This window comes from Styela clava, chromosome 13, assembly GCF_964204865.1.
Source record: "Styela clava chromosome 13, kaStyClav1.hap1.2, whole genome shotgun sequence".
In the NCBI taxonomy this organism is placed as follows: domain Eukaryota; kingdom Metazoa; phylum Chordata; class Ascidiacea; order Stolidobranchia; family Styelidae; genus Styela; species Styela clava.
In genome coordinates, this window is record NC_135262.1 from 9,039,888 (window position 1) to 9,165,576 (window position 125,689).

At 34.6% G+C, this 125,689-nt stretch overlaps 10 protein-coding genes across 16 annotated transcripts; 7 read left to right on the forward strand and 3 right to left on the reverse strand.

The window, feature by feature from the left end:
* Positions 1-939: 939 nt before the first annotated feature.
* Positions 940-7,668, forward strand: LOC120332739 (uncharacterized). Of its 4 annotated transcripts, none has more exons than XM_039400055.2 (6): positions 941-1,268; positions 2,011-2,138; positions 2,230-2,309; positions 3,495-3,561; positions 3,876-3,959; positions 7,236-7,667. In XM_039400055.2, the coding sequence occupies exons 1-6, from the start codon at positions 1,146-1,148 to the stop codon at positions 7,312-7,314; spliced, it is 561 nt and encodes a 186-aa protein (XP_039255989.2). In that variant the 5' UTR covers positions 941-1,145; the 3' UTR covers positions 7,315-7,667. The 4 variants fall into 4 exon arrangements, with proteins under 4 accessions (XP_077975444.1, XP_039255989.2, XP_039255988.2 ...); XM_039400054.2 differs by lacking the exon at positions 7,236-7,667 and adding an exon at positions 4,316-4,496 and having other exon boundaries at positions 943-1,268; XM_078119318.1 differs by lacking the exons at positions 3,495-3,561; positions 7,236-7,667 and adding an exon at positions 4,316-4,608 and having other exon boundaries at positions 940-1,268.
* A 1,509-nt stretch (positions 7,669-9,177) lies between these two features.
* LOC120332173 (uncharacterized) lies at positions 9,178-13,484 on the forward strand. The gene is made up of 6 exons (XM_039399369.2): positions 9,178-9,364; positions 10,123-10,250; positions 10,344-10,423; positions 12,274-12,342; positions 12,659-12,742; positions 13,117-13,484. The coding sequence occupies exons 1-6, from the start codon at positions 9,242-9,244 to the stop codon at positions 13,263-13,265; spliced, it is 633 nt and encodes a 210-aa protein (XP_039255303.2). The 5' UTR covers positions 9,178-9,241; the 3' UTR covers positions 13,266-13,484.
* A 5,328-nt stretch (positions 13,485-18,812) lies between these two features.
* Positions 18,813-23,094, forward strand: LOC144411619 (uncharacterized). Of its 2 annotated transcripts, XM_039399368.2 has the most exons (6): positions 18,821-19,033; positions 19,501-19,628; positions 19,705-19,784; positions 20,217-20,285; positions 20,604-20,687; positions 21,824-23,094. In XM_039399368.2, the coding sequence occupies exons 1-6, from the start codon at positions 18,911-18,913 to the stop codon at positions 22,000-22,002; spliced, it is 663 nt and encodes a 220-aa protein (XP_039255302.2). In that variant the 5' UTR covers positions 18,821-18,910; the 3' UTR covers positions 22,003-23,094. The 2 variants fall into 2 exon arrangements, with proteins under 2 accessions (XP_077975261.1, XP_039255302.2); XM_078119135.1 differs by lacking the exon at positions 20,217-20,285 and having other exon boundaries at positions 18,813-19,033.
* Positions 23,095-27,055: 3,961 nt separating this feature from the next.
* LOC120332172 (C2 domain-containing protein 3-like) lies at positions 27,056-50,751 on the forward strand. Of its 2 annotated transcripts, none has more exons than XM_078119132.1 (30): positions 27,056-27,252; positions 28,745-28,934; positions 29,334-29,490; positions 29,974-30,146; positions 30,643-30,747; positions 30,843-30,967; positions 31,215-31,292; positions 32,049-32,159; positions 32,301-32,452; positions 33,357-33,466; positions 34,197-34,386; positions 34,621-34,734; positions 35,515-35,765; positions 36,229-36,347; positions 36,574-36,701; positions 37,445-37,561; positions 38,065-38,184; positions 38,709-38,826; positions 39,207-39,349; positions 39,693-39,868; positions 40,226-40,349; positions 41,376-41,546; positions 42,066-42,171; positions 42,959-43,179; positions 44,494-44,656; positions 44,754-44,953; positions 45,046-45,206; positions 45,393-45,481; positions 45,877-49,097; positions 49,379-50,751. In XM_078119132.1, the coding sequence occupies exons 1-30, from the start codon at positions 27,210-27,212 to the stop codon at positions 49,556-49,558; spliced, it is 7,356 nt and encodes a 2,451-aa protein (XP_077975258.1). In that variant the 5' UTR covers positions 27,056-27,209; the 3' UTR covers positions 49,559-50,751. The 2 variants fall into 2 exon arrangements, with proteins under 2 accessions (XP_077975258.1, XP_077975259.1); XM_078119133.1 differs by having other exon boundaries at positions 38,065-38,145.
* A 1,932-nt stretch (positions 50,752-52,683) lies between these two features.
* Positions 52,684-58,711, reverse strand: LOC120333246 (organic cation/carnitine transporter 2-like). 2 transcript variants are annotated; one of them, XM_039400612.2, is made up of 12 exons: positions 57,977-58,710; positions 57,401-57,486; positions 56,202-56,336; positions 55,795-55,944; positions 55,235-55,389; positions 54,988-55,159; positions 54,745-54,850; positions 54,517-54,680; positions 53,993-54,207; positions 53,805-53,913; positions 53,389-53,519; positions 52,684-52,843 (listed from the first exon to the last, which is right to left on the reverse strand). In XM_039400612.2, the coding sequence occupies exons 1-12, from the start codon at positions 58,190-58,192 to the stop codon at positions 52,713-52,715; spliced, it is 1,770 nt and encodes a 589-aa protein (XP_039256546.2). In that variant the 5' UTR covers positions 58,193-58,710; the 3' UTR covers positions 52,684-52,712. The 2 variants fall into 2 exon arrangements, with proteins under 2 accessions (XP_039256546.2, XP_039256547.2); XM_039400613.2 differs by lacking the exon at positions 55,795-55,944 and having other exon boundaries at positions 57,977-58,711.
* Positions 58,712-60,573: 1,862 nt separating this feature from the next.
* On the forward strand, positions 60,574-64,361 carry LOC120332919 (NADPH oxidase 2-like). Its single transcript, XM_039400262.2, has 2 exons — positions 60,574-60,723; positions 62,382-64,361. The coding sequence occupies exons 1-2, from the start codon at positions 60,632-60,634 to the stop codon at positions 64,126-64,128; spliced, it is 1,839 nt and encodes a 612-aa protein (XP_039256196.2). The 5' UTR covers positions 60,574-60,631; the 3' UTR covers positions 64,129-64,361.
* A 1,940-nt stretch (positions 64,362-66,301) lies between these two features.
* On the forward strand, positions 66,302-67,766 carry LOC120332314 (dynein axonemal assembly factor 6-like). Its single transcript, XM_039399531.2, has 5 exons — positions 66,302-66,563; positions 66,803-66,881; positions 66,948-67,035; positions 67,218-67,400; positions 67,485-67,766. Exons 1-5 carry the CDS (start codon positions 66,474-66,476, stop codon positions 67,615-67,617), a joined length of 573 nt encoding a protein of 190 aa, XP_039255465.1. The 5' UTR covers positions 66,302-66,473; the 3' UTR covers positions 67,618-67,766.
* On the reverse strand, positions 67,568-80,045 carry LOC120332312 (replication factor C subunit 1-like). Its single transcript, XM_039399529.2, has 20 exons — positions 79,898-80,045; positions 79,679-79,814; positions 77,840-77,920; positions 77,355-77,560; positions 76,856-76,952; positions 76,083-76,480; positions 75,221-75,400; positions 74,329-74,480; positions 73,189-73,654; positions 72,530-72,649; positions 72,243-72,397; positions 71,657-71,831; positions 71,073-71,195; positions 70,612-70,738; positions 69,733-69,945; positions 69,485-69,578; positions 69,105-69,273; positions 68,557-68,662; positions 68,373-68,461; positions 67,568-68,077 (listed from the first exon to the last, which is right to left on the reverse strand). Exons 1-20 carry the CDS (start codon positions 79,898-79,900, stop codon positions 67,994-67,996), a joined length of 3,174 nt encoding a protein of 1,057 aa, XP_039255463.2. The 5' UTR covers positions 79,901-80,045; the 3' UTR covers positions 67,568-67,993.
* A 1,721-nt stretch (positions 80,046-81,766) lies between these two features.
* On the forward strand, positions 81,767-87,347 carry LOC120332313 (4-hydroxybenzoate polyprenyltransferase, mitochondrial-like). Its single transcript, XM_039399530.2, has 6 exons — positions 81,767-82,356; positions 83,012-83,216; positions 84,328-84,547; positions 85,041-85,138; positions 86,021-86,174; positions 86,910-87,347. Exons 1-6 carry the CDS (start codon positions 81,843-81,845, stop codon positions 87,060-87,062), a joined length of 1,344 nt encoding a protein of 447 aa, XP_039255464.2. The 5' UTR covers positions 81,767-81,842; the 3' UTR covers positions 87,063-87,347.
* Positions 87,348-89,419: 2,072 nt separating this feature from the next.
* LOC120332877 (uncharacterized) lies at positions 89,420-116,333 on the reverse strand. The gene is made up of 23 exons (XM_039400207.2): positions 116,088-116,333; positions 115,318-115,352; positions 112,619-112,664; positions 112,252-112,391; positions 111,846-111,901; positions 109,923-109,985; positions 108,589-108,747; positions 106,609-106,798; positions 105,541-105,690; positions 105,028-105,109; positions 103,060-103,709; positions 102,235-102,364; positions 101,418-101,473; positions 100,614-100,793; positions 97,942-98,050; positions 97,189-97,344; positions 95,028-95,144; positions 94,244-94,355; positions 93,883-93,994; positions 92,929-93,008; positions 91,454-91,764; positions 90,945-91,064; positions 89,420-89,609 (listed from the first exon to the last, which is right to left on the reverse strand). Exons 1-23 carry the CDS (start codon positions 116,122-116,124, stop codon positions 89,434-89,436), a joined length of 3,267 nt encoding a protein of 1,088 aa, XP_039256141.2. The 5' UTR covers positions 116,125-116,333; the 3' UTR covers positions 89,420-89,433.
* Positions 116,334-125,689: the final 9,356 nt, after the last annotated feature.

The following is a 125,689-nucleotide window of genomic DNA, read 5'->3' on the forward strand; positions in this document are numbered from 1 at the left end:
ATGAACGCGATATCTCACGTGGTTGAATCTGCTCCAAATTTTGCAGGTGCATGCATCTTACTTCGGACCAGAAGCCTATAGATTTTGGGTTAATTATGTCGTATAATTAGCGAGTTATTAACTAATTACCGATCTAAGATCGATAAGTCTTCGGTCTCCGACCGATATTCTCGTTTTATATTTTCTCAGAATTCATAATTTACATATAAGCTTAGACGACAACAACAGCTCCTTTGATTCAAGTGGTGTTTCATTGTCGCCAATTTGTTATCATATATTGTTTGAACAAGATCAAATTTGCCCTGACAAGCCCGACCAACACTTTGACTTAACCAATATTTGTTGATTGTTTGATTCAAAGTCAAAAGTTCATACAGATCTGAATACCGCTTATAGATGGAATTATCATATATAAAAATAAGGAAGAATGTATTTATTATTGAAAGTGTTTTTACATACATTCACAAAACATGTTAAAAGGCTAATATCAATTTGATAAATAGAACTTAGATTTCTTGCGTTTCGTACGTAGTCGTACGTAGCACTTCACCTAACATTTTAAGCTGTACAGATACATGAAGAGTGTACCTACTTTGAAACTTGGGCATGTTTGTCAAGACCAGAAGACTCGGAAATTAGACGAACGATTATAAAATACAAACACAAATCGAGGTATGGGCCACAAACGAAAGCTATATAAAGATGCTAGCAACAATGAATTCATATTAAACTGAGTTTCTAATTTACATATAAGCGCATACGATCGTAAAATCCCCTCCCTACGTGCCGAGTGGTGGTTCAAGGTCGTCAGTTGTCTTTGTAATCATCCAATATTTGAAAATCAAATTTGCCCGTAAGACGAGCCTTCGACTTATCGACCTATTTTGTGTTACCTATACATCTCACCTGGAATATTAAGATGTCCAGATTTTTAAAAAAATGCAAAAGTTATAAATGTAGGCTTCTACGGTTTTGCTAAAAGCTTAGTCTGATCAAGAGGGATATTTGTCAAGAAACGATTATACACGAAAACTTCCTGGAAATGTTAAACATACGGTCGCACTGTATAAGTAGAATTCATTCTACACAAGGTAGCTGTACTTTAAGTTGCTCTTGTATTCGTTTAGTTGAATTACTCCAACAAAATGAAGATTTTTGTGTTTATACTTTGTTTCGTATTCCTGGATGGCATGAACATGAGAGTAACATCTCATCGCACAGCAAAGAAATGTGTTTTACCAAAGTCTCAGAAGATTAACTGGAACAAGGTTTGTTTATTATTTTATGCTGCGCTCCCGTTTTAGAGTTTGTCAAGCCGTCCGTCCCGTCCAACCTCGAAAATAACTAGCTAACGATAAACTACAAATAACATAGTAAAGAGAAAGTATATTTGTTTTATTAATAAAAAAAAACGTTGAAAACATGCGAATGGGAGGTAAATAATGAAATAAATGAAGGAAAGTTTCAAAAACAAGCCAATTTTGTCGCAACAGCTCTCCACAATCTCTAACCAATAAAGAAATATAAATAACCAAATGACGGCGGGCCAGATAAAATCTAACAAATATATTTGTTTTAAAAAGTTGTCTGCGTCCCGTTGTGGGTCGCGACCCACCATTTGTGATCCGCTGTATAGGTTTTCTAATCATATTTGTATAATAGAAAACGTTGGGAAGTCAGTTATAAATATATTGCTCACGGTATAAAGTCACATCATACCAATCAATGCACAGGTGTCTATCTACACCAGTTGAACCAAACACAAACTTATTTTTACGTTCGTAGTACTTAGTGGGGATGGTAAACGAATTTTTGAGCAATTGAAGAATCATACCAATTATGAATGCCTATAAAACATGTAAAGCTAGAAAGATAATTTTAAATTTCCTTGACTAATTTGACATGAAAATAAACTATGCTACTCATCAATGGCTCTGAGTTGCCGCTGTCTTGATACTACACGTAACTTTTTTGTATTATATATGAAATAATTGATGTTGAGTTTCACAGATTCGTGGAAATTGGTACGAAGCCTTAAACAGAAAAAGTCCGTTGGAAAAACTATTAAGCTGTGAAGCCTGGAGTCATGTGGTATCAATTAAGAATGGCATCAAGCTAAATCTCAGAAACGAAGATTGGTGAGTGATGATGTAGTTGAACGACTATTCTTCTGCCTGTCAAATAATATATATATATATATATATGCAAAGTTTACTTCATTTTATACAGGAAAACTCACACATATAGCGTTCTTCCGATGTTCATTAGAATTACAAAATCAGGCACAGGAATTTGGAAACCGCCGACAGGTAAGTTCCCATATTTTTTGTGCTGTTGTATTGAATAACATACAATTTTTTCTTTTTCTTTTGTCAATCGTAGGTTGTGTAATCTCAAATGTAGAATATTTTCAATTTCAAACAATTTGTAAACGAGATAGCGATCAGAGACCGCCGACTTATCGATCTAGCGGCGTGTATCCTTCGCTCTGACTCAATAGCGATACCGCGTGTCTTATCACTAATTATCTAATAACTCGCTAATTAAAGGGCATAATTTATCCAAAATCAATAGGTTCTGGTCCGAGATATGATGATTACACATGCACAAAATTCGGAGCAGATTCAGTCGCGAATTCGTGAGGTATCGCGTAACATACGAAAGTGTCCAACAGACAGGCAGACAAACAAACAAATACCTATCAACATACTTACCGATCAAGATCGATAAGTAATAAAAGTTCAATGACACCATAACGAAAGTTAGCATGGGGATTGTCATTAGTGTCACAATATTACAACCATGACCGATGTGTAAGTACAGTTTAGTACTGAAATTATAGCATAGTTAGTAAGAATATTAAAATACCAAAATATTAGACATTAGAAAAATGAGTGATATAATCTTGCGTTCTCTCTGCAAAATAGTGTTGTTGTATTATTACTTATCGATTTTATTCGGTAAGTATGTTGATAGGTATTTGTCTGTCTGTATGTCTGTTAGATGCACGCGATATCTCACGAAAGCAAGATTGAATCTTTTCCAAATTTTGCATGTTCATTAATCTTATCTCGAACCAGAAGCCTATTGATTTTGGGCAAATTATGTCGTATAATTAGCGAGTTATCAAATAATTAGTGATGGGACACAAGGTGTCACTATGGAGTTAGAGCGCTGTTTTGGGGGATCCCCTAACTTTCGATCGATAAGTCTTCGGTCTCTGACCGATATTCTCATTTATAGTATTGACATTGATTCAAATTTAAAATACCCAATTACTGAGATCAAATTACTTCTTTTTAGAATACTTTCATGTGCCTTAATTAAAAGATGTCACAATATCCTATTATCCGCTGCAGCGTATCATGTCATATAATATGCTATACATTTTCTAAACTTGTCATTGTACTTGTTCAAAAGGGTTATATGTAGTCAATTCAACATGTATTTTGACGAAAAGCTTACATTTTTTATTGTTTTTATTTTATACGCAGTGAAAAAATGGTTTGCCTCTTTGAAACAGAGTTCCGCATCACAATATTGGAAAAAAGCTCATCATGGGTAAATGCAAAATACAATTTATATAAAACATAGTATTATATTTGTTAAAGCTTTAGTTTGGAATGACATTCTGTCTCATAGTTACTGAAGCTAACAGAATATTTAACAATGGAGGTAAAGCAAAATATCTTTGAATAAACTAAAGAAAAATTGTTTGCCCAAACTTTTAGATTGCAACCTCCAAATCTGCTGAGCTGTTTGAAATGAATAACCATTTCTGAATCTACGATATGCTTTTACAAGTTTGCTTCTGTATGTTGCTTTCAGCTATGATAAAATGCTTACTTAACCCATTTTCTTATATACTTTTGCAGAATTGAAATCGATGCAAAAAGCAGGATTCGCATTTTCTACAGATTACAAAACCTACTTCATCGTCATGTCATGTGGACGGAACGGTAAACTACAAGTCATTATTATACAGTACATTTGATAGTGTTTTATTTTCTAATCAGCTAAATTGTTCAAATGTAACTCGTCGACCATTCAAGAAAGTTAATCTTTCATCAACTATAACTTCTGACTGAAATATTATTTTATTTCTAAATCCGATAATGGTATATTAAAGTAATGAAACTGTTATAAAATGCCAATACGTTTCACGCTAGATTGTCCCTTAGTTTTTCTACTCAGATCTTCGTTTACCACTTCCAGAAATATAGCAAGTTTGAAATATCAGGAATTAAGAGCAATGCCTACGTAAATCATTCATGTATCAAGTGCAATAAAATAGTATTTCAACTATTTTTAACAGGCGAGAAATACGTATGGGCGCACACGCGACATCCCTATCCCACTGCTGAATCTTTGGTTGCTATCTTCAACAGTTTGGTGAAAATTGGACACGGATGGAATGACGAGCCATTGTACTTGTCACAATGCGTCAAGATTTCTAACACATAGCCCAACCTCAAATCATTTCTGTAGAAATGATAATAAACACATACATATTCAGAGAGAAATTTTATAAAGAGGAAAAGGGAACCGCGAATGATAAGAAAAATAGTAATGAAGCTGCCCTAATACAGTTAATGACACACTTGATAGATGTAAATGACATTGTAATGTAATCTGAAATTTATTATGAAATGTGATTGAAATAAATGATGTGAAGGGTTTTCACTCAGAACTATGTCATGTTCTTCAATAACAGTAACAAAGCCACAGCAAAAATTCAGCAAATCAACCCATATTTACACTTCTCATTCAATAAACCTGTAGGCTGTAAAGTCAATCATGAACTTTTAAACCAGCGTTTCCCAACCTTTTTCGATCGCGGACTATTTTCTCTCCGGCGAAAACCTTTGTGGACTCAATGTGCGTTTATTGCAACCGTACTCTGTGTAAAAAGCAATAAAACCAAACACAACAAAACTTTAACGAATTTCAAAATCGAAAATTCGCCGCAATTACGCGTTCGTTAAAAGAGTCGAATTTTCTTGAGTATAAAATGGCCTTTTCTGTCGCATAATATTCAATCCAATGACGACGACGAAAATTTTAAATGTCCTTCTATAAAAATATTCTTATAATTCTGCACAGACATATTTCAGATAATTTATTCATATTTCATTGCAGTTCTTCGACTTTATCTTAAGAAAGTCAAAACATTCTGTCCGCGTCGTGTTGTAAATATTAAGTGTGTTCATGGTAACTCGCGGTTGCTTTGATTTACGACAAGATGAAAGCATTACTGCTTTAAAATGGCAAGGCAATCTGGAACTATGATGATGTGAGAATATATTGCCCGATTATATTTAGTTTGGATAAATATTTTTTTGCGATCTTGCGAATTTGTTGTCGCCGTTAGAAAAATCCTACCATCTGCTATAAATTTCCAGAAAGTACAACTTGATTTAGCACTTAGTAAAAATATATTTGAAGTATATCAGTAAATTAAAAAAACATATTCATCGCCTTGCTTTATTATTAATTTAATTGTGATCAATATAATCTGCGGGCGTGTTGACAAAATAAAAGCAATACTACTCAGGAAATATCATGACAATGCGTGGACACAAAAATGCGTGAAAGTGCCTGATTATATTTTGATTCGTATTTTTGTGAATTTGACAAATCTGAGCTGTTCGTACCAATGTGGAGGCTAAAAAAGCGTTTTTAATCGCGGACCATCATAAAACAAAACTTGAGGTGTTCTCCGTTTTATTTTTAGTATTGCCGCTTTTCAATTTAAAAAATTTGGGTCGCCACCATTGACACTTAGCATCAGAAAAAAAATTATTCCTCGTTGTTCGAACTCGCGAAACACCATTTAGGTATATATCGAAGCGTGTGCAGGCTAGTGTTTTCGTCAGACTTCATTTCAAAGCGTGGAAACTTTCAAGAAATAAAATGAAATTAAATTTTTGTGAACATCATAATAAACTCAATTAAACACGAAATCAGCACTGTTTCTTCAGGACAGAATTTCAGATATTGTGTTACAAACATAGTATTTATTCGTAATTTAACAAAATCAAGAAATATAACTGTATATATATAATTATGAAATGGTAAAATCACATTTAAAGAATTAAAGGTAATAAGTGCATACAGTCAACGTAACAAAAGTGTTTTTCAATTTATGAAATGTAATGTATGATGACAATTGTAACGATATTGGAATAAAACATGTTTGCCAAGCAAATAATTAACTGATATATAAACCGAGACATTCGGTTTTTAATTAATCTGAGTAATTAATACAATAATGGGATAAAAATACGATAAACTCTATTAATTAAATTGCCTGTATAGTGATAAATGACCTTTCGACTTAGTTCAGTATCAACGTGGAACTACAGCAGCGCTCGATTTTTTGAGACAGCAACAACAACATGCTTTGACAAAGCCGTTGGCTTTATAGGTTTTTTCCAAGCCCTTTTTCATTTTCTTGATTTCCTTTTGCTGTAGTTTGTTTTCAGCCATTGATTTATCCAATGCAATTTGCAAATTCTCAATCTCACTTTGTTTTTGTTCCAAGTTTATTTCCAAATTATTAATCTCTTTTTGCTTTGTATCATTCTCGGTCTTCAATTCAATTATATTTCTGTTCTTTCCACTAAGTTCTCCAACTGCTTCGCCGACTGCACCGAACACAGATTGTGTCAGTGACATGATTTACTCAACCAAAATGTTGTTGACTTATATTAATATAGGCAGAGAATATGAAAAATCAATTTCAGAGTTAGATATAGTAAAATAGGTTTATTATTACAATTTTTCTTGAAAACGCAATAGAGAGACAATAGTATTCCAGTCGGAAATTGGATATATCTTCCCTTACACTTCTGAAGAGTGTCCAATAGGTTTCTACTGATCTAAAAGGATTCTTGTTTCTGTTCCATCTATAAAGAAGACCCAGCGATCTTCAGGAAAAACAAACGAGAAACAACACAAACGAGTAGCAACGGCATGCCTGTATCCTAGCAATATTGGTCTCAGAGAGAGAAGATTTGTAAAAGCCTTTTGTTAGGCAAATCATTTATTTGTTGAATAGATGGTAGGCCTACAGATGTAACGCCGCGACCGAAAGCTATTATTCAAGAAATAAATGACTTCTCTAACAAAAGGTTTTCTCAAATCTGAACCATCGTTGTAAAATATCAATGTGTGTTCTGTTGTAAAACGTGAATATAAAGAGAATATAAAAATTGAACTTTTCCCTTTTGCAGTACAGGACCAAGGCAAAAAACAAAGAAATGGTCGGTTCGTGTGATTTTCCACTTCATGGATTGGCGAACTCGAGTCTAGAGTATTGCGATATTGCACAAGCAAATGGAACTCAAATGACGCGTTTTAGCGCAAGTTGCGCATGCTTTGCTCAAAGCTAATGTGTTCACTAATTGAATGTTCCACTTTGAAAAACCCAGCTTTAAATCTTCTTCCCCATAATTTTCAAAAAACAAAATTACAAATGTCATTTTGACCAAAAAACCAATACCAACCTAGTGACCTGTTGGGGATGTTGGATACATGCATTTCCCGTCTTGCATGAGTAGGTTAGGCCAGAGATAAGAATGCGAATAAGAATGCAAAGGAGCTTCAGAAGTTTATTTTCTCCTATTAGGTTTTTGTGATGACACAATCAAAATAAAAAATTGCGCACCGTGTGGCGGTTTCATAAAGGCATTAAACATTGATTACATTTCTCTCTAAACTGTTGATGGCCATGATGCTGAATTAAACGAGAACCGTTTGGCCAGAGGGGGAGAATTTTTTCGTATCGAGGAAATTATATTAATATGATGTCGAGCTTGCTTCCAATAAAGTCAATATTTAGAACAATTTGTTCCAGTGGTGATGAGACGCAAGTAATTCATTGACTTTACTCGAGTTGGATTTGAGTTATCATTTATCAAAGACTCGGTGTGAATCGAGCAAACCTAATGATATGGCTCTGACTCTGATTTCGAGTGAGACATAACTCAGTGATTAAGTATTATTATTTTAAAAGGACGTTATCTGAGTAGAAATTATTTCATAACACAGTAAATGTATTCTGATCCAGTTAACTAGATTAAAATTATATTCACTTTGCTCTACAAACAGTAATCAACTGGTTAACTATTCCCACTTCTACCTAAACCGGTAATTGGTAGAAAATCCGCATATGATTAAGCTGTCATAATTAAGTTCCTTTCTTTAGCAAAATGCGGGAATTTTATCCTAAGACTAGTATGTAAGTAGCGTAAAATACATATAAAGATTCCCGGAACAATGATTTTATATTTTCTCAGAATTCATAATTTACATATAAGCTTAGACGACAACAACAGCTCCTTTGATTCAAGTGGTGTTTCATTGTCGTCAATTTGTATATTGTTTGAACAAGATCAAATTAGCCCTGACAAGCCCGACCAACACTTTGACTTAACCAATATTTGTTGAATGTTTGATTCAAAGTCAAAAGTTCATACAGATCTGAATACCGCTCATAGATGGAATTAGCACATATAAAAATAAGGAAGAATGTATTTCTTATTTAAAGTGTTTTTACATACATTCACAGAACATGTTAAAAGGCAAATATCAATTTGATAAATAGAACTTAGATTTCTTGCCAAGTCGTACGTAGCACTTCACCTAACATTTTAAGCTGTACAGATACATGAAGAGTGTACCTACTTTGTAACTTGGGGATGTTTGTCAAGACTAGAAGACTCGGAAATTAGACGAACGATTATAAAATATAAACACAAATCGAGGTATGGGCCACGAACGAAAGCTATATAAAGAGGCTAGCAACAATGAATTCATATTAAGCTGAGTTTCTAATTTACATATAAGCGCATACGATCGTAAAATCCCCTCCCCATGTGTCGAGTGGTGGTTCAAGGTCGTCAGTTGTCTTTGTAATCATTCAATACTTGGAAATGAAATTTGCCCGTAAGACGAGCCTTCGACTTATTGACCTATTTTGTGTTACCTATACACCTCACCTAGAATATTAAGATGTCCAGATTTGAAAAAAAATGCAAAAGTTATAAATGTAGGCTTCTAAGGTTTTGCTAAAAGCTTAGTCTGATCACGAACGATATTTGTCAAGAAACGATTATACACGAAAACTTCCGGGAAATGTTAAACATACGGTCGCACTGTATAAGTAGAATTCATTCTACACAAGGTAGCTGTACTTTAAGTTGCTCTTGTATTCGTTTAGTTGAATTACTCCAACAAAATGAAGATTTTTGTGTTTATACTTTGTTTCGTATTCCTGGATGGCATGAACATGAGAGTAACATCTCATCGCACAGCAAAGAAATGTTTTTTACCAAAGTCTCAGAAGATTAACTGGAACAAGGTTTGTTTATTATTCTATGATGCGCTTGCCGTTTTAGAGTTTGTCAAGCCGTCCGTCCCGTCCCACCTCAAAAATAACTAGCCAACGATAAACTACAAATAACATAGTAAAGAGAAAGTATATTTGTTTTATTAAAAAAAAAATCGTTGAAAACACGTGAATGGGAGGTAAATAATGAAATAAATGAAAAGTTTCAAAAACCAGCCAATTTTGTCGCAACAGCTCTCCACAATCTCTAAACAATAAAGAAATGTAAATATCCAAAATACGGCGGGGAAGATAAAATCTAACAAAAATATTTGTTTTAAGAAGCTCCACCCTCTCCTAAATAGTTGTCTACGTCCCTTTGTGGGTCGCAACCCAACATTTGTGATCCGCTGTATAATTTTTTTAATAATATTTGTATAATAGAAAACGTTGGGAAGTCAGTTATGAATATATTGCTCACGGTAAAAAGTCACATCATACCAATCAATGCACAGGTGTCTATCTACACCAATTGAACCAAACACAAACTTATTTTTACATTCGTAGTACTTAGTGGGAATGGTAAACGAATTTTTGAGCAATTGAAGAATCATACCAATTATGAATGCCTATAAAACATGTGAAGCTAGAAAGATAATTTTAAATTTCCTTGACTAATTTGACATGAAAATAAACTATGCTACTCATCAATGGCTCTGAGTTGCCGCTGTCTTGATGCCACACGTAATTTTTTTGTATTATATATGAAATTATTGATGTTGAGTTTACAGATTCGTGGAAATTGGTACGAAGCCTTAAACAGAAAAAGTCCGTTGGAAAAACTATTAAGCTGTGAAGCCTGGAGTCATGTGGTACCTACTAAGTATGGCATCAAGCTAAATCTCAGAAACGAAGATTGGTGAGTGATTATGTAGTTGAACGACCTTTCTACTGCTTGTCAAATAATATATATATATATATATATATGCAAAGTTTACTTCATTTTATACAGGAAAACTCACACATTTAGCGTTCTTCCGATGTTCATTAGAATTACAAAATCAGGCACAGGAATTTGGAAACCGCCGACAGGTAAGTTCCCATATTTTTTTGTGCTGTTGTATTGAATAACATACAATTTTTTCTTTTTATATCGTCAATCGTAAGTTGTGTAATCACAAATGTAGAATTTTTTCAATTTCAAGCAATTTGTAAACGAGATAGCGATCAGATACCGCCGACTTGTCGATCTAGCGGCGTGTATCGTTCGCTCTGACTCAATAGAGACACCGCGTGTCCCATCACTAATTATTCAATAACTCGCAAATTATTAGGACTGGGCATTTTCGAAACACTGGTGTTTCAAAATCGAAACGGAATTTTGCCTTCGAAACGCAACACACGTTTTTCATAAACAGTAAATTATGATACCATTATTACCCATCGAATTTAATGTATAATCCCATCTATTTTCCACAATTACATCCACGAAGGGATAGCACTGAATGCTAATTCCAGAGGATAAAACGATAGTGATAATTCCACGAATGTTTCTGCTCAATGACAAAGTAGCGGCCAAATGGCACCAGGATAATACAAATTACGTCATTGTTAGAGATGGGGCTCACAAGCAGATGGGGCCTCTCAACGTATCAATGCGGCCCTACCCTCATCTAATGTAATGGGCGGGGTCATTTTCTTCTTTATCCGATGCCACAAATCCTTGTGATCCAGTGTGGTTATACCAGGGAGAGCCATAACCGAATACCTGACTATTTCAAATACATTCTGGAAAAAGATATTTTTGAATCTCCTGAATTCCGAATACATTCTAAAGTCCAGGAACACAGGAATTGGGCTTTTATTGATTGAAATTATTTTTTTGCTCTAATGAAAATGGACTTGATAAACTTTACAGTATTTATGAATTGTGGAGTATCTTGGCAAGCACAGAAAAAAGAGCAACTAGATGAAATGTTTAAATTATACAGTAAAATCAACATTAACTCGGATTTGTGATACGGCTAATTTTCGTTATGACTCTGATATTCACGATATTCGAATAAATTCGGATATTAAATTCGAATTGGACATCCCTGAATGATACATTGACTAATTTCAGGTTAAATTTGCTATGATGTCATAATATCCGTTTCGACATATCAGTGTTTCGAAACGCCCAGCCCTACTAATTGTACGACATAATTCATCCAAAATCAATAGGCTTCAGGTCCGATATATCATGAATACACATGCGAAATTTGGAGCATATTCAATCGCGAATTCGTGATATCGCGTAACATACAAAAGAGTCCAACAGACAGACAGACAAACAAACAAATACCTATCAACATACTTACCGATCAAGATCGATAAGTAATAAAAGTTTAATGACACCATAATAAAGTTAGCATGGGAATTGTCAATACTGTCACAAAATTACAATCATGACCGATGTGTACGAGGTGTGGCTAAAAAGAAACGAGACTGACGTCACAGATTGCGCAACACGATTAACCATTGGTAATCAACACTTTTACAGTGTGGTGTAATATGTGTTCTTTGTTCAACAGCTTTTTTGACACAATATCGCAATTATTTTTGCTCTTTAGGAGCCATAGGTGAATGTGATTAATTGCTTGTTGAAAAAAAAATTGCCGTGCGAGATCTGATTGAGTTTTTTGGCGATAGGGGGTTCAATTGCAGAATGACGATTGAGCAATGAATTAACATTAAATTTTGTGTCAAACTTGGAAAAACGGCGACTGCGACTTTGAAGAAATTGTGTGATGTTTATGGAGATTCTTCCATGTCCAGAACAAGAGTTTTTGTACAGTTTAGTAGTGAAATTTTAGTATAGTTAGTAAGAATATTAAAATACCAAAATATTAGACATAAGAATAATAAGTGATATAATTTAATTGTTTTTATTTTATACGCAGTGAAAAAATGGTTTGCCTCTTTGAAACAGAGTTCAGCAAATCACAATATTGGAAAAAAGCTCATCATGGGTAAATGCAAAATACAATTTATATAAAACATAATATTATATTTGTTGAAGCTTTAGTTTGGAATGATATGCTGAAGCATAGTTACTGAAGCTAACAGAATAATTAACAATGGTGGCAAAGCAAAATATCTTTGAATAAACTAAAGAAACAATTTTTTGCTTAAACTTTTAGATTGCAACGTCCAAATCTGCTGAGCTGTTTGAAATGAATTACCATTTCTGAATCTACGATATGCTTTTACAATTTTTGCTTCTGTATGTTGCTTTCAGCTATGATAAAATGCTTACTTAACCCATTGTCTTTTATACTTTTGCAGAAATGAAATCGATGCAAAAAGCAGGATTCGCATTTTCTACAGATTACAAAACCTACTTCATCGTCATGTCATGTGGACGGAACGGTAAACTACAATTCATTATTATACAGTACATTTGATAGTGTTTTATTTTCTAATCGGCTAAATTGTTCAAATGTAACTCGTCGTCCATTCAAGAAAGTTAATCTCTCATCAACTATACCTTCTGACTGAAATATTATTTTATTTCTAAATCCGATAATGGTATATCAAAGTAATGAAACTGTTACATAATGCCAATACGTTTCACGTTAGATTGTCCCTTAGTGACGTCTGCTCAGATCTTCGTTTACCACTTCCAAAAATATAGCAAGTTTGAAATACCATGGCCCTTCTAATACCAGGAATTAAGAGCAACGCCTACGTAAATCATTGATGTATCAAGTGCAATAAAATAGTATTTCAACTATTTTTAACAGGCGAGAAATACGTATGGGCGCATACGCGACATCCTTATCCCACTGCTAAATCTTTGGTTGCTATCTTCAACAGTTTGGTGAAAATTGGACACGGATGGAATGATGAGCCATTGTACATGTCACAATGCGCCAAGATTTCTAACATATAGCCTAACCTCAATTCATTTCTGCAGAAATGATATGAACACGTACATATTCAGAGAGAAATTTTATAAAGAGGAATGATAAGAAAAATAGTAATGAAGCTAATATTGTGCCCCAATACAGTTAATGACACACTTGATAGATGTAAAAGACATTGTAATGTAATCTGAAATTTATTATCAAATGTGATTGAAATAAATGATGTGAAGGGTTTTCACTCAGAACCATGTCATGTTCTTCAATAACAGTAACGAAGCCACAGCAAAAATTCAGCAAAACAAACCATATTTACGCTTCGCATTCAATAAACCTGTATGCTGTAAAGTCAATCATGAACTGTTAAACCAACATGAAAGATCGCGCAACCTTTTTATGAAGTGAAGGACTATTTCGTGATCTAATTTTTCATTCATTAATACCGAAGGAAAAGAGAAAATCAATCATGAAAGACAAAAACTGATGTTAATGAATATGTGATTTTTTTTTTTAAACTTATATTATGCGTCGTATGAACAAATTTAAATTTTCATCATTCATGGGCCATTGGGTCTAGACTCTAGCATATACTTTACGGTAAGTCAATATGATCATTTGAAAACTGAACTTGCTGCACAAACAACTAAAGTGAAATCTGCCTCAATATATGGCATGTCAGTAGCTAATTAAAGAAGACTGAGACGGTAGTGAGACATTGAATTAACTTGGTTCTGAAAAACATGCCAACAAATTTGAGAATGTTCTACAAGAATTCCAGGGTGGATTTTTAGAGTTCCACTTATATGAGTCAGAATTAATTGTGACTACTGAACCATTTTATGATAATTCAGAGGGTACGCCTACTGAAATGCATTTGGAGCTAATGGAACCGCAAGGAAGTTTTGATTTAAAACCATTTCTTAGTTCAGTTCCGTTATGCCCTTGTACAGTGGTCGGCAACCTTTTTCAAGTGACGGACCGGTAAAGCTTGACCAAACTTTTGGTGGACCACCTTTATACAAACGAACTAAGCATATGCAATAAATTATACGGATTAGGAAATTTATGTTGACAATATACTAACGAGAATATCGGTCAGAGACCGAAGACTTATCGATCGAAAGTTAGGGGATCCCCCAAAACAGAAACTGCGGTTTCAATTCGAAAAATTCTGCAAACCCGAACTGGATTGTTTTGATTAGTTTTCAGCCAATATCAGAAATGTAGGAAACAATAGCCAACTCCCCATGTCGTCGAAATACTACTCGAGGAAATACTTTTATGAAGAATTCTGCAAATCCGAACTGGATTGTTTCGATTAGTTTCCAGCCAATAGCCTATTTCTGTATTTACCAATCCTATAGTTTGTGTTAAATACAACGGCGCTAACCCAGGTTGCGACGGCTATTCAAACACAGCCTAGCGATATTTTGGTGAGGAATTCTGCAACCCCGAACCTGATTTAGGGGTATGGACATTGCTCAAACTTTAAGGAGTAATTATAAGTAACGAGATACGATCTCGCGGCGTGTATCCTTCGCTCTGACTCAATAGTGTGGAAAATTACTCGAAGGAAACTTGCGCATCGCGACGACGTCAAAGTTACAAGAGAGATATGGACAAGGCTCAAAGATTAACCACGAGATACGATCTAGCGGTGTGTATCCTTCGCTCTGACTCACTAGCGTGAAAACTTGCGCATCTGATACGCACACACACATTCAGCGCGTCTCGAAAATCTCTCGATTTGTGAAAATCCAGATCTCTTCATCACTAATTAATTAATAACTCGCTAATTATACGACATAATTCATCCAAAATCAATAGGCTTCTGGTCCGAGATATGATGAATGCACATGCAAAATTTGGAACAGATTCAACCACGCCTTCGTGAGATATCGCGTGCATCTAACAGACAGACATACACACATACATACAGACATACATACAGACATACATACAGACATACATACAGACAAATACCTATCAATATACTTACCGATCTTAAGATCGATAAGTAAAAACGACGGTGATGCTATTTAATGTGATGTCTGTATTTCTTTGATGGACATTAACTGTCCCCATATTCGAGATATGGTCGACATTGACACACGTAACGTGTTTCTTACTTCCAGCCTATTTTGTTTTTGTAGTTATCAATATTGAAAACCAGGCCCCACATTAAGATTTCGGGAAAGGTAACAATTCCTGTATCGTTTTGTTGGGGAGATCTTAGTCGGACTGATGAGAGACATTCTTATACGGGCGTAGAGAAAACAATTGACCCAGCATTATTGCGACATACTGACGTGGCAATTGTTTATGAAATCAGACATGTTGCTCAATAGTGTTATGCAGTGATCGGCAAAATTCATGTACTTGCGGGCCAAATATAAACATTTCTGGTAGCGCGCGGGCCGCAATATTTCCGCCTTACAACAATCGCTACCAAAATTAAACTTCAAATTATGGCGCATTCGCATTGCTACCCTTCTATTGCTGTGTTGAAAGCCTGTTCCAATGAGATATATATGTGGCGTTTTTTTATTATCCAGCAATACATTGTTTTTATGTACTTATTATCAATGTGAAAGATGATGTTTTTATGACAACTCGTCGTCCAACTGGTGATCTGACAATCGAGTACGAAATTTAATCTAATTGTAATGCATTTTAGATAAAGCTGCTCAAGGCCATATGTTCTTCCGTGCACATTTCACGTTTTGCACTGTCGCACAGATGAGCTGTGGCGCAGTCCTGGGTCTCGGGGTCGAATTTTCGACGACTCGTTCCGTAACGACAACGAGTTTAACATTGAAACACTTAACAACTGCGATGTTGACTGGGCGTGTCGAGCAAATCGGTTTTGAAATGCACAAGAAAAAAAAATATTTTTTCGTTCAAGCACTTTGGAATAGAGATGTACCGATGTATCGGTATCGGGTATCGGTATCGGCAATATAGGCCATTTTTTCGGTATCGGCCATGTATCGGTATCGGTTAGAATAAGGCCGATATTTCCGATATATTTACCTTTTTGATATGGTCCAGAATGTTTTAAAAAAAAAGGTGGAATACTACTTTTCAATTTATTTTTTGTCTGGGGAGATCGTGAGCTATGGGCCATACATGTCCGGACCTCCGCGAGGAAATAGGATTCACCTGTTTCGGCTGTTTGTAGCTATTTATCAACCAAACTAGCTCAATCAATTTGACTATTTTCGCTGTCGAATTTTTATATTGACATTTTTAATATTACATTGTAATTATGAAGAAATATATCAACAAAAAGCAACTACGTGCCCAGTTTTAAATGATACAGTGGAATTGGAGTCATTATTAACGGCACATGCACTTTTGTCACGGCTATAAATTCCGGCTGTTTGTCGTCAAGTGCGACTGACATTTAGTCCGTCGACAGCGATAAACTAAATTTCGACACAATTATCAGTCTACCAGGTATTAATTTTAATTTTGTTTAAACACAATTTCTTTATAGATGTTTTGACATGTCCGCCAAGACTAGATTGTCTCAAAATATATGATAGCAATTGTGAAATATTATAAAATAGTAAAGTAAAAAAACATCCTCGAAGGTTGAAGGTAGGCCTTCTACTTGTCGATGCTGATTGTTATTCTTTCATGGTGGCTTTGTTTTATTGCGGCGACGATTACGAATAACCACAAAATAAAATATTTGTAAAATGCTTTTAACTTGAACGTAGGACGGTGGCGCTAGAATGTGTGGGCGATATTCGATATTCTTTTAACCCGTTTCTTTTAACCATTGTTTTAACCCGTCTGCCCTACACAGCACACTTAATTAAGGTAATAATTACATGGTATCGGTATCGGAATATCGGTAATATCGGCATTTTTTAGTATCGGCATCGGCGTTTTAAACTGGTATCGGATCGGTATCGGCGGAAAAAGGGGTATCGGTACATCTCTACTTTGGAATGCTCGACCCGCGTCGCTCCGCGAACGACATACAACTGACGCTACTTGTTACATAAGAAGCGCCGTACAGCAGCACTTGTCACCACATAAATCCGTGTAGAGACAATGATAAATTTGGGATTAATTTTTGTTTTATTTATGAAATGTCGGGTCGTTCGAGGGCCGCAACAAATTGGCTCGCGGGCCGCATTTTTTTGGACCCCTGATGTTGTGTTTGTCTGGTTTACTGTTGGGTGCTGTTTTTTAGTCGTGTGGTTTGTGGTTAGATTGTTGAGGTTTTATCACGGCCTTGTCCGTTTTTGTGTCACCTCTCTGCGGACCGGCAGTAACCTTCCCGCGGACCGGCGATGGGCCGCGGCGCGGTGGTTGCGGACCACTGCCCTTGTACAAGTTTTATTATTCAGTCCCAGACTCATTTTTTTAATTTTGCTCTAGCTGGCTCCGGAATGGCTTTTGGTTTTTAAAGTACTTGGGAGGCATTCAACTTGCGAACTCAATTGAATTGAAGGACAGCACCAAGGGAGATAAATCTGAAACTGATTCATCAATGGATACTACGTTCCGGTATCCGCCATCTTGGTTCACATACTTCGAGAGAACCCAAATTAAAAAATTTCGATACAACTTATTAGTTGGAATATAGCAAAAATGAATCTGCCTCATCTCAAAGAATATAGAAGGAATTATAACACAAAAGCTAGTTATTATTATCTTATTTTTCAAACCTTTTAAATTTATTGCAGTTTATGAGTTACAGGTAAGAAAACTTCATTCGAAGTTCCTTTGAAAGGATATCAAGCACCTTAAACCTCAACCAGACGGCGAATAAAATAAAAACATACATAATATTGTAATTTCCAGCCATCAACAGAAACTCTTTAAAAACTTATTACGGGTTGATTACAAAATATTTATATATGTAAGTCGTACCGACGGAAACGTACGATAATTACATTTCTTAAAACTGAGGATGTTTGTCAAGACTGTCAAGATGTTTGTCAATGTTAAACATACGGTTGTAATATACCATGGAGATTATTCTCGTAGTCTTTCAATTTGCTTTGACACTCATTTAGTTAGTTTGCGATTCTCAACAAAATGTTTATTTAATATCTTGGGATGTTTGGCAAGACTTGATTATGTATGAAAAATTCCGCAAAATGTTGAACATAAAGTCGCGCTGTACCATGGAAATTATACGAACGATTATATACAAACACAAATTGAGGTATGGGCTACAAAAGGAAAACATACAAAGATGCTTGGAACAATGACTTTTCATTTACTTTGAGTTGATAATTTACATATAAGCGTATACAATCGTAAAAGCCCCCCCCCCCCCCCCCCCTTCGAGTCGAGTGGTGGTTCATGGTCGTCATTTGTTTGGTAATCATTCAATAATGAACAAGATCAAATTTGGCCAGTCATGTCTTCGACTTACCGATCGACTCTGTATTACCCATACATCTTATCTAGGATATTAAGCTGTCCAGCTTGAATAAAGAAAAAAAATGCAAAAGGTATATGTAATATATACGATATTAACGAAGTCTTAGTTTGATCACGAAGGCTATTTGTCAAGACACGATTATACATGAAAACTTCCGGAAAATGTTAAACATACGGTCGCACTGTACTGTAGAATTCACTTCACACAAAGTAGCTGTAATTAAAGTTGCTTTTGTATTTGTTTAGTTGATTTTACTTCAACAAAATGAAGATTTTGGTTTTTATACTTTGTTTCCTATTCCTGGATGGCATGAACTTGAAAGTAACATCTCATCACACAACAAAGAAATGTGTTTTACCAAAGTCTCAGAAGATTAACTGGAGCAAAGTTCGTTTTCATACTTTTTAATATTCTATAGTTTTTTTTTTAAATATTTGTTTAATAGAAAACGTTGGGAAGTTAGATATGAACATATTGCTCACGGAAATAAGTCACATCATACCAATCAATGCACAGGTGTCTATCTGCATCAGTCGAACCAAACAAAAACTTATTTTCTCATTCGTAGTGCGACATGGAATTGGTCGATCAATTTCTGAGCAAGTAATTTTTTTCTTAAATGCTCGTATTTCATTTTGATATAGCGGCGCTGAAAAAAAAAACAGCATGCCAGATATCAATGCCTATAACACATATAAAGCTAGAAAGAGAATTTTCGGTTTCCTGGACTAATTCGTCTCGATGACATGAATGCAATTTATACTACTGATCAATTTTTTTCTGAGTTTTCACTGCGCTAATTCTGTCAGTAGCTTTTTTGTATTGTATTAAATAATTGAGGTTGAGTTTCACAGATTCGTGGAAATTGGTACGAAGCTTTGAACAAAAAAAGTCCTTTGGAAAAACTATTAAGCTGTGACACCTGGAGTCATGTGATACCAACTAAAGATGGCGTCAAAATAAATCTCAGAAACGAAGATTGGTGAGTGATTACGTAGGTGGATGATCATTTGACTGTTTGTCAAAGAATATATACAAAGTTCATTCACTTTATGCAGGAAAACTCACACACACAGCGTTCTTCCAATGTTCATTAGAATTACAAAATCAGGCACAGGATTTTGGAAACCTCCGACAAGTAAGTTCCTATATTTTTTGTGCTGTTATACTGAATTATCTACATTTTTTTCTAACAAACAATCTATAAATGAAAGTATAGTGACATCATGGGAAAAGTTTGGTTGGGCAGGTAATCGTCAATAGTGTCACAATACTACATCCATGACAGATATATATATATGTGCAGTCCATTAGTGGAATTATAGCATAGTTAGTAAGAATTACAAAATAACAATATATTGGAAATTTGAAAAATAAATGATCAAGTCTTGCATTCGCTCTAAAAAAAGGTTGTTGTTGAATTATTTATAGTCTTGACGTTCATTCATATTCAAAATACGCAATTAAAAAGATCAAATTACTTCTTGTTCAAAAGGGTCATATGTAGTCAATTCAACATGTTTTTTCGACGAAAAGCTTGCATTTTATATTATTCTTATTTTATACGCAGTGAAAAAATGGTTAGCCTCATTCAAGCAAAATTCCGCAAATCACAAAATTGGAAAAAAGCTCATCACGGGTAAACTCAAAATACAATTTATATAAAACATATTATTATATTTTAAAGCTTAGGTTCAAAAATACATGCTGAAGTATTGTTACTGAAGCTAACAGATTTCTTACAATAGAGGTTAAGCAAAATATCTTTGAATAAACTAAAGAAACAATTGTTTGCTTAAACTTTTAGATTGCAACGTCCAAATTTGCTGAGCTGTTTGAAATGAAATAACATTTCTGAATCTACGATATGCTTGTACAATGTTCGCTTCCGTATATTGCTTTTAGTATTGATTTTAAAAATAACTTACAACTTCTATTTTCATTTATATTTATGCAGAATTGAAATCGATCCAAAAAGCAGGATTCGCTTTTTCTACAGATTACAAAACCTACTTTATCATCATGTCATGTGGACGGCACGGTAAACTACAATTCATTATTATACAGTACATTTGATAGTGTTTTATTTTCTAATCATCTAAATTATTGAGATGTAACTCGTTGACAATTCAAAAAAGTTGATAAATGATTAACTGTAACTCCTGACAGAAATATTATTGTAGCGTGCCGGCAGTCTATGAAATAATTATCCAAGTTCGGAATATCTTCCAATGTGGTCTGACGTCAAGTTTCCTTTCAATATTCATTTCAATTTATGCAATTTTGTTCTACCTATTAATCATCCTCCAATGAAACGGTTAATACAACCAAATACTTCAAAGAAACGGAAAGCACACAACAAAAACAACAATACCAGACAGTGAAATGTAAGAAACCCCATATACACCATAAAAACACTAAACTAGCTACTTACAATTTGCAAAACATGCTGAAAATCGACCTATGACAGGTATTTTAAAACATGATAAACAATTCTATATGTGCACAACATTTGAACAGCACTGAGGATAGCTAATTCCACGATAAAACTGAAAATACAACAATGAACTGCAATGGCATTGCGCGCAAACAGCAACAGGGTCCCAACATTAGCTCACTGTCCAGCACAAAAACACCCAAAAATCACAATCCAACAGTCACAAAACCACAAACAAACATCCCCGATAACCCACCGGAAACAAGAGGCACTCCCTCAGACACTCAAAACCAAACACCCAACCGAAAACAACAACACTCAGACAATTACACCCTGCCAACCCACATCACACGCTAGCAGGCACACCCAGAAGAACCGATCGACAGTGTCACAGCGCCCCCAGTGTCTTCAGTGGCAAAATACCAAATATGGAAACAATATCACATGACATCATTTAACAGATAAAACAAGGGTCGTCACATTATTTTATTTTCTAATTTGATATAGGTATATCGAAGTAATGAAACTCTCAAATGTAACGTCAATACGTTCCACTACATTTTATTTAACACGTACGTTCAGAGTGAAATTTTCCTTTAGTCTGCTCAGATCTTCGTTTACCACTTTCAGAGATGTAGCAGGTTTGACGGATTGTGGCCCTGTGTAATTGATAGCAAGGCATACATAAATCCTTGGTGTAGGAAGTACAAAAAAATAAACTTTCTAACTATTTTTAACAGGCGAGAAGTACATATGGGCGAACGCGCGACATCCTTATCCCACTGCTGAATCTTTGCTTGCTATTTTCAACAATTTGATCAAAATTGGACACGGATGGAATGATGAGCCATTGTTTATGTCACAGTGTGTCAAGATTTCTAACATACAGCCCAACCCCAATTCATTTCTGCAGAAATGATAATAAACACATAAATAATTAATCAGAGAGAAATTTTATAAAGAGGAAAAAGCAACTGCGAATAATAAGAGAAATAGTAATGAAGCCTATATTGTGCCCTAATACAGTTAACGACACACTTGATAAATGTAAAATATATTGTAATGTAATCTGAAGTTTGTTTTGAAATGTGATTGAAATAAATGATGTGAAGGGTTTTCACTCAGAACTATGTCATCTTCTTGAATAACAATAACGAAACCACAGCAAAAATTCAGCGAAAAAATCCATATTTACGGTTCGCTTTTAACAAACCTGTATAAAGTCTCTAAACCTGTAAAGTTAACTGAATATTCAGTTAACCATGATAAAGTATATCATGAACTTTTAAACCAATATGCAAGATTGCGCAACCTTTTTCGAGACCCAGGACTATCTCGTGATCTAATTTTTCATTCTCTAATACCGAAGGAAGGCCAAAAATCAACCATGAAAGTCAAAAATTATGCTGTCCATGAACTAAACTGATGTGAATGCCTATGTGATTTTCTTTTAACCTTATCTTATGAGTCATATAAACAAATTTAAGGTTGCATCATCCAGGGTCCTGACATGTAATTTGCGGTATATTATTATCATATTATGATCATTTGAAAACTGCAATGGTTGCACAAACAACCAAAAGTGAGATATGGCAAGTAAGAAGCCAATTAAAAGTACTGGAACGGGAGTGAGACATTGGAATATCTTGGTTTCGAAAATCACGCCAACATGTTTGCAGAATGTTAAACAAGATTTTCATGGTGGTTTTTTAGAGTTTCACTCAAATGAGTCAGAATTAATTTAGATTTCTGATTCTTTTCATGGTAATTTGGCAGGTACGCTTATTAATATGCATCTGAAGCTAAGGGAAACGCAAGAAAGTTTTGATTTAAAATTCTCTTTGCGTTCAGTTCAATTATGCATTTAAAACAAGCTTTATTATTCAGTTCTAGTCTCATTTTTCTAAATTTGCACAAGCGTGGCTCTGAAACGGCTTCTCTTTTTTTAAAGTACTTTGAGAACATTTAAGTTGCAAACTCAAATAAATTGAAACGGGGGATAGCACTTTTTGATGAACATCCACGATTGGTTCTTCAAATTTCTACAACACCAAGATGCAAAATACTTTTTAACTAAATATCACAGCTGCATGCTCCACGCAGGATACGCTCGTGGTGCAATAAAAAGTTCTATAATTGTTAGCATGTGGCAACATGAAATGTAATTAAGTGAGTACTTAACAATTTTTCAATTTTACGCGGCGAATATATTTATAATTTTTTTAAATACAAGCATACTTTGTTTGATAGATAGAAATGGGTTACATGGGAAAATGTCAAAAATAGAAATATTGAGAAGCAAATTTTTTTCCAGGTAAACTGTCCTGATTCACCCCAGGTTTCATCCATTTGTAAAAATTTGCTTTTAAAATGCTTGTGAGATTAATCAAGCTATATATATCGTAAAATAAATTTTTGAAAGAGTATTTATGAAGAGCAAAAAATATACAAGAACGAATAAAGCTATTCCGCTGGTAGAGTTTCTTATCTAGTTATTTTTAACAATCATTGTGATTGGATTTCGCAAATCGGCTTAGGGGCAGTATCAAATTTCCAAAACTTGTCTTGTACCGCTCGACATCATCACATCAGTTCAAAATAACAATAGAACTAACTTAATGATTTCAGTATTGGCAAGCTCACAATATCTTATTTAGTGGTCGGATAAGTTGTTTTTATCTGTGGATTGTGGCAGATATGACTGAAATAAATAGAGTTTTTGAATGAGTGATGTAGAACAGATATAGTGTGCATCTAAATTAGAATCGAAAATGACAAAATTCCAGTTTAATATTGATTGAAAAGGCCTGTTTTATTTAAAACATCATTTTTTGTACGATTCACGTTAGGATACTCTGAATAAACTGATGATAGGTTTACATAGTTAAAATTGAATTTAAAGCATTATTGTTAGTAAATAATAATAATAAGGATCACATTGATTATTGCAAAGGAAGCTAAATCTTTACAAAATGTCACCGATGATGCTATGGTGTTTTGATTTATGCATAGGGGGCGTGGATTAAGTACGAATCAAAGTAAAGAAGCAGATTGGAATATTTTATAATGAGTGCTTTAGAGATGCATTGCAGACCAACAGTATATAAAATCTAATTGATTTATTCCAGCATGGTACATGGTTTCTAGGACAACTTTTCGATACAGGTTATGAGTTGGAAATAGCAAAAATTAATATGCCTCATTTCAAAGAATATGGAAGAAAATATATATATATACAAAAGCTAGTTAATATTATCTTATTATTATAACTTTTTAAATTTATTGTATTTTATGAGTAATTATAAGTTAAGAAGTCTTCGTTCGACAATGGACGTAGAACAATCTTCTACCTCCGAAACAATTGTCTCGACATTGCAACCTGAACAATCTACTGAAGAAAGGGAAAAGGCAAAGAATCAAGAACTGCATATTCGATTACTTGAACAAGCTATAGACGAGTCTTACAATATAAATGGATTTATAAAAACATGTTGTTGTTGCTGTATAAGAAAAGCAAGAAAACCAGCAAGAGAAACATTTTATGTGATTGAAAATACTATGATTTAATTTTTGATTACTTGCGTAAATTAAACATGTTGCCCAATTATAGTTTGAGAAACGTATTCGATTTAATAAGGTTTTGAGTCGTAGGCTTTTAGAGTAGTATATATAAAATATTTTGAGATTAAACACAGACAATTCGTTTTAATGGAATACATTGGTTAAAATATTCTTAAAAGTAAATAAAACAATATAATCTCACTGGAAAAAAGTCATGGCTTCTTTTTACAATGCTTGCTTTTGTTTTTTCGTGGGACAAAATAGTATCAGGGCCTGCTGTGTTTCTTTCAAAGTGTGTCTAGTTATCATTTTTTCTCTGCTATATTGATATAGAGTTTTTAATAAAAACAATATCCGGTTGACGATATAATTAGGTTTTATAAGAAAGAAGTAACGTTTGAAAAAGTAAAAACAGTCTAAGTTGGATACAGTATGGGCTAACTAATTAATCGTTCCAGATGATTTATGGAACTTGGATGGTGGAAGAAACATAATTGACCATCGTTAATGTGCACCGCCCCTAAACTTGAACCGATTTTGAATCCAGAGTTCTCTATTGATATTTATTGTAGATTTCGAACGATATAGGCCTACAGAAATCAAATCAATCATCTCAATCCTTAACGTTTCGTTGAAAAGATATCAAGCAGTATAGCCGATATCTCAATCAAACATATAATAATTACAAATATTTATTGAGAACAAACATAATATCGTGACTTCACGTTATCAGCACAAACTTTTTAAACTTGTTACGGAATAATTATGGAGTATTTTTAAGCCATATATACCGATGAATACGTAGGCCTACACTATTTACATTTCTTTGTGTGGAATAATAATCCGAGAAAGAAATCCAATTTGATAACGACTGAAACAATACATATTTCTGAAATCCTAAATGGTAAGGTTAAAATTGTGTATCAAAATCGTATTCGTAACCAATGGAGACAATGTTTATCCCAGTAAATTATCTACCTATTATACCTATTTGAGTCGTTTCTTTAAAAGTCATAAATTGCAATATTATTTCAAGGCAAAATGTAGATGATAGCGACATTTAGTCAAACGATCCATCCACTTCGTGTACAATAAAACTAAAACAACTCTTTTTCTCCTCCTAGGTATTCTTCTAGAATTTAGGCAAAATTAAAAAACTCAGTAGATAGATAGTTTATTTCAAAAAATTCATAACAAACATAAATTAAAAATGAAGAATTCTGGAGGGAAGACAAAACCTATAAGAAAGTTTAAAACATGAGAAGTATCTCATGTGCCTGCCCACCAGCACGCACACAAAAATACAAGCCCGATTAAATGAGGCTTGGGCCAAACTTGACAAACAAAACACACGATAGTATTAAACTTTCGGGCTGTTGTACTTTCAACAATTACGTTGATAATGACCAATACCTACAACCTCATGCGAAGATAATGTGGGGAGTGGAATGTAATAAATTTGCGACGATAGTCATACTAATGAAGCCATGAAAGCTTTAAGAAAGACCAAGCCACGAAAAACTACACTGATTGCTAGATTGGGCATTGCGGAAAAGGTGATAGACCTAAGTGGTATAATATATGAACAGAAAGCAAAACCATGGCGGAAAATTCGGTGTGCGGACACTCATAAAAGCAATTATCAGGAAAAACAGTAATCACACGTGAGCAGGTCTGTGGCCTAATTGATACATTGACGTGGCCAACATTGTTAAAACAGTACAGGTATACACACAGAGAGAACAAATCAAAAGTATGCCATTAAATGGATGCTTAAAAATGTTGCGCATTGATATGGTCATAAGTTACACTACAAACTATTTACACATATATAGTTGAATACTCATTTATTATTCAAGCGGAATTTCTAGATATAGCAGTATCCCCGATCTTTGACCCCCGGAAAATTCAGACTATCTGCTGACAGTCCGAATTCAATATCATACTCTTTGTCACAAAATAAAATATCTGAATCAATCCTTGATGTATTCACCTTTCGATTCTGTTATGATGTCCGTATGTTGCCTTTATGCTGCCATGTAATTTCGTATTTCGGTTTTTAATTGTTGATATTCCTTCAGTGCTGGTTCATTGTTGTCAATCTAATTATTCTGCGCCGTCAAAAATGCGACCCATCCGAGGAATGCCAAACGCGAAGTTATTCTATCGTGGCATTTTTAGCTTAGTTGCATCCAAATCAAATGCATCATCACGAGTTGCGATAGACAAGACTAAAATTCGCTTTCTCTTGGCAGATAAATGAATATTTTGAATCAACATTATGAATGTGCAATGACAATTTGTAAAGTATGCGAATATTTTCCCAAGGTCAAGGGTCAGAGAAATTTTTTACATCGTTATTGTTTATAATAGTTTCCGCTTGGTAGCGCAATTCCTCATTCCACAGAAATTCTGTTATTTCAAATAAGTGGCGGTTCGATTGGATTTTCATATGCTGTATTGCAAAGTTTGTTTACTTGTCAAGATATCTTGTAGGCTACCATAAATATCATTGACTTCCAGCCGCAGATATAATGCTTGTAGTAAATTTGGTAATAAAATGAAATGTCGGAATTAAGAGAAAGACGACCGAGAGGAAGACGAAAAGGTAAATAAAAGTTTCAACTGTTTGTTGCATGTTGCTTATCCTTGCAATGAAATAGTCATTATCTAGTACTGTAGTATCGAGATAACAACAAATAGTAAACATCGATAGTGGTAAATTAACTTTATTTGTTATATCTGTATTTTTTGTTTGTTTGGTAAAACCCTGTACACATTACACTCAGGCAGCTGTCTATTTGTTGGAAGGCTCAGAAAATTTGAATTGAACAAAATTCAAAATTATTGCTTTTCGGAAAAGATCGATATTTTCAGATTTTAGGAATCGGATAATACAGTACAGCAGTAAAAGAAATTCTTACATTCATAAATTACTGAATTCGGCTACTGCTGTACTGTTTTTCTAGTCTACTTGAAATTTGCTATGGCCGAGAATTGAAATTTTACGTCATCCATTAAAACTGCGTATTTGCGTATGCGGTCTTTGATAATTTATCTGCTGCTTTGAACTACAGAACATCATACTTAGATTCTCATGCAGTCATGGGAGAAATTGGCGCATCTTGAGCAAATGACCACATTAGTGACCACAATATTATTGAAAAAAAATACTTTACCATTGATCAAAAATTGAAGTCGAATTTCTCTCTTATTAAAAAACAGAAATTTCGATCTAGATCTGGGCAAACTAGATTTTCTGGAATCTTATCTATATTATAATGAAATACAGGAGCATGCAAAATAGCATAACTTCCATTTTCCTGCGTGCTATCACAGATTAATAGGTTATATGTAATGCAATAATCGTTTTGCTGTCATGAATCCATGTCATGCACTAACATCTTCATGGCAGTTTTGGCATGCTCCTCATTGGTCACAATATCATACCAATATCCTAGTGTCAACATCAACAGCTTTATGTAATCTTAATATCCCAATTAACTTTAATATAGGGCAGGGTTTCCCAAACTGGAGTCTGTGATGACTGCACAAGGGGTTCGCATCGATATAAAAAGAGTGTGATCGATCTTGATGATTGATTTCATTTAAAAAGTCATTTCTTTTTTTTGGTTGAGCATTGCGGACGGATATCTATTGCTGTTAGAAAAGGCAATTAAAATTTTATTGCCTTTTGCAACGACCCACATGTGTGAGGCAGCATTTTCAAATTTTTCCAACATTATGATAAAATAGAAGTCGAGAATTGTCGTGGAATCGGACCTAGGAGTTTGTTTGTCACAAATTGCTCTGAGAGTTGACAAATTGTGCAGTAAAAAACAACCTCATTCATCTCAATAATGTCGTTTGTGTTGTAAATGAAACATCATCCTTCCTTGTTGGTTGTGGCATAAAAATTTATATGGCATAGAATGGGTGTCCGTCAAAACTAAGATTCACATATAGGGGTCTGCGGCCCCAAAATTTTGAGAAACCCCGATATAGGGTTTTTCATAAGATAAACAATAGTACCGTAGTCAACTAACTGATAATGAAGAGTAACATTGTTCACAGAACAATATATCTGAATTTTTTTTCAGTTCGCTTTGAAGAAGTTCTCCCATCGACAGATCTGCCACCTTTAGTTCAAGGTGATTTGCGATGTTTTTTGGTTGTTGATATAGGAAAGATTGTTTGGTCATCAACAGCTACTGCTCAAGTACCACCCGCATCACCTGCCTATGTTCGCCTACGTTGGTGGGGAGAAACGTCCGATGGAACTCTGTTCAAGTAAGACTATTTTGATTGCTCTTTATATTTTTAGTATTTGGATTATGTGTTAATCAGAGTCAGCTTATCAAGAGCAGTGTTGCTCGACACATGGATGCCATTTCTGAACAAGTCAAGTTTACGACTTAAACATTCTTCTGTGTTAGAGAAAGAGTTTATTTCGTTTTGTCAAACCAAGAAAACAATATATGCACACATACACAAATATCAAAGAAAACAACAGATGTTTTTAGTACATGACTGGGAGGCAACGATAAGACCTTTAGGGGTCATCAGAGTCAGTTGCCACCCTAGTATTAAAATAAAAAGATCATTTATCTGCTTGTTTGCTATAAATATCCATCAGCTTTTATTTTCCATATGTAATGATAATAATGTTACGTATTATTTATTTTCTAGGCCGGCTTCTTCCAAGAATCCCAGACCTGTTAAATGCAGATGTCGATTTGGTGTGAGATCAGGGGCTAAGCAGATGTGTGCTTATTTTGTGGATATGGGAAGCATTGTACTGGAAGTTTTAACAAGCCCGAAGAGCGTTCCTTTAGGAAGAATTCAGGTATTGTGTTGTCAGCAGCTGTCAGATTGAGGTCTTGTGTAGTTTTGTACTTCAAGTGGGCATAGCATAACGAGTTTTGCACATGTCAAACCTAACCCCCACATAACTTCGCCATCCAAAAATTACGTCACTAGGACATCACAATCATATCGTAGAGCTTGTCAAAGTATACTAACGGCGACGATCTCTCTTATATCGGGATCGTTGCGATGAGAAAAATGGTTTGCTTAGTTTTGGGTGAACATCTGAGCGTCTTGGATGATATTTTGTGTAGTTTGAAAGGCATTATTATGTCACTGTGATGTCGTAGTGGCGTAGTTTTTGGATGATGCAGTCAGGTGGGCGGTAGGATTGATATATGCATAAGTTGTTACGCTATGCCTACTAGAAGTACTTGAGGTATGAAACTACACAAGACCCTCAGATTGTTTGTCATTTCTATTTCTAAAAAAAGTGTTCTTTTTTATTGTTTTTTTTTCGCAGATTCCTAAAGTTGCTTCATTGTCTTCTTCCAATCCAATCCATGACTATTTCCCCATAATATCTCCGTCTTCTCGTAAAATTGGAGAATTGCATATACATATTCGATTTAAACCATTGGAAGATATTTATGAACCCGTAACAGAAACAGGAACGGATACTTCAATGTCTTCAAGGTAACAAACCATAGCGATGTACAAAACAAATCATAATTTTGAATTGGTTTGAAATTGATCATATTTCATATCACAATGCAAATAAAAACGAATTGAAACATTGTTTATCTTAGTTATTCTTCATATAACCAATCTCGAATATGTTCATAATAACCCATATTTTAAAATTGTATTTTAAAGTGTATTTAGAATAGTTGATCACAGGTATTACATTATGGCCATCCCTGGTGCCTCACAAGTAAATAAAAAATTGCAAAATCACCGTTTCCAATTTTAATATGTTAATGGACTTTTAAACTCCTCTTAAACAGCATAGGTGCCCAAAAGAGCGCTTCACCCATCAAAACTAAGGTTATACCCTAAACATGTAAATATTTGGAAAGCCATGACCATTGGGGGCAAAAACAGTGAGACAAAATTGCAATTTGTGACGCCTTTAAAGTTAGTTAAAAGTTTTTTCATGTAAAATTCATATGAATGATTTTTTTCACTCAAGGTCACGCCCCCCGAGTGAAATTGGTCGCAGGAGTAGATCAAGAGGATCAAGCGTTGGTTCAAGGTCAAATCGTGGATCAGCAAGGTCACGAAGCAGTAGCACAGGGTGAGTGAATGATGCTTAAAACATAGCTGTATATTTTTTAAAACGATATTCAAAACATTTTAAGAAACAAAATAATATTCCATTGTATATTTCAGAAGTCGTAAAACTGGAAAACAAAGAAAAAGATCAACTTCAAGAAAAAAAAGTCGGCGACGAAGTCAATCTACTGAATCAAACGCTTCTTCTGTTGCTTCTAAAAAGTCGCTTTCTATTAAAAAAGGTTTGAATTTTTTCATCAATAAATATGTATAGAATCCTCAAAAGTCACGCCGGCAAATAACCAAAATAACCAGAGATGTTCCCAATTTTTCAAATTTCATCATAATTATAACAAAATGACATAGATTGGCAAGAAGGAATAACAATGGAAAATGTTAGTTACGATATATGATAGAAATATTATAATGCATTTAATAAATTGAACTGCAATGCTAACAAGAATAAGATTATGAATTTATTTATCAAAGCTTCAACAATAGATTCTTCCACGCCAAGGGGCATTGATGATTTGTTGAAACAGAATGGACATGATTTTTATGGAACAGGTAACTGGATAAGAATATTTAATTTAATTCATCGATGTTCAAAGATGAGAGTAAAATAAATTTATAATAATTTAAAATATTGAGCCGTAGCTTAATAATGAGCTATAAATCTGATTCGAGATCACTATGGACCAGGGGAGGGCAAGGTTTCTGGATAAGGCCAAAAATTTTGTCCACCTAGACTGGCCGACCATGTAAGTGTGACTTAAAAAGTTGTATTTCATTACTAATATTTACAGTGGTTTGCCCATGACAGCTACGGACAATATCTGGTTTAACGAAACCCTGTTAAATTTTATTGTTTGATGTCTTCTGCCTTTGTTTTTCTGGTAAATTTTCCCAGAATCGAATTTCATTTTTCGATTGTCTCCCTCTGCCTAAACCACAGGATGTTTAAAAAGCAAATTTTGTTCTAATTTGCATATTGATTTATCAATTTATATGTTTTTTAACTACTGCAGGTGCATAAATGAAGGTAAAAAACCTAATTAAACTATGATTTAAATGAAACAAAACCAGGTTAATATATGTCGAGAAGTTACTTCATCACAAAATTGTGTTTGTAGCAGGACTTTATTTACCCCCTGTGGGCAATTTAATTGAATCTGTACAAGCAAACAAATAAACTAAGATATGTTTTAGTTTAATATTTCATAGGCTTTATAGTATGCTCCTATAGATTGCGGGTTGACTTCGAGTATTGGTAATTGCTCGGAAATTTTACCAATACAAATTTCTATTTCTTTAATTTTTCAGAAAATATTCCACAAAAGAAATCAAGCATGAAACCTGTACATATAGACCAAAACAAGGATGGAAATCAACAGAAAGTTGATGTGACACCACAAACACAGGATGCCATAAGTGGTATGTGCTGTGAATGAGACAGTGATCACCAATGATTACACCTCCTAATTTACACAATATTTTAGTATAATTTGTCATTCTCACACATATATATATTATATCAGAACTATATTTTCTAAACAAAGTTTTGTTTATTTTAAGCTCTGTTACAAAGAGGAAACAGATTAAGAGAAGACATGTTACAAAGTCAACTTGATCCTGACTCAGTCAACAAACCAAGGTTTAATTCATTGGAAAATTTCACTGAAGCTCCAACAATGATCAAACCAGCAGAACACATGAAGCGAAATATGGTAATGATGTAACTATCTATGAATTATGGACTTGCCCATGCTCATTTTATGGTGACCGTACATTTGAACCCACGTACATTTGAACCCATGTGTATATCCACGGGTTCAATCTATATGCGGGTGCTAAAACCCATGGGTTAGGGTTAGTATGGGTTTAACTATCCGTGAAACAAAAAAAATTCCATAGGTGCAATAGCATACAGGTGCAATTGTCATGGGTTCAAATGTACGTGGGTTCAAATGTAATGGAACCTCATTTTATATATAACAAGGATGTCCAAAATGTATCAACTATTTGAATACATTCGGAACTCGTTATATCGATATTGTAAATTTTGAATTTAGGAATAGTTTATTACATTTTTATTTAAAATTAGGAATTTGAGCCGTCAGACAAGCTGAGCTGTCTTGATATACAAAATGTACGATATCTCAACTGATACTAAACAACACAGAGGAAAAGAGGACTTTTATATTTGTATCGTTTTATATATGATCCACATGAAGATCTTGTGACTTGTGTAATTTTCCATATGAATATGCGTCCATTTAGAATTCTATTCGATATTTCATATTCGAAAATATTTTCTTAGAATGTATTCAAAATAGTGAAATGTTCTATTTCGACCATCTCTGATATATATATACATTGTTACATTTTCAAAACCAAATAAATTATTGTTCATCTCAACTTTCTTGCAACTTTTCTGGCCCAATTCAGAATATATATTTAATATTCAAAAACAAAATTTCAGAATGCATTTAAAATAGTAGATTATTCGGTTTTGGCAATCCTTGCTGCAACACTATTATGGTTGAACCCCAAGTGCAGACTTCAAGGCTTGGCTCTGATGAGTTATAAAGATGTCAGTTATTTACTTCTTTATATCATCCTTATTTCCAGACTTCAGAATATCCTAATTTTGAACCTACAACACAAAAAGCAACTGAACCAGCTTTTCCAGTTTCTCAAAATCTAAAACCAATGAAAATGACTCCTGTTAAAGAGCAACGGTAATATTTGGATAAAATTTTCATATTTATTCCAGTGGGAAGAAAGTGGATAAGACGGCTTGATTATATGGCAAACCATGCCCTATTCTTTGGTTACAGTCCATGTCGGGTGTGGATTTGTTAACCAGTTAATTGATTTAGGGGAGGCATGAACTTGGTGGTGGAAGAAGCCGCAACCGACTGAAATAAACTACCCTATAGCAATAAGACGTCTAGCAATCATGTCGCACATAATCATTCCTCACAAGATTCAAACCTGTGAGCTTAAACAGGGTAATCAGAGATACAATGGCAAGTGTGTTTTTAACTATTAGCATGATGCACCGACCGTCGACCATTAAAATATTCAAACTTGATTTGAAATTGAATGAAACAAAAATGACCTATATTGTATGATTCAATTCATTTTTTTCTAAACAATGCTGTAAAAAGGGATAATGCCTAGGCATGTCAAAAAGTTTTTTTAATCTGCTATAAGTGATATACATACACAAAATGGTACGGTTAATACACTTAAGGTTAGATTGGAATTTTTTATAAAATTTACAAGCAAAAGTAGTAGAATATTGTGGCTACATGTCAACGTATCCCACGCTATATCAGTGATCGTTTTACATGTACTTGAAGGTTGAAGCTTTTCAATCTTGCTATGAAAAAACTTTCATGAAGCAATTCCTTTATTGGGTATGGTATATTTAAAATACAATTTAACCTAATTGTTTTTTTACAGACAAGATCTCGACATGAGATTTGTGAATCTTGTATTCGGCTCACATGAGTTCAACGGAGTTCATTCCACCATGTTTTCTGGATTTGACTCCCACACAGGATCACCATTGAGCAGTATGATTTCTGAGTTAGAAGATAATCCTCTCTATGACGATTCATTACTTCAACAAATGTTTTATAATAACAATGGGGTAGGTAACATTATCAGTTCATGATTTTTTTTTTCAGTTATTGAGATTTTGCTTTGTGGTTTTGACGATGTTGTCTTGTATCCAAAACTTATGTGATTCTCATGTTCGGAAATTTTCTTTATAGGAAATCGAAATTTATAATTATTTTTTCTTTTATTGAAGTGTGCATAACAAAATCGAAATTTTCAGAATATACCAAGTTCTTTCAAAAATGTAATCATCAATATTTTTCAGGTTAATTATCCATCTAGCAGTACGAAACAACTGACTGATAGGATGAGAGAAATAGAACAAGAAAAACAACATGAAATAAATGGAACTGAGCAATTGCAAAGTCAACCGAAGCTGGTTAGGCATAGACATTATTCGTAGTAAATGACTTAGCGGATTCTAGCAGTACAGGACTGAAATTTTGTGTATAATCACCAAACCCTTTTTCATTCTTGTGCTAAATTGATACTCTATCTAATCATATACTTTTCATCGCTATAATGGAAATTGGGAGAAAACAATTTACAATGAATTTTTTATGCAAATATTTTGTGGAGAAATAAGGCTCGTCTCCAACTTTTGGATATATTTTGAAAGTAGTGTTATGAATATTTAATAATTTAGTTAGTATTAGTTAATAAAATTAGTTAGTATCAGTTAATATTTAATACTAAGTTACAAAATCCTGTCAAATAATTTTAACCTTCTCTATCGTAGTAATTCAAATTAACATTACCAAACTTAACTGTACTATTGAATATTTGGCTTCTGTTGAAACCTTTAAACCAGGGCTGTGAAATTAGGAAAAAAATTAAGGATTGACACTCACCTTTGAGTTAAAAAAATTGTTTTGACTGAACTCTTGAGATTAAAGTAATCATATTTTCATAATAAAAACTATTGGATATGCAAGCTTTCTTTACAGGCTGTTGTGAACATTGTAGAACTGTTGAACTTTGATTATCATCATCAGTCTTATTAAATTCTGAATTGCAACTCTAACTCTAATAAAACATACCTAAATCTATCTTCACTTCACAGATTGAAATAACCGCCTTATCCAAACCAATACTGACACAGCATATCTTCATTTTGAAAAATGCAAATTCTATTGATTGATTGATTTAATGTATTTAGATTCGCTTTGATATTGATAAATCACCTAAAAAATCAAATCGAAAATTTGAAGATCTTGCGAATCAAATCAGAGGAGTTACAGTCAATAGACTGCAAGATTTATCAAAAGTTTATCAAGTTCGAATCATCATTGAAACTTTATCTCTCGATCAACTTGATGTTCTTGCTTCGAACAAATCGAAACTCAAAAAAGGTCGTGGAAAAGGATCAAAACCTCCTGTACCATCACCTAAAGGGAAACGAAGAAATGGGTAATGAACTTGTATTTATACCCCTAAAAATAGTTCGTTTTATTAGATTTTAAAGCACATACATTCCATTATCTTAATTTCCACAGTGGGTGGGCCGAAGTAGGATTTGTTGTACAATAAAGATATAAATTCTATTTTTATATTTGGTACTTTCAAATTTTCTCAATCACCAATCTTTGTATTTTATTTTTTTTCAAATCTTCTGAGACTATACAGAATTATATTAAAAATTGTGTGTTAGTAAATCCAAATTGATGAGAGACCTGAACTACTTTACTCCTAGTATCAGTTGAATGTAGAAGAACTAAGAGAAATCATCTGTCATAGAGTTTGTCTGCTGTATGTTATTCACGCTCGATATTCAGTCCCTTTTTACTGAATTTATTGAACAACTTCTAGTAGTCGGCAGTAATCAATATTATTGAGTGCTATATATAGTAAGTGTTACCCCTTTTTTTTACAGAACGTATTTTGTTGAATTTCGATTTCCTGAGGCATCAAATCTTCAACGTGATCATCCGTCGTCAATGACAACTTCACACGATGTCACTAGAGTTGCATCAAGGAAGCTTGTTGATGCAGGTATTGTTACTTATAAAATGGATTTGTTGGCAAGTCTGAAATAGGAAACTAACCTAATTCTTTCCCCCTATTGCCTATTTCGAAAATAATTTCCTCACTCACTGTTATATCATATGTGTGTTTTGTTACAAAGATTTCATAGAAAAGAATTCAATAACTAAGTATTTGTCTATTGTTGCTTATACTGAGTGCTTTAAATAATGTTTCAACTGGGTTTCATTTTCAGATGGGACGATTATTGTCTTTGATGAATGTTGTGACTTCCAACTCCATTTTAATGAAAAAAATTTGCAGCAATGGATGAAAGAAAATTTGGAATTCTTTGTCTTCTGTCGAAAACCTTCAGACAAAAAGGCACGAAAAATGTCATGTTAAACTATAGGAATTATCAATTGTGTCTAACGTCTTTCTATGTTAGAATACACTGATATTTTTAAAGAAAAAATTTTGTAATTGATTCATTATATTTTGAGTGCTCTTATGTTTTTACTGCTTGTATAGTATAGTGTGATGTATAGTAATGATTTCATTATAACAGGAGATCTATATCTAAAATAAGCTGTTGTAGTTATGGATCTAGAATTTTCAAATTCCACAGTTAGTCAATTTGTCTTAGATCTAACTCATTCTTGATCTATTCATTGCACGTATGGAGAATATTTATGAATTTTGACAAATCTTTTTTTTTTTTGGAAGTTTAAAAAATACAAATCTGGCTGTGACTCCGATATCAAACTCTCAAAAGTCACCTATGATCTTATCAATACAGGGTGTCTGAAAAATTCTGCCTGACTTTTAAGTAATAACAATTGTAATTTTGAATGTATGAGAACTGCAAGCACAATAAGAACAAAGAAAAATTAATTTTTTAATTTTTCTCACTATAAAATTGGGCAAAAGGCTTCCTGTATAAAATCCCAATGAATTTCAAAAAAAAAAATTATCTTTTTTTGTTGTATTTTTTTTTGTTGTTTGGCATATCTTTTTTTGTTGTTGTATAATCTACCACACTATATTTTAATTTTTTTATATTATAATTTTTCATTCGATATTTACACAGTTTATCTACTATTTTTGATAAATGTTCATTATTAAAGGCTTCACCAGTTGGTTCTGCATCTCTCCTGCTCAAGAATCTCATAACATCAACTGAAGTAGACTTTACTTATGAATTAAATGTGAAAGACAATTTAAAATCATGCGGAACCTTGAAAGTAAGTTATTATCCATCCAAATCTATCTTGAAGCTAATGAACTATTGCCTTCCTTAATGTATGTATAAATGACCTCCGGAGCAAATCAAATATTGAAATTGATTCAAATTTATCATATCTGATTTCTTGATTTAAGAAAAAAAATATAAAAAATATCATTTTGATCAATTTAATGGCTTTGAACCAAAAATGCAAAACTTGAAAAAAACGGTTTCAGAAAATGACAAAATCATATATTTTGACTGTAGCTTTCAAGGAGCACATTCGCAACAATCGCCCTTTATCTTGAAATCCTCGAGGGGAAGTTTTATAGTATGACTGAATAAGCTTTCATTTAATTATATTCGAAAAAATCTTAAATTATATTAAGTTAATATTAAAAATAGTTTACTATTCGGTTTGGGCCATCCTTGGGCTAAATACTTTCATTATGTCAATTACCATATTTCACTGTTATTCTTATAGTAACTTGCTTTTTTGGTTCAAACGTTTCACCTTTTCAGGTTTCTATCGAATTGGTTGGAGATTGGAGAAAGCCAGAGATTGTTCAGAATAAAGAAGAAAGCAATATCGTGCCTGACAATGTAAATGAATTATCTATTCCGGATACTGTCATAAAGCAGGTTAGAAATGATGCACCCTTGTGTGATATAGGATTACAGTATTTTGATACCGGATGCCAGATTGATATTATTCTGATTTTTCTTTTCTGTCTTCTTCCAATCAAAACACGGAATACTAACAATGACACTCAAATTTGAAATATTCTATGGAGGGTTTATATTTTCTTACTTATGGGAGAAGAAAGCCATTAATGTGGTTTAATCACCCTTACCTCTAATCCTTGAACATTGAAATAAAGTAGTTGGACTTGAATTGGTGAAGAAGGTTTTATCGAGCAGATTGTACATTTACAATCCTTTGGCCCCCTTGGCGGAGTTTATATGGAAGGCCAAAAAATCTAGAGCCCCCTTGGCGGGCCACAGGCCTTTGGTTGGGAACCACTGCGCTAGGCCATTGCGGCCCGATCAATTATTCAGAGTTGAAGCGTAAAAAGTCATTTTGTTGTGGATCTAGAAAACTACAAGGTTGATTAATAAAGTATTCTACTACCAGAATCATATTATAAACAAATTGTTCAACGCAGAACCTACATGAACAAGATGCAACCACAGCTGAGGTTCAAGAATCATCTATTGCAATTTCACCTTCAACCTCCTTGTTATATATGATGCTCATGGTACAAGAAGGGACAAATATACCAGGTGCTATTTTTTTTTTTTTTAATCTTCTGCCTGGATTTTACAATGTACTTCAAAATATTTAAATTAGTCTGTTACTTAATTAATAACTACTTCAAATGGTGCCTGGAATCGTCAAATTGTGTTTCGCTTCAAATTCGCAATAACACCTGATTCAAATTACCTCATTTTAAGCGTAGCAGCAGAAGTGATGTTTCCTTCGTGTTATGCAGTTCAATCAGTTGTTGTGACTGCACACATGTATTATGCTTATTGCTTAGTGCGATTTAATCGTTGCACAATGTTGAATTTCACTGCTAAACAAGTGACATGTTTATTATGATTATGTAAGTTGTGAAGTCACTTCTGCAATTGTGATATATTGAGTGATTTTCATTTCTCAGGGACAACTGTAATTTCACCAACTGATGGTACCAGCTCTTATCCACCCAATGTCTCCCTCGTGTGTCGATCTTTGACTTCTGGTGAAAGTGAGAAGACACCTGTGGTTTGGGGACAAACAAATCCCAAATTTAATTTTGTGCAGGTCATTTTTTCTACATTCATTAAGTTAAAGACCAATCTTCATCGCACTCAGGCTACATTTTCAGCTTCTGGTGTTATTCTGATTCAGTTGGTTTTGGGTGTCATTGCAGTTTAATCCAACTTCTTGAAAAACTGTTTTTTTCAGCAGGGAATCCAGGTTCGAATCCTGTGGGGTATGCCGTATAATATGCGAGGAGAATACTGGTCTACTGCCCGTCGTAGTGTGGTTCACATAACCACTGTGGTTCATTTGCTGCTATGGGTCCTTCCACCTTCAAATCCAAGCATCCTAAACAAAAAACTGACTAGTGGCTTCTATACAATACTGATTATTCATATTTTAGATTTCACCACTGAAGCTCGACAATGCACTCTTGACGAGAATGCAAAACAATTTTGTTATTGTTGAAGTTTGGACTAAAATAACATCAACAAAACCTCATTCTGATAAACTACTTGGACTTGTGAAATTGTCGACTCATCATTTTTACCAAAGCCTAAAAGATGAAGAAATTACAAGGTAGGTTCAACTTTAATATGAATACTGATACAGCACATACTTCAACACAATATTATGCTTATATGGAAGTTTGCTCGAAGATCACAATCACAAAACAAAGTAACTGTAGCAATGTATACATTTGCTAAAGTGTCATTCTAACTAATAACTACTGGTTATTTTTGACTTCCTTCGTCATCAAGGCCATGCACCTGAAACTAATAACTGGCTAACATTTCCATACCCGACATGGGCTGGAAACCGGGTCCCGATATCATGGTTCGCCTCATATTTAAACCATCTTGTCACCTTTCCTCTCCCCTGAGATAAATATAAAAATCCCATCCCAATTCAAACTTACCTAAAAATTATTTACAGAGTTGTTCTCAAGTCACAACATCCACTGATCTCTGTTGATGAACCTGTACCTATCATAGATCTTTTCACTGGACAAGAACGTGGACATTTGCAAGTAACTCTGGCGTTAGGAACTCAGCTGCAGGTATTCATAATATAATATACATCAGGTATTTCTATCCAACCTAGTTCACCAAAACTGATATTGGAAAAAGGAGTTTTCACAAATTCTGATTATCGAATTTACTAATTTTGGAATTGACTATTTAAAATTTTGTGGATGACCGTAGGAATATAGAGTAGGCGAGTATTACATACTCTAGTCGAAATTTATGACAAACTCAAAAAGCATCAAGTTAACAAAGCATTCTCAACCAAAAATTTAAAAAAAACTTGTATATGTTTCAGTTTTTGCTATCCAAATTTGATTTTCTTGAAACTGTAGGCTAGGGTCGATTTTGTTCAAACTAGAGTTCAGAGCTGAGTCCAAGTCAATAATTTCTGTAGACTGCTCTGAGTTTGGAGTCCAGAGACGGGCTTACTTTCAGTTGTTTTTATTACCTTGGGCTAAACTTTAAAAAACAATTTTTATACTGTAAACTATTGCTTGCAAGTCCAAAAGTTTGATGAAAAATTTTCCCAGTTATGAAAAACCTGAATTTATGACTCCTCGATTAAATACAGTGAATGCTTTCTACTTCACAGCATTTGAAAATACAGTATTGCATTTCAAAATCCTTGATTTATTAAAAAATAGAGGAAAAGTTGCCAGCGTTACACTTGTTCTGCGTTTATATACATGGGGTTTGGCTAGTTCTTGGTTCAACCAGGTTTGTGGAACTTTTACTACATGAGGAGCAGATACAAATACCTAGGTGTAACTGCGGGCCGCACTTCCATTTATCATATGCTTTCTTGTAGTTTTGGGCACAAAAATTTTGGTTATTAATCTCATGTTGTTCACTCCGCTTCCGCATAAGCTCAGGTATAGGCTTTGCAATGCAAAGGGATTGGAATTACTCGCAAGTACCAGATTAAACTAAATTAAAAACTAGTTTCGCGGGCTGCACATCATTCAAAATGGGCACTCTGCGAGCCGCATATGGCCGCAGGTTGCACACCCCTTGGTTAAACTATGATCTTTATCAAAGTGCTTTGCATTATGATTTAGGTTTCATCATTGCGAAAAATAAAAAATGATTTACAAGACAAGAGAGTCAAAGTGCACCATCTTGAGGATACAAATGATTCAAAGTCAAGCCACAAGATGGCTGGTCCTGTTCAACACACATTTGAAGTGAATGTAGTAAGAATAAATGGATTCAAACCAGCTGACAATCAGGTGAGAAGCAAGGCTTATATGAAATAATTAAGAGTTTTTTATCTTTTATTAAACTTATCCCAATCAAGACTGCAAGTGTGCAACTAAGAGTGGAAAGGTTGAAAAGCATTGAATTAATATTCAAATTGTTAACAATTAATTTTTGATGACACTGGGACTGTCATGAATACAGATAAATTTATGTAATGTCAGAAACACACTCATTTGGCGCATTGTGCTAAGCGTTAGGATTGCGCCTCTCATTACACTGCGAGAGATTGCAGGTTCTAATCTCATGTGGGATAGTTATGTGCGAGAAAATTGCTTGACCGCCTGCCGTTGTTGGGAGGTTCCCGGAACCTCTAGAAGTTACGACTTCCTCCACTATCAAATTTATCCGACACAAATAACTGGTTAACTATTCTCATACCTGACATGAACTAGTGAGATGCCGTGGCTCGCCATATGATTATGACATATTATCATCTTCCCTCATCACAATATAAACACGAACCTAACTAAACTTATCTATCTTATCAGGTGTGGGGAGAAACAGACTGTTTCATACAATATCAATTCCCAACTCAGAAAAGTTCACAAGAATCTTCAGATGATCAGACCGATGATGATAGTAATGAACAACCAAGTAAGCATAACTGACATCAATGTGCAAAATTGATAAGTTATATACACAGTTTCTACCTCACTTTCTGAATTTATGCCCTTTTGTTTTATTTCTATATCTAAGCTAAATGTTAGCCATAGGTGATAGCAGGACCATACAAGTAAATATTTGATCTTTGTGTATTTTTAATATTTTAGTTTGTGGAGTTTAGAAATGACCATATTTATGTAGTTGTTATCCTGGACTTGTCTTGAAATTAATTTCATTTTGAATAATATTTATTGAATTTATGAAAAAATCATGATATATGGCAATAAATTTTCAATTGAAATCTCGTTTTCTTTATTAAAATAGTACCGTTGTAATATTCATTCTGTGATTAAAATTATAATTATAAACACAATATACTTTTGATACCGATATGGATAAAATGTATTCAAATCTTTTTATCAACATCCATAAAAACAAGCTATTTCAGCTTACCATTTTCATATTGTTTTGAAAAGCCAGGCTCAATTTCGGAAGTGTGTGTACCAATATTGCGGCAAGCCTACTTCACATCAAGTTGTGTAAAGGGACAGAAGCCTATGGGCAGGGGGTATATGCACTTGGCTAACACAGACAGTCGCCGAACTCGTAATAGAACTAAAATAAGGAAAATTGGAATAAAAGTATGGGCCTATGGCCTCGCCCCAACCTGGTACACACACTACGGGAGTACTGCTAGTTCAGCCTACCATTTTTTATATTGTTTTTGAATACCTTGCTCAATAACGTTTCGACCAAGCTTTTCCGATTTCATTTTCAGATCTGGCATCTATGCATAACTATCGTACTGATGCAACTCTTTGCATTCCTGATCCATCATTTAATGATTCGAGGCGACATACATTCCATCCACCACCTTCTGTTCCTCTCCAGCGAATTTTACTGTCATGTTGCTATAGCGATGCACTGAGTGGTGGTATCCCATTTGAACTGTGGTCAAGATATTATCATCCTAATGTGAGAGATCAGCTACTAGCAAAAGTGAGTCAACAAGATAGGAATTGTCATATTTATGCCAAATTACTCGTTTTTTGGATTTCCGCTCTGGGTAACCCATATTCTCAGTCGTTCTATCTGTCTGTTTAGCCGTAGAGTCTCATTGACTGGGCTGATTTGATTGAAATTTTTCACGCGAGTTATGCTGTCACCCTGGTAATGTGCGTTTTGCCTAAAGTCCAAATAGATATTTCGTATCCATAGAAGAAAGACAAAACATGCCGATTTTCCATTTTTTTTTATAATTTTTCGTTATTTACTCCTCAACAAAGTCGAATATTGAAATTCAGAAAATGCTACCCTTCACAGAGGAAAATATTCCTTTGAACAAGCTGTCTTTTGTCTCGAATCTCGATAGTTCATAAACTGAGGAAGCTTTAGAAATTTTAGTGAACCTGTTTCAATTATTTGCCACAGGATAACTTTCATGCAGGATATCAGGTTAACTACAAGATGCACAGCGTTCAAAATGAACTGGCACTTTTGGTACAATTTTCTCTGTACTTGTTTTTGCTTGTTCTATTGATAGTTGGGGTTGGTCATGATAATAAGTGTTGGAATATAAGAAAAATATAATTGAAAAGTGTCAGATCATTTTGTCTAGATTTTTAACATTAGCTTATTCAGGGATATCCAAAGCGAATTGTGTATTTGACTACATTCGAAATTGGTTATATTTGGTATAGTAATTCCTTGATTTTAGGAATAAAATATTTTCATTTTAAAATATCGTTTTTAGGTATTTATTATCTTATGAAAGAAAGAAACTTAGTAACTTCTGACAAAATGAAATAGAGAATACTAATTAAAACAATGTTCGTCTTTGTCTTTTGTCAATTGAATTTTTCTTGTGGAACAGACTCATTTCAGAATATTTATTCAATATTTTATATTCGAAAAGATTATTTCAGAATGTACTCGGAGTACTAATTTATTCAAATTTAGCTATTCCTTTAAACTTTTTAATGACATGGTGGGCACTCCAGAAGTGTGTGTACCAATATGAAGGTAACTAATTTTGTTTGCCTACTTTACATCAAGTTGTGTAAAGGGATGGAAGCCTATGGGCAGGGGGTATATTCACTTGGCTAACAGTCGACAGTCCCCGACTCGTAATAGAACTAAAATAGGGAAAATCGGAATAAAATTATGGCCTAACCTTAACCTGGTACACACTACTGGAGTACTCTTTGGTGAATATTGCTTCAAAATATGATACCAGCCAGAGAGAGAGCACTTCTTTTTTATATTCTAATTTTTTTTTTAAATGTGTATCATATGACTTTCTATCACTTTCAGGGAATGCTTCCAATTGCAAAAGTCAGTGCTCTTGTTTCTATGACAACCAAAAAAGTCTCTGAGCAGACTTTCCATATTCCATTGGAGTTTGTGGATCCAGAACATCAATCAAATGATCAATCAGCAGGAAGATTGGAAGTCCACGTAAAGTATAATACTTCAGGTGTGTAATGCTTACTTATCACTTTTTTTTACAAATTATTTGTTTTTTGTTTGCCAAAATTACCAGGTTATGGTATTAAGTTTTGATGATTTCACAGGTACAACACTGAAATCCATGCAGTCTGCTGCCAAATTTACAAAACCAGTTATCCTCCAGGTGGGGTTGCTGAGAGCATGTGGTCTTAAAGCAGCAGCAGTCTTAGCTAGTCGTCATAGCAATGATGGTGATTTGAAGAATTGTGCAGACATCGGTGTGAATACATATGTCGAAATCAAACCATCGTTTCTTCCTGATGAGGTATTTCGACATACTAATTAATATTTAAAATTATAATTTTAATTTAAAAACAATAACGCTATATTATAACGAATTGTAAAATCTTTTTGAAGGAAACGAGGAGGTCTCGGATTGTTGTGCAAAGCTTTGTGCCTGAATATCAACACCATTTAGAAATTGCTTGTCCTCTTGTGTCATTTCATCAAGATATAACACCTATATCTCTGGCTGAGTTGATGATATCAGGAGAAATTGAACTCTCAGTTTGGCACAGGTAAGTCGTATTAGAAATATTTTCATTTGAGAGAATTTGCTCATAGCAAGGTCATGCACACGCACTGAAAAAAGAAAACTAAGAGCTTCTAAAACCAGAGCTGTAGATAGCCATTTTGACTCGACATGCTTGATTTTTTAAATATTACATAAATATTTGATTATATTTTTTTCTCATTTTCCACAGGCCAGAAGATCCTGAAGAAGGGAAATGTGTTGATACATTACTTTGTAGTCTAGCTGTACCAATGAGAAGTTTATTGCATAAGACAACAGGTAAGGTATACTTAAAAATAAAAGTTGTTAGTTTAAAATATGAATTGGACTCGAATATGTAAACTGGTTTTTAAGACTAACTGAACAAGTACTATTCTGGTGTGGAATTTTGGTTAGTGAATACTTGAAGGTAACACTTTGCTTAATAAGTAACAGTGATTTTTCTCACCATTGACTTCGGTTCCCGCGTTTTCCCTTTACCTGTGAAACTGTGTGTTTTTTTTAATAACTCGCATACGATTGCTTTCTTCTGGTTGGAAAATTTGAACTTGATATGATTATTTTAAACTTACTAATGATGGGCATTAATTTATCTTCGTTATAAGATAGAAATTACAACCCCAAAGAAGTATAGGAAAGCAAGCCTGTTTAACAATAACTCCCAAATTTTTCAGGTTTGCATTCTTGGTTTGCTCTTAAACCTGCCAAGCGACATCGTAGCCATGGCGACAAGTCTGTAACAGTTGGTGGATTGGAAATTTCAATCAACTTCAGTTGTCAAAATGATCTTGACCTGGTAGTAAAAGCAGCAAAAGCAAATAAATGGATTCTACCTCATTTTGAAACAAAACTTTTGAATGATAACGTAATTGATGATGTTACTGGAACTGATTGTGTCACATTTGCCGTTACGGTAACAAATGCATGGCTTCCCCAAAACGAAATATTGCTTCACGGTCGAACGAGTATCGATAGAAACGCAAACGTCTACCTCAGATATAAATTTTTTGATCACGATTCGGTTACATCATCATTGAGTCCGTTAAGCTCGAAACAACCACATTCTATTGGTGCAAGGTTTGAGAATTTGACTTCAGCGAGGATCGCTCACAAAAAATCATTTGTCTGTAAAAGGTCACGCCCTTTGAACTGGTATTTACGTGAAGAAAAATTGGAGCTACAAATTTGGTTGACTCGTACGAAAGGGGCGAAGAAATCAAGACCGCTAGATTCGGATAAACTTTTGGGTTCGTGTTTTATAGATTTGTGTACTATAGCGGATTTACAGCGTGAGCAACATATTAGTGGATCTTTCGATTTATTTAAAGCTGGCATAGATGATCTTGGATCTGGACAAATGAGAGTTTATATCAGTACGAGGCCTGGGGACGTTGTTGACCCTATTCCAGACCCCATTAAAAGGCAAAGCATTTCAGAGGATGATTGTGAACAGTTGTCTGATGTAGAGAATATTGTTCCACCCGCTCAAGAGAGGCAAAATAATGATATCGTGTTTTCTGCTAACGTCACAATTGAAAGAGCAATGCATTTGCCACAAGTTGGCGATTTTGAGACTGATTCAATGAGAGAACCGAATTGTTTTGTTTCATATGATGTTGTTGATGAATCGTACAGTTCAAATACTCCTGAAGGTTTAAAAATGATTACCATGGCAACAAAAGTTTCTTTGGGTGCGTCATCACCCTGTTGGAATGAGAGCAAGGAAGTTGTTTTATCAAAACAACTTTTAACAGGATCTGATGGAGCTTTGCTTTTAAAAGTATGGCATCGAGATCGAATGTATTTGATAACAGAAAACGAAGAATCTGGTGATCTGAAAACCGCTGATGCAGCAGAAATAACAACAGAGTTATTGGTTACTGATAGAATGCTTGGGTTTGCAACCGTCGACTTATCCGTTCTCAGAGCTGGATTCAGAGATGTCAATGGGTGGTACAATGTTCTGGATATACATGGACAGTGTCAGGGACAATTAAAAGTAGCTGTCACCCCGTCTACGTCTTTCGCATTGACCCAACCAGATACAGCAAGATCCAATATATCAAGTCAAAAAAGTCATTTTCCTACGTCCACAACTTTGTCTACTTTGAGTACGAAAGGGGTTAATTTTTTACACCAAGCACCAATAGACGTACCAGTGCAAACACCTTCTGGGAGTATGTATTTTCCTGGTTTACAAAGTTCTGCACAAACAGTTGGAACAACTTGTAAGATGACAGATTCTGAAGAAAACAAATTTCTCAAAAAACGTGACAAACTTTCAACAAAGTTTTCTCAGGATTTTACTCAAAATTTAAGTTTTCATCAAGGTCCCTCAGCGTCTATGTTTAGATATACAAGTTCAGATAGGCAGCAAGCTTGTCTTGTCAATACTTTAGAAAAACAGATCAAAGAATTGGAAGAAATAAAAACGAGGTTCGAAAACAGAAGAGCGGCTGGTTTTACACAAAACGCTTCACCTTTTGTGGACAAACATGAAGAAACGCAACCTAAAGTTCAAAACGACAATATAAATTCGAATCCAACTATGGTAAATCAATTGTTTAATGATCAGAGTATTCCTGTAACTTCTGGAATAGGCAATTTCTCTCCACCTAATGCTGAATTCCCATTATGTATGTCTTCAACAGATATGCCTAATCCACGAGGAGAAACGATTCTTACGTTACATCCAAATAGAACAGAAAGTTTTGATGCGTTACCTGAATTGGAAATTGTTCGTCAAAGCAAATCAAAATCGGAAATTTCATCTGAGAGTTCAAAGTCAACAATTTCAAGCCGTTCAACATCTGATATTAATAAAGAAAATCAGCGTGATGATTTGGACGAAACACAGAGGAAAACTGTTCATTTATCTCTTTACGAACCTCAAAAAACGCATCAATTTGATGAGAGAGCTCTGAGTGACAACGAAGCAAATCCAGATGTTGAGTTTGTTCAGCCGAGAAGTTTAAATGAAAGCATGTGCAGCGATTTTCAACCCAAGTCATTAGAACAGAAGGAAAATCGTGAAATTTCTTCTCCACGATTCGAATCATCTTCCAAAAAGCCTCCCCATAAAGCGTTAGCCTCTCAAGGAACTCATTTTTTCCAACCAGAGCCGTCGGCTTTAACTCCAGCCCGTTCTGAAGGCCGTAGTGTGTTAGATGAAACAAGTTTATGGCTGTCAGGGTCAACTTTACGCATCAGCGGTTTCAGTTCAGATGATGACGATCAAGATCACTCTATCAAACCTCGATCAAAGAATGGAAAGCATGAACCTGATAAAAAGAATTCTACTGAAATTTCTCCTCAACTTGAGGATGCTACTCAAAATGATACATTTACTCTTTCTGATGGTAGTCAAACTCAAATTCAAACTATGGTTTCACTGAGTGACTCTGAGAAAGAATCTACTCCAGTTGAGCATGTTACTCAAATTGAAAATATAGTTCCAAAGTCGTCTTCAGAACATGACTCAGAAAGTAGCAGTGACAGAGATCAATCAGGTTCAGATCAAGAAGATGAACAACGCGATGAGAATTTCGTTCCATTTCAATCAGAGAATGCTTCTATTCCTAACGAAACAGAAGATCATTTCATAAATGAAGAAAAATTAGATGATGACAAAGAAAAACCTGATAAAAAGCCAAGTCCTAATTACTCTGACCTAAATGAAAATGAAAAATCTGATTTTCAGAATCAAGTGATTGTCAATGAAAATAATTCTGATTCTAAACCGATTAAATGCGAAAACGATGAAAATGTGCCTCCCAATGTATGTTCCCAAGAAAAGTCAGCAGGCCAAAAACAACTGTTTCCAAGCTTTTTTCCACCCACGCGAGATCTTGAGGCTTCAATGCGAGCTTTACAAGAGGCAACACTAAAGCATAAGGTAGGATTCTGAGTCTACCTTTATCGATTACTTTTTTTCGTAAAGTCTCATTCTTATGTCTATGGTCATAGTGGTTTTTCTTTTTACTAATCCCAGATGTTCGTGTGGGTACTGAGAACCTGTTTAAGGTTCATTCTAATGCTTGTATGTAAATATTTGTTTGTATAACCCACATATTGCCTATGATTCAATGTATAACAAAGAATACAATCTGTATACTATATAATATTACATTATAATATTATGATTGGTATTTCATTACTAATATTATAATTTTGTAGCATGATCTTCTGAAGAAAAAGGAATGCTCACAAGATGTTGATCAAGAAAGTCAACAAAATACAATTGAGAAAGGTGCTGCGTCCCCACGCAAATTGAAAAAAATTCCGCCAATGCCAAAAGACTATTCCGATGAGAGGACCCAACGATTAGCTCGTATTTTTAGAACAAAATTTTCATGATCACAATATTGCAAAAAATTGTTTTAAGTGTTTTTTTTATCATACATAATAGTATATATGGTATAAAATTGCAGCTCGGCGGAAGGGTGATGTGGCTTCAAATTTGAATTGGATTGGATTGGAGAAATTCAAAGTTGAATTGGAGATTTATTGCTATAGATCATGGGTGGCCAACATATTTTCAACTGGGATCGACTAAAATATTCGCAATACGATGTGATCGACTGATAGATTCACACATAAAAATGAATGAGTACAATTCATGGCTTGCTAAGTATTCGATCGACGTGTCGGCCACCTTTAATATAGATCAAATACTTCATTACTCATCGATCTCGATTGGTAAATATGTTAATAGGTAGGCTATTTGTCTGTTAGACACTTTTGTATGTTACGCTATATCTCACGTAAGCGAGGTTGATGTCGAGTAAAATGTTGAACGTGCGGAAGATCGATAAGGTGGCGGTCTCCGATCGCTATCTAGTTTGTGGCTGTTATTTAAATTCTCCATGTATATTGTGTTCTGATTTCGTATTGATATCTTCATATAAATTGGAGCTAGATGGATGGCATGGGCATTCCATCAATATACATTAAATCTCTCAGCTCGTCAATGCAACTCTTCCTTTATACCCCATCATGATAGGTTAAATGAACCCAATCAGAAATACTGTAGATTTCGACTATGGTGAACTTATTATCTTGTGTTTAAAGTAGTGCACCCTGTATGAGTCGGTATTTTCACAAAATTTTGAGAAAGCTGAAACTGTTTTTTTTTTCACTTCAAGATTTTTGTTATAATCTGTACTCGTTTAAGATCATAAATTATTATGTTAGATACTTTTTTTTGCTTGTCTTGCTGCTACTTTAGGAATTGTGCCAAGTTTTAGGTTTATTACTCACTTTGTAAGAATGTTTTCCGTCCTATTTTATTATTCAACTTTTCCATGCTGCTAGTCAGACAGGGTCATTACATCTCATTTCTATTAGAAACTAAGTTGAAACATTTATGTTTCGTCTTCTGCTAATGCGCTGTTACACTAAAATCCCCCAGTTGGCATAGACTAGCAAATAAGTATTTTTGTTTTTTTTTACTTGGTAGAGCGATTCAGCATGCTGTTTTTGAACTTGTGTGGTATTGCGAAAATGTTGAATTATCTGAATTCAAAATATATATATATTTTTTTACTGTGCTTCATTGCATTTTGATGAGTATTGAGTTTGGTTGATGAATCTCTGTGGGCCATCTAGGATAGGATAGGATAGGATTTACATATTTATCCCGGGGGAGAGGAAAGCCGATAAGACGGCTTATCCATATGGCGAACCACGGCCTCTCGTCCGGTTACCATTCCAAGTCGGGTATGGGATTAGTTTTTACTGTATTGTTTGTTTTCGGAAGCATGGACTTGGTGGTGGAGGAAGCCGTAACCGACCAGCGGTTACGTGAACCACCCAACGACGGCGAGGAGTCCAGCAATCCTCTCGCACATAACCATCCCTACATGGGATTCGAACCTGCGGACCCACGCAGAGTAATTAGAGGTGCGGTGGCGAGCGTATTCCTAACGCTTAGCCCGTTGAGCCACACCGCCGCGCCGATATCTAAAACAATATCTGTTGACTGTTCCCAATACCCTACTCAAGGCCGTGTATCCTCAAATGGTTATGTCATCTTATCACTATCTTCTCCCAACATATAAATTTAGATATCATATCTTTTTGTTAGCGATGCGTATAAAAGTTTCGAAGAGCTCACGTAGTATGTGAACCAAGATGGCGGATACCGGAACGTAGTATTTGTCCCAGGTTAGGGTTAGCACATTTTATTCCACTTTTCCTCATTTTAGTTCTATTAGGAATTCGGGGCTAGCCAGGGGACTCCCGTAGTATTTGTACCTGAAATTATGGCTAACCTGGTACACATACTACGTTCTTATGTCTGCATCTTGGTTCACATGCTACATGAGTACCAGATTCGAGTGGAGCACAATAAGTCACATCGAACATATGTTATACCATTACATCGAGCCATCTTAAATACGACGTCGTCGTCCTCTAGAAAGAGCTACGACCAACATTCAATTTACCCTGCAGATCTTTGAAATCTCAACTAACTGTTACTTCTATAGGGGGAGATGGGTTCCTATCACTTAATCATAATAAAAAGTGACTACAGAGTCTGAGATGGAGCATAGCTCTGACATAAAAAATGACGAGCTAGTGACAGAGCCATTGTGATTTTTTAACCACCTGCCCAGCCCTGTGTCGTATATTCCTTGTAGTTTCTGAATTGCGTGAATTTGCACAATCGAATTGTTCCAAATAGCAGATAATAAAATGCCCTTCTCAAATCAGTGGTTCTCAACCTTTTTCAGTTCGACCAAAAATTTCATGTGCACAAAACATAATCAAAAGAATGCAGTTACAACAAAAGTACAATGAAATACGCATGAGTCTTTCCAACGAGGTTTCTATGCTGCGAGTGAGAATGTGGGGTTAGCTTTGCGGGTTTCAATGCGTCGTTTGAATAAATTTTGGCGCAGACTAGGCACATAGGGAGCGGTACTTTTCCGCTTCCGGGAGCAATAGTAAAACCTAGCGAATACTTCTCATCATACTGCCCAATAAAGTCTCCTCATAATATATTAATATTTGGCAGACCGGCGGCAAGGTTGACGCGAACCGGCGGTTAAGAAACACTGTTCCCATAGTGGGGGCCGCGAAGCACTTTTATGAGGTTCGTTAAAGAAATCTGGTATGATGTTCACAGCTGAATAGTTTTTGTAGTCATGTTATTTTCTATGCTTGCAACTGTGAAAAATCAGAGCTAGTCCGTGCTCTGTTACAGTACGTGTTCTATTTTCGAAGAGAGCCAAACGTCTAGTAGTTCCATCTCCCGGACAGTGATTGCCGACTGACAAGTAAACTTGTATATCTTGTCGACATACAAAATTAACCTGGATTTGAATTCACAAAATTCATATCCTTTCGGGAGTATATAAAGCCGGAAATACCGAATACAATTGCACGAAAAACACCTCATCTTAAATCCGACACACCAAAACTTTTCTAAGTCTACATACATCGCTTATACACACGGTAACAAAATTAGCATTCTCGCAGATTGTTTGGTTGGAGTTTTAATGCACGTTTATCTCTTGCCGAAGGGACAAAATTGGGATTTTAAACTAATCGTTCTATTATTGTCCATCTTCTTACACTCTTCTATTGTTTCTGGAAACCCGTTGTTTTTTGTCTCCGGAAGAATGAGGACAAGGAAACCTTGGAAAAAGGAACCTCAATTAGAAAATATCTTAAGGTAACGCAAAGCAAAGAACTAATGAATGATATTAAACGGTGGTAGAGTGTAATAAACAAGAGAAAAGAACAAAGGAAAACGAGAGACAGAAGGAAAAAGAGTTGGACAACAAATAGAAACAAGAGAGCTAGGCTCAAATACATGGACACGTAGCGCCACCCAGTGGGAATAATTTTGATGACGTCATAGCGAAAAAAAAGTAATAGCCTTCTGGAGAAAAATTTTATCTTCAACCACTGAAAATTTCAAAGCAATTGGTCCAGTATTCGAAAAGAAAAGCGATTTCTTCAAAACGTGTCAAAGAATAAGGACATCAAGAACAACAATAAGAACAACAACAACATAATATTGAAACGATCACTATGTCCACTACGTGTCCAAAAAGCGAAGAAACGGAGAAAATGAGCGAGAATATCTCATACCCGAGATCAATTCACGTAAGATGATAATAAGAGAAGTGATGTAAGAGGAAGCAGAGTGAATATTTTAAAAAAAATGGTGCTTCTACCTGCCAGGAAGCTTATGACTCCAAACACAATATATGGCAATGTTTTCCAGATCGATCCAAGCATTAAGATGAGGATTGCAGACATTCCACCAATTCTAGAAAATCCACTACAACATCCTAGACCATTTCCTCTGAAATTATAAATATTTTTATATCACAGAAAACTGGATTCTATAAATGTTTTTGGTTAATATGACATGCTCAGTTTTCTATGGCAAACTTATAGTGCCGGCAAGAATAACGCGTGGATATTCTACTTGCTTACCATTCATTCCTTCATACAAAACCTACCATACCACAGACACAATATAGGAAGAATTAAAATTAAACCTATCAGAAAATGTAATGCAAATCCGTAAACAAATTTAGACTGCGTGATGTGTATATATTTATATAGTGTGCTATACTGTTAGTACCTTATTGGAGTTGGATATAATTCCGATGTGTATAAATATACTCCGCCAAATGCACCAGTTGTTCCGAATTTTCCAGTCAAAAACAATATTAAAATAAGCCACGACATATCTGAAAGATAAATTTAATAATTCACCAGGACTGTGTTATAGGGTGAACGTTTTAATTTATCGGTCAGTTGCTCCCCTACCTTGTGGAACGAACATCATGCACAGAAGGGCAGTAGAAGAAAGAAAATTAAAAACACAGACAACTGGTCGTCTTCCCCAGTATTTCATCAGTAATCCTGCACAACAATTCGCTGGAATGTCAACAAGTCCAGTATAAAATATATTCAAAAAGACATTTCCAGATAATTGCGTTGTGCTGAAGGAAAGGCCGTAGTATATGGATGTAACAGCAAACCTGTTGAGAAAATTGTTGGAATAACGTATAAGAAACTGGATTACACTACAACATGCTATAACTAAGCTTTTTTTTTTATATAAAACTGTCAATATCTGAACAAAAGATATCATAAACCATGATCGTTTTTGTAGCTATGAAGTGATTAATTTGAAAAAAAAAATTTGCAGCGCTAATCTTACTGATTTAAATTCAATTGCTAATTAATTAAGTCATGCCAATTTTTAGTTGCCTTTATGGTTTGGCATTGAACTAATTTTTATAACATTACCTCTACCTAAAACGGCTAAATCTGATTTTGGTACATACCAATTGTAACAAAGAATAATCGTAATTTTCCGAAGCGTGCGGTTTGTAAAAAGTACAAGAAAAGAAAATTTCGTCAGTATTTCTGGATCGTTTGTATTAGCTGGCTTATTGATCATTTCTTCGGATTCTTCATTCCCGCCAATTTCCATTGGTGGTACAAGTTCCTGAATATTAATTTACCATAAAAAACTTCTCCAACAAGAAATTGTATAATTTGAATCACCTCACCATTTTTTGTTCGTAACCGTTCAATTTTGCGATTTTGTTGATTATTCTATTAGCATCTTCCAGTCTATTTCTTGCATATAGCCACCTGGGGGATTCAAGTGCTACTCTAAAATTAAAAGCAATACTTCATTGAAAAAGACTGTTTTCAATACATACCAAAATTGATATAAAACTGGCTGATGGAAATGTACGTGGATGCAACGATTATCGAACCTACTTCGCGAACAATTCATTACACCTTACCTCCAAAATATAAGAACAATAAATAGTATGACGACGCTAGAAAGTTGTCCAACTGTCCTCCAGTTTGGAATCAAATATCCAACTAGAGCAAATAGCATGAATCCCACTGGAAAAGTACATTGAAAAAATTGAGCTGCAATAACGCGATGACGAGAACTTAGTAGCTCCATGCCTATAATACAAAATATATTACTGATATAATTCAAATTTAGGGCCTGAGATCCACAAATATGGCAAAATTATTTACCCATGATAAATCCGGCAGTACAAACTCCAATAAATCCGGATCCTGTACACAATTGCATTATGCAGTAAACTGCGAAATTCCGAACGAAAGTGCTGATGAATTCACCTGCTGCAAGCACATAAAGTGCTATAGCAAATGAGGATTTCCGGCCATATCTGTAATAGTAAAGTACTAAAATTTGCCAAATACAGTTGGCTATAGAATTTATCCTGAATGAATTTACATTGCTAGGCGGTCGATAGCGTTCGGCAGGAAATTTTAGTTACTTTTCATTTTTTCTTTTTGTCTTGTCTGGACCCTTTGATTCGCCACAGATTTTGCGCTATCATCAAAACCCAATCAATTTTATCGAATAAGATAAAAAAGCGTAAGGATTCTGTAAGTCTACTTCGTGTTCTTAGCTTCGTACTTGATGCTTGGTATTCGTGAAACTATCAAGTTGCTAGTATCGTGTAAGTGCTTAGCAGTGCATTTTAAATAATTGTAGCCATGAATAAAAAACAACATCCCAAAAATTATCCAAAGATTCAATATCATTGGTTCGTGACATTTACACATACCTGTCGCTGATTAACCCAAATATAACTGAACCGACCAGTACACCAAACATCAACGACAAAGAAGCAATTTGCGCTTTCCATGCATTATCACATACCAGATTGAATCTCGAATCAACAGTCGAATGAAGTATGTCATTATGATAGCTCCAGCTATGATAGAAAATATTGGGCGCGAATAGAAAATTAACACAGCATAACAACACGGTATATTTAATGTCCTTACACATTTTAATAGTACAAAAGAACTCATTTTTGCATGATTCCGAGATATCATCAAAACCTCCATTAGACGAAACTTTATTTTAAGTGACTGAATGAGAAATTACGTCCGAGCTATTGAGTTTCAAAATCTAAAATAGCTAGCAATACTAAATTTTTAAAATTATGTTCAATAAATGTTACAATACCTCGTACATTTGGTTGTATTAAATGTTTGGTTTTCATGTGTTCGTGTATTTTCAGCAACACTGCTATTGCTGCTGTTGTCGTTTTGAAACCAAAATGAACAATCAATAGGCTGCAGAACAAGCCCCAAATCATATCTTGATGCAGAAAAGAAAGTGTTACGATTAAAACCTAATGTATCTATAAATATATATATACTATTTTACTAGAGTATATTACATATATATATATATACATATAGCAATTAGCAACCGATATGAATATGATACATAGCAACATAGCCTATAGCAGAGGCGGGCAACCTTTATTACAGGGGAGCCAGATACAAGTAGCTGGGTGTGAAGACACGGCAGCACCTTTGTTTGAGATAGACTTTCTAGTAGTTGCAGGCACAAAAAATTGTTTCTTTTTGTAATTGATCTTACGGCATTGTTAGTGGTCCTTGCAGAAATGGTAAGTTGAAACGAATAAATTTCTAAAGAAAACTGCTATTCAAATTTATTGTCACACCGACTTTAAACGAATTCAGTGAGTAACACGTTTTTATAACATTGTGTATTTTGCAACAGGGTTTTACTAGCTAGCTTTACTAATATGACAGTGGCATCCAGGTACTGGTATAGGGGTGCTCCCGAAGTATGCGAACCAAGATGGCGGACATCGGAACGTAACATGGGTAACAGGTCAGGGTTAGGCGATAATTTTTTTCCAATTTTCCTTATTTTAGTCCTATTATCAGTTCGAAGACTAGCCAAGAGCCTCCCGTAGTATTTATACCTAAAATTATGGCCTAACCCTAACCTAGTACACATATTACATTCCGATGTCCGCCATCTTGGTTCGCATACTTCGGGAGCCCCGGTATAGGCTTCTCGACGCAAATAAGTTGGAATTGCTCGCACGTACTAGATTACCTGAACTAAAAACTTTACCTGAACGTTTCGCGGGCACAATATTCAAAATTGGCACTTCTCCGCGGGCCGCACAATATTTCCTTGCGGGTCGATTTTGAAAATATAGATAAATTCATGCTCCACAAGTTTGCAAGCAATATTCAATGGAACTTTGGACGAATCCGTACATTTCCTTCTATTTTTAGTACGGGTGCGTCTTGTGAGTTGTAACTGAATAACTTAGATGTTGATGGTTACCTTACTTCAAATTTGCAGTCATATCAGGCACAAGCGGCCGAAGTACTTACTTATAACAGTGATCAAGTTGTTTTGTATCGTTGTTTAATGGAATTGTTAATAGATCTTGAGTCAACGTCCATGATTTATTGCATACCTGTAAAGATTAGAAAATAGAGGAATAGATGATTTTAGCCTTGTATAATACGTCCAACTAAAAATCGAAGTGTTGATAAGGACCATAATTGTGATTGAAATAAGACGAATCTTCGAGAAAAGGCGTCAAATATACTGGTATAATATATATTCTATTTCTGCATCTCTACAGAGACAACTCAGAATTTTGCTAATGGAATACTTCAAACGGGAGATACAATATATCATAAAGGGTATTCACAGATCTAGAATATGTTTAGCTGAACGATAAGCATTGTCGTGGGCAATTTTATCTTTTTATAGTCGTAACTATTAATGAACATTTATATCGGGTTCGAAATAATTTCATCGGTAAATTTTTCATCGGTATTGACATGTCAAACCTAGGTCGTTGTTAAATCATTCCACCAAAAAGGATTTATAAAGGTTGTTATATGTTTCACTATTTGAAAATAAACTATTTAAAAGCCATTATTATAATTTCACGATACCTGAGACACTGAAATCTTTATATCTTCCGATGTATTGCAAAAGTGTTCTGTATTTTTGTCAGTCAGGAGAGCATTACAGAGAAAAGCAATGGGAATCAGCACTGATGTTACCATCATAATGAGAAAAAGTTGTTTCTGGTATTTGCCGCAATTCTCAGTTATCCTGGAAATTCCATTTTCTATTTTATCTTTATCTCGAATATCTGAATCTGGCATTTAACTAGTAAATTCTAAAGTTACAGTGAAAAACTAATATTTCAGATATTCTATGTGACTTTGACAAAAGTCACGATTGATTTTGTTCGCTTAGAATCGATCAAATTTGAAATTATATCGCTGAGTTAAAAGTGGTATGCGTGTGTAGTTTATTTAGCAGATTTGGTAAATGCAAACAAATTTTCGCTTCTCAAGAACAAATGTTGATGAGCGGAAGGGAACAGAGACAATGATCGCGAAACCATAATCGTGTAACCTGCGTCCTATGTCGAAAGTGTACTGTTGTTAAGATTACTTTTTCAACTCTCTAATCACTAAGCCTAATTATTGTTTCCAAGGTCAAAATTTGATATATTCATGCTTTGTTGTTATCAATACGAGTAGCCAGTTTGCTATAACCAGGTAATTCGTTCTCAAACTCAACTACAGTTTAGGATTTTGACTGCGCTGTAATACTCGATAACATCCTTTTTATACTAGATACTATTTTTTTAACTAACAGCAATTAACACAACATAACTGAAAACAGGACGCTATATGGATAATTCTATCGTTTTCGTTCAAGTACAAACTTTCAAATAACTGACGATCATCTGCTCAGTGGCAACAATTGACAAAACGAAGACAAGGCCAGTAGAACTAGATGTCCTATATTGAGTTTATTTGTTTAGTGACCTTTGTTTGTTAAACATCGAATTTGCAGAGCTATTAAAACTGTGGGAAAAGCAGGTCACGTGTCGTAAGCCACGCATTTCACGTCGATGCAATTGTAAAGCATGACCACCAGTATGAAGTAGTATGTGCAATTGGTATTGAAAATACATCAATTATAGTTTTACCTCTTACATTCAGTCATGTGAAACTGTGATATGCCGGTTTTACCGGGACTGTCCCGCTTTTAGCATGTTTTTCCGCCGTCCCGGTGTAAGACCTAAATGTCCCGGTTTTGCAGTACGACAGTCATAAATAATTTTCCTATTTCGATACTATTACAAAACATTTTTTTAATGGAGGCATCCAATTTGCCACTGATTTGCGCCTCACTTTACTAGTTCTGATAGAAAGAATTTTTTTTATGTCATAGCCATGATATGAAGTATAAACCATGCGTTAATTTAACTCCCAACTGTACTGTCGCCGAATCATCAAAATGTCGAAATCAAAGTACCAGTTTTCTAATGAGTCAATTATTTGAAGCAAAGATCGATATATAGAGGATATTAGCTTTACAGCTAATTTTGACACCCGTAATCTACCCACAATGGTATGGAGAACCTTTAAACTATTAGTAAGCCCCTGGGTGCGAGCCAAGGCTGGCTTGTCCGATCCGCGCCGTCCCGTTTTTTGTTTGCTTCAGAAATATGGTAAGCCTATGTAGGGGTGACGCAAGTTTGAATTACGCGATTGATGATTGTTTTTGAGAGATTGCCTCAGTGCTCAACTTCGACCGGACCAAAAATTGTTGCTTCAGACAAACGGACATATTTGGCCACACGCACTTATCACTCGCGAATGGATTTATGAACTATGACGAAAATGAAAAATTTTCAAAAGCAATCCTGATTCGCATTCGCGAATAAACCTAAACCACGGTAACATCATATTTCAAATTTTAGACGCTAGGATCCGAAAACGAGTTCTAAAAAAGAAGTTCTTAATCGTGTTTTAACTTGATGAATTGAAAATCATTTTAAACCAAGGATTATCATAAGTTGAAAAAAGAAATACAAAATATACTAACATGATGAACAACGAGGATAAAATAATAATATAATAAAAAGATCCATATGTCCATTTCGTGTCCAATAAAACTTTCAAATGTCCATGAGCGGCCACCAGCGATTATAAGGTGCTAACTTAAGACTCATTTGCGGAAACCATGCTGTCAGCCGAGCCAATCGCCAAAAATTACGTCACTTTCTTTCGACAAATAAGGTAATTATTTTTGACGTTTGATATCTTAAGAATTTATTTATTTCATTATAATAAAAAGATCCATATGTCCATTTCGTGTCCAATAAAACTTTCAAATGTCCATGAGCGGCCACCAGCGATTATAAGGTGCTAACTTAAGACTCATTTGCGGAAACCATGCTGTCAGCCGAGCCAATCGCCAAAAATTACGTCACTTTCTTTCGACAAATAAGGTAATTATTTTTGACGTTTGATATCTTAAGAATTTATTTATTTCATTATCAATATTTTATTTTAGTTCTGGTGACGCTATGTTTTGGCAGATATATGGGTGGAATCAGTATGAATTATGGCCACTCACCGTCACGAAGGAAGAGCGTTGGGCAAGATGTTAGATTAAAGACGGCCTTATAAACAGTATTGACATTACGACGAAGTCAAGAGTTACCAACTCAATACTGGCTGTGTATTCGTGTAGTACGGCAGTAAATGTTAGTATTTTGCAGGTCTTATTGAACCATCCAAATGCAACTATTTTATAATAACAGTAAAATTGTATCAGGACTATGCAGTCGTTACTTTACCGTTAACAAGCCTAAGGCGGAATTTGGATTGAGGTAAATAACAACTGAATTAAAGTTATATGTCTTGAGTGTTGGTTTTCCGCGTCGCTAGATGTTGAACAAAACATGAATGTATAACAAGTTCAGATGTCATTATTGACTACCTGTTAATCTGAATCATATTTGCGACCAAGTTTAGGGATCGTATATGTGAGTGTCGTCTGAATTAAAAATACGCCCACAGATATAGACTTGATCGATGCATTACAGCATAAATTTGGCTTCTTGTTTGTGATCGTCAATCAGCGTAACTGGCAACGTCGGTTGAATAAATTTCGCAAAACGGACTGATCCTTACGCGGTTTGTTTTGGTCAATGCCTTACTAAAATTATAGTCATTACTTTGTTCCCGGTGGGTTTAGCGGTAAGAATACATAGGCAGAGTGGAGTCTTAAATCGACAAGGCAAGTGTGCTCTTTGAGAAGTTTTTCTGTGTTTCATAATTGTTGAAGCACCCACTACCACGCAACGCATATGTGAGGAAATTAGGATGTTGACAACAATAGGTCACATGATTACTCAACGCAAAACAGTGACGTACTGTCAAATTATAATTTGCCAATCTAGTACTCGCGGTGAAGACCGTCGCAATGATACATAGTGGCAGTCATCACTAATTCATTTAGCATACTTCATTAGATTAGGATAGGCTTAACGCAGCTGTATTGAACTAATGCAGAGGTCAATTCATTTGAAAAATAAATTACGCAATGAAACGTGACATTATGTCAAACCAGGAATGAAAGGAAGGAACGTCATAGCTTTGGCAGTAAATGCGTTAGTTTTTGAGGCTGTCTATGCTGGTTCCAAATTTGTTGCGGTAAAATTATATAGTGTTCGGTTACGATTACAAATCCAGAATGTACGTTTTTACAGAAAATCAGGTATAAACATCCCATTGTGATGTTCGTTTTTATAACAGTTTAGATAGCGTCTCAAAAGCACTTTTTGTCGCCATACCAGGCCGTTTAAGACGTTTGCATCAGCAGTTTCTGAACTTATGTTCCACAATCCATGGCACTGATATTACACTAGCTAGACCTTGAAAGATATATGCATAAGCAGTTTGTGAACTCATGGCGCACTATCTTGTCTGTTATTTGAACTCGGATATACTGTATGGTTCCGTCCGCGCTATATTTCACTCTTATCAGTGAAGTTTTTTAGCCATTCGATTTTCATGTCTTTCGTCCGTGGGTTAACCAACCGTTGGCTGTTTACTTGAAAATAAGAATTATATATTCGTAGCATACGGAGTTAGACGCTTTCCAAGCTATTATGCTACATTGTTATGAGGTTTTTGTGAGATGAGATTAATGTTGCACAAGCGATACTATAAGCGCGTGATTACAATAGTGATCAATACGTTGAGGCCAGACGTAAATTGTTCTTAGGCACGTGTACATACGATTCTATACGAGTGGCAATGCGAAAGTAAGATACTTACCTAAGTGTTTTAGTAATAATATTCCAACAAGTCAAGCGTAACGCATAATATTACTTTTACTTTCTTCTCGTCCAATATTCATATTGTTCATCGTAGTGGCGGTATAGATTCGTAGTTGCGTTTTGGCTTAGGCAATTCCAAGCGCATCCAACATGTTCTGATAAAAAGTTTTTAGATTAAATATATTCTACTATTCATTTTGCAGACAAATGAGAGGTTTACTCGTCAACGACGTTCCAAAATATTTCGTTATTTTAGTATGGCTTCTGATCAATGGATTACTATTTGGAGTAACCTGGCAAAAGTACAACAGGGAAAAAACATACTTTTATACAAGAGCTGTTCTTGGTAATACACTCACAATATCAAGAAGTGCAGCTGCCTGCTTGAACTTCAATTGTATGTTGATATTATTACCAGTTTGCAGAAATTTATTGTCGTTTGTTCGAGGATGGGCGGTTTGTTGCCCGGGGCGAGCAAGGCGAATCTTGGACAAGAACGTAACATTTCACAGACTATGCGCTTACATGATTGTTGGTCTATCTCTTCTTCATTTTTATGGGCATTCGTACAACGTCCATCGTTTTTCAATGTCACACAACACAAAAGTTGACGATGCAATTGACGAGACAGACACTAAACAATCAACCAAGTTGTTGGTAAAGTTGGTTTCTATAGGTAATGGGGATGGAGAGACCTATTTAGATCCAATAAGACAACCTACCTATCCGATAAAATCAGTGTTTTTGCTGACAGGCGGATGGACTGGACTTATTATGATCGCGTGTCTCTTTTTTATGGTGACCTCATCCACTGAATTCATACGTCGCTCATATTTTGAAGTTTTTTGGTACGTACATCATTTGTTTATTGTTTTCTTTGGGTTTCTCATATTCCACAGTATAGGAAAGCAGGTCAGAGGGCAGACGAACGTTGATAAGCACGATCCTGAGTATTGCAGTAAGATTGATCCCTATACGGGCTGGGAAAATGATCGAAAATGCTCCACACCTCCAGTTTTTGAAGGTGGCATGCCTATTACATGGGTTTGGATAATGGCACCTATATTTATATACATTTGTGAAAGAATATTACGATTTGTCAGGTACCTGCAGCCTGTAAAAATACTGAAAGTGGTCAAACATCCGTCAAAAGTTCTCGAAATTCAAATGAGGAAGACTGATTTTCATGCAGAGGTTGGGCAGTACATATTTATTCAATGTCCTAAGCTTTCACGACTGGAATGGCATCCCTTTACTTTAACATCTGCACCCGAAGAAGATTATTTTAGCGTTCATATTAGAATTGTTGGAGACTGGACCTCAGGCCTCAGTGAAGTTTTAGGTGCAGATGAATATGCTGAGGTTCAACCATCTTGGAAAATACCACGCGTCGCGGTGGATGGTCCATTCGGTACAGCCAGCGAAGATGTTTTCGATTATGATGTTGCCTTATGCGTTGGAGCTGGAATTGGCGTGACACCATTTGCATCACTACTGAAATCAGTGTTTTACAAAACTGTTAACGAGAGCGGTCCCATGCGACTAAGGAAAGTGTATTTCTTTTGGGTTTGTCCTGACACACATGCATTTGAGTGGTTTGGAGATATGCTAATGCATCTCGAAAACCAGCTGGCTGAAAGTGGTTGCAGAGACCTTATTGAATACAACATATATTTAACTCGAGGTTGGACTGCCGGCCAAGCAAAAGCTATTTTTGTTCACGAAGAGGATCAACGTGATGTCATTACAGGTTTGGAACAAAAAACAAATTTTGGTAGACCTAATTGGGACGACATATTTTCTCGAATTGCCGATATGCACACCGAAAGAGAAGTAGGAGTATTTTTCTGTGGAGCTGCTTCCCTTTCTAAAATTCTGCATAAAATGTGCAACAAACATTCTTCTGCGTCTAAACGAGTCAGTTTTCATTATAATAAAGAGAATTTTTAGGAAATTTTATTTATCAGCATTTTGATTTCAATATATTCTATGCAATTTTACGCATTATTCATGTACAGACAATGTCCCAAAGAGATTAAATGTTCATTTCAGTTTTGAAACTTTACAGCAGTTCGTTGGTATTCCAAAATGTAATAAATTACGAGTTTAGTTTCTCATTTTTTGTTTTTATTCAATTATGAACTTGAAAACACAATTATAAATATTGCATTGTCAAACACTGACTATGTTGTATTAAGTTCATATTGACAAGTGTAGGCTATAGTTTGAGTATTAGTCAATTCCTGGGATGGTGCACTCGAGAAATAATAGAGAAAACTCGCTATTTTTATAACAGAAAATTCTCGTTTAATTTATTGGGTATCTTTAAACAAAGCAATGGTTCAATAAAACTCACAAAAATAATTCTTCTTTCAATGCTTCACTTCTGGCGCCAAGCTGTAAAACATGTGTCATGAAGTCAAAGTGCGGATCTGTGGCTCGAAGAAAACTCAATACGAGTATACGACTTCGGCTCGAATATAACCACGGTATATACCGACAATATATTAATTAAACAAAACCAATTATGCTATATTGCCACTTATTAATTGGACTTCGGAGATTAAAATGGAAGCGGCAAGCCACATCACGCCTTTTAAATACTATACCTAAATTTTATGGAATTTCAGAATCACTTGACAGTGATATAATAAGACAAGAGAGCTACGCCCAAATATATGGACACGTCTGTTCACAGTAGCCTACAGTACGGTTTACCGTACTGTTAGATCACAGTCTACAAATATATTCACACCAAGCGAAGCAGTATAGTCGGACACAATATGGCGTCCGAAGTCCGCAGAACGTTCGGTGACGTCATAGCAAACAAAAACAAATCTCACAGAACTAACAGAAATATTTGAAATAAATAAAAGTATTAGCCATCTGGAGAAAAATTTTATCTGTAACCACTGAAAATTTCAGAGCAATTGGTCCAGTAATCAAAGAGAAAAGCGACTTTTTAGATTTTCCACTGGGTGTCAAAAAAGTGTCAAAGAACAACAACATAATATTGAAACGATCGTCATGGCACTACGCGTCCAAAAATTGCCTGCGTATAAATTATTGGACGATGGCTCTTTCCAATCGTATGTCTCCAAGTCCGTGAGTAAGCGGTTACCTGAATAAAACTGTCTATAAATAATACCGCTAGACAAGACCAACTCTTTTTCTGAATGACTCCGGCAATACCATTCAATAAAATATAAAATATTTAAACGATTAAACTACCAAGATTGGCAGTATATTACCACGATTCTAGATTTAAGCTCAACTATATATTCTCAGAGTAATATACTATTATTCTGAAATAGCAAACAATATTTTGTTTACGAGAGTCCGCGATGACTAATTTATATGTAAGCAACTTCATATAAGTGAACTGACCCGATATAGATGCGGTCAATAACATCGTCGCATATTTTGTACACAAAAACAAACAATATATACATTGCCAATTATTGTCCGGGCTATATTATATTGTTAGTGTGATGTATCAGAAGAAAGAGAACAATACTTAAAATATATGACCAATTTATGTCAGACATGGGAATAGTTAAACCAGATATTTGATTTACATGCGCGGACTTGATGGTAGGGGAAGCCGTAATCGACCAGCGGTCAATATTGCTGAGTAGGACATTCATTTGGTACCTATCCTTTTTGTGCTTTGCATAGAAATAGGTGAAGTATGCCGCAGTTTAGTAATTAAATAACATGTCAGACATGACTTTCCAAATGTAATCCGCACCGCAAACTGGTACGGCTTTACCGCTTTACTTTGCTATCTGAACACGATTTTTTTCAAACAGGAAAACAAGATTAAGAATATTTACAGTACATTGGTCAACTTCACGCTCATCAGCGTTTTATTAGGCTTCTATCATTTTACCATTATCCCCATTTGTTGAAAGCAGCTTACTACCCCGCGGATGATTGAATAGTGTCCTCTTAGTCTTAGTGTCTGCCCATTCTTGAATATACTCATTGAGTAGTGTTATTCCGGTGCTCAACACTGCCACGAAGTGGTGGGGGTGGTTGAATACCTAAAACTAATGACCCGTAACGAACCGACGCTCTTTGGTAAAAAACAACAAACTTGTGACCACACAGCGGTAAACTTGTGCGAGTTTGGTTGGAGCGATATTTGACTTGATGATTCTATGATTATTTTGAAATAGATAACTTTGTGATCGGTGATTTATTTGTAGAATATCATAGTCAAAAAGATTTAACTATTCAAAACAATAGTGTAATTAAATTATAGGATTGAACAGTAGTCTGAATACATAAATATGGCGGATCTCAGTGTCAGTAATATTTCAAATCTGCAAGCACTGTCAAATATGTTGAATCCAAAGGAAGACTCGAGTGATGATGATATGGTAGGTATACCAGATCTTCCGCTTCGTAAGATATTTCTGGTAGTTCAGTACAATACAGTATTCAGACTAATTGGTACCGGTACTATACGGTATCTGTTACCCGATTTCTGTTCGAAGTATTTATGTCAATCAAACAGTTTATAAATGGACATCAGAATAATGTAGTGACAATGGAATATTTAACATACACAGTTTGTTTGTTGTTGTGATAATTTGTATATATTTTTCTCAAATTTCAGCCTGAAAGTGGGCCATCTGCTTACACTCCTGCAAGCATTGGTCCGACAAAGAAAGTCAGCAGCACCGAACCACTGAACAGTTGAGTACCTAATTTGTTAAAGAATCATGTTTTAGAAATATAGCATTTATTTATAATTTTTTTAGAAAAGGATAGTCAGGCAATATGGGATGAGGAAGAGGTTCTAACTTCAACATTATACCAAGATGATGACGATGGAAGGCCACAACCAGAGTATGTAATAAATGTCTTGTCTCGCTAAACTACCTACATCAGTTGGTCAGGCATTTTTACATTAATACTGAATTTGAGTGGAGATATTATGGTAAATTTCAGCCACACCTATTTAACCAGAATCACAACCACTGTAAGAATTGCTCAAATGTTGTAAGCCAACATCTCAATTTTTTTTACAGGTTTGACATATCATACAAACAGAAAGTATCATCAGAAGACATGTTTCTTGGTTCGACTGGAAAGAACCCGTCAAGTGCTTGTTGTGAAAGCTTAGTCATTAAAATCAAATTGCCCGACACAAAAATGAAAGACGTTGATCTTCAAGTGAAAGAGCATGTCTTAGATTGCAGATCAGACAAATAGTAAGATGCTCCTACACTTTTTTTTGGACTCTCTCAAAGCTGAAGACTTGGGACTCAACTTTTTCTTGTCTATTTTCTTTTCAGCAAACTAATACTACCACTGCCGCATCCTGTTGACCCAGACAAAGGCTCAGCCAAATTTGATTCAGCAACACACACACTTGTAGTCACGTTATCAATGAAAAGAGAATACGACTTTATTAACTTCCAAGGTTAAGTTTTAAAAGGTAACGAAGATGAAAAAAATGAGATGAATAAGATTAAGAGGCAGGTGAATGAAGCAGCAGCCATAAATTTGAGACTTTTACAAATTATTTCTAAATTTTACTGTGTATATATTTAAATAAACTTTATTTATTTACTTTGTTATTGCCTGGAATGAATACTCCGGAGATGAAAGAAAAATATTTCAACAGCTGTTGGTGAAACTACAGAATACCAAATGTACAAAACATCAACACCTAGCAGTATTCGTTTTAGTCTAAATGTTGCAATGCTGACAATTGCATTTGAAAGAGAGTGTGAAATAAGTAAATACAAAATAATTAAAAAGGCGTTATTGAGCAAAAATGGAACATAATCTGGCAAGTGTGCTATTTTTTCTTCCCTCTTTTGCCAGTTGCCGATTTTCCTGCTTTACTCGTTGAAGCCGTAGACTTTTTGCGAGCTGGTTTGGCCTGAAGATTGAAAAACAATAATTTGTATTTGTCCCAGATTGGGTTTTAGATAGATCCAAAACAAGCAATTACGATATGTAATTGGTGATATGAAACCATATTACATCATGCATGGTGGCAAATTTCACTCCGGTGCCTCTAATATTCAAACTAATTCAAAGAAAAACAACATACAGAAAAAAAGTTCAGTCTGAAATAAGAAGTCATGGAACGAAACGCTAAATGTACAAAAATATCATACATCTCCATGGTGTTCTCCTGAGCACAACATTAAAGACTCAAGAAATAAACTCACCTTCACCATGGCATCTAAATCTTCTTCCTCCTCTTCATCATCTATAGTTTGAGATTCTCCCTCTAGTCCATAACCCATATCTTCAGTAACTTTTCATACAAATAAAAACGAGAGGAAGGCAATTAAATTCAGACTCCAATATTTCAAACAGCAGAATGCATTCGTACACAAAATCACTAAATACCTGTTCCTTTCTTTCCTTTTTTCGGAGCAGATTGCACAGCATAAGGAGTTTTGTGATTTTCTTTGTTAAATGTACGAGTGAATGCTGACTTAACTTTAGTGTCGACCTGAAAGTATGGTAATAACTTTAAAAGTGACATAAATTCAATGGATCATTATTACAGATATATTCATAGTTGAGCCTGTACATATCACACCTATAATATGGAAAATACATATGAAAAACGGCTAAATCGACTTTCAGGTAGGTAGATGCTTAAAAATCCTCTTAGAGATAATAACTGTGTGCTCATTTAGTGATTACTTTGGGCCTGTGTTACTAATTTACGTAATCAGAATATAAACCACTTATAGCACATAAGTCTGCAATGTGAAGCACATAGGAAATAGCATAGACAACATGACAACACATTTCTAATTATACTAAAAATATTAGTTGGGATTTCGAATAGTAAGGAAGATCCTGACTATTATATTCATCATGTATAAATAAATTCACAGCGATTCCTTAGAGTAGAATACTTGTCTTTACAAAAAATATTACCTTACCTTTGACATAGGTTGTGGTTTCCCTGGAAATTGTCCAATTTCAACAATACTATCGAAATCTTCCCGTAATAAATCATAAGCATCTAACAATTGAGATGTTTTATGCAATTCAGTATCTCCTGTTTGACTTTGGTTAATAAGTGGCTGGGTGAGATGGCACCTCATGTACCTGTCGCAAAAGTTAGATATTTGAAGCAGTACATTACGAGACATATAAACTATTTGAAAATCGTATGTAAAAAATATACCATTCTGAAACGAAGCAACATAAGATAATGATTTACTACAATCTTTATCAAATATATCATATTTTTGTAATTGCTTGCTGGCAAAATAGATGCCAGTTGATTATATCTAATAAGTTTAAAGTATGTACTTACGGAAGATAATCTAAATTAAAAGTTGTTTCATTAGCTCCACCAGTTTCAAGACTTGAATGAAATTTAAGTTCTTGTAATAACCGATGATTCTTGCCTGCAAAAGAAAAATAATATCTTGATACATATGTATGATATACAGATGACTAGATCTTATTAATATTCACACTTGTGAAACCTGTAACAAAGTACAATGGGCTCATTAGCATGTCAAAAAATACTCCCAAACTGAAAGACCCGGCAAGACTTACCGGTAGAGGAAAGTTTCCCAAAGAAGCTTGGAAAATTGATCATCCCTGACATTCCTCCTCTCATGATTTCACATGGAACCACCGTGGACAAAAGTCCGAGGGTTGGTAATGCTCCCCAAGCTTGATCGCTTCTTATAAGTCTATCCACTCGATCAGCGAGTGCTATACTGTCCGCTGTTTTGCTCAACGCTGAAAGGTGTTTGTGTATATTTCCTACACAATAAGATAGAAAAAAGATGATTATTTTTTTAAATAGATCATAATTCCATTTTACAACAGGGTTCAGAATTTCTTTGTAAGACCAGTGTGATTTAGTATAAAAATGTCAATATGGGAAAAAATTTGAAATTTACATATTGATTGTAAACAAACAATGCTCAAATATATGGACACAAAAGAACATAAGACAACCTACAGTAAGATCAGTGGAACGTAAACAGAAATCTATTATTAATCATTCAAATGCTTCTATCCGTGAAGCAGGTAAGGCCTCAGGTGAGCACCACCGTTATCGAAAAGATAAAAGACTAACCTGACATGGGAGTTCACATGGCGGCACAATATGATAATTATAAAACAAATTAGAACCCGAACATAACACTTTTGCAATGGTATGAGCCTAATTTACAAATCAAAATTCAATTCGAAACAATTTACAATTTTATAAACAGTCTGGAATAGTCACGATTCTAGGTGTAAAAGACTAAATTTTCTTGTACAAACCAAACCGCAATAAATACGACCAGCAAAGCTAAAATCACCATAATTATGAGTTATGAAAAAGACCGTTCGAGCCGATCATCAATTCACCATGATGGTCTGCCAATATTTATCAATTATCTACTTTCAAATCTATTATGACTTATTGAATATTCTTACCTCCAGTATTCCCAGGACGAATATTCGGATAATTGTCTTGAATGAATAAAGGAATCATAGAATAATCCATGAAAAATAACGACATTTTATCATTTATTGATAAAGAAGTTGATTCTGAAGTCAGAAGCTGAAAATAAACGACAAAAGGTTTCATTTGGTATGTTTCTAATGTGTTGAGCAAAAGAGTAAAGTAAAAAACAAACAAAGTAAATCTGTTTAACGCACTGAATTTAATTTTTCTCTGTAGAATGATTTAATTTCATCATATCAGCATTGGATAGAGCTCAAGATAGCCACCATTCAAAAACAAAATGCTAACTAACATACCACTGAAACAATGTAAAATGACAATTAAATTAATCTTTATGAATTGTAGACGACAGTATATACCGGTATGCTTAAAGATTAAAACTTCATTCACATCTAAAATTCTTATGACATAATTCATTCATTTTGCCTACCTTCCTGGCGATGTCAAAAATACCAATTGATACATCTTTATGAGCATCATCAGCATGTTTTTTGGCTTCATCATAAGAAACAGACTTATTACTTGCCTTCAACATACTCAAATTATACAAAACCTGGAAAAAGTAAAAAAAAAGCATATTATAAATTGGATGACTCCAACCAATGATGTGAAGTGTCATGATCTGAAAAAATATTTTATAAAATAAGATGTTTGCCACCTCACAGCTGTCTTTCCTATGGACTAAGTGCTTCAAATATTACAGTAATAATAATTACTGCAACACTATAATTTTATACAGTTTCAACAGTTTTAATATCGATCATATGGTCTAGAACTGCTTCAAGTCATACGGCAATCAGCATTCACCCATGTCACATAATTTTATACGGTTTCAATAGCTATTTACCTTTCAACAAACGCCCACATCTTTGCTCAGGAATAGATTAATTTACTTTAGCCTTGCTTAAGGATGATTTAAAAAAAAAATAATATTAACACCAAGAGAAATATTTTGACCAAAAATTTTAATCTTTGACGACTAGGTACATGCTGGTATATATTACCATAATTTACCTGTCGAATATCCTGATTGCAGCCTTTAATTAATGCCTGTAGAGCAGGCGCTGGAATTTTCAATCCTTCTTTGAAGCAAATACTCATCATAGCTCCTGTTATTTGTTCGACACGAGGTCGTTGGAATCGCAAATCAAAACAATGGTTTGTGAGCGACCTCATTTTAGGGGAAGACCTTAAAACATTTTGATTGATAAAAATATGTATTAGAATATTTAATGATTTTTTAGAGATGACCTCATGTTTTAAGATCAAAACAAGACTGTGAGCAAGCTCCACTGATAGTTAGGAAGCTACTAAGGGTTATTTCAATCATTTGATAGAGCGGAACCTCAATGAAACATTCTAGGGGAATAGTTTAATTGTCTTGCGTACTCGTATCTATGCAAACCTATTTATGGAAAATGAAATGATCGCAAGTTTGATAATAGTAGCGAGCATAAAAGGTACAATATGCCTATAATCCCCTGGACTGCACTGGCAGAACCCTAGGCTGCCTTGGAACCATGGTTGAAAACCACTGTTTAAGGTTTACAATTGTAATCATATATTGCTTAGTAGAATTACCAGGTAAAAACCAACTGACCTATCATTGCACATACAAATAATCGGCATCTTCGTAGTTTTTATTAATTGTATAACTTCTGCCATTCCACCTCTATCCTCATTACCGGCCATTCCATCAATTTCATCCATGATTAAAGCATTCCTTGTTCCACTTGCCGCTGTTTTCTTCTTCTCCTAAATAAGGAAAAATTTAGTCTTGTAATTTTTTGTGAATAACTTTTCAACAAAACCAGTAAAATGATGTGTATTTTTATATGTCACTCTCTTTCAGTTCTGAACTGGGCATACAAAAAAAGCAATTCTAACCTCACTTCCAAACATGTTTGAAATGCTTGTATTATCCAACATTTGTGAGACTTCTTCTTTCAATGTTCGTTTACTTCTTGTATCGCTAGCGTTCATCTCAATAAACTCGAATCCTAATTCCTGCAAGAAAAAACAGAAAAAATTACATAAAATTCACAATTTGTAAAATATAAAATGCTCTTTTGCAATCTTCGTAACATTTTGTTCTAATTTAACATTTACAGTTAAAAGTTATCATATGATCACATTTGTAATAAACACAAAATCATTCTCCGATATCTTAAATGGCCATTAAGAAAAGTAATGTCATCCAAATAATGTGTAACAGTAGAATTCTTCAGAAAATGTTTTTATCCCATAACAACCATAATAAGATAAACCAATTGTTTGATCAAAATGCAGAGAACAAGAATCTGAATTGTCTTATACATAGCAATAGTTTATTATAAAAACGGAGAAAACTTGGAAATTGGGCAAAAGCTACAAAGTGGTTTAAAAGGTAGCATGCCCAATGCTCACATACACAATTCTTATCGACCTCAACCATAAAAAGATAAACAAACAGAATACTGGGAAGAGCCGCAATCTTAATGAGGTGGTCATCAAAAACGTGCTTCAAAACAATTCTGCAAAAAGAATAGAAAATCCAATTATCATACCTGACACACCAACGTAGCAGCAGTTGTTTTCCCGACACCCGGAGGACCAGATAGTAAAGCTGCTTTGAATCCCGCTCCTGTTGGGTCTCCTCCCCCACCCCACATATTAACTTTAGGCTTCGGCTTTGGTTTTGACCCATCTTGGTGCCGATTATTTTTTTGCCAATCCTGGAGCCACGCTTTCAGTTTTTCAACGTTGCTTTTTGCTCCTTGCTGTCCAATTATCTGTTTCAAACCTTTGGGCTTGTATTTATCCACCCATAACAAATATTCAGCATTGGAATCTGACGATGCTACAAGTTTTTGGGAATCAGGAAGTGATGATATAGAACCTTGTGAGTCACTTCCTGGAGTCAAAGGTGACATTGAACTTTTAGATTTGGTTCTCGTTTTGGTGTCTTCGACAATAGGGGATGCCGTCGACTTATTTTCTGCTTCAGTCTTTTTTGGCGTGGCTTTCTTTTCTCTGTAAGAATACATATTATGATATAAACATCAGTCAATCCAAGGAAATGTACATTTCAAATTACCCAGATATAACTATAGAAGTTTGAAAATTTATTTAGTCCTAAAAACTGCTTCTACATTTTTAATTATTAGATCATATTAGAATTTATGTATTCAGTATTGAGTATTTATGCCATTCACTCCAAACAAGTCTCTGCACAAGCAGCCACTGTTAGACAAGGAGTACTATAGTTTGAAGAAACCTTGATCTTTTCAGTTTGACCTAGCCAACCCAGTTTATTTAATCTGAGACTCCAACCATAGTATGCTACGAATCCCTTCTCAAGATATCCAATATCAAGAGGGAGCTAATTACGGCCCGCGAGCCAGATCCGGCCCACCAAAGTGTTTCATCCGGCCAACTTGTGTCTGCTGAAATTACAACTATTGTTTGTTCAAATATAAATTTCCATTGAAAATATCGATGAAAGTGACATCATAATGACCCAGATTGTTACATTGTGATTCTTCTTATTATAGAAACAATAGCCTAGTAGCTGTTTTAAATAAACTTTCATTTATAGTTTTTCATATTGAGTTTTGTGCCTCCGCCACAGTAACGATCATTATCCGTAACTGGCCCATATAAAAAGGTAATTGCTCGCTCCTGTCCTATACGTTGGCCATTCTTACTTTTCAATTTTTGCATCTTCTGCCTTTTTTTGTTCTTCTTCATCAGCTTCTTTCTCCGCTGCAATTTCATACTTGCTTTTCTTTCCTGGTTTATTTTTGATTAATTCCAGAAGACCATCTTCATCAAGCTGTTTTGTTTTATGTTGTTCTGCCTGAATAAAAAAGATAATGCATAAAAGGTTAACGTTATATTATAAATTTGTTACAACAACCCTATTATGCTTATGGAGTTTTTGAACCTTTTTTCAAATCTTTTTATGCAACTTATCAATACATTCGAAATTACTATTTTCGATTATGAAATATCGAATACATTCGAAAATAAAATCAAGTAAAATAAGCTTATCTTAGTATATGAAAAATTTGTTTGAGATTCCCCTCGAAAACGAAACACCGTGCTGACGACAAAAATGGCTATTATCCGGAATTATTCGAAAATTAGCCAAAATATTATTCGAATACTTCGATTCGCTTTGAACAACCCTGGTATGAATTCTATTAGTGAACTTGTTTATGGCATTATAAAGCAATAATTTCCAACCTTCATAAGAAAAAATCAAAACAAAAACAGCAACAGTGGTAACTGATGACAGAAGGTGGCTGTAGTTTTTTTTCATCACTTTGCAACGAAAATTACAAATGCACTATTATTTATACCTTTTTAAGCTAGTTTTTGTGAAATCATTTTTGTAGCTACTGTAGGTATTATACCAAGAATCAAAACGGGTAACCCAAAAGTCTTGATGTTGCACCTGAAGTAAGATTTCAGCTCGTATTAATTCACAACACAGATGGACAGACCACGATACATATCCTGATTGTCTGATTTATTTATAGCCATTTTCTAACTGAAATGAACTAATGATACAGTTAATGATACAGATACACTTACTTTTTTGATTTTGGCTTCTCCTGGATCATCCCCAATAATTACATATGAAGTTCTTCCACTGACATTTCCAGTTACTTTTCCACCATATCGTTCTATTAATGATTTAGCGTCATCTCTTTCAAGTGATTCAAGAATGCCGGTAATGACGAATGTTAAGCCTTCTAAACAATTGTCTGCTCCCTGGATATTATACGAGAGGAAATTCAAAAAACAAAAAAAAACACTTTTGTTCATAACTTAAATATTATAGATCACATGCCATCGTTTCCCCATCCCTATAGAATCGTGAGGTACATGACATAATTTTGCTGTGCAGTGAATCTTAATCCTTGTGGAACGTAAGGTTACCAGTTATCATTCAATGTGTATGGAAATAGTTAACCAGGTATTATTTTCAGATTTATGGGCTTGAAAGTGGAGAAAGTCCTAACTATTCAGTGGTTAGGTGAAACAACCTGGGATGGAGAAATGTACAGCAATCTTCTCGTACATAATATCGCCACGAGATTCAAACCTGTGATCCGTGGCGGGTGCACCTCTTATTACCCTGTGTGGGTTCGAATCCCATGCGAGGGATAGTTATGTGTGACCATCAAGTCCATGCCTTAGAAAACAAATAACTAATCCAATACCCAACATGGACTGTTAACTGGACGAGAGGCTGTGATTCGCCATATGATTAAGTCATCCTCTCCCCTCTCCCCGTAAATCCTAATCAGAATTGCGATGGCAAGCATGTTTCTAATGCTTAATAAAATTAAAATCCAAAATGAACAGCTTACAAAAATCTAAAGTTAAGTTATTGTAATATGACTCAAGTATTAAATAGAATCAAGTTCTGAAGTATCACTTCAAATGTAACCTGTGGGATTTCCTTCGATCCTGGAGCTTTGGCTCCACCTCTGTTTTGCCATTGCATATATTTCACATATCTTTCCTTTTTAGAGCTACCTTGATTCTCTTCAATTTTTGTTTCTTCTACCTGTTTCGGTTTCTCAGGTGTTATTTGTTTATTAGTCTTCTTTTCTTTCAAAGGCTCAACTTTTTTTGGAGTATTCACAGTTTTAGATTTAATATTGTTTTCTGTGGGTTTCTGGCTCGGACGAGACACAGGCTCATCTTTGACCATGGGTACGGTTGAGTTTTTGGAACGACTCTTTTCGGGAGTTTTCGAAGTAGAAGTTTCTCTTCTGGTTTGTCGTTTTGATGATTTCGATTCTTGCTGTTTTGTCATATCAGACAACTTGCTTGATATTGTCTCTGGAATTATAATTCATGAATTATTATTACCTGCTATCAGTAGGAAAACTAACTGTAATTCTGTATGCATGGTTGTTATCTATGACAAGAATTTAAACTCTCATTTTAAACGTTTGCCCCACAATATATGGGACAAGTGTGCAATGTGTGCCAAATGGAAAAGGTGTGGGACATGGCATTTGGACTATTTGTCTTGTTATTTTTTATGTTGCACAAAACATCCCCCTTTTCCCCAAAATAATGTGGCTAATGAATATATCTGAGCATGTTTGCGATGCACCAGGATAGAGATGAAGAGAAAATTTAACACTTCACCAAAAGCCTGATCATTTTTTGCCAACTTTAAATTTAGGTTTAAGACATGGTAGAACTTACTTTCAGATTTTTCAACTTTGACCTCTCGTTTGACTTTCTTTTTGGGTGTCATGCTCAATGAACCATCAAAATCTATGTCATCATCAATTGTAATAACCTGTGTAGACAGAAATGATTACATCTTGCTGAAGTCTTCAGATACATAAGGTTGTACTATACCATACCCACATAATTCATTTCTGTTTCTGAAACTTTCAAATAACCATAGAATTATCTTCAAGCTAAATTCTCAGACCATTTTTGGTAGGTTCAAATGATCAGGTTTAAACAAAATACGAATGAATGCTATTCCGAAAAAAAATTACCCAATAGGTATTCAAAGTTTTGATTTTTCAATGAATAATATGCCATTTCGTAGCGAAATAATCAATTATAAATTTTGGCGTGGGCTAATTTACTATGTTCTAGTAAAATAGAACCATTCAAAAAATTAAAAATAGGAATTAAATGAGGACTGATTTACTTCAATACTAATAACATTAGGAAAAACAATTTATACTTCTGGCTTCCGCTCTGGTGTATCATCAGATGCCTTCCTCTTGTTTAGCCTTTGTTCTTTCCGAACAGTCTTACTGCTTGCTCCAAAAAAGTTATCTGGTGTGATTTCTTTCATTTTTTTCGGTTCAGACTTTTTCTGTTGCCTTTTTGATGAACTGACAGTTGATTTCTTCATTTTCTTTTTTGATTTGACACTTGTTTCATCATCTGCATATATGAAGATATGATATTCAGTCTACTTAAATTATGGAAGAGAGCTTAACTGATATTTTTAGAAAAGATATAGAATATAGGCGATTTCCAATGAAATTTTTTCTTAAGATAAGGTTATTCACATTTTATCAGAAGTAAATGAAACTTATATCAAATCAGAGGCCTAGTGGCCGTTGGAAATCATGTTCAACATAACTTTGCTCAAACAATTTGGCAGAGATGAAACTCAAACCCAGTTTTTGCATGATAATAATTTGTGATAAATTCTATTACCAGAAGCTCCAATAATATCAGATGACGAGGATTCAAGTTTTTTCTTAGTTTTTCTTGGCAAAGGATCCTCGTCTGACGAATCTATTAAAATACTTTATTTAAAATAAAAAATTTGATTGCAATGACACAGGTCATACGTTAAAGCCTATTTATAATTGCTAGATTGAAAATAAAATTTAAAACACTTCCAAGTACATTTACATCAGTACATTGAGGCTTGTGACAGGTAGAAAATTTTGAAGAGCAATATTAACTTACTGGTATCACTTTTGGGTCTGGTATAGTTAGTACCACATGCTCTTTTAGTCATGTGTCATTCCTAACCCTACAAAACCCTAACCTAACTAAGTTACATATACCACGTCACAGTGGCGTTATAAAGCCCTATAAAGTATACGGATGGTCGTCTGAAAATGTGCAGACGATCACTCAAAATCGCAAGTGCAGTTTTAAGTATTCTGTGGCGTCTGCAGCTGCCGCAAAACCATGGCGGTATTTCCATAACATGGCCGCTACGGCCAAACCTATGGCGACTGACTTTTTAGCTGCCACAAACCGATGACGAGCTGCCGTTACCGCGGCAGCAAATTGAAAAGCAATGGCAGGTAAAATTTTGCTGCCGTAACCACGGCAGGTGGGCCGTAAAGACAGGGCTGTCCCTTATGGTAACAAATATTGGGTAAGTTTGAACGATTTTCTTATAAATACAGTTTTGATGGATTTGGAGTTAGGGTTAGGGTTTGAGTAGATATAATTCCGCATGATCAATTAAAATCTGGTACATTAGTTTGTGAATATACCGTTAATACTGATTACTGAATACAGAATAGCGCTATAAAACCATGGCAAGAGCTGCCGCGGTTCGTTCGTGGCAGGAGCTGCCATGAAGTGGTAAGAACTGCGCCTCCAAAATCGAGCAAGCTATTTCTCTCATTTTCTCGTCATAGCTATCTTGATATGAGAGATATCGCTGGCGTTAGTAAATTCACCATCATCGGTGCAGATGCCATTTCGGGCGATCGTAGCCCTACTTTAGTAAGCTCTATGATGTGATTGTGACGTCGCAGTGACATAGTTCCCGGTGGCATAGCCAGGTAGGGGTGAGGAATAACATGTGCAAACTTCGGGTCTCGTGTAGTTTCGTACCTAACGTACTTCTAGTGGGCGTAGCATAACAATTTTTTGACATGCCAATCCTAATCCTCACCTGACTACGTCATCCAAAAATGACGTCACAATCACGTCATAGAGCTTGCCAAATACTCGTACGATCGCCCGAAATGGAATCAGCACCGACGATAAAGAACTGACTAACGCCAGCGATCTCTCTCCTATCGAGATCGTTGCGACGAGAAAACGAGAGAAATGGCTGTCCGATTTCGGGTTCTCGTCTGCGCGTCTTGGATGACAGTTCGCATAATTTGAAGGGCTCTATTACGTCACTGTGACGTCGTAGTGACGTAATTTTTGGATGATGTGGTCGGGTGGGGGTTAGGATTGACACGTGATTGTTATGCTACAAGTACGAAACTACATGAGACCCCAAACTTCGTTATGCTACGCCCACTGGCTAACTGGAAGGACTTGTGGTACTAAACTATACTAGACCCTCGTGTTTACCCCACCTAAAGATAAAAGATCCTGTTTTAATAAATTGACCCAAAACCTGCTGATGCGGAAATCAATAAATCAGATCAAACCAATGCAGCAATGACAGAATGAATACAGGAACAGCTCTGCCTGCTTCAGTGCTTATTGTTGAATAGGTTTCCATTGATAATGCATCACAAAAATTATATAATTCAACTACAGGCTACATGTGGTCAAAAAATGTCTAACCAGAATCGAATATTATTCCCTTCTTTTTCTTCTTCCTGTCAGTCTTAGTGGGCTTTTCTGCAAAATCATCATCGTCGCCGCTGAAAGACGCCTTCTTTTTCCCTTGTTTTATCGGACCAAAAAAGTTTCGGATATCCTTAATAAATGAATAAAATAATAATTATAATGAGCTAATTAACTCTACTCGTTTTAATCAGAAAACTATTAACAAAAACTCACCATAGCGGCCACTTTACCAGCAGACTACTGGACTAGCGCAGCGAATTACAGAATTAGCAATCATTTGGTTGAAACCTGCAATAGGTAAGGAGGCGTGGCATAGGGGGCGTGGACATGTTTTCGCGGGCGCAAGTCAACTCAAGACACATGTGTAGATTTGACTTTTGACACGATCCGCCAAAATCTCCGAGATTTTACCCGTGGTTTTAATTATTATTAATATTATAATGGCGATAAAGAATAGATAGATTAGGTTTCAATATTATTAAGAATGTAATCAAATCAAGAAATACCCAATTAAGCTTGAATTGTACATAGATTTGACCAATAACTTGGGAATATACACGCGTTTGCTCACATTCAAAAAGTTGATTCATGCCATTCTCCCTCTTACACTACAGGAGTGGTGACTCCTCTACGGCCCATGGCCAATCTAATTGGGCCACATGGGCCGTGGCCCATAGCTTGATGGGCCGTGGCCCCATCAGGAAAAATTCAATTATCTTAACAAAATTTTCAATTTTTACCAAATTGTCAATATTCGAACCAAAAAAATATACTCCTGTAGTATGTGTACCAGGTTAGGGTTAGGACCAAAAAAAAATCAGATTTTTTACATTATAGTTCTATTATGAGTTCGGGGACTGTCTGTGTTAGCCAAGTGAATAGTTTCTTTACACAACCTGATGGGCCGCGGCCCATATCCTGATGGGCCGAGGCCCAATTCAATGGGCCGTGGCCCCGGCCCATGGGCCGCAGAGGAGTCACCACTCCCACTCCTCTTGCACACACAGACGCAGAGAGATAAAGAAAAATGGAATATCCAGATATGGCAGTTTTCATGTGCCCGCATTTGTATTAAACTACATATAGATGGTACATATGTCTGTATCTGTATGCATATACTACATAAGCACATTTATCTATTTGCATAGCTGTATGGCATGAGCGTCAGCAAAGATTACATATGCATACCATATTAGGTGAGTGAGACCGTACCACTTCTTTTTGGCAATAGCCTACCTTCCATCTTATATTCTGTACGTTTTAAACCTTGTCTGTTGTCTCCAAGGTTTTCTTAGCTCTCCTGATTTCATAATCAAATTTTATTTATTTGTTTTTATCAATCATTTTATCGCCTTTCATGCTGATTGTGGATTCGAAATAAACTTGGCTCGGTGGTGTGGCGCATCGCACTAAGCATCAGGAATACGTTTGCCACTGCATCTCTGATTACCCTTTGTGAGATTGCAGGTTCGAATCCCATGCGGGGATGATCATGTGCGAGAGGATTGCTGGACTCCTTGCGGTCGTAGGGTGGTTCACGTAACCACTGGTCGGTTACGGCTTCCTCCACCATCAAGTCCATGCTTCCGAAAACAAAAAACTTGCTAACTAATTCCATACCCGACCTGGACTGGTAACCAGACGAGAAGCTGTGGTTCGCCATATGATTAAGTCGTCTTATCAGCTTTCCTCTCCCCCGGGATAAATATGTAAATCCTAACTTATCTTATCAAACATGAGCGTCTAACATAGATACCTACACTGCAGGCATGGTAGGTTCCAATATAAAACTACAACTGGCAGACTGGGCCAGCAGCGCAACAAAGTGTGAAGTCGTCAAAATTAATTCAATAAGTATACGCTTGCTTCGATTTCTCTGAAAAAACATAAAGAAAACACTGAAGTCTGGGAAAACCGGAAAAACATGTATCATATCAAATGATATATCATCCTTCCGGAAACAAATCATACAGTCATATAATTTTATGAATCAATTTTATATTGGCTGTAGACTATATCTGGTATTGTGATATGTATTACATCTCTTCTATTTGGTTCATTACTTGTAAGTTATTTTTCAGCAGATTGGACTATTTAAAAATGTACATAAGTCTGTAAGTAGGTGGAAAATCAGCTGACTCCAATCTCTGAAATAAACATGATGTTTGGAAGACATCTGACACAGATGGTATTGAAGCCCAACTCTCAAAAATGTAGAACATTTTCTGTATTGCATTCTCATGCCAGAGATAGAAATTCTTTCTTCGATTTGGGTGGACTGGGCAATTCGTCACTACTTGGTTTATGTCGATCATGTACTGGAACAAATGAAAACACTAAAAAAATTTCCTTTAGCAGAACTATTCCTGTTTTTTCTGCAACGTGCGTTTCTTCTCATAAATTTTCCACTTCTGCAAAAGACAATGCAAGCTTTAAGGATATTATTCAGAAAATTTATGATCAGAGAAACAATGTAAAAACTGGAAGAGACTCTCTTTTACAAAAATATACTGCAGCACATTTTGTTGATGCAGCACCTAAAAGCTGGAAACCGTATTTGCAATTGGCTCGGGTTGATAAGCCAATTGGAAGCTGGCTTCTTTATTTACCTTGTGCGTTGAGCATCACCCTTGCGACACCATTGGGATCCATTCCGGATTTATATTATCTTGGTAAATACCTCTTATAATATTGCACCCGAGAAAACATTTTCATGATAAATTGGCTCAAACTAAACATGCGATTGTACAACCAAAGTTCAAGGAGAGTTCAAGCAATGACTAAAATGATGATAATTTAGCTAGTTATAACTTTATTCTTGCTACAGATGTCAGTAGTTCTCAGTCGATATAAGACATAAAATAATAGGTCTAGAGATATTATGGATTTTACTTTGACTATATCCTTATTTGGGTGATTAATGTTGTGGACTACTTATACAAAAGTACATTCAGTTTTGGCTAATTGGTGTATTTCGAATAAGACTATACCAATCTCTAATACAATATTGATAATGTTACTGCATTAATTTCACCAGTTGAATTGTTATTCTAAATTTCATGAGAATATTATCAATTATGTAGCAACTTGATTTGAACGTTGTAGTTCAAAAACAAGTTTTGTGTCAACTAAGATTATTTGAAACACAATTTTGCTATCATTTATCAAACGGTTGCTTTCTTCTAAGGAAATTGTAGGCTCTTAAATGAGCATATCAGTTGAATTTATTTTATATGAAGTGTCATACCTTTTCTCTGAATAATGCCATAGCAGGCAAGCAAAAACTCTGATATCTTATTTATGAATACCTGAAAATTTTTTTGGAAGGTCTTTTTGGAGTTGGTGCTTTTTTGATGCGAGGTGCTGGATGCGTGATCAATGATTTGTGGGATAAAGATTTTGATAAATATGTTGAAAGAACGAAAGAAAGACCTCTTGCATCAGGAAAATTGAAACCTAGAAATGCAATTGCATTACTGGCTGCTCAACTTTCACTTTCTCTGGGAATTCTTTTAACTCTAAATACAACTTGGTAAGTTATTTTTTATAGGGGGCGATGACCTAGTGACTGAAGTATTAAACTTTATCGCAGGTTACACATATCGGGTTCAAGTCTCAAGCCCACCACCTCACCCAGGGTGTAATAGATGGGGTGGACGCTGCCCTAAAAGGAAATTTCGAGTTGTTTCAATAAATTGTAGCTCTTTTCCTATCAGTGGTTGCTTGTCTTGCTTAGAGTGAATGACATGATTTATCGTCATATAAAACAAAATCTATGTTATTTTATAAACAATTTATAATGTTAATTGGGTGCTCTAGAATTGTGTTTACCAATATGGAGGTACATGATTTTGTTCGCATACTTTAGATCAAGTTGGCTAAAGAAACAGAAACCTATGGACAGGTGGTGTTATTCACTTGGTTAACACAGAAAGTCCTCGAACTCATAATAGAACTAAAATAAGGAAAATTGGATAAAATTATGGCTACGGGAGTACTGTTAATTGTTTCCGCTATATGAGATTTCAATTCATGCACAATCTATAATTGCATCTTAGGTGTATTTCCCATTTAAACGTCCTGAATTAAAAATTTCTTTGAACCATTTCAAGTTTGGCAGTACGGAACAATTGTTTTTTCGAGAATATCATATTAAAAAAGAATAAGAAGACACATTCCTTGTGTCATTGTCACATAAAGTCCTCGAACTCATAATAGAACTAAAATAAGGAAAATTGGATAAAATTATGGCTACGGGAGTACTGTTAATTGTTTCCGCTATATGAGATTTCAATTCATGCACAATCTATAATTGCATCTTAGGTGTATTTCCCATTTAAACGTCCTGAATTAAAAATTTCTTTGAACCATTTCAAGTTTGGCAGTACGGAACAATTGTTTTTTCGAGAATATCATATTAAAAAAGAATAAGAAGACACATTCCTTGTGTCATTGTCACATTTGTGTATGTTGTAATTGTCTGATATAATTGGCCCATTTGGTTTACAAAAGTACCTGGCTTCAGAAAAATCTATAAGCGTTTCTTTCCATTTTTTTTAATCAATTTTTATATCCCTTTTCTGAATTATTGGTCTAATTTTGTCATTGAAACACTTTAATGATTATGTTTTAAACCTTTTCAGCATTATGATTGGAGTTGCGTCTATGATTCCTGTTATATTATATCCTCTCGCTAAAAGATATACGTATTATCCCCAAGCAGTTCTCGGGCTCACATTTAACATGGGTGCCATTATGGGTTATGCAGCTGTTGTAGGATCGATCAATTGGTCAATTGTTGGACCACTGTATCTTGGCTGCTTTTTTTGGACGATGTATTATGATACCATCTATGCATTGCAGGTGAGCTTTATCAGTCGAGATAAGATTCTATTTTTATCTCCGAGACCCATTTTAATTAAAGATTAAATTCTTTAATTTGTTTTTTGCTAAATAGATGAGGTATATTAAAATTGACAATTTTAGTCTTGTAAAGTTAGGCATGAACTATGTTGACGCTTCCACATTGCAAAAATGTAGGTTGGCAAGCTGCCTTCAAATTTATTACCCGTCGTCATAATAGTCCAACTAAATAGGTATTATTTAGGCTTCAAATTGACCCCATGTCATAATAGTGCAGCGAAATGGTTATTTAGTTTACAATGTTACAAAAATAACACAATTGATGTCGATAGAAATCCTTATGCTATATTCAAGTGACTTGCTCTCCAGGAATTCAATACTATTCTTTGAAAATATTAAATCTATTTTCTTACATTTTCATTCGAGATGGATTCTCTACGCTTATTTCATATATTCAATATCAGCATAGAATTTACCAAGTTTTTATTTTTAGGATGTTGAAGATGATGTCCTCATTGGAGTTAAATCAATAGCAATGGTATTTACTGATGTCGATTCAGAAAAAATGAAAAAATTGCCACTTTCAGATAGGTAGGTAGTAATGAATTTCTCTTTACAAAATTGTTGTAAATAATATTCAAGTGTATATTTTTTATTTTTGTTTCTGGAGCGTTAAGGTGATAAAAGGTCGTTTGTAAACCACCCTTGGCCATTTAGTAAATTAGCAGTTCAATAATATCTATTCAGTTAATTAATCATTTAGGTGCTTGTGGAGGCCAAACCTGCGAACATATGCAGGGTAATCGGTGTTTGATGACACACATTCTAAAGGTTCAGCATGACTCACTAACTTCTGAGCAAAAATATAAGGTTATAACTAAATAGGTAATTGTATTTGACCTGGGATGGGCAACATGCGGCCCACATGGAGAAATTGTGCGATCCGCGGAAAAATGCCAATTTTCAATAATTTAATTATTCTGTAACATGCGAGTAATTCCAATTCCTTTGCGTTGCAAATCCTATACCTGAGTCTAATTTATTATCAGTGATGTTACAATGCACTAAAAGCTAGCTTGTGCGAAGCGAACAACGCATGTCATAAGATATTTAACCAAAATTTTTGTGTCTGCAACTACTAGAAAGCCCATGTTAAATAAAGGTGTGGTCTGCGGTTTCACCCAGTTATTTGTATCTGGCCCTCCTGTATTTAACGTTGCGCACCCCTGTATTTGATGGATATATTAATTTAGTAATATATATTAATACCAGATATTGCAATACATTTTGCATAAGAAGATTCATAGTTTTGTCAAATATTTGAAGGGGTTTAACAAACACTGCTATAAATTTTATTTCATTAGTTCTCCGGGCTTTATACTCAAGAGTAAGTAGTACTAAACTTTTAATAGCCGACGTACTTAGAACTAATCTACCTGAAATTTAAGAAGTTCGAACTTTCATTTCATGCAGGATAGAAAAGATGGAAGGACAAAAGAAGAAAATTGATCTCTATCTTTCTGGTTTCTTTCTTGCCACAATGACTTCATGGATGTGGTCATTTAATGCAGTAGCTGTTGCCAGTTTTGCATATTTTGTTCCAGTTTTGCAAATGATAAAGATGATTGTAAGTATGACACATAATTATTTACAGGCTATTATTATAAACCATGTTTGGAATCATGATTATAATGCTAATACTAATTAGAGATGTATCATTTCCATGGCGCTTATTCAGGCCTTTTCCTTCGACCAAGGCCCTATAAGCAGCCGCTGATATCTAGTGGGCAACATAAGAAGAATCGGGATTAACCCGATTTATTTCACCCTGGGTGATGTAGTGGCGTGGATATGTATATTGAATTTCTCATATTTATCAAAAATATGTGGGGCCTAAGCTGAGATGAAGAAGATATTTAGGGGTATTTTTTTATCTGAATAGTGATAATATTTGCACCACACTAGCAGAATCTAATCTGATGGTAACACAATGGTATTTTTCTTGTATCAGAGTTTTAATTTAGAATAACATGTTGTCATTAATGTATGAGTTACAACAGTGAATATGGTGTACCCAAGGCACAAAATATCTATGAATTGAATGCTTTTTAGAGCCCTACGGGTGTTTGGAATAAGTGTTGAGAATGTTATTTGAAAAAGGATCTTTTTTAGTGGCTTAAAATTTTGATTTCATTTTATCATTGCTTGAATGAGGAGATTTCAAGGAATAGCATCTTTAAAATAGGCAATTAGCTTAGATTCAGCACTCAGTAGCACAAGTAATATTGTTGTTTTGCTGCAAATCTTTTCTACCAAATTCTATATTCCCACATTTCACAAAATAAAAACGTTTTTTTTACAGAATGATCAGGCAGCAATGGGAAAGATTGAAAGTCCTAAATATACTGAAAATTTATGGGAAAAATTTGTTGCTTCTAAGAAGACTGGTTTATATATTTTATTTGGCCTTATTGGCGGTATTTATTTTTCACCTCCTAGAGAAGTTGTAAAATAGAAAAATGAAAGCTAATTTATCTGTAAACTGTAAAGAATATTTTTTTATACTGAAATATACATGATAAAACTGGCAGTTTCGATACCTAAGGCTAAGTTCCTGTTTGGGATCATAGAGCATTGACTGAATTTTCTATCCAGAATCGTGCAGAATTGAATATACAATTACCATGATATGAAATCTTGTGAATGACAAATTGAACAAACTAGATTGTCTCGGAGACCAGTTTTGCACATTTATTTATCAGCTTGTTTATTTGAATGAATACTAATAACTTTTCATGAAGTCTTGGATTTTATTGTTCAAGATTTCTTTATGGTATGAAATTCAATGGTTATGAAGGGATGATGACAAACCGGGTCCAATGTAAGGTATGACAGCTTCTGCTGAGATCAGCTTTTTGGCAGTGTTCAGAAATTTAGCCATTTTGACCAGTTTAATGGATCTTACGCCATGGGGATGAATGATGTATCTGTGTTTTTGAAAGTAAAGCTTGACTTTGTGGGATTTGAAACTATGCTTAGAAAATTCAAAATGGCAAGTACGCTAGGGCAGTAGTTCCCAATGTTCAATCACCGAGTGGGGGGCGAAAATTAGAAGCAGAAGGATATTTACGGGGCAGGAAAGAGGAGCGCTCACTAGGGGTCGATAACGATTCGTACAATTAGGATACCAATATAATTGAATTGTTACGAATACACACATGCTTAAACTGTGATAATGACGAAACGATTGGCGATATCTAGACTGCAAAAAGAAAAAAACGAATGTTAAACTATTTCACTTAACTTCTGCAGGCCATATAAAATCGGTTTGGTAACCACTGATTTAGGGACTTGAAAATAACATCTCATTTTGCATAATGATTCTGTTACAGAGTACAAACTTAATGTCATCATCAGCAAGGTGGTGTTTAATGTGTTGCTAATGCACTTTAAATCAATACTGAACTCGTTAATACAAGAAAAAACTTTTATATTAAAATATATATTTATTTTCAATAAAGTGAGTTAGTTATAAAATAAAAGTGTGACTTAATTAATACAAAAGATTTTTTGTCATCCAAAAACTAAATTTGTTACAGTTTAATGCAGAAACTTCACTGAAAATTAACGGGGAAGTTCCAACTAAAAAATGGCGCACAACCTCCAACAATAGGCATTTGAATATACTGGATATGGTTTAATTCTGATCTGAAAAATCGGCAATTTTGTTCGGGGCAGAATGAGTATCGGCAATTTTGTTTTTGTGCACTTAAAGTAAGTCTATAGATAATTTCAAACATTACTTCCGAATAACTGAGCCATAAGGCTTACAAAAAGGCACAACCACTTATGCGATTGTATTCATTGTTGTTCTGAAAGTTGATTAATTTATCTCAAATATAACTTTGTTCTTTCATATATTAGAGGGGATGTTTGAAGAGGATAGTAAAATGGTAAACACCATATGTAGTAAAAGAACAAATTAAATATAATGGGCTATATGGATAATTGTTATAACACAACAAGAAACGTACAAAATTAATCGTTACAAACAAGAAAATCTCTTCGTTCAACTTTCAATATGTTAAATAATATCGCATACCTAAGCTTTTACCAAAGAAAGTTTGTAAAAAAAATTTAGAAAAAATTATGTCACCTTTCGTTAAACAATGGAATAATACATTTGGTGTAGGGTTGAGGTATGCTATGAGCAGATTTATGTTTGAACGGGTGTTAATCATTGAAAAAAAAACAGGCTGTCCTTAAAAGATATAGAACATTCATAGACAATAATACTATTTGATACTAATGATATCATGGCTTGTTCAGAAATTTGTGGCGAAGATATGGGATAAAATCAACTACGTTTAATTGAATGACAAGAGTAGAGAGGTGAGTGAGAAGGCTGAGCTCTTTTGCACTCGGGTGGTCAAAGCGCTCGCACCCTGTTAATACATTTTACAGGGCAAAAGGCAATAGAAAGAATTAATCCTTTACAATATGAGAATGAATTTCACAAGTGAAATGATACCAAGACAATTTGGGCCCAATCATATTGGCATTTCAGGATGGCTTCACCAAGGCCTAAAGTGTGTGAAATAGAAAACTAGAATGATTTAAGCACTTCAGAATATTAGCGGTTGATCACCCAATGTAGAAATCCCTGTAATCTAATAATGCATTACTTTGTGATGAATGAGTGACTATAAAATATTTTTATTTTCATATGTGCTATACCAGTTTTCGTTTCAAAGCAAATGACTGGCAACCGCCTAAAACAGTTCAACAAGTTTTGCATGACACTGACAAGGCACAAAACCTCTAAATATATCTATTTAACACTGCGATACTGTCGTCTTTTTTACCAAAATACGTTATAAGATAAATTAAATAGGTGTTTCTTTGATGGAATGATCAGGATGTCCCTTTCGTCTTTTTGCACTTTTAAGAGGTCCTAACTGTTGACGGCTGGTTGGCCTCGCTGTAGAAGTTGGATCAAATCCATTTGTTAAACCGGAAGCTCCGATATGCAAATCACTACTCAATCTGTCCTCAAGATTATCTAAATAACATTGAATATAAAGTATGAGTTACATATATCTCAGCATATCTATTATAATTGAAAAAAATTGATATACGATCATTTTCTCTTATTATTTGACAGCATGTTGACCCCAGGTAGAAATTTACATGAATACACAAAAATAGTGTAAGATTATCATACGACATATTATGATTCTATTATTGGATACATATGATAGCATAAGTCAATGGTGTGCAGCCCGCGGGCCAGATGTGGCCCACAAGGGAATATTGTGCGAACCGCGAAAAAGTGCCAATTTTCAATGATGTGTGGCCCGCGAAACAAATTTTTATTTTAGTTTAATCTGGTATGTGCGAGTAATTCCAATCTTGCGTTGCAAAGCCCATACCTGAGTCCAATTTAATACTATGCCAATGACATTGCAATGATACAGCTAGCTTGTGCGAAGCAAACAACACATGTCATAAGATAAACAACCAAACTTTTTGTGCATGCAACTACTAGAAAGCCTATGTTGGATAAAGGTGCGGCCTGCGGTTCCACCCAGTTTTTTGTATTTGGCTCTCCTGTATTACAGATTGCACATCCCTGGCATGGGAAACTTTTGTTAGATTGATCTGGACTCTCAGAATTTCATACAATAATTATGACATAAACAACGATGTTTTTAAAGATTAAAAATTTGGATTGATGTGAAAGTAAATAAAGAATGGACAGATGACATTCAAAGTGTTACACATAAGCAAGATGGGTTCTATTGAAGTAGACAAAAAATAGTACTCTCGTAGTGTGTACCATGTTATGGTTAGGACATACTTTTATGCCGATTTTCCTTATTTTAAATCTAATATGAGTTCGGGGACCGTCTGCTTTAGCCAAGTGAATATACCCCCTGATCATAGGTTTCAGTTTACACAACTTGATGTAAAAGTAGGCGTTACCTCCATATTGGTACACACACTTCTGGAGCGCCAAAAAAATTACTTGTGAAACAGCATATTCATTGTGAACAAAGGACAATAAAATTTTTAGACACAATCGGTTCTTAGATGCATTATAAATACAACGTTACAACAATAAGTTGAACAAGCAAGCAGCATGGACATGGAGCACATAAGAAATATGCCAACAACACTGAACATTAACTGACCTCAAATCCAACCACAATTGTTAAGTTGAACTAGAAAGGAGTAAAAAATGTCATTTTGATTGATGATACTAATGTTCATGGTATACTAGCTGATGAACAAACCTGCAATTACTCTCATAAAAATGGAATTAGAAGAACCGTAAGTTTTCTAGAAAATATAGATTCATGATGCTATATTTTCAAAAACATCACTGTCTGATTACCTGCTTGAACTTTTCCACTTCTTTCATGACGATTTTGCATATTATTAGAAGAAGAATGATGTAAATATGAGTTGTTGTGATGAGAGGATAAATAGCTTGAGTGGGTTCCTGATGATGGACCTGGGAATATAATATTATATAGGGTTTACATGTTTATCCTGGAGGAGAGGGAAGCCAATAAGCAGCTGAATCATATAGCGAACCACTGCCTCTCGTCCAGTTACCAGTCAATGTCAGGTACGGGATTAGTTAGCCAGTTATTTGTGTTCGAAGCATTGACTTGATGGTGAAGAAATCCGTAACTGACCAGCGGCTACGTGAACCACCCTACAGTGGGGAGGAGTTCAGCAACCCTCGCATAAGATTTAAACCTGCGAACCCACACAGTGTATTCGCAGAGTATTCCTAGCGCTTAGCAGGATGTGCCACACCGCTGGGTCATTCGAAGAATCAGGCAAAATTCACAAAATCGAAAATTTCATTTTCAAAGATTTCTTCCCATATCATACCTGGCCCTGATCTCATAAAAGAAGGTAACATTCTATTATTCGGTTCATTATACATTGTATAATGCTGTTGTTGTCCCGAATACAATTGAGATCCTGATCCGACAGGTTGATGCGAGTGTCCTGGCATGCCAGATCCAAGACTAAGATGGCTACTTTGGTCGGCAAGAAGAGAGGATGGTTGGCGACGATAATTTTTTGACTGGGTGGGCGGAGACATATTAGATGGAGCAGGTGTAAGAGATGATGCTCTACCACTCTGCTGATTGGGACTTGTACCCATGATATTTGAACTTGTGTGTGTCTCTGAAGCTCTGTAAATATTTCAGGAAATAGTTTGAGAATATAGGAATTAATGTAAAGTCTTAGATATGCGAAGAAATAGAACAAGATTGAAAACTACCTATATACCTTGCAATTCCTTGCCATCATAGATTTTTTATGACCCTTTTTCACACCTGCATTGCCTACCCAATTTATTACACCATGAGTGGGGAGGTGGCATGGAATTTGGACTCTACATGTTTAATCTACAATGCCAATCGTTACCCCTAAGTTGAACCCCCCTTTTTGTAGGTAATTAGTAATTACCCCAGTTTGGGAACCACTAGGTTTTCGCACTGAAATTTAATTATTTGTATTGTAACAGTAATCTAAATACTGTTCATACAATTACCAACATCCATTAATATGAAAAAATGTTCTATGCTTTTCTAAGCTCATGCATTATGGAGTCAATTCAGATATAACCATTCACTATACTGCCTAAGTTTGAACCAGTTGTTCCCAACATGGTAAAAATTCCCTCTTACTCTGGATTTTTTTGTATTAGAGAAAAATGCACTCCCGTAGTGTGTGTACCAGGTTAGGGTTGGGCCATAATTTTATTCTGATTTTCCTCAATTTAGTTCTACTATGAGTTGGGGGATTGTCTGTGTTAGCCAAGTGAATATACCCCTGCCCATAGTCTTCAGTCCCTTCACACAACTTGATGTAATACAGGCGAACAAAATTAGTTACCTCCATATTGGTACACACACTTCCAGAGCGCCGAGATTTCCGAGTGATATTATTGCACACATTATCAACTATTCATGTCTTAAAAAAGCTATAGTGCTAGTTGAACACATCACTAGCTAGGGATGCATTAAATATTGGAACAACAAAATATACTGGATTTGAAACATAGGCTTTCAAAAAGACAGATGAAAGAATACATCAGAAAAGATTGGCTACCACTGGATCAGACAGTCATCGACATATTAAAGTGTTGTAGAAAATTTTGATATCATGGTCTTATATTGATTCTTTTTAAATTTTCTGCATAATTTTGGTATATGTCTGTCATTAGTACTAAAAGACATTTTTTAATTTACAACCAAAAATTGAAACTACAAGGCATCGTTTCAAATGGTCACAGGCTTACAATGAAAAGAATATTAATCAGGCAATTAGCATATATCATAAATATAACTCACCTATTATCCCAGAAGGCAATATGTTGTTTCACCAATCCAGGTGTATTCAAATAACGTTCATTATCTGGCAAATTGTTTACCTGCAGTTAACAAAAATTTTAAGATAAGATTAATCATGATTTATATTGACTAGGCTGCACAAATATTTGTCTTAACTTAACCAATATTCTATACCAGTGGTTTTCAAACAGTGGGGTACACCATACAAGAGTGGTGTAGACAAGAGGGGGCGCGAAGCTAATTAAAACTAAAAAATATTTGTTAGATTTGATCTTGTCTGCATTATTTTGGATATTTACATTCCATCCACACATTTTCAACGTGTTTTTTCGAATGAAACATACTTTCGCCTCATTATCTGTTATTTGTAGCTTATTGTTAGCTAGGTATTTTTGAGTTGGGGCGCGAGACTTGACGACAAATTCTGAAAAAGGTTGAGAACCAATGATCTACACTAACTATAAATAATAAACCCCTGTATTGAGGAAACACTGGAGATTCAAAAACAGAAACCAGGTTATCTTGAATCAACTTCTCATTTCTACATTTATATTTTAAAAGCATCTCCATTAGACAAAAATATGTCAATCTTTTTGCAAGGCTAATTTATATGAGATGAGAATAACTTTATCAACTTTTTACTTTGTGAACCATTTTTAAAACATCAATGATCAAACATCAATGACGACTTGATCATATAGCAAATCATAGCCTTCATTCATTCTAAACCCTGTACGTATGGGAATAACCAACGAATTTTTATACGGACTCCGTAATCCGTGACTGATCAGCGGTATGTGAACCACCCTACAACAGCAAGAAGTCCAGCAATCCTCTCGCACTTAATCATGTCCCATGAGCGTAGAATCCGCGAACCCATGCAGGGTACAAGGTGCAAAACCAACATAAGTCAAACTTATAGTTTCAATTATTAACTATTCAAATATCTTTTACTTTGTTCTTGTTCTTCATTTTCTTTTTCTTCTTACTCAAAATACTATGAACTGCCATTGTTTGTTTATTTTGTAAATTTTCAACATCTTTTCGTGATTGTTCATTCGTAGTCCTGTTAATGAATTGAATAATATTAGATAAAGATTCTAAAAACAAATATAATTATCAAGCAGAAGAGTACACATGTAAACAATATAAACATATGAAAAATAATAAACGGAATAAACCAAGTCTGGTTATCATCAAATTTTGCTACAATTCTCAGTGTCAGTTGAAAGTCACGCACGATACAGCATACGATATTGCTTGCGTGGTACTGTCCACACGTCTGTGTTAAACAGTTTGTTTAAAAGAAGCTTACCAATTATGTTCATTAGGTGAATGTTCTTCTTGAGCTCTGGAATATGATCTTGTGATGAAAGAATTGAGTGGAGGAGAGGGACTGCGATGATCTTGTGAATCCAGTTTGGAATCTGTGATTGATGACACTCTTCAATTTTGCTCAGAAATCATTATTTTTCGAAATTAATATAAATCAATGACTTTGTGAGGAGAGCAATTTGTTCAGTGTGAGCTCGTCATGTTGTGAAACAAATTTTACAAAAAAAAATTTAGGATTTGCATATTTAACCCAGGGGAGAAGAAAACCGATAAGATGGATAAGCATATGATATGGCAAACCAATGCATCTCGTTCGGTTACCGCTTCATGTCGGGTATGGGATTAGTTGACCAGTTATTTGTATACAGCATCATGGATTTGATGGTGGTGAGTCCAGCAATCCTCTTGCCCATAACTATCCCCGCATGGGATTCAAACCTGCCCACCCACGTAGGGTAATTAGAGGTGCGGTGGCGTATTCCTAATGCTCAGAATGGTGCACCACTTTGACGAGCCCTTCTGAAAGTTGACGAGAGAAGTTTTTATTCTAACTATAAAAATATGGCAAACTGTCTATAAATTATTACGGTGTCTGATAATAAAGATTCATGAAAATGTTTGCTGAGGTGCCATGTTTACACTATATATTACTTCAATACAGTCTTGTGAAGTAATACTGTCAACATCGAAAAAATATGACATTAATAAGCTATATCAAATAAATATCGGTTCACAACTTCAAATCTGCGTAGTAAAATACTTACCATAATAATGACTTTTTGCTCTTTTCTCTCTTGGTTTAGGATTTCTATTGAATGCTGTTGTACCAGCTATTGCAGCTGCCTGCATACCCGCAATATAGGACAGATTGCCGACTGCATCTGAAGTTTGAAATAAAGTGGTTCATAACAATTTATGCCTTTTCGATTTTGTCATCAGTAAGATGTTTATTACTAGATTAAAGCTAGGTCCCAATCTGTAATGTTTCTACATACAGGGGCTACCCCTAAGGGCCTATGCAAGGCGGGCTTAAAGTTGGGTTACAGTTAGGGCTGGGCATTTTTGCCTTCGAAACGAAACGAAACACACGTTTGTCAAAAACAATAAAACCATTATTACCCATCGAATTTAATGTATAATTGCACATATTTTCAAGAATTAAAACGACAAAAGCACTGGAGTCTAATCCGAGAGCATGAAACGATAATGATAATTCAATGAAGGTTTCTGCTAATGACAAAGCAGTGACCAAATTGCATCAGAATAATCATTACGAATTACGTCATTGTTAGAGATAGGGCTCACAAGCAGCATAGATAGCATGGTAGCACTTATCAATGCGACCCTGCCCTCATCTTATGTAATAATTGGGATCATTTTCTATGTTATCCGATTTCACAGAGCCTTGTGATCCAGTGGGGTAATAATACCAAGGAGAGCCACAACCAAATACTTGACTAATACATTTTAGAAAATATCTTTGAATTCCAAATACATTCTTAACTCCATGAACACAGGAAATTGGCTTTCATGATATTATCGTTGATTGAAATTAGCTACAACTAGGCGCCCAGAGAAATGTTTTAAATTATACAGTAAAATTAACATAAATTCGGATTTTTGTCGCGGCTAACTTTCGTTGTGACTGTTTATCGTCAGCGTGACATCGACATTGTTAAGCTAAATTCCGCCACAATTATCCCTCCCCCACAAATTTTGACTGTTTATTTTGTTTACAGTGCGATTATCGTCATAATCAAATGAGTCAACCCAATTCACAAATTTCCATCTGCCAATGACGGAGAATTAGGACTGAAAATCGTGTTTCATTTTTCTTCAAGTCAGTTCTGATTTGAATATTTCACGTTGACTGTTATGCTTTTATTATTTCTTATAAATTAACACCGCAAACTTGCACTGAACTATATTATTATTAACGACGCCAGTGTAACAATAAAATCTGCGATAGATACTAAATGATATTTAAGAGCTAGTTCATACGAGGCAAATGCAGGAAATGCTCGGTCACTATAGAAACTAAGGATGAAAAAGATTAATTACTGCAAAATTTGATTTTAGATTTATTGCCGCAGTAACCCAGACTATCTCGACTATGTTGATATATACGATGATAATTGTAAAATATTTTCAATCAAAAACTTCCACGACATGTTATAAATACTGTATGTCAGTGCTGGCCCAAATCCTTTCATGTAGGCAGTAATTCATTGCGGGTCGCAAAGAGTGTCTTCAATTACGATAAAACATAAAATGAAATAATTGTAAAATGAACGTGGACGATGGCGCCAGGACATGTGCACGATATTCAATATTCTTGTAAACACTAAAAATGCTATTTGAGAGTCGCGATATTCAAATAAATTCGGATATAAAATTCGAATTGAACATCGCTGAATGATATTTTGACTGATTTCAGATTGTTTTTGCTATGACGTCATAATGTCCGTATCGGAAGTCGAAACAGCGCCGTTTCGACATATCAGTGTTTCGAAACGTATCGAAACAGTGTTTCGAAATGCCCAGCCCTAGTTACAGTTACTCCATTATTTATCTATGTTAGCTGTAACTAAACATTTGACCCACCCAGTATAAACTATAAGATTCCAAAAAAAAAATTGAGTCTTATTCTAGCCTCCCAGGTCGTCTATATTTTTCTATTTTAATTCTCTTAAAAGGTTGAGAAAATATTTCTAAGGGCACAAATACCAACAAGAATTACCTCCATGGGACAAAGCAAGCGCTACACAAGATCCCAAACCTTGGCATAACCAATTGATTAAACTTGACTAGAACAGGTGAATAAGCAGGTGTTCTGTCAAGTGTTGCACCCTAAATCCCTATTCTATGCTTCTAATATACATATCATAGGTCCAATCAGATAATACAGATAATTTACTTTCTCACCATTTGCAGTTTGTGTATGGTGGAATGCAAATTGTTGTTGTTGTCTATTGTTGTTCGAATCTCTAGGTGTTGTGTAATATTGTGTGTTGTTGCTTGTATTGTTAGCTTGTGACTGTTTCAATTCCAATGACTCATGTCGTTGAAGATTGGCAGCTTCTAGATATAAAGCAAATTTATGTGAATAATACACAGTTAAATTACCATGTATCAGTTTTGAATGGAAAATACAAAATAGGTATTACTCTCAGTTTTCTGTGATCCAGCCGTGCAGATAATGGTTTTCTAATGTGGCAATCTACAATCCCATGCAAATGAAAAAATAAACTTGCAAAAAGGAAATTTTATCTTAGTCTCCTTTCAAGTTGAATTATGATTTTTTATTTTTCCAGAGTATCTTTCTATTGAAAATTCTCTGTGTGAGGAATCATGTTCAATATTGTTAGAAATTTTTCCAAAATATACCCTTCACTTTGACATATTAATACAGATATGATAGGATTTTTCATATTCATTTTGGGGGATAGGCAAGTGGATATGCTGGCTTAATGAATCATGGTTTCTAACTGCTTTCCACTCCATGTCTTATCAATGGGAATATGATGTGACCTGTGCTCAAATCAGTTTAAACTTTTGCTACCATAAGAGAGAATCTTATCAAAATCAAATCTTTATATTGGAATATCATATGCATTGAATGCAACATTGTACAATGCACATTCCATTGTCTGGTTTGATGGATTTTACGTCACTCACTTATCTTATTCAATGGTGCTGATTTTTCCCTGTTTGCCCGTTTTCCAAAAATGCTTGACTTTATTCTTCGGAGTTCTTTCTTATAATCATCATTATCAGCATACTGTGTCTGTAAAAATTTGAGCAATATTGAACAAAAGTTACTGCAGTATCAAAATATAATTTAAAATTGGTTAAAATAGAATATGAAATCAAAATAAAAAATAACTTTTACGTACTTTCTTAAAATACTTACAGATTATCAAAATTAATAGTTTCAATATTCCCCAAATATCGAAATGAAAATTGATACATATTATCGAAGATACAAAAATATCATGATATTACCGATACATACTTTGGTAGAAAATATTCATTTTGAATATTACTAAATTGAAAAAGGTAGAAAAGTAAGCTTATGAACCTTGAAAAAGAGTCATAGCCAAGTATAGAGCTCGAAAAAATGAGAAATAATTCGACTCAACCCAAAGTGTTTCGAATTCGTAACATTTTTCACTATGCCATATTCTGATATGTTATAATAGCTCCGACCTAGATGGCAGGCAAACAAAATGACATACTAAAACAAGATAACGTGAGCAGAGGTGCTCAGAGTCAATCAAGAACAGTCAAAACTGCTGCCTCATTGAAAAGTATATCAGGTGAAACCATGGCTCTTACTCCGCACATGATCATAAAATAATATAAACTAGTAAAACAATAAAGAAGAGTTAATACCAGTTCTGTCACAATACACTGCGTCTGATTTACTTTGTATAAGTTACCAAGAATTGAGTCTCCATATAAAAAAGACCTTTGTATATCAAAACTTAAGTTAAGAGGCGAAAGAAGAAGTAATAAAAATTAATTGCTCTCGTGACTAAAACTTCATTTGAGAATCATTGTATGAAAACTAGAAATAAAGTAAATACAACGTAGACATCTTATCAACGCAATCGTAAATATTTGTAATATAAGGCGTGAGAATGTCAAAGTATGTGAATGAGTTTTTGTTTGATTTTACGAAGCAATGTATTTACTATGTTTGCCAAAGCCCTTATTAACTTTATTTTTGATTGATGAACTAAAGAGCATCTGAAACTGAAGGATTTATATCCAGAATGTCTAAAACTCACGAATTTATAATTTAAACTTGTGAAAGTGGAGATATTAATAAGAATTCAGACTAATAAAATGTTGTTTTATTTTAGAGGTATTCCATTATTTCTCAATAAGAACTATACTTCATAAAATTTGTGTAGTAGGTGGCGTAGTGATTAAAGCGATAGACATATATATGATGACATCATGGATTCAAATTTCGGGTTCCAATCTCGTACCCACCACCTCACCCAGAGTGTAATAAAATGGGCACGCAGTGTGAACCGTGGCGAATCTCGCCTTGAAGACATTAACACAAAATAAAGTTTATCAAATACAGTATCAGAAAATATATTCCCATGTCAATAAGTTTTTCCAGTATGCGTGGGGTAGTATACATAATATACTGTTAATAATGGAAATATTGACATTCCATTTGAATGAATGAGAAATTGTGTTGATCATGTCGTAAATATGTCAACACTTGAGGAGTTACTATTTTGTATTGTGTATAATGAAATTTTATAAAGTATATTCCATAGATACAACAATTCATCCATTCTCTATGAGAATATACAGTTCTTTATACAGTTTCAATTTTGTTGTGAAGTTGAGTTCTCAATATATATATTAACCATAACCAGTTTTGTTATTTTTTAATCAGTAATTGTTTTTAAGTATTTTTACTTCATTTAATACATCTATGAGGGCCAAAACAATATATGGTATCGATAAAATCTCTTGTAATTTCAGAACAATTTATTAAAGCTTAAATCAGATCTCACAGATATAAAATTGAACATGGATGCATGGATGGGTACAACATAACTTCAATAATAACATGAACGTAAATATTTTTCACAGTTGAACAAATTAAAATATTTTTTTACTGATGGTCCAACTTTAAATGTGTCAAATCTCTTGTATGAGAACACCCACATTGCATAATTCTGTACATGGTATAAAGAGGGGTTTCCCAAACTTTTTGGGCCGCGAACTCCTGTTTGTGAATACGTATGTCGTATCAAAGTTTGTGCCTAATCAACAAGAAAGGATAATGTTTCATTTACAACACAAACAACATCAACGTGATGGATAATTTTGTCTTTCACAGTACAATTATCAATTCTGGGAGCTATTTGTGACAAGCAAACTTATAGGTCCGACTCTACGTCAAGTCCTATTATATTGGTAAGAGCTGAAAATGCTCCCTCACACATGTAGGTCGTTCCAAAAGGCGATGAACTTTTGATTGGCTTTTTAACAGCAATGAATATGTTCCGCATCGATCAAACAAAAAGATGTACCGTAATGGCTTTTTGATTTAAATCAATGATCAAAGATCAATCTATTTTCATATCGTCGCAGACCCCTTTTGCATTCATCATGGACACCCAGGGGTTTGCAGACCCCAGTTTGAGAAAGCTCCTTCAACAAATGAATGACTGAGAATATTACTGTAATTTTATGAATTCTTGATTAGCAGTATTGTGTTCAAGTTGCCTATTTTGATCACTATAAATTAGAAATTGAAACACCACAAAAGATGTATTATGAAACACACACTCTAAAATCTTTGACATAAATCTCACTTTTTCATCTCTCAGATCATCAGAAGGTATCGATGTCATGAAACTCTTTACACTGCTGATGACACTTTTACTATGTTGCGATGACAATTGATTATCACCAGCATTTGACTGCGGAGAAACTGAAATTATTCGATCGCTATCGTGCCTCGTCTGATGCAAATTGAGATGTGATTTTGACTCCTGAAACACAAAACGAATGCTTTTTCATGTGCCAGCGTTTCTCAAAAAATTTAAATAAATAAATCTGAATATACTCGTATCTTGACCAGGTCTGTTTATTTTGATCAGTGTTTACTCAAGTTTTTTTGATCTCATTTATTAATAGTCTGTGGGCGCAACCTATAAGGTATAAAATCTAACAAGGGCAAACTACTGCCCGTGGGCCAAATCCGGTTGGGGATTCAATCTGGCTCGTCTGATGCTGCCACAACCAAACTAAATCAAATTTTCATGTTTTCGCTAAAAAACAGCTCAAGAAATTTGTTGCAAGTGCGATTAAATTTAGTTTTGGCACAAGGCTTATTGTTTTCCACTTTTGCTTTTGTACTACTGTAAATATTGTTCATAAAATGTAACATTTACGTCACACTTACATGGCCCGTCAGTTTAGATGGGCAAAATTTTTGGCCCCTGGTTTAAAAACCTTGCCCACTCATGGTATAGATAAATTCCTGTTACGAAGACTTTACGAATGCCCCATATATATTCAATATTACACATTAAAAAATATTATTTCAGATTACCGTATATTTCGAATAATCTGTACCCGTAATCCGTATAGATATATAATTGAGTATTACTTACAGGTATTGTTTGAGATGTAAGATCAACTTCACTTTGTGCTTGCTTCCTACTAACACCTGTTAAAAAGTAATGTATAAAATTTTACAAATATCAGAAAACAGATATCTTTTTGATGAATAGAACAACGATGTTACATCCTTGTTTTACAATACATTCTTGATCAAAATGAATTAAGTTTTATATAATATTTTGCAAACTGAAATCATGACATTTAATAATAAAACAAAAAGGCAATGCTCAAATATATGGGCATAAAGGTCCAATGACTAACAGCAGCGGTAGCCTATGTGGCTTTCATCGAAGTCTGTCATATTCGAATGCTTCAAATCAAAACAGCATGTTGAAATTGCAATGAGAAAAAGAAAAGCTTAAACTATAATAAAAAAAATTCAAGCAGAAATAATCTACATTCAATAGCCTTGATATTATAGTATTGTTAAATTGGAAGTAACTTAATAATGCTATGCTATATATAATTCAGTTTTTCATCATTTGATATGATATGAACCAAGAATTTGGAACAACAAATTGAAAAGATGCCGTTCAAATGGCGATACCAATTTGAATCATTTCAATTATTAAGATTTTTCAAATGTTGATAAGTTTATAGTTTATATTCTGTATAATTTTGAAAGGTCTATTTTCAATTTTACCATTATCTGTCAGGCAGAATACGCAATAATATTAGGATGAGTGTTTGTCTCGTGTATTGTATTTTTTTTGTACCAGGAAGAGTTACCTTATCTTAAGAATGCATGTTACATAAAGACCATCGATAGTTTCACGGCCCACATTTAAAAGAAAAAAAAATATTTACCTCTCACTAAAGATGATATTTTTTCTTGAATTGTACTTTTTTGCTTGTGTATTGCTTGTTGAGGTTGATGCTGTTGACTGGCAAATGTAAGTTCTTCGTTTCTCAAATTTTTCGCATCTTCTTTTTGTATCTAATTTGAAGAAGTTTTGGAAAAAATTAGATCTAACATCAAGTCATTTAATTTCAAGTTCAAGTCAATCTGGATGATTTTTTTTCGAACTAATTCATAGAATAAAATCATAATGATTAATTGAAATTATGAAAAGTGTTGGATAATGTATCCTACTATAGTTATGTCAGAGGTGCCAGGTATCATGCCAACTGTGTTCCTAAATCTCAGAACGATATGCTAACCACATCTTTATTCTTCGAGCCTGCTCAAAATAATATTTCAAAAACAAGCATCAAAAATCATTATAGAACTATCTATAAAACTGACGTAATAATATGATAGTATAGCTACATACATACATACATACAATTGTATATCAGTAACCTCATAACTCGGAAATAATCATATGGTGGATATACCTCTTGGCATTTCGGTAGTAGAAAGTAGCTTAGTTCATGAATGAGTTTCTTTTACTATAAAACGAGTACAGTTTTTTAATAAAAAATATTTGAATTAGGATATTCTAAAATATCCACAAAAATAGATAATCTTCATTCTTAGAGATTCAATACATTTTAAGGATGACGGCTCAAGAAGCAAGTACTCAACGGTGATATTGCCGTAACAAACAAGTAGCCTAAACATCAATTGCAAATGAATTATACCGACATTTTTATCACAACAGTTGAAACATTGTCAATAAAATCATTTACCTCTTCCCGCATTTCATAAAATGATTTTACTGCCGGTACACCATCATGTTGTTGCTGTTGTCTTCCTTGTGTTGTGAAAACATCATAATTATTATTTTTTAATCCCTGCTTTGGAGTTTTAATAAATCTCATGTAGTCTGGAGGTGGAGAATTTTCTGAATAATCAGGACCAGGAGAAGAAGAAGTGTTGAACTTTGACCTTGATTTAACCCCATCAGGATACATAGAATTGGGTGGACTTTCATTGTGAAATTTGACCCCATTTCTATCATTCATATCTTCCGAACGATTTTTCTTGCGGCGGTTTTGATTTGACGTCATAGGAGGTAATACGTTCCCTGTTATATCACTTGATTGTTTTACATGTTTGGGGTAATCGGGGTAAGAAGACCCATCATTACTGTTATCAAAAGATGATTTTTCTTCTACAGGAAACTGTTGCTTCGTAGGTGAAAAGTCAACTTGATTTTGGTTCTCCTTTTGTGAACGTAACATTTTAAGAAATTTATTTCCTTTCTTAGAACTGTGATTATTAGCATTCTGTCCGTTTGTCCTTTGTTGTTGTTCAGAATTAGCATCATAATGTTCACGTTCAATTCTTCCTCGATGTTTTCCAGGTGTGATTGGTCTTTGTGCATCACCGTTGCTGTCTAACAAGAAGACAACAATATGATATTAAAAAAAGAAAAACAGGAACAGTAGGTAATTATCCTAATAGTGTTCAAGGGGCACTACAGGAGTGTGTGTACCAATATGGAGGTAACTAATTTTGTTCGCTTATTTTACATCAAGTTGTGTAAAGGGACTGAAACCTATGGGCAGGGCGCAGGGGGTATATTCATTCACTTGGTCTCCGAACTCGTAATAGAACTAAAATAAGGAAAATGGGAATAAAGTTATGGCCTAACCCTAGTCTGGTACACACACTACTAGAGTACAGTTCAAGGTACATAAATGGTGGTTTGCAGGAAGGGCTTTAGGAATATGCATTGCCAAATTTTTCTATCCCAAAATTTTCTAGAGGCAAAGTCACCCGCACTATCTCAAAAATATCTAGGTGATATATCCAAGCAAAGTTACAGACGACAACTAAAGTGCCAAAAGGGCGATCACAAAAGTTCAAAAGCTACTAAACCTGATAATCATAATAGTGTAGAAATGTATGTTAGTAAATACTGACTGTCGAGAGAATTAAAGCAGTTTATGTCAATGCAATTATGAAAAACTGGTTTTTCTATGCTTTAGAAAAGTTACAACGAATTTTACAGAGTGAAATCTTTTTCTAATTTTGACAACTTTACCATATGATCTATAAAATATGTATATATACCATATATGCTCGTTTTACCGCCCGATCTTGATTAAGCCGCCTGGGTGAACAGAACATAAAAATAAATAAGGGCCGGGGCTTGAATACCCGCCCGATGTAAAAGCTGATTTTTCAGTTGTAGAGAACAATAGGATATAAGAAGCGCTTTTGTCACAACGCTGTTGAATTTTAAGCGCTGGTTGATGACCCTCACGCCTTAGGGGTCCAATGACATAACAGATAGCATTGATTACGTAACACCGTGGTTCTCAAACTGGGCGTAGCGACACCCAAGTGCGTCGTTTCAATATTGATAGGGCGTCGCAAAACTTTTCTTCTTTCGCGGATTTGTACCTGGGGTGCCGTTTAAATCATACTTAAGAACTGGAAATGACAATATATTAATTATTGTAACGATTGATCTTATCTATATAATATAAATTTTTTTATATATTTTTGTGTATAATTTTACTTTAAAAATAACAAGCGCCCGTGCTTGAATAAGGGCCCGGTTAGTGAGTTTGGTTAAAAAAATATGGGCCCGGGCTACAAAACGAGCAAATGCGGTAATTGAAATTTGAGTTTATTGAAAACACAATGTAGTAAACTAGTATAAATGAAAGTTGTCATGTCTTTTGTCAAATAAATCAAAAACATACTTCGAGTTTGTCGACTTTTACTGCTATACGGTCGACTTATGGTTAAAATTCGATGAAGATTTTTATCTTTTAATCTTTCAATCTGTGAAGCAGAAAAATGAAAAAAATTTGTAACAAAAATATTAAATAAAAATAGATTGCATAGGGTGTCCATAAGGTCTTGAAATTGCAAAGGGAATTTATAGATAGCTCAATAGTCAATACCATATATTATATTGTTTTGGCCCTCACAGATGTATTAAATGAAGTGAAAATACTTTAACAATTGCTGATTAAAAAACAAAAACCTTGTTAAGATACATTGGAATCTGACTTCAGGTACTTTATCGACACCCTGTATACTCATTACAACTATGATATGCATAAGCACTGTTCGCCTGAACATGCTCACATTGCTTTGATGATATAATATCAAAATGATTTCATTGAGTTGAACAGGTTTATTAATTTTATCGAAGAATCAAGTTCGAAAGAGCATACATTCATAATTATTAAAAATGCAAATCAAAATACCTGAAAAGCAGAATGATCAAGACAATCAGCAGTTGTATATCGAACAGATGGATCCATTTTCAATGTATTATCCATGAAATCAAGCATAACACTGTTGATTATACCATAATACTTCCTTTCCAATGTCACAGGCTGACCAAGGGTGGGAAACTGAAAACGCATTTTTAATAATAAAATTCAATTTAAATGTAACTTCATATATACTGTGCTTCCCAGAAAAAAGGGAAGGGGCTTATTTCAATTTTGTTTTCGAAAAATACCGCTAGAGCTTATTTTGGTGGGAAGTCTTTTATTTTCATTCATCCAAAACAAAATTACAAAGTAGAGAATTGCTAGATTTTCAAATATATAGAATATGAAATATTTTTTCCAACCAGAAATATACAAAATATAATCAAACAGTTTTACTAGAAAAAAAAAGACGTAGAAACTGATGCTGATATTTGAGCAGCGACACCAAACTCAAGGTTTTAAATTTCAAAAATTTAAGTTGGGAACTTTAACTTAGTCCACAGAAGAATAATGCCAGAAAGCCAATCACATGACGGACTCAGGCATTTCCTTCTGTTAACACCCAGATTGTGCAATGCATATATTTAACTAAACTATCCAGTTTGTCATTCCAAATTTATGCAAATCCAAATTTAAGATAGTGGATGATAAAGAAGTCAACCAGCGTGAACCACCCCGAAAAAGCGAGAAGTGCTAGATTCAAGCTAGGGAAACCAAGATTGAATTATCAGAGTGTTGAAATTACTGACAAGTATAGCCATTTGAAACTGTCTATAATCTGATTAACAAAAATATTAGCGAAAAATTTGGTACTCCCAAGTCCTGTGGTATATGTACCAGGTTAGGGTTATAGGCCATAATTTTATTTCGATTTTCCTGATGTTAGTTCTATTACGAGTCGTGGACTGTTTGTGTTAACCAAGTGAATATACCCCCTGTCCATAAGTTTCAGTCTCTTTATATAACTTGATTTAAAATAGGAAAATAAAATTAGTTACCTCCATATTGGTACATACACTTCTGGAGCGCCATAAATTTTACGAAGTAAATACTCACCTTTAAGCCAACAAATCTCTGGTTAGTTAAAAGCATTTTCATTTGTTCTGCAGGCAGTGGTCCAAGTACTTTTTGTATTGTAAAAAGTTGGTCAATTTCACTTTCACCAGGAAATAATGGCTGACTGTCGCTCAATTCTCCAAGTATGCATCCAATCGACCAAACATCAACAGCTTTATCATACTTTGCACTAGAATGAACAAAATATATGTGAGTGTTGAGACATTTCAAAATTTTTGGTTGCGTTCAAATATGAGGGAGAATAATCGGTGCTCCAGAAGTATGCGCACCAAGATGTCGCACAGCCTGAATCCTCACCGGTACACACATACACATACTATTGTTCAGGTTGTGCGCCATTTTGGTGCGCATATTTCTGGAAGTCCGAATAATCCCCATTTCACAATACATGACCCATTTTTGAGGCATGAAGTATTTAATAACTTTGCAATAACTTTTTTCTTGTCTCATAGGAAATTCCTATCAATAACAGATTCTATCCTGACTTCTGAGTCAATAAATGATTTTTATATCTATTTGTACAACCTATAAAAAAGAAATGAATGTCTTCCCAAAGCAATTTCGTGGAAATTTTATTATAACACAGAAAATTGAGACATGGCTTGTGGCATGTGATTCATTGCATTTTTTACGTCTTTTGTATTCAAAAAGGTATTCACTCCAAATGAAAAACAAATATATAAAAGTTTTATTCACAATAGCAAGAATGAATCAAAAGCTACCAATTACAGTTATTTCGAACATGGGTTTGCCCAATTCAAAAGACGTGCATTAGGTAGGCCTACATCATGAACATCGAAAACTTTTCTCTGAGCAATGCTACAAATTGTTTTATTGTTCAACACACCTGACCTAACTATATTTGTGTGCCAACTTAGCGATATCCAATCTGATATAAGGTTTTTTATGTAATCTATTTTGGTAAGTTATGCCAAAATTGAAAAAACATCTAGTCAATTTGTTATACCTTTATTTTGTCATCAAGATTAAATTTATTTTAGCATTTTCAGTTAGTATACAATTGCATAAAAATTGATATTTTGACATTTTTTGCGTTTTCATAGTGTCATATTGGAACGACTGCTAATATGGGTACTTAATATTATAATGGCATGTTCCATTGTTTGACCAATTTTATTTAAGAAATATAATTAAAAATGCTATTTTGAATGATTTTTTAATAGTAATTATTTAACTAGATGCGCTTTTTTCTGAAATATATACTCAAAAATCAATCCTAAGAAAGCAAGGAGCGCTGATTTAATAAGGTATAGCAGTCAAGTAATTCCCAAAGAAGATAAAACATACTCGACATTATCAAAAGTTTTAAAAGATAGGATATTGTGTTTAGTAATTCGTTAAAATTGAAGAATGAGGATCTGTCGAGACAAAGAAAAATAATCCTTCTTTGTTGGCATACGTTAAATAATAAATTTGTCTGGAGTGCCAATTGTGATCACAGTGTGATAAACTTGAAATTGTTATTTTTGTGTCGTATATAAGTGCTCAGAAAAACAACAATTTTGTTTTTCAAATTACACTTAGAATTCACGTTGATAAAAATTTTTTTAGGAAAACGTTTTTGGTTGAGGATATTTAAAGAAAAAAAGGGGATAGATAAAATTAAATTTCTTATTATCTGAGAAAAATGAAAATTCAATAATATTATGAATTATATAGGTAGGCTACCAAATATCCTTGCATATAAGCAGAGTTTAGAACTCAAAAAAAGTTGCCAGACTGAGGGGTCGACTTATACGCACATAACACTGATCGCACTAAAGCAACCATTTGTGGTGACAGGTTTGTCCAGCGTGTTACAATTTTTAGGGCCAAATGAAATGCCGATGAAAAACTAATTACCGGTGAGGAATAAAAACAATTGACATTATTGCATCACATAGCATATTTTCAGACTAACACCTCAAATAAGATTTTCTATGTAACATCTATACTCACCCAAGTAATAATTCAGGTGACCTGTACCATCTTGTGGCAACATATTCTGTATAATTGGTGCCACCTTTTCCCGGTACTGCCACGGGTCTTGCAAAACCGAAGTCACATAATTTTAAAACATCGTTAGCTCCAATCAACAGATTTTCAGGCTTTATATCCCTGAAGAACAATAATAACAATGAAAAATAAATTAGTACTCGTGAACAAGGAAATTGCTGAAAAAATAATATCATGGTGCGATAATTTTGTAATGAGCATAAAAAAAATTTACAATGGAATGTTGATAATTTTGGATGAGTGTATTCGAAAAAAACATCACTAATAATGGCAAATGTACCCGCCACAAAGCCATACCACCATATAACAGTTTCTTTTGAATGTTTCTAAATTTACGACATATTTAGAATTATGATTATGGGACATATGCCAGGTAGGGACTAACAAGATATAACAAAGCTCAAAATCTCTTTCAACCCAATACATTATTGTTCACCGCAAGTTGATTGAACACCTAGATGGTACTTGAAAAACTATAAGTTTGTTACTCGTGCCAATAAGACACTTGAAAAGAATAACATCAAGTTCTGTTTAGTGTTGATATATCATAACTTAGCAACACGAAACATGAAAATGGCATTTAATATATCATACCTATACAAACTAGAAATATAGAAATATTTAAATGAAGACATTTCACTTCGAAAACGCAGTCATTGTTAGCTAAGTGGAAATTTATTTCGGAAGTGCCAGAATCTTTCAGGTTTAGCACCGCCTACCCAACCTATTATATCCTAGATAAAGTGGTGGGAATGAGTTGAGTCCAGAACATTCAACCCCTAGGCGATAGCAACACACCCACCAACTGCTTGATATGGACAATGTCTAACTGTGAATGCTAAAACTTTAAATAAAATTTGAAAGTTTCTTCAAAAGTGACAGTAACTGATGACAGATAGAGTGAAGGAAATGGTACAACAATGGTAAATAACAGTGTTTTCTTGAGTAAGTCTCTCAGTTTTTATGAATCAAGAAGAAGCATTATTTTTTATTTCTATTTAATATGAAATGGAAATACTTGATATTTCTGAGTTGCTACGCTGAATTTCATTCAGATTATCAAAAAGTACCAATGGAATCGCTGAATAGGCCTAATGATCATATATTATACATTGATAACCATATAATACTTTAAAATTTCAATTACAATCAATTGAAATTTCAAGATATATTCCAGGAATATTTTGGAATGTGAATTGAAAGCAAATTCCATTCTAACATCACTTACTACATTATTACAACTAGAATTTTATCAAACCAAGATGTACATAACATACCTGTGAATAACATCATTGATGTGGCACCAATGTACTGCTTTTACAAGTTGGTAAATATAGCTCCTACAAATTAAAACAAAAAATTAAGAATTGTAAAATGATATTAAACACGCCTAGACAATGATTATGCAATATTATATAAGAGATGTACCTTACATCGATAAATTATTCAGGAACTTGTATTTATAAATGCTGCTAAAGGATGTAAGGTGAAGCAAGTAAATTGAGCCATATATGAAGTGTATTGTAAAAGGGTTATTTGAATATGACTTAGCCGGTCAAATGTGTTTACTGACTAGCTTATAGTGTTCATATTGCCACAATTCAATATTCAGGATATCCTCAAGGATGTTCATCAATTATCAAAGCAACTTTGTATGTCAGAAACAACTCCCTTTTTCCATTTACTAACAACATGTCAGAAGATAAAACCAAAGTCAAGTGAGACAAAGTTTCAAATGTCAAAATGATTCTTTACTCAAGTTTCTCATAGAATTATCTTACAAAAATAAGCGGGTAAAGCCATAGAATTGTTATCTAACTTAAACCAGGGTGTAATATATTGCAATACCAAATCGTTAAGATTCCAGTCCAATCAAAAATAATAGCTCGTTAAATATCGTTAGATATCAGTGGCTGCTAGTAAAAGGTATTGTTTAGAGCAAAAGGCATTTTACCTTACAATGAAATTAGGATGTACAGTGCTTGTAAACCCAAAGAGTCAATGTTTCAATTAAAAATATGTTTGGGATGGTATAGCATTATAAGTTAACATATAATCTCAACTGGTAGTATTATTATTTGTTTTGGTGACCTGAATATAAATTTTACTACTGAACAAACACAGCTTAATAAACTCAGGATCTAGTATTTAGCCATCGCAAACAGGTTTACGACCTTAGATCACTCAAAAAATTAAAATATTCTCGGAATGCATCACTGTGGTGACTGGTAGGCGTATTTACTTAGACACCAATATATTATAACGAAAGACCAAGTATGGTAAATTGAAGACTCCTTTTTTATTTTCTATGGTCTATGTTTGGCAAGGCACAAAGGTGATAGAAACTGGAATATCCATTTTATGAAAGTTTGATAAATGACTTCAAAACATTTAAAACAAGAAATAAAGCTATTTGATCGAGGTGTCCTTGGTCCTTGGAACCACAAATGTTTGTGTAAAGTTTTCGGGAGGTATTTAAACTTCACGTGAGTGAAAATCAAATACTGAAGTGAAACTGCCTATCGTTGCAGTCTAGCTCACAAAAAATGACAAATTTAGCAAAACTCTATAAATTAGGCTACAGGCTTACACAAGATTCTTCTCATATGAATAAGAATGTGTTTTGACTTCAGATGCTTATTTAAGTCATTTAATAAAACTCAATAGAACATTCGTTATTAGTTTGTTCAGTTTCTTATCGATATGATACAGAGATTTTAAAGAAAACTCAATCAATGTCAGCAATACAAAATTCTTCATTACATTGTCTGACAATTTCTGTTCTTGACAACCGGCATTTCACAAACTATCGATATATAAATAATTTGTCCCATTCTCCATATTTTTGTGTATTTTTTCAAATGACAAAATTATAATCCTTTCTGTATAATCCTAAACATAGATTTTTTTGTGTAAAGTTTGAAAAATAGCATACTAAGTAAAAACTATTAATTAATATTTCTTCTCTATGATAAAATCAATTTTTTTTTTTATTAAAATCAAAATTTATCACAGAATTTTCCACATATCATTATTTCGGAACATCTTGAGATAAATCAGCATATTCAAATTAAATAATAGAATTATTTAAAATTGCAGACCATTGGGCTATTAGGATATGGGCATCGCTAAAATATGAAAATGCTTTAAAAGTTTTCTTTAGTCTGTTACTTACTAGTAATAAATAAAAAAACCATTACCTAACTTTCTCTGGTTCCACACCATCAGGATGTTCCTCAAGTACTTCAAGCATATTCTGAAATACATTTGTAAATGTTAGTTTTTTATCTCCTATACATTGCAGAGAATCTGAAGATCCTATGGGTTTCAACAGAATCTCCAAAGAAATAAGTTTGGAAATACAGCATTATATCAATACCTATTCATCAAAAATTTCCAGTTTTTATGTCCTTCTTAAATAAATATCTATTTACGTTTATCATATTTATTTTTCAAGATGTCAGATACCTCCTAGATATTATTCTATTGTCCTATACATGAGTACTGTGTTGTACATAAATCACAATTTGTATGCTAAACCCAAAATATAGTCAAATCTTTCTCCATCAAGAGTGCTAAATTAATATTGTATCATTTATTAATAACCTTTTCGACATATTCAAACACCAAATACAATTTCCCTCTTCTTCTGAAAGCTTCCTTTAATTCAACAATATTTTCTTGCTTGAGAGCTTTGAGCATCCGCAGCTCTCGCATTGTTGTCCGCTTGACATCTTCATTTTCGCCTGATAATCAAAATATTAAAAAGTTTACAGGAAAGAAATACATCTTGATATTAAAACCAAGAAATTTTGTTCTAAATTATACCAAACAATTGAAACTTGAAAATCTAAATAATTTTCAGAGTGAAATTGTTTTTGAGACTATTTGCTCAAATCCACGTCACATGAAACTCATTCATAAATTAAGAACATTGATTGGCGTGAGATATCAAAATTTAGACAATACTTACTTTCACTATCTTTGAATTTTTTAATGGCTACCACTTCTTGTGTATCCTGTGAAAAAAAAATATAATAATGAATAAAAAGCTATCAAGACAGGCAAGTATAACACCAACAAAACATAATTCAAAGACAAGACATAGCAAAATAATAATACAATGCCATATAAATTATATAATAGTAAGAAATTTCAAGTTTTCAAAATTGTAATTTGGTTATAGGAATTTTATCATTTTTATGAGGTTCCTACTATACCAGTAAAATTGGGATGGTGTTACAGTCGTTTGTTATAGTGTTGCTTAGAGAAATCAATTATTCAAAACATTTTTTATTGTTTTATAGGACGCTCCAATGTATTCACCTACCAAATTTAGTACACAATAGGGTTAAACGGTAGAATATAAGAAACCCAAAATCACAGAGGATAGCATGTTTACCAGTCTATATTATATTTCAAGTTCAAGCAAGTATTATTTGTGATATTTTTATATTTTTTTCAGCGGTTATCAACAAATCGAACATCACCTTGAGGTATTACGGAATGTTAAGATGAGGTAGGCCATTTAAAAAATTAAGTGGATGAAAATTGCTTTCAAGTACCAGCCAAAGTACTTAGAAACATCACAACGGGTGGCCAATTTACATCATCAATATTCCTTTTATTAAGGTGAACACTAATTAAAATAATTCATGTAGGATTAAGCTTGGATTACTAAAGCTAAAATAGTACATTTATTACAGAGCCATGTTTGATTGAAGTTCATCAAAAGAATAGTGTTCACAGCAAATAAATAATACTCATGGAAGCATTATTAAATAAACTTTAAGTTAAAAGGGCAGAGTATGTTATTTACTTCTGTGTGGAGGAAGGCGTATATTGTAAGCCTGAACAAACACTTAAAAAAGCAAAGTGCCAACCATTCGTCAATACAATAGAATAAACTTCCATTTTATTGTATTTTGAAAGACTAAATATAAATCATCACCGCATCGACAAACATTTAAAGCAGGTTAAAATAAAGATATGAGTGGGATTTAAGATACTGGTAGATTCTATTTCATCAACAAAATTAGTGATATTTGAGACCGGAATTGAATTTTGTAATAATAATACAAATTTCTGGATAGTATTGCCCGACTCATATAAACCACTATATATTAACAACAACATCTCTGTCACAAGGAAAATAGAATTATGTAAATCACTTAGTGCATCAAAAACAACTCTCTTGGTATTCTTTTACTACTTTTTAGTCAAGGGTTCGAGAATTAGGTTTGACCACCAACTCTCATAATAGCCTATGAAAAATAAATGGGAACAGAAACTGAGCAGACACTGTTTCCAGTACCTAATAAAAAATTCACCAGTATATGTGTTTGAATATCATTTGAATTTAAATTCAGACAATAGAAAATAAATGTAACAATAGGTGGTTGCAATGGATGCATCATAAAGATCAATTAATTACTTACACTACCAAGGCAAGTAAGTTTATTTAGACCAAGGGTGTGTGACAGCCGACACGCGGGCACCAACTCGGCCCGCCAAGCTATTTAGTTTGTCCCTTGTCAACATTCAGATTTTCTCCATCAGAAGTCGCTCACATGGATAAAAATACATAATGTTTGTTGCTCTCGTCACTGCCAGGTGTCTCCAATACTGCAAGGCTAAGCTATAGCCACATTCGTTTCATTTGCCTTTCCAGTATGGAAAAACTCAATTTAGCGCGGCTAGATTTTTGAAGTTGGATATATGGCCCCAGCTGGCCAACGGAAAAAAATATTACACACCCCTGATTTAGACTATAAAATCAGCCTGGAGGCAATACATGGATGATATAAATAAGGTTAAAAGCATGATCAAAGACGACAATGACCTAATACCTGGCGTTTATGATACGTTCAAAAAATAGCAGAGATATTTTGAGAAAATTCAAAATATAGCATTTAGAGAAAAGCTTCAACAAGAATAAATGAATTTAAAATAGGATTTTTAAAATCTTCAGTAGCATAAATCCTAATCCTGGAATTTAAAGATCCTTTAACAATGAAACCAGCCGTGTGATCACAATTGTAATAGTATGTCTCAACCATTGTTTCACAAAACTTAAAACATGGGCAATAAAACAGTACAAAACAATAGGGGGTAAAGATACAATGTTTTCATTGTTTATTAACAATTGAATAATTGCGGACATTCATAAATGAATTGATTTTTCAAATTTATGAGTAAAATAATAATGAAATGAAAGATTATACGACATTTATTGAACTGGTACCAGGATAGAAACTTTTCTAGTATTTCATTTTGCTCAATTTTTAAAATTAGAAAAAATGAATTTAATATTTTAACAACAACAAATATCGGTACTCCTGAAGCATGTAAACCAAGATGGCGGACACCGGAATGTAGTATGAGTACCAGGTTAGGGCTAGGCCATAATTTCAGGTACGAATACTACGGGAGTCACTTGACTAGTCCCCAAACTTGTAATAAAACTAAAATAAGGAAAATTGGAATAAAATCATGGCCTAACCCTAACCTGATACACATACTGATACTACGTTCCGGTGTCCGCCATCTCGGTTCACATACTTCAGGAGTACCCAAATATCAGTCCCAAGAATTCAGTTGGGACTCTGCCATAGGTGAATAGAATAGATTGATATTGCTCAAAAGGTAAAAATGTAATTTGAATACACATACCTTGTGTCGACATTTCAGTACTACGCCATAAGCTCCTGAAATAAAAATTTGACAATTTTAAACTCAGATTACAATTTGAATTCCTAATCTATCTTGCAGGTATAGCTTCACCGTTTCCAGAGTATTTAAACAACAATCAACATGGATTCAAACATTTTAGAACACTAATGTTGCCATTTGGAAGGCATTGAAACTTTTAAATCACAATTTTGAAATACAGAAGAACTAGTTGCCTAGCTTATTTAACAGCCATTTTCGATCTAGCCAGAGCGATCAATCCTGCAACACAAAACTAAATTATCCCTTCCATAATATAGCATTAGTCCCTAGTAAAAATCACCGTTGATATTCATTCAAATCAGCAATATTATTTACTTTTTGGGTATCGTCATGGTCAATGTTTACATAGCCAAATGGCTGAAGATATTGAAATAAATATTTAATGATTAAAATTATATTCATGTTCAAATAGATGCCAACAATTCAAAATAAAATAACAGAATAAAGTAAGGTTAGAATAGCAGTCTCAGCAATAAAATCTTTAATCTTATCTTGATAGGTTGATAACATCTCATTCTTAGGTCTGCAAGTATGGTTTAGTAAGATTTTTTTATAAATATTCATATCTCACATGAACATTAGAAAATTATCTATGATTATGGGATACAAAGAATTGGTCCAAAATACTTTCGCAAATACAAAATACATTGGTATCAATAACTTTATTGAAACAACTTAATTCTAGTATATTTTCGGAAAATTTTACGTACCTTCACCAACAATACCAAGTACTTCGTATTTGTTCATTAGATATTCGTTGATTTTTTTCAGCAACCATACATCGGAAAATATGATATCTTGTTTCAAACTGCTGAACTGTATAGTTCAATGTGTACTAACACTATCATACAATTCAAAATGAGTAATTACATAAGACTTTAACTCAAACTTTTTCATTCATTTTAATTGGTTTAAAAGAATATAGAATTGTCATTTTTCTACCAAATCATAAATTTGTTGAACTAAAAGCACACTAAAATGCATAGAAATTGCTTTATTTCTGTATTTCTAGACTATTGGCGGTGTGGCTCAACGGGCTAAGCGTTAGGAATACGCTCGCCACCGCACCTCTAATTACTCTGCGTGGGTTCGCAGGTTCGAATCCCATGCAGGGATGGTTATGTGCGAGAGGATTGCTGGACTCCTCGCCGTCGTTGGGTGGTTCACGTAACCGCTGGTCGGTTACGGCTTCCTCCACCACCAAGTCCATGCGTCCGCAAACAAACAATATAACTAATCCCATACCCGACTTGGAATGGTAACCGGACGAGAGGCCGTGGTTCGCCATATGGATAAGCCGTCTTATCGGCTTTCCTCTCCCCCGGGATACCGGTAAATATGTAAATCCTATCCTATCCTATTATTTTTGACACAAATGAAGGGTCTCATGTAGTTTTGTACCTAACATACTTCTGGTGGGCGTAGAATAACAATATTTGCATGTGTCAATCCTAACCCCCACCTGTGATGCTACGCCCACTAGAAGTATGTTAGGTACGAAACTACACGAGACCCAAATGAATATAATTTTGCTTTGAAACGAGTCTTTAAAAATAAAGAATTCGGATAAAATAGTACCGTGGTATTGCAGTTGTACCGGTAAGCATAAATACCACCTAACGTTACTTTAGTCTTGTGGTAAGCACTCTAAACCATCTCAAAAAAAGAAGTGATAAATCCACAACAAGCAAAACCAAAGCGAGTCACTTTGAGCAAAACGATACGCAAAAGCTTGCGGTTCTTGACAACCAAAGCCCAGTGAACCACAGATTGTAAACAACTCTATAGCGCCGTGAGTGAGTAATTGGAAGGTTCGATATGAGAGTAACCCTTTGTCCATTTTAATGTTCTTACAAAACAAACTGTATGCAACAAACAAATACTGTATTTATTCGATTGCAACGCACACTCTGAAAATTGCGCTGAATTAATTTTTGATTGAAAATTTGTATAAATTAGTTTGCTTTACTTTATATTCATAATTCATGTATGCCGCGCACCCCTAATTTTTAATGGAAAATCAGTATAGAATTAAGCGCCTTATACTCGGATAAATACGGTGCTTTTCTTGTACTGTATTTAGTTGGCTGACGCACCCACTAACCCAGTGATTGTCAAACTAGGTTTCGAGAGCCGCATGCGGCTCTCAACAATCTTTCCTGCGGCTCTTGTTAATACTTTCAAAGAAAAATTTTCGTTGAAAACTAATCATTGAATCGAAATTAAAATGCAGAAGTCTGATGGTTAGTCGAGTGGATTCCCCCGTGTTTATTTGCGTAGCGATGACTAATCTACAAGATGCAATAGTGACGCAAACAGTAAGCGTTTTCGCAGCCACGCGGACACTTTTCACTTGGAGATATTTTTGACATGGCTGTAATCATTGGCTTGCTTTCGTGGATTTTCAGTTTTTGTCGCATTTCCGAATATTTGTATAAATCAATTACCTCAATGATTATGATGAGCATTTTAATTTTGTTTCAGTAATCGAATATAGTCCCGAAATATCTGGCGATCATCTAAAGCAGCTACTGCATTCACCACGATTACGACCCGCTTTGTCAAACTTATTATAAAATCAAAGCCAAATTAAATGGCTGTTAGTTTAGGGTAAGCAAAATTGAATATTTTTTCGAATCGAATAATTTGAATATTTTTAACGAATACCGAATAATGAATATTTTTTATACATACCAGGGATCCAGAATGTTGGAGGTCGATACTCCATTTGGAAATTGATAGAAAGATTGAATAGTCGGCAATAAAGCGTTTTTTACTGGTTAATGGTTAATTTCATCATAACCACTGATTGTCTTTGTCACCGCGGTCATTTCGGCGGCGATATCCGACAGTTGGTATTCTATATTCCCGCCCTTTCTCGTTTTTTTGCAAGTATAAGGGGTCGCCGGATATCGAAGTTTCATATTTCTAGTATACCCTTGCGTTCACATCAGCGACAGCTGTTAAATACATTAGGAGCTGATTTCAAAACCAAATTAATTTTATTCTGAGTTTTATCCTCTGCCTTGGATTTGATCTTACTTATCACCGCTTGTAAGTTAACAGTGCCTGTTTAAAGTGCCCGTTAACCGAGATGCGTAACCGAGATTTTCGATCATAATAGACGCAACAATTCGTGAACGAGTCAGTGTGCATTATTACAACAAAATTCACGATTGATTTTACGTTCTACTCTTGGCTCAACGGTCATGCATGGTAGAGTAAATTGTTTACATATTCGAAACATTACTTGGCCAAGGATGGAAGGGATCACAGAAGAGCTAAAACGATATGCTTTGAAGGGAGTAGGACTTGACATTCTTATCTGGTTACAACTTAATGAGTGTTTTTCATACAACTAACTCATACTAGCTTTTGGAAAAAACTCTGACTGGTCATATTAAAATCCATGCTATTTATATAACTAGAATTTTCTAACGAACTAAATTCACCTTTTTGGCAATGAAAACGCCGAAAAGTCATTTTGACATATAATTTTAATCAACTTTATGTTCGGGTCATGCAAGAAATGGCTAATGACATGTCACCAAGCATGCGGAGTTTAAAATCTGGGAAATTTATTTTAAATACCTAATCTGGTTTGACGTTTCTAAATTTACTGAACGATAGGTATGTTTTTTTTGCAAATATAGAATTGAAACGATACGTTAAGTGCAAAGGTAAGCCTTTAACACCATAATGCAAAGACAACGACTTTTCGAATTTGTCGTTTTTTCATATAGCGAGCGCCGTTGTGAAATCCTCCACAATTGACGGTGGAGTTGGAGTTCGGTGTCCAAGCAGAGCGGTGCAGGTCACGTGGTGCCGGATATTCGAATAGTAAAATTCCATTCGAATATTTCATTATTCGATTTGTTATTCGAATATTTTGCCCAGCCCTAGTTGTTAAATGTGTTGTTGTTTCGATGACTTGGTATTTTAAATATATACGCGATTAGGGTTTGTTGCTATTTTACCTTGCGTTGTTTGTGTGCGGCTCTTTATAACTTTGGGATTTGAAATTTGGCTCTGGGACTAAAAAAAAAGTTTGAGAACCACTGCACTAACCTATCAAAGTGACCCACTGACAATTTCAAAGATAGTTGCTGCCGGATATTGCAAATATGTTTCCATTCAAGACTTGACAACTACGATATTGTGACAAAACAAAATCAAAGAGTTTCTTAACAATGACCGTTGCTACGTAAAATTTATTTCTAAATTCTAAATTTATTCCGGGAGACGTGTGTGTACTGTAATTTAGATATATATCTATTGAAGAATGATTTTTCAAAGGTTCAGGGACTGATGCTATTTATCTCAGCCATTAGGTAGTCGAGTTCTCATGATACTAGTGGTAACAAATAGGCACTAGATTGTAGCTTTTAATTCAGGTTGAAAATAAAACTTTGTTGATGCCAACCATACAAGAAGTCTACAGTGTTCTTCAACCTTTTTTATCGTGGTATAATCTTTTACATTTTTTCAAGAACTTTGTATACCTTACAAATCCAATGTTTATTTAAGGCTTGAATAAACATTAAATTTTAAGCACATATTGTACTGCAATATCATCATACAATCTAATAGGCTAGTGTTCGCAAGTTATAAATTTGGCTGACGGTCTTAGCGTCAACGGAAATGATGTTCAACGTAAATCAAGCGAAGTGCATGGCAGCCGAAATCATCAACCCGGACACGTGACCGCATATCTATATAATTTGTGATGTAACAATGCGCTCACGTTGGTTCTTTGCGTAAATGACATTTTATATCTCATTTGCGCCGCGTTTGCATTGTTGTCTCCGCTTGAATAATTTATTATATTAGAGTTTAGAATCCCTAACTTGGGCTGTACACCCTTCGTATAGCCTTTATCAGTTGTATACCCAACTTATGGTCCGTTATACACTTGGGTATACCGTATACCCGGTTTAAGAGCACTGTAAGAAGAAGTGAAATTGCTATTTGTTTTGTAGCTATTATTTGTGTTATGGCACAAAGCTAGTCTACTATTTTACCAGTATCCTACATAAGTGATGAACAATAAATCACCACGTGACAATTTTGTCACCGCAAAGACGTCATTCTATACAATGACTAATGGTTCCCGAAAGTTTACATCGTTATCCCCTGTCAATTTGTTGTATTTAAGACGATTCGATCTTACCTTATTGGACACGAATTGGATCGTTTGTCATTGTGTTGTCCTTGGTGGTAATTTTTGGTATTTTCTTCTCGTTGTTGTGAAAAATAGCTTATCTTTCATAATAACTATTGGATCAATTGCTTCAAAATTTTCAGTGATTAGAATTGTTCTCGATAATAGATGGCTATTACTTTTTATTTATTTCTAAACTTTCTATGTAATCGGATATTTCGATGTTTCATTTTGAATTAATGAGAAAACGATTTTTATTCCGCAAAGCGTTTTGACTTTGTAAAGTCGGTGCTCGCTCAACAGACGTTTCTTGGGAACAGCCAGGGCTGGATTAATCATCTTGTAATATAAGCACGTGCTTAGGGCACCAGAGCAAATTTTTACTTATTTTTCGTTCTCAAGCGTTATCGTAAATCTCTATAAATATTTGTAGGTATAATACGAGTTTTAATAGCATTGAAGTTTCATGACTGACGCATATTAACGCATATAATATTTTAAAAATCTTCAGTCGTAAAACATTTGAATGGCATTTCATCGTAACTTCAATATGTTAATATTCGAGTTCGTACCAAGGAATAGGCGGCACCATGGAAATTTTCATTTGCCGAGTTTTCATTAGCGTCCCAGTGTTAAGTGAATTGATTGTTCAGACCTCAATATTGGCCAGGTTGAAATAAATTTTGCTGTTTTCTTCCCCAAGTGTCATCTTACCTCTATAAATGCTTGTAGGTAAGAAAATATTTTTGTAAAATATGTTGCAAACCAATCATAATTTTGCCTTCAATCAGTCATGAATAATAAAACTAACCTATTCAATTCCAGGTGATAACAAAAAAGAATACTTACATTCCTATCGCTATTATTTATATACATGAAGCACAAAAGTATTGAGTGCCTAGGCTTTAGGGCCTCTAAAGGTAATGATCCAGTTCTGTCTGGGAGGCGAGCATAACCCAGAATTAAGTTTGAAAACGTTCAAGTAAGCGCCTACTGATAAAAATAATAATTCAATCACACAAAACATTGAACACGATTTAAAATAAATCGGGAGATACTTTGGGAGCAATTTAAAATGGGAAAACCCATAAAAATCAAATATATATATAAGACAGAATGAAATATATTGCAGTAATTTGACTTGTGTGAGTTTGTTCCCGAACAGTAATATGCAAAGAAGGCAATAGCACGACAAACACACTAACAGTGTTAGATGCCAAAACAGCGAAATTTGAAAATCAGTGAATAAGAGATTTCGTCACTGAGGCTTCTGTAGAAGGCATGATTACAAATAATTGTAAACAACATTCTAGAAAAATTCAATTGGCACAAACAATCATTCGCTCGCATGTACTTAGCATAATAAAATTCATGTGGTAAGCTATAATGAATAAAAAAAGGAAAAAGGCATCTGATGGCGGAGAAATGCATAGCCGACAAACGGCCACATAGAGGTGTTATGACACGGAATGGATTTTATTAATTCACTGATTACAGGTCTTGTTCGGTTCCTCGATGCTCTTTCAAATTTCCCAATCATGTTTTTGGCAGTTCCTCAGTTGATATAATGTTCCCGCAGAGCAGAAGTTTCCTGTATGACGAGATGAGGTAGCTGCCTCATCGCGAATATGGCTCACTTTTCACCAGAGTGTGCATTTGCAGAAAACTTGCAGAACGACGGGAAATAGTTGGGAACGATGCCACGGACTTTCTATAAGATTAATTATGTTTTGCTGGCTGGGAATTGTTGGTATTTTCTTCTACTTGTTGTGACAAAATTGCTTTTCTCTTCAACTGCGGAATCAATTGTTCTAAAATTTTCAGTGGTTAAATTGTTGACACTGGTATTACTTTTATTTATTCCTAAGCTTTCTATGAGATCTGTGAGGTCGTCCAAAATTTCGATGTTTTATTTCAATTAATGATAAGGTTGCCATATTTTTGTGACTTCAAAGCGGGACGCCACCAAAGACCACGACCCATTAGCTGTGATTTTTTTAAGTTTAGATTTTACCACACATGCCTATTTTGAAGCCATTCCAGCTGCCTTCGTTGAACATAATTATTCTCATCGAGAGTGCATGCGCATATTCTTCTACTAAATAGCGATTTCAGTTCGAAAAATAGAAGATAATTGACGTTAATGATACAAAAAATAGAATGTATATTTTTGTATGTACTGCAAAAGGAAGATATATATATATAAAAAAAAATAGCCTGGCGTTTCACATATTCAAAATTTACTTATTCGTCCAATCAGAGCTTACTTATCTATAGATAACACCTTCTTCAAAAAGTCGTTGTTAAATGTTACATTCTCGTAAAAGTCAGAGCAGGGCCAAACGGTATTGATTTTTCATGTGATGACGGCTAACCGACTACTGCAAAAGTGGCAGACCAGCACCCCATTGACGTACAGGGCTTAAACGTAACAAATTGTTCCAATTAACCGCTAACAAACAACGAAACAAACAAAATCACGCATTCATCTTCAGTGAGTTAGCTACTGGTACGCTACACAGCAACAACAGTAACCAGAACATACTAATTGTCAGTGTTCGTGTATTATGCTGGCTGGGTGGACGCCAAAGCGGAATTTTCGGCAAATAAATTTATTATAAATGTTTTCTTATTCTTTATTTGCTTGGATGCTACGTTTTTCTTAGAAATATATGATGAAGAGCAAAGGAGAAAAAAATTGTTGAAAAAAATTCGGAAGAAACAATCAAAAAAGAAGAATGTGTGTCATAAGATTAAAAACTTCTTTACTTCGAATTGCTGTGGTTCTGGTAAATCTAACAACTTACGCCGACTTGAGGAGAAACTTATGGATATTCAAGAAAAACTTGATTGTTTGCATGAATTGTTACCCTTATATAGGATTTGCCTCAATAAACTTGAAAAGGAAATATATGAAAAGGAGAATGAGCTTTATACTGACAAATACTTTATAACTGACACTATGGTTTTGTAGGATTTCCGTTTTTCTTTGTGGTTTTAAATAAACTTATTTAATGATATAAAATACATGTTTTGTTTTGAAATGATTACACAGAGCGAAATGTTTCGGTTGAAATATGCTAAGGCCAAAATTTGAATATAAACCCAATGATTTGGAATGTTGACCTGCAGTCTTATATTGTAGAATTTGTACATATTGAGAAATATCTAATTACCTTGTACGAGTCTTCACCGAACACATGAAATACCATCGTCTGTTGACAATTAAAATACCATTTGATTCAATATATAAGTGTTTTAAGCTATTAATTGGATTCAGATCGCATGTGCAACTGCCCCAATTGAAGCAATGTTTTGTCCCAACAACTATTGGGCAAGGAGTGGACTGTGAATCGCTTTGTTACTTATCGATCTTGAGATTGGTAAGTATGTTGATAGGTATTTGTCTGTTTGTTTGTTTGTCTGTTAGATGCACGCGATATCTCACGAAAGCGAGGTTGAATCTGCTTCAAATTTTGCATGTGCATTCATCATAGCTCGGATCAAAAGCCTATTGATTTTCAATGAATTATGTAGTATAATTGGCGAGTTAATAATTAATTAGTGACACACGGTGTCACTATGGAGTAAGAGCGCTGTTTTGGGGGATCCCCTAACCTCCGATCGATAAGTCTTCGGTCTCCGACCGATATTCTCGTTATTATGTTGATCTTGTTGTTGGAATTTTCACTCTTATTGTTATCAAAACATCGCCGTTTTCTTTTGTTACTGGACCACTTGCTATGCAATTTTTAGTAGTTTAAGAATATTGAAGGCTATTATTTTATTTATTTTAAACATTCTGTGAGCTTTTTGTATGGTACCGGTATACGTCATCAAAATTTGCGCCCCGTGCGGCGGTTATGCAAATGCATGTTTACAGGCCTCGTGCTCAGCGAACGCCTCTGGATCTCGTGCTTTGCGAAAGTCGGAAAGTTTTTTTTATGAGGAATGGTGGACTGCGATACCTGTATGGTAATACAGTAGTGACTTGGATCAGTTGGTGTTGCAATTCACGTTGAAACTGAATCATGAAGAATGGATCACCGTCACAGGACCTGGAAAAGCTAGATCAGTCCCTGTACCGTTACCATGGTATGCCACTAAAATTATCCTTAACACTTAAACGAAGTAGTTCTGTAGTTTTTTATCGAGTTGAGTCGACTACCGTTAGTCTACACCGTTTTATACATTTTATTCAACTTGAGCCTGTGTGACTCGAAGCAAACCTACCTTGGGTCAGCAATGACTTGAATAAAAGCTAGGTCAAATAGACCAGTGATTCCCAAAGTGGGCGATATCGCCCCCCGCTGGGCGAAAACGATACAGAGGGAGGCGAAAAAGTCGAAGGGGACGATTTCGCGAAACCTGTTTTTGCTCGGCGCCTCGTGCAATTGATTGCTGTACACTGCGTGCTTTCGTAGGTTTAAATCACGTCGGCGATGTCGCACGCAAAATGATTGCTGGACTCGTCTTCGCAGTAAGGTACGGTAGTTCCCAGAAGTCGGGAAATCTGTAGTAATCTGGGCCGGGACACTTCACTGAATGGACTTTTCCCCGACCTTTCTCCCCGGAAAATTTTTCCCATACTTTACCATTCTAAAATTTTCGGTGCTTATTTTTAAGAGTGGTTTCCCGTTGCCTATAAAATAAGGTATTTGTTTCAAACTATCATTCTAATTCATACCATTCGACAATCTGTTTTTTAAGAGTACCGGTAAAGAATTTCAGCCTAGTCCATCACAGCTATTTCTACACTAATTTTTGATTACTGTAATTGGACTGAAACTCCTAGGGCAGTGGTTCTTAAACTTTTTCGAGCGCGACCCAAATCTGAGTTTTATGAATACTCGCGACCCAATCCTAAATAACGCAAAATGTGTTAGTGCAGTTTGACGCAAAACAGACAACTATTTATTAGAAACAGTCCATTGACTCAGTGAGATTGATGAAACTGAAATTTCCTTTTCATTATATCTTCAATACACAGCTCTATTTTACTTAACGCAATACGCAAGTTGTCACGGGTATCGAGGCGATTGCGAGCTTAGTTTTGTTAACCGTCAGTCCCAAATATCCTCGCTCGCACAAGTGCCTTGTCGCGAATTGTAGCAGAAAAGGCGCCCGCTGTCCGTCGCAAACACGACATCC

Bases quoted from the DNA above. Each gene is read 5' to 3' on its own strand.
- LOC120332312 (XM_039399529.2), bottom strand. The intron at 70,739-71,072 runs GTAGGCAAAATG...GTTTATTTTCAG, and splicing joins TTTTTGACATCGCCAGGAAG to CTTCTGACTTCAGAATCAAC. The intron at 68,663-69,104 runs GTAAGGTAATAT...CCATACTTTCAG, and splicing joins AACCACAACCTATGTCAAAG to GTCGACACTAAAGTTAAGTC.
- LOC120332313 (XM_039399530.2), top strand. From the start codon at position 81,843: ATGATGTTTGGAAGACATCTGACACAGATGGTATTGAAGCCCAACTCT. The intron at 82,357-83,011 runs GTAAATACCTCT...TTTTTTTGGAAG, and splicing joins TCCGGATTTATATTATCTTG to GTCTTTTTGGAGTTGGTGCT. The intron at 86,175-86,909 runs GTAAGTATGACA...TTTTTTTTACAG, and splicing joins TGCAAATGATAAAGATGATT to AATGATCAGGCAGCAATGGG.
- LOC120332919 (XM_039400262.2), top strand. From the start codon at position 60,632: ATGCAACTATTTTATAATAACAGTAAAATTGTATCAGGACTATGCAGT. The intron at 60,724-62,381 runs GTAAATAACAAC...TTCATTTTGCAG, and splicing joins AAGGCGGAATTTGGATTGAG to ACAAATGAGAGGTTTACTCG.
- LOC120332172 (XM_078119132.1), top strand. From the start codon at position 27,210: ATGTCGGAATTAAGAGAAAGACGACCGAGAGGAAGACGAAAAG. The intron at 28,935-29,333 runs GTAAGACTATTT...TTTATTTTCTAG, and splicing joins TCCGATGGAACTCTGTTCAA to GCCGGCTTCTTCCAAGAATC. The intron at 37,562-38,064 runs GTAAGTTATTAT...TCACCTTTTCAG, and splicing joins AATCATGCGGAACCTTGAAA to GTTTCTATCGAATTGGTTGG.
- LOC120333246 (XM_039400612.2), bottom strand. From the start codon at position 58,192: ATGCCAGATTCAGATATTCGAGATAAAGATAAAATAGAAAATGGAATT. The intron at 57,487-57,976 runs GTATCGTGAAAT...TAATCTTTACAG, and splicing joins TAAAGATTTCAGTGTCTCAG to GTATGCAATAAATCATGGAC. The intron at 52,844-53,388 runs GTAGAAGCACCA...CCTTTTTCCAAG, and splicing joins AGTCATAAGCTTCCTGGCAG to GTTTCCTTGTCCTCATTCTT.
- LOC120332877 (XM_039400207.2), bottom strand. From the start codon at position 116,124: ATGAACAAATACGAAGTACTTGGTATTGTTGGTGAAG. The intron at 102,365-103,059 runs GTAAATGATTTT...TCTTCAAATTAG, and splicing joins TTTATGAAATGCGGGAAGAG to ATACAAAAAGAAGATGCGAA. The intron at 98,051-100,613 runs GTGAGATTTATG...AAATTTTTACAG, and splicing joins ATGATCTGAGAGATGAAAAA to ACACAGTATGCTGATAATGA.
- LOC120332314 (XM_039399531.2), top strand. From the start codon at position 66,474: ATGGCGGATCTCAGTGTCAGTAATATTTCAAATCTGCAAGCACTGTCA. The intron at 66,564-66,802 runs GTAGGTATACCA...CTCAAATTTCAG, and splicing joins ACTCGAGTGATGATGATATG to CCTGAAAGTGGGCCATCTGC. The intron at 67,401-67,484 runs GTAAGATGCTCC...TTTTCTTTTCAG, and splicing joins GATTGCAGATCAGACAAATA to CAAACTAATACTACCACTGC.
- LOC120332739 (XM_078119318.1), top strand. From the start codon at position 1,146: ATGAAGATTTTTGTGTTTATACTTTGTTTCGTATTCCTGGATGGCATG. The intron at 1,269-2,010 runs GTTTGTTTATTA...TGAGTTTCACAG, and splicing joins AGAAGATTAACTGGAACAAG to ATTCGTGGAAATTGGTACGA. The intron at 2,310-3,875 runs GTAAGTTCCCAT...ATACTTTTGCAG, and splicing joins AATTTGGAAACCGCCGACAG to AATTGAAATCGATGCAAAAA.
- LOC120332173 (XM_039399369.2), top strand. From the start codon at position 9,242: ATGAAGATTTTTGTGTTTATACTTTGTTTCGTATTCCTGGATGGCATG. The intron at 12,343-12,658 runs GTAAATGCAAAA...ATACTTTTGCAG, and splicing joins TGGAAAAAAGCTCATCATGG to AAATGAAATCGATGCAAAAA. The intron at 12,743-13,116 runs GTAAACTACAAT...TATTTTTAACAG, and splicing joins CATGTCATGTGGACGGAACG to GCGAGAAATACGTATGGGCG.
- LOC144411619 (XM_039399368.2), top strand. From the start codon at position 18,911: ATGAAGATTTTGGTTTTTATACTTTGTTTCCTATTCCTGGATGGCATG. The intron at 19,034-19,500 runs GTTCGTTTTCAT...TGAGTTTCACAG, and splicing joins AGAAGATTAACTGGAGCAAA to ATTCGTGGAAATTGGTACGA. The intron at 20,286-20,603 runs GTAAACTCAAAA...ATATTTATGCAG, and splicing joins TGGAAAAAAGCTCATCACGG to AATTGAAATCGATCCAAAAA.